The 137,541-nt window shown below is 50.8% G+C and overlaps 13 protein-coding genes across 20 annotated transcripts in view; 11 read left to right on the forward strand and 2 right to left on the reverse strand.

Moving 5' to 3' along the window:
- The first annotated feature begins 4,308 nt into the window (after positions 1-4,308).
- LOC140691799 (melanoma-associated antigen 8-like) lies at positions 4,309-6,276 on the forward strand. Its single transcript, XM_072955934.1, has 2 exons — positions 4,309-4,393; positions 5,444-6,276. Exons 1-2 carry the CDS (start codon positions 4,309-4,311, stop codon positions 6,274-6,276), a joined length of 918 nt encoding a protein of 305 aa, XP_072812035.1.
- A 5,655-nt stretch (positions 6,277-11,931) lies between these two features.
- LOC140691800 (melanoma-associated antigen 8-like) lies at positions 11,932-13,554 on the forward strand (the record flags this gene model as incomplete). The annotated part of the gene is made up of 4 exons (XM_072955935.1): positions 11,932-11,985; positions 12,137-12,205; positions 12,280-12,438; positions 12,478-13,554. Coding segments are annotated over 4 exons (1,182 nt in total), but the record flags the coding sequence as incomplete, so codon positions are not given.
- Positions 13,555-19,034: 5,480 nt separating this feature from the next.
- LOC140691801 (melanoma-associated antigen 8-like) lies at positions 19,035-20,574 on the forward strand (the record flags this gene model as incomplete). Its single annotated transcript, XM_072955936.1, has 4 exons — positions 19,035-19,088; positions 19,240-19,308; positions 19,383-19,541; positions 19,581-20,574. Coding segments are annotated over 4 exons (1,182 nt in total), but the record flags the coding sequence as incomplete, so codon positions are not given.
- Positions 20,575-24,966: 4,392 nt separating this feature from the next.
- LOC140691802 (melanoma-associated antigen 8-like) lies at positions 24,967-27,639 on the forward strand. Its single transcript, XM_072955937.1, has 5 exons — positions 24,967-25,006; positions 26,135-26,187; positions 26,339-26,407; positions 26,482-26,640; positions 26,680-27,639. Exons 1-5 carry the CDS (start codon positions 24,967-24,969, stop codon positions 27,577-27,579), a joined length of 1,221 nt encoding a protein of 406 aa, XP_072812038.1. The 3' UTR covers positions 27,580-27,639.
- A 1,080-nt stretch (positions 27,640-28,719) lies between these two features.
- On the forward strand, positions 28,720-34,891 carry LOC140691803 (melanoma-associated antigen 8-like). Its single transcript, XM_072955938.1, has 5 exons — positions 28,720-28,729; positions 33,242-33,294; positions 33,446-33,514; positions 33,589-33,747; positions 33,787-34,891. The coding sequence occupies exons 1-5, from the start codon at positions 28,720-28,722 to the stop codon at positions 34,684-34,686; spliced, it is 1,191 nt and encodes a 396-aa protein (XP_072812039.1). The 3' UTR covers positions 34,687-34,891.
- Positions 34,892-35,829: 938 nt separating this feature from the next.
- On the forward strand, positions 35,830-41,796 carry LOC140691804 (melanoma-associated antigen 8-like). The gene is made up of 5 exons (XM_072955939.1): positions 35,830-35,839; positions 40,352-40,404; positions 40,556-40,624; positions 40,699-40,857; positions 40,897-41,796. The coding sequence occupies exons 1-5, from the start codon at positions 35,830-35,832 to the stop codon at positions 41,794-41,796; spliced, it is 1,191 nt and encodes a 396-aa protein (XP_072812040.1).
- A 1,143-nt stretch (positions 41,797-42,939) lies between these two features.
- Positions 42,940-48,508, forward strand: LOC140691805 (melanoma-associated antigen 8-like). Its single transcript, XM_072955940.1, has 5 exons — positions 42,940-42,949; positions 46,859-46,911; positions 47,063-47,131; positions 47,206-47,364; positions 47,404-48,508. Exons 1-5 carry the CDS (start codon positions 42,940-42,942, stop codon positions 48,301-48,303), a joined length of 1,191 nt encoding a protein of 396 aa, XP_072812041.1. The 3' UTR covers positions 48,304-48,508.
- Positions 48,509-54,127: 5,619 nt separating this feature from the next.
- LOC140691806 (melanoma-associated antigen 8-like) lies at positions 54,128-55,544 on the forward strand (the record flags this gene model as incomplete). Its single annotated transcript, XM_072955941.1, has 3 exons — positions 54,128-54,238; positions 54,313-54,471; positions 54,511-55,544. Coding segments are annotated over 3 exons (1,170 nt in total), but the record flags the coding sequence as incomplete, so codon positions are not given.
- Positions 55,545-59,461: 3,917 nt separating this feature from the next.
- LOC140691859 (melanoma-associated antigen 8-like) lies at positions 59,462-63,268 on the forward strand. 2 transcript variants are annotated; one of them, XM_072956149.1, is made up of 4 exons: positions 59,462-59,488; positions 61,609-61,699; positions 61,851-61,919; positions 61,994-63,268. In XM_072956149.1, the coding sequence occupies exon 4, from the start codon at positions 62,072-62,074 to the stop codon at positions 63,089-63,091; it is 1,020 nt and encodes a 339-aa protein (XP_072812250.1). In that variant the 5' UTR covers positions 59,462-59,488; positions 61,609-61,699; positions 61,851-61,919; positions 61,994-62,071; the 3' UTR covers positions 63,092-63,268. The 2 variants fall into 2 exon arrangements, with proteins under 2 accessions (XP_072812250.1, XP_072812251.1); XM_072956150.1 differs by lacking the exon at positions 59,462-59,488 and adding an exon at positions 61,389-61,467 and having other exon boundaries at positions 62,072-63,268.
- A 4,851-nt stretch (positions 63,269-68,119) lies between these two features.
- Positions 68,120-71,679, forward strand: LOC102536081 (melanoma-associated antigen 8-like). Of its 2 annotated transcripts, none has more exons than XM_072956152.1 (4): positions 68,120-68,172; positions 70,035-70,125; positions 70,277-70,345; positions 70,420-71,679. In XM_072956152.1, the coding sequence occupies exon 4, from the start codon at positions 70,498-70,500 to the stop codon at positions 71,515-71,517; it is 1,020 nt and encodes a 339-aa protein (XP_072812253.1). In that variant the 5' UTR covers positions 68,120-68,172; positions 70,035-70,125; positions 70,277-70,345; positions 70,420-70,497; the 3' UTR covers positions 71,518-71,679. The 2 variants fall into 2 exon arrangements, with proteins under 2 accessions (XP_072812253.1, XP_072812252.1); XM_072956151.1 differs by lacking the exon at positions 68,120-68,172 and adding an exon at positions 68,742-69,143.
- A 6,353-nt stretch (positions 71,680-78,032) lies between these two features.
- LOC140691992 (paraneoplastic antigen-like protein 5) lies at positions 78,033-85,208 on the reverse strand. The gene is given in 6 exon segments (XM_072956599.1): positions 78,033-80,606; positions 80,609-81,570; positions 81,752-81,812; positions 82,466-82,595; positions 83,793-83,884; positions 84,076-85,208. Coding segments are annotated over 2 exon segments (1,329 nt in total). The 5' UTR covers positions 81,444-81,570; positions 81,752-81,812; positions 82,466-82,595; positions 83,793-83,884; positions 84,076-85,208; the 3' UTR covers positions 78,033-80,112.
- A 12,801-nt stretch (positions 85,209-98,009) lies between these two features.
- On the forward strand, positions 98,010-117,464 carry LOC140692067 (synaptonemal complex protein 3-like). Of its 5 annotated transcripts, XM_072956867.1 has the most exons (10): positions 98,010-98,196; positions 101,901-102,105; positions 109,510-109,694; positions 110,179-110,248; positions 110,407-110,441; positions 110,803-110,920; positions 111,797-111,896; positions 114,335-114,433; positions 116,855-116,959; positions 117,105-117,464. In XM_072956867.1, exons 3-10 carry the CDS (start codon positions 109,565-109,567, stop codon positions 117,156-117,158), a joined length of 711 nt encoding a protein of 236 aa, XP_072812968.1. In that variant the 5' UTR covers positions 98,010-98,196; positions 101,901-102,105; positions 109,510-109,564; the 3' UTR covers positions 117,159-117,464. The 5 variants fall into 5 exon arrangements, with proteins under 5 accessions (XP_072812968.1, XP_072812970.1, XP_072812965.1 ...); XM_072956869.1 differs by lacking the exons at positions 98,010-98,196; positions 101,901-102,105 and adding an exon at positions 108,037-108,060; XM_072956864.1 differs by lacking the exons at positions 98,010-98,196; positions 101,901-102,105 and adding an exon at positions 108,556-108,634.
- A 17,567-nt stretch (positions 117,465-135,031) lies between these two features.
- The window catches only part of LOC140691906 (PWWP domain-containing DNA repair factor 4-like), a 9,976-nt gene continuing 7,466 nt past the window's right edge, over positions 135,032-137,541 (reverse strand). For both annotated transcript variants that reach the window (XM_072956337.1, XM_072956338.1), the window contains exon 2: positions 135,032-137,541. This exon is cut by the window's right edge and continues 1,152 nt beyond it. In XM_072956337.1, the coding sequence (XP_072812438.1) occupies positions 136,476-137,541 (1,066 nt within the window). In that variant the 3' untranslated portion in view covers positions 135,032-136,475.

Here is a 137,541-nt window from a genome sequence, read left to right on the forward strand (position 1 = left end):
ATTATTCCAGAGACTGAGATGTGGGCTACGTGGGGAAATAACTGGAGCCAGGTTGCCACGTATTTAAGGTATTTCATGCTCAGTGATAGGTATATTGGGTTTATTTTGTATTCTCTCTGCTATTGTATATGTTTTAATCTTCCTGTAAGAAAACATTTCTTTATAACTATCATGTAATTAAACTTGAAATCCTAAGTCATCACTCTTCAGGAAAAAAAGTGACCAAGTTACCCATACAGCAATAGAAAACCTTACCCCCAAAATACAAACTGAAACTGTATTTAAAGCTCAAGTCACCATCAAATGTTCCAGGACAGGTAGTTTTTGGAGACCAGTTCTACCAAATGGTCAGGGCACACTCATCACCATCTTATGCCAACTCTTCCAAACACGTGAAAAGACGCACAATTGTTCAACTCTTTCTCCCAGGCTAGCTATCATTCAAAAATAAATGTGTGTGTGTGTGTGTGTGTGTGTGTGTGTGTATACATATGCATATATATGCATGACTGGGGCATTATGCTGTACATCAGAAATTGACATATTGTAACTGACCGTACTTCAATAAAAATAATTTAAAAAAACTAGATGTGAGCATACCACAGAAAGAATGCATGCACCAAGTTCATTCAAACAGCAAATATCCTAAATAAATAGCACATTCAACAAGTCAGTGAATTAAACCAACACTCTGTGTCTGAGGAATGAAAATATGATTTAATATTTGAAAATGTCTTCAATGGTAATTCCTATGCTAACAAATCAGGGGAAATTTTTTTTAAATTTGATCACACCAATGGGTTAAGAAAGTCTTTTAAAGGAATTCAGGATGAGTTCAAACTAAGATGAGAAAGAACTTCCATTTCCTAAAATAGACAATAAACACATACTTACATGTGAACTATTAGAAGCATTCCCATTAGTCAAGAACTACACAGAGATAAATATTCTCACTTCTACCATTCACAACTGTACTGGAACACAAAGCCAGAGCTGTGGATGTCACATGAATAAGATGTATAAATATTGAAAAGAGACAGTGTTGGCTAACAATCTGGTCATCTATTTTAAAAACTCAAAGCAGTAGGCACATTGGATATTCAAGCGAATGAGACTTCACCTAGTGTAAGGAAGATCATTATAGCAAAATACAGAGTTCTGTCACACAACTAATACTAACTAATTAGAACATGTAACAGAAAAGACCCCATTCAAAACAGCAACAAGATCCAAAAATTACCTATGAAGCAGCCTGATGAAAACGAACAAGATCCATGTAACTATACATAAAATTGTATAATGATGTATAATAACGTGTATTTTATATATATATATATATATATATATAATCCAGATAATATATGACTACATAGTTTTATATAGCTATATAAATACATATCAGAATACAAGTAAACTATGCAAGTTTACTGATGGATTCAGGTAGCAGAAGTCCCAAATAAATGGAGCAGTGTATCATACTCATCGATGGGGACCACAATACACCAGTTCTGCTTAAGTGATATACAGATTTAGTGCCTTCTCTGTAGCTACCAAAATGACAGTCAAGCTCAGACTGCTGACATCTGCTCCCCAAATTAAACCTGGAAAACTATAGGAAAAAGCGGGGGGGGGGGGAACCAACAACAAAATCCAAACAACAAAGCATGAGAAAGCCTTACGGGAGACTGCTGACTATGGGGAGATGGTCCTTGTGTTTGTGGTGGGGGAGTGGGGAGCAGCAGGGAAGTGGGGGGATGCTGTGGGCTGCACAGATGCAGATGGCAGGACGGGTAGGGGAAATGCTTCAGCTTCTTTCCTGCTTCACCGCACACATCTGAGCCAGGCTCTCACACCACACATGCCAGTAGCCCTGGGGAAATATCAGACAGCAGGAAAGATGGTGCTGACTGAGGCATATGATTCTGGAATCTGTGCTATCTACAGCCATCTGAAACTACCTTTAGTGGGTGAGGACAGGTCAGCCAAAAATTATTAGAGAATGTAAAGAATAGATGAAAAATAGAATGACGAGGGACCCACAGAAAGTAAGGGCGGGTATTCTTTCATGAAATTACCTTAATATATACACACACATACACAAATATATATTCTAAAAATATGCTTGGGAGAGATATAAAATGTATTGTTTACTAGAAATAAGGGTTCAGAAAACAACAACTATTGCACTAGACAATGTAAAGTTAGATAAACTCAAAACAGCAGGGCCTCCCCAAAACCCACTGCTTAGCTTCCTGCAGGTAGAGAAGAAACCTTGCAGAACAGACCTTCTCCGAAGTCAGGCTGGCGGGCCAGGAGCCCCCGACAGAATGTGCGTTACAATCTGCTCCCCCACGGTCACGGTCACGGGCAGGAAGGTGCCCTCCAGCATCTTTGCTGGGACTGCACCCTCTGTCTGAGAACGGTGGGTGAGGACTCTCCTGGGTGAGGACAGAGGGTCCAACGACCACATGACGGAGGGTCCCTGCAAATGAAACGGCCCCAAGCACGAATCCTGGAGGACCACGGGCGGTGCTATGAGGCTGAGCACAACCCCGCCCCCACCTCCTCAGCGAACTCTGGCAGTCAGAGAGATGGTCTCAGGGGCTAAATCTCCGGTGGACTGAGGGCGGCTCCCAGGTCCTGTCAGGAGTCAAGGTAAGGACACAGGAGACTGAGGCCCCCGGGAATCCACCTCAGGCCCCTCCAGACAGCCCTGGAAGACCCCCGGGCATGGGGTCCGGATCTGACGGACGCTGATGCCCCCTCCCTGGGGGGTGAGAGAGGTGAGGGCCTGGGTGAGGGAGGCCAGCTTCAGGTCTGCACAGGGAAGGAGCCCAGGACTGCCAGGAGTCAAGGTGGAACCGTGTGGAGGGACTCGGGTTGCAGGGAATCCAGGTCGGTTCCGCTGTCAGTCCTGGGAGACCGCAGACAGGGTTGCGGGGATCAGTGCCACAACCCCCAACCCCGCTTCCCGCTCGGGGGTCCAGGCTGTGGAGGGGCCTGGGTCCAAGGGGAGTAAACTGAGGTGGGCAGAGGGAGGGGCCCAGGCCCAGTCTGGAGCCCAGGTGGGGAGCAGAGGGAGGGCTGAGGGACTCCCGGGGAATCCATCTCAGCCCCTGGCCTCCAAGGTCCTGGGAAGCCCTGGGCTTGGTGGCCTGATGTGAGTCCACAGACTCCCCTGGGGGTCTCTGGGCAGTGAGGGCCTTGGTGTGAGGGTGTGGGCTCGGGTCAACAAGGGGGCGTCCCAGGACCCACCAGGGCTAAAGCTGAGGACCCTGCAGGAGGACAGAAGTGGCCCCACAGATCCCGCCCCTGCTGTCAGCCCGGGGAGGGCCTGGGTGTGATGAGCACTCGTGGGGCCCTGACATCCTGACATCCGAGTCTCGGAGGGAATGGGGTCCTCGGATGAGGGGCGGGGCTTCGGGGGTTCCAAGTGGAGGCTACATGCTGCCAGAGTCAAAGTGAGGACCCCGAGGGACAACGGAGGATTCCTGCACCCCGGGACAGTGTTGGGGCTTGGAGGCCTTGGGGCAGGGTGAGCACCGGCGGCATTTCTCCCCATCCGGGCCTCAGAGGGATTGGGGTCCTGGGATGAGGGGCGGGGCTTCGGGGGTTCCAAGTGGAGGCTACATGCTGCCTGAGTCAAAGTGAGGACCCCGAGGGACAACGGAGGATTCCTGCACCCCGGGACAGTGTTGGGGCTTGGAGGCCTTGGGGCAGGGTGAGCACCGGCGGCATTTCCTGACATCCGGGCCTCAGAGGGACTGGGGTCCTGGGATGAGGGGTCGGGATTGGGGTGGCCAGAGGGGAGACCACATGCCGCCTGAGTCAAAGTGAGGACCCCGAGGGAGAACGGAGGATTCCTGCACCCCGGGACAGTGTTGGGGCTTGGAGGCCTTGGGGCAGGGTGAGCACCGGCGGCATTTCTTGCCATCCGGGCCTCAGAGGGATTGGGGTCCTGGGATGAGGGGCGGGGCCTCGGGGGTTCCAAGGGGAGGCTACATGCCGCCTGAGTCAAAGTGAGGACCCTGAAGGAGGAAGGAGGGGCCCCTGAACCCAGAAAAGTGGCCACCCCACAGAAAGGCGCCCTTGCTTTCAGCCGTCCGGCGGCCCGAGGGGAGGACAGGCCCACGTGGTTTGTCCTGACTTCCGCATCCGAGTCTCAGACAGACTGGGGACATAGTGAAAGGGCGGGGGCCTCATGTCTGCGGAGGAGAGAATCTCAGGGTCGCCTGGGAGTGAAGGTGACGACCGCGAGTTAGCATTCAGGGACCCTGGACCCCAGAACAGACCCAGTCCTGGGAGACCATGGGGCGGGAGGACCTCGGGCAGCAGTTCCGGAAATGCGGGTCCCCGAAGGACTGGCATCCCGGAATGACGGGCGGGGCCTTAGGTGGGCTGAGGGGGAAATCTCAGCTCCTGCCAGGAGTCAAGGGGAGGACCCTGAGGGAGGAGTGAGGGGACCATAAACCCCAGAATAGAGGGGACGCAACCGATCCTGCCCCTGCTGTCAGCCCTGGGAGGCCCCCAGGCGGGATGAGCACACGTGGTGTGTCCTGACTTCCGCATCCAGGGCTCAGAGAGACCGGGGACTTACTATCAGGACGGGGCCCTCAGGTGGTTGGAGCGCAGAATCCCAGGTCCCGCTTGGAGTCACGGTGAGGACCCTGAGTTAGCGCGGAGAGGACCTCCCACCCTAGAAGAGTGGGAACCTGCCAGAGCCCAGGCCTGCTGCCAGCACGCGGGTCCAGGGCTGTGCCACAGTGTAGACCCCAGGTCTCCCCTCCTTTCTCTCCCAGGGGCTCCAGACACCGGGAGGTGAAGGCCTAGGTCTGAGACACGTGTCCTCGGGTCACAGAGCACAGGAGGCCGGCAGTGCCAGGACTGAAGGTGAGGTGTGGGCCCTGAGTGTGTGCCCGGGGGCTCCCGGAACAGAGGGGACCCCACGACGCCAACGTCCACTCCACCCACCCCCTGTCGCCCCCAAAGCCTCGGGCTGTGCCGGCTGCACCCTGAGGAGCCGCCTCACTTCCCCCGTCAGGTTCACAGAAGACCATCCACCAGGAGGAGAGCCCCTGTGAGGCCGAGGGCACCCCTGGAGAGGAGACCTGTAAGTGGCCTTTGTCAGAGCCCCACAGGGTGGGTTTCTCAGCCCGGGCCGCTGACACTCCCTTTCTTCCCCAGGCCCGTGGGTCCCCATCTGTCACCCCTGGCCTCGCTCCACTCAGCTGCCCGACACCACTCACCGTGCCTCCCGTTCAGATGCGTGACCTCCACCACACTGAAGCCGACTTTCAGGACCCAAGAGAGGCTGAGGGTTCCATGGATGAGCAGGACATTTGGGTGGAGGAGGAGGACGAGGAGGAGGAGGAGGAGGAGGAGGAAGAGGGCGGCGCATCCCCGTTGTCTCCCTCCTCCTCCTCCTCGTCGTTTTCCTACTCAGTCCTGTTCCTGGGCACTGGCGAGGAGGCGGCTGATTCTGGGACACCCAGTCCCACGCAGAGCCCTCAGGGTGTCTGCCCCTCCCCCACAGCCATGGCAGCCCCTCCATGGAGCCAGTCGGAAGACAATGGCCTCAGAAGCCAAGGTGAGGAGGGGCCCAGCTCCGGGCAGGACCCGGCAGATGCCGAGTCCCGGCTCCAAGATGCATTACATTTGATGATGGCTGAACTGATGGGCTTCCTGCTCCACAAGTACCGCACAAAGCAGCCGACCTCAAAAGAGGAAATGCTGAATGCGGTCCTCAGAGATGACCAGGACCACTTCCCTGTGGTCTTGAGCCAAGCCTCTGAGTGTCTGCAGCTGGTCTTTGGGGTGGATGTGAAGGAGGTGGACCCCAGGGAGCACTTGTATGTCCTTGTCCCCACCCTGGGCCTCACCTACGATGGCATGCAGGACGACGGGCAGAGCATGCCCAACACTGGCCTCCTGGTGATACTTCTGGGTGTGATTGTCCTGGAGGGCGACTTTGCTCCTGAGGAGGCAGTCTGGCGAGCACTTAGCAAGATGGGGCTGTGTGCTGGGAGGGAGCACTTCATCTACGGGGAGCCCAGGGAACTCATCACCAACGTGTGGGTGCAGGAGGGGTACGTGGAGTACCGGCAGGTGGCCAACAGCGATCCCGCTCGCTACGAGTTCCTGTGGGGTCCCCGGGCCTACACGGAGACCAGCAAGCTGCAAGTCCTGGAACATTTCCTCAGGGTCAATAGAAGGGGTCCCAGTTCTTTCCCATCCCTGTCTGAAGAGCGAGTGAGTGATGAGGAAGAGGGGGCCTGAAGCAGACTTGCAGCTGGGCTCCTTCTAGGCCCCTGTCCGGCAGCTTCTCCCGCCGGGCAGGAAGTGAGGCTGACTCTTCACTGTGTGTCTGAAGAGCAAGCAGTCAGCCTTTTAGGTAGTGAGGGCCCGGGCCGGTGGGGGGAACACGGTGTACAGCATCTCTGGGCTCCTGTTCTCTACAATGATATGGAAATTCATCTTCATTTCCCTTAGTGATGCTTCAGATGTTATTCGTTTTAATAAATATCAATATACTTTATTTTATTATACAGTTTTTTTAAAGATTACATTTCATTTACAGTTCTGAGAAAATATTGGTTATATACCCCTTGTTGTGCAATACGTTCTTGAACCTTGCTTACACCGAATAGTTTGGACCTCCCGCTCCCTCACCCCTATATTGCCCCTCCCCCCTCCCCCCTGGTAATCACTAGTTTGTTCTCTATGAGTCTGCTTCTTTGTTATAGTCACTAGTTTGTTATATTTTTTAGAGTCCACGTATAAACTGATATCATACATTATTTGTCTTTCTCTGTCTGATTTATTTCACTTAGCATAATGTCCTCCAAGTCCATCCATGTTGCTGCAAACGGCAAAATTTTGTTTTTTATGGCTGACTAGTATTCCATATGTGTGTTTGTGTGTGTGTGTGTGTGTGTCTTTGTGTGTATCCATTCATCTGCTGATGGACATTTAGGTTCCTTCCACATCTTGGCAATTGTAGATAACGCTGCTATGAATATTGGGTGCGTGTATCTTTTCAAATTAGTATCTTTTTTTTTTTTGAGATATATACCCAGGAATGGAATTGCTGGGTCACTTGGCGGTTCTCTTTTTAGTTTCTTGAGAAACGGCATACTGTTTTCCACAATGGCCACACCAATTTACATCCGCACCAACAGTGTAGGAGGGATCCCTTTTCTCCACATCTTCGCCAACATTTGCTCTTTGCGTTCTTTTTGAAGGTAGCCATTCTGACAGGTATGCGGTGATATCTCATTGTGGTTTTGATTTGCATTTCCCTGATGATTAGTTACACTGAGCATCTTTTCACGTGCCTGCTGGCCACCTGCATTTCCTCTTTGGACAGATGTCTATTCTGTTGTTCTGCCCGTTTTTAGTTGGGTCATTTGTCTTTTTGATGTTGAATTGTATGAGCTGTCTATAAACGGTGGTTATTGCTCCCTTGTCAGTTGTATCATTTGCAAATATTTTCTCCCCTTCTGTAGGTTGTTTTTTTATTTAGTCAGTGGATTCCTTTGCTGTGCAGAAGCTTTTAAGTATAATTAGGTCCCCGCTGTTTATTTTTCCTTTTATTTCCTTTGTTTTAGGAGATGGATCGAAAACGTTATTGCTGTAATTTACGTCAGAGAGGGTTCTGCCTATGTTTTCCTCTAGGAGTATTATAGTATCCAGTCTTGAATGTAGATCTTTAATCTATCTTGAGTTTATTTATGTGTATGGTGTTAGAGAATGTTCTAAGTTCGTTCTTTGACAGGTAGCTGTCCAGTTTTCCCAGAACCACTTATTGAAGAGACTGTCTTTTCTCCATTCAATATCCTTGCTCCCTTTGTTGTAGATTAATTGACGGTAAGTGTGCGGGTTTTCTTCTCGCCTCTTTATCCTGTTCCATTGATCTGTGTGTCTGTTTGGGGGCCAGTGCCGCACTGTTTTGATTACTACAGCTCTGTAATATAGTCTAAAGTCAGGGAGCATGATTCCTCCCGCTCTGTTCTTCATTCTCAAGATTGTTTTAGCTATTGGGGTTCTTTTCTTTTTCCGTACACTTTTTTAAGTTATTGGTTCTGGTTCTGAGAAAAATGCCATTGTTATTTTGACAGGGATTGCTTTGAATCTGTAGATTGCCTTGGGTATTACGGCCACTGGGTTCTATGGTCAACAACACTGATTCTTCCAATCCAAGAACACGGTGTATCTTTCCATCTGTTGGTGTCATCTTCAGCTTCTCGCATCAGTGTCTTGTAGTTATTGGAGTACAGGTCTTTGGTCTCCTTAGCTAGCTTTAGTACTAGATATTTTTATTCTCTTTGATGTGATGGTAAATGGGATTGTTTCCTTAATTTCTCTTTCTGATGCTCCTTTGTTAGTGTATAAGATGCAACAGATTTCTGTATATTAATAATAATATTTAATAAGCTTCAGTATCTTGGTTTGTGAATGATATTGATTATGCATGTATTGGTACTTATGCAGCTCAAGACTGAGTTTTGCTATTTTGTAAAACAAATTGGGAAAGCTTCCATCATACTTCGCGATGCCAAAGTAGATAACACCGCACTGGAATAGAAATTTACTTGGAAATGTGAGAGTGATCAGCACTAAAGTCGGTGGGGTCAAGAGAGAGAGAAGTAAAAGTGAAAGATAGTTAATTATTGGCTCCTTATCCCTTTTCTTCTGTCAGTCTATAAAATTATAATTATGTGTGTATAACCTGGATTTGTCTGGCTCAGTTAAGAAAGGAGGAGAAAGTCAACCTGAATCAATAGGATCCCTGCTCACCTTCTCAGTTCATCCGCAGACGTACACCGAGCCTCTGCTCTCTGGAGGGCTCGGTGTTAGCTGTGGGGACACTCGGAAAAGCAGGACAGCCCACACCTAGGATAGTCTAGGAGCCGCAGTCACATCGGGAAGTTGGTGACATGTCTCCTGAGTCCCATAGGGCAAGGAAAAATAGGGCGAGGGGGTGGGGGTCCGGGAGAGAGCACCCAAGTGTAAGTGCCCAGCGCCAGGGCAGTTCAGGGCTTTGGGAAGCTGGGGTGGGGGGAGGGCGGGGCTCCTTCTGTGGGAGGTGATGGTAATGAAGCTGGGTGTTGGCGGCAGGCAGACGTGCAGACGGCACTTGTTAGTGGTGAGAGGAACGTGTCAGGTGGGAGATTGCTCTGAGAAGCCCTCTGGGATCGTGGATACATCTCCTGGGCGAGAAGGGAAGGTGTACTTTGTTCAGGGATGCTTAGAGACCTGCTTATCCTGCCTGAGCTGCTAGAACACTCAGAATGCTCCAACTGCAGGGAGGAGTGGCGTTTAATGTGGCTCACAGTGTACTCAGTCTTGGCATATATAGTTGAAGAGGTTTGGAAACCACCCCAAACTTGGGGTAGGATTTACTGGGGTGTGTTCTTGGAAACTGTCTGCTGGACACTTACACTGATGGGTCAGCTCCCCTCGATGGTCAGAATCCAAAGCCATAGATGAGGAATGGTCCTGGAAATCGCAGGGAGGAAACACCCACCGAGGCTGAATTCCAAACAGGGAATCCACCTCCGGCCCCCCCGACAGCCCTGGGAGAGCCCCGGGCACGGGGTCCGGATCTGACGGGCGCTGATGCCCCCTCCCTGGGGGGTGAGGGAGGAGAGGGCCTGGGTGAGGGAGGCCGGCTTCAGGTCTGCACAGGGAAGGAGCCCAGCGCTGCCAGGAGTCAAGGTGGAACCGTGTGGAGGGACACAGATCAATGGAACAGGATAAATCCAGGTCGGTTCCGCTGTCAGCCCTGGGAGACCGCAGGCAGGGTGGCGGGGATCAGTGCCCCAACCCCCACCCCCGCTTCCCTCTCGGGGGTCCAGGCTGTGGAGGGGCCTGGGTCCAAGGGGAGCAAACTGAGGTGGGCAGAGGGAGGGGCCCAGGCCCAGCCTGGAGCCCAGGTGGGGAGCAGAGGGAGGGCTGAGGGACCCCCGGGGAATCCATCTCAGCCCCTGGCGTCCACGGTCCTGGGAAGCCCTGGGCTTGGGGGCCTGATGTGAGTCCACAGACTCCCCTGGGGGTCTCTGGGCAGTGAGGGCATTGGTGTGAGGGTGTGGGCTCGGGTCAACAAGGGGGCGTCCCAGGAACCGCCAGGGCTGCAGCTGAGGACCCTGACGGAGGACAGAAGTGGCCAAACAGATCCCGCCCCTGCTGTCAGCCCTGGGAGGGCTTGGGTGTGATGAGCACTCGTGGGGCCCTGACATCCTGACATCCGGGTCTTGGAGGGACTGGGGTCCTGGGATGAGGGGCGGGGCCTCGGGTGGCCAGAGGGGAGACCACATGCCGCCTGAGTCAAGGTGAGGACCCCGAGGGAGAACGGAGGATTCCTGCACCCCGGGACAGTGTTGGGCCTTGGAGGCCTTGGGGCAGGGTGAGCACCAGCTGCATTTCCTGCCATCTGGGCCTCAGAGGGACTGGGGTCCTGGGGTGAGGGGCGGGGCCTCGGGTGGCCAGAGGCTAGACCACATGACTCCTAAGTGACGACCCTGAGGGAGAACTGAGGGGTCTTCGAACCCGGAAAAGAGGCATTCCGACAGAAAAGGAACCTTGCTAGCAGCTGTACGGAGGCCCGAGGGCAGGGTGGGCACACGTGTTGTGCTCTGACTGCGGCACCCTGTCTCAGAGAGACCGGGGACTTACTGTGAGATGGGGGGTGGGGGGACCCTCAGATCTGCAGAGAAGAGAATCCAAGTTCCCACTGGGAGTGAAGCTGACGACTGTGAGCGAGCAATGAGGACCCTCGACCCCAAAACACAGTCGGTCCTGGGAGGCCACAGGTCAGAATAAGCACAGGCAGCATTTCCTGCCATCTGGGTCTCGAGGGACTGGGGTCCTGGGATGAGGGGCGGGGCTTCAGGGGTCCCAAGGGGAGGCTACATGCTGCCTGAGTCAAAGTGAGGACCCCGAGGGAGAACGGAGGATTCCTGCACCCCGGGACAGTGTTGGGGCTTGGAGGCCTTGGGGCAGGGTGAGCACCGGCGGCATTTCCTGCCATCCGGGCCTCAGAGGGACTGGGGTCCTGGGATGAGGGGCGGGGCCTCGGGGGTTCCAAGGGGAGGCTACATGCCGCCTGAGTCAAAGTGAGGACCCTGAAGGAGGAAGGAGGGGCCCCTGAACCCAGAAAAGTGGCCACCCCACAGAAAGGCGCCCTTGCTTTCAGCCGTCCGGCGGCCCGAGGGGAGGACAGGCCCACGTGGTTTGTCCTGACTTCCGCATCCGAGTCTCAGACAGACTGGGGACATAGTGAAAGGGCGGGTCCTCAGGTCTGCGGAGGAGAGAATCTCAGGGCCGCCTGGGAGTGAAGGTGACGACCGCGAGTTAGCATTCAGGGACCCTGGACCCCAGAACAGAGCCAGTCCTGGGAGACCATGGGGCGGGAGGACCTCGGGCAGCAGTTCCCGAAATGCGGGTCTCGGAAGGACTGGCGTCCCGGAATGACGGGCGGGGCCTCAGGTGGGCTGAGGGGGGAATCTCAGCTCCTGCCAGGAGTCAAGGGGAGGACCCTGAGGGAGGAGTGAGGGGACCAGAAACCCCAGAACAGAGGGGACGCAACCGATCCTGCCCCTGCTGTCAGCCCTGGGAGGCCCCCAGGCGGGATGAGCACACGTGGATTTGTCCTGACTTCCGCATCCAGGGCTCAGAGAGACCGGGGACTTACTATCAGGACGGGGCCCTCAGGTGGTTGGAGCGCAGAATCCCAGGTCCCGCTTGGAGTCACGGTGAGGACCCTGAGTTAGCGCGGAGAGGACCTCCCACCCTAGAAGAGTGGGAACCTGCCAGAGCCCAGGCCTGCTGCCAGCACGCGGGTCCAGGGCTGTGCCACAGTGTAGACCCCAGGTCTCCCCTCCTTTCTCTCCCAGGGGCTCCAGACACCGGGAGGTGAAGGCCTAGGTCTGAGACACGTGTCCTCGGGTCACAGAGCACAGGAGGCCGGCAGTGCCAGGACTGAAGGTGAGGTGTGGGGCCTGAGTGTGTGCCCGGGGGCTCCCGGAACAGAGGGGACCCCACGACGCCAACGTCCACTCCACCCACCCCCTGTCGCCCCCAAAGCCTCGGGCTGTGCCGGCTGCACCCTGAGGAGCCGCCTCACTTCCCCTGTCAGGTTCACAGACGACCGTCCACCAGGAGGAGAGCCCCTGTGAGGCCGAGGGCACCCCTGGAGAGGAGACCTGTAAGTGGCCTTTGTCAGAGCCCCCCAGGGTGGGTTTCTCAGCCCGGGCCGCTGACACTCCCTTTCTTCCCCAGGCCCGTGGGTCCCCATCTGTCACCCCTGGCCTCGCTCCACTCAGCTGCCCGACACCACTCACCGTGCCTCCCGTTCAGATGCGTGACCTCCACCACACTGAAGCCGACTTTCAGGACCCAAGAGAGGCTGAGGATTCCATGGATGAGCAGGACATTTGGGTGGAGGAGGAGGACGAGGACGAGGAGGAGGAGGAGGAGGAGGAGGAAGAGGGCGGCGCATCCCCGTTGTCTCCCTCCTCCTCCTCCTCGTCGTCTTCCTACTCAGTCCTGTTCCTGGGCACTGGCGAGGAGGCGGCTGATTCTGGGACACCCAGTCCCACGCAGAACCCTCAGGGTGTCTGCCCCTCCCCCACAGCCGTGGCAGCCCCTCCATGGAGCCAGTCGGAAGACAATGGCCTCAGAAGCCAAGGTGAGGAGGGGCCCAGCTCCGGGCAGGACCCGGCAGATGCCGAGTCCCGGCTCCAAGATGCATTACATTTGATGATGGCTGAACTGATGGGCTTCCTGCTCCACAAGTACCGCACAAAGCAGCCGACCTCAAAAGAGGAAATGCTGAATGCGGTCCTCAGAGATGACCAGGACCACTTCCCTGTGGTCTTGAGCCAAGCCTCTGAGTGTCTGCAGCTGGTCTTTGGGGTGGATGTGAAGGAGGTGGACCCCAGGGAGCACTTGTATGTCCTGGTCCCCACCCTGGGCCTCACCTACGATGGCATGCAGGACGACGGGCAGAGCATGCCCAACACTGGCCTCCTGGTGATACTTCTGGGTGTGATTGTCCTGGAGGGCGACTTTGCTCCTGAGGAGGCAGTCTGGCGAGCACTTAGCAAGATGGGGCTGTGTGCTGGGAGGGAGCACTTCATCTACGGGGAGCCCAGGGAACTCATCACCAACGTGTGGGTGCAGGAGGGGTACGTGGAGTACCGGCAGGTGGCCAACAGCGATCCCGCTCGCTACGAGTTCCTGTGGGGTCCCCGGGCCTACACGGAGACCAGCAAGCTGCAAGTCCTGGAACATTTCCTCAGGGTGAATAGAAGGGGTCCCAGTTCTTTCCCATCCCTGTCTGAAGAGCGAGTGAGTGATGAGGAAGAGGGGGCCTGAGGCAGACTTGCAGCTGGGCTCCTTCTAGGCCCCTGTCCGGCAGCTTCTCCCGCCGGGCAGGAAGTGAGGCTGACTCTTCACTGTGTGTCTGAAGAGCAAGCAGTCAGCCTTTTAGGTAGTGAGGGCCCGGGCCGGTGGGGGGAACACGGTGTACAGCATCTCTGGGCTCCTGTTCTCTACAATGATATGGAAATTCATCTTCATTTCCCTTAGTGATGCTTCAGATGTTATTCGTTTTAATAAATATCAATATACTTTATTTTATTATACAGTTTTTTTAAAGATTACATTTCATTTACAGTTCTGAGAAAATATTGGTTATATACCCCTTGTTGTGCAATACGTTCTTGAACCTTGCTTACACCCAATAGTTTGGACCTCCCGCTCCCTCACCCCTATATTGCCCCTCCCCCCTCCCCCCTGGTAATCACTAGTTTGTTCTCTATGAGTCTGCTTCTTTGTTATAGTCACTAGTTTGTTGTATTTTTTAGAGTCCACGTATAAACTGATATCATACAGTATTTGTCTTTCTCTGTCTGATTTATTTCACTTAGCATAATGTCCTCCAAGTCCATCCATGTTGCTGCAAACGGCAAAATTTTGTTTTTTATGGCTGACTAGTATTCCATATGTGTGTTTGTGTGTGTGTGTGTGTGTGTCTTTGTGTGTATCCATTCATCTGCTGATGGACATTTAGGTTCCTTCCACATCTTGGCAATTGTAGATAACGCTGCTATGAATATTGGGTGCGTGTATCTTTTCAAATTAGTATCTTTTTTTTTTTGAGATATATACCCAGGAATGGAATTGCTGGGTCACTTGGTGGTTCTCTTTTTAGTTTCTTGAGAAACGGCATACTGTTTTCCACAATGGCCACACCAATTTACATCCGCACCAACAGTGTAGGAGGGATCCCTTTTCTCCACATCTTCGCCAACATTTGCTCTTTGCGTTCTTTTTGAAGGTAGCCATTCTGACAGGTATGCGGTGATATCTCATTGTGGTTTTGATTTGCATTTCCCTGATGATTAGTTACACTGAGCATCTTTTCACGTGCCTGCTGGCCACCTGCATTTCCTCTTTGGACAGATGTCTATTCTGTTGTTCTGCCCGTTTTTAGTTGGGTCATTTGTCTTTTTGATGTTGAATTGTATGAGCTGTCTATAAACGGTGGTTATTGCTCCCTTGTCAGTTGTATCATTTGCAAATATTTTCTCCCCTTCTGTAGGTTGTTTTTTTATTTAGTCAGTGGATTCCTTTGCTGTGCAGAAGCTTTTAAGTATAATTAGGTCCCCGCTGTTTATTTTTCCTTTTATTTCCTTTGTTTTAGGAGATGGATCGAAAACGTTATTGCTGTAATTTACGTCAGAGAGGGTTCTGCCTATGTTTTCCTCTAGGAGTATTATAGTATCCAGTCTTGAATGTAGATCTTTAATCTATCTTGAGTTTATTTATGTGTATGGTGTTAGAGAATGTTCTAAGTTCGTTCTTTGACAGGTAGCTGTCCAGTTTTCCCAGAACCACTTATTGAAGAGACTGTCTTTTCTCCATTCAATATCCTTGCTCCCTTTGTTGTAGATTAATTGACGGTAAGTGTGTGGGTTTTCTTCTCGCCTCTTTATCCTGTTCCATTGATCTGTGTGTCTGTTTGGGGGCCAGTGCCGCACTGTTTTGATTACTACAGCTCTGTAATATAGTCTAAAGTCAGGGAGCATGATTCCTCCCGCTCTGTTCTTCATTCTCAAGATTGTTTTAGCTATTGGGGTTCTTTTCTTTTTCCGTACACTTTTTTAAGTTATTGGTTCTGGTTCTGAGAAAAATGCCATTGTTATTTTGACAGGGATTGCTTTGAATCTGTAGATTGCCTTGGGTAGTACGGCCACTGGGTTCTATGGTCAACAACACTGATTCTTCCAATCCAAGAACACGGTGTATCTTTCCATCTGTTGGTGTCATCTTCAGCTTCTCGCATCAGTGTCTTGTAGTTATTGGAGTACAGGTCTTTGGTCTCCTTAGCTAGCTTTAGTACTAGATATTTTTATTCTCTTTGATGTGATGGTAAATGGGATTGTTTCCTTAATTTCTCTTTCTGATGCTCCTTTGTTAGTGTATAAGATGCAACAGATTTCTGTATATTAATAATAATATTTAATAAGCTTCAGTATCTTGGTTTGTGAATGATATTGATTATGCATGTATTGGTACTTATGCAGCTCAAGACTGAGTTTTGCTATTTTGTAAAACAAATTGGGAAAGCTTCCATCATACTTCGCGATGCCAAAGTAGATAACACCGCACTGGAATAGAAATTTACTTGGAAATGTGAGAGTGATCAGCACTAAAGTCGGTGGGGTCAAGAGAGAGAGAAGTAAAAGTGAAAGATAGTTAATTATTGGCTCCTTATCCCTTTTCTTCTGTCAGTCTATAAAATTATAATTATGTGTGTATACCTGGATTTGTCTGGCTCAGTTAAGAAAGGAGGAGAAAGGCAACCTGAATCAATAGGATCCCTGCTCACCTTCTCAGTTCATCCGCAGACGTACACCGAGCCTCTGCTCTCTGGAGGGCTCGGTGTTAGCTGTGGGGACACTCGGAAAAGCAGGACAGACAGCCCACACCTAGGATAGTCTAAGAGCCGCAGTCACATCGGGAAGTTGGTGACATGTCTCCTGAGTCCCATAGGGCAAGGAAAAATAGGGCGAGGGGGTGGGGGTCCGGGAGAGAGCACCCAAGTGTAAGTGCCCAGCGCCAGGGCAGTTCAGGGCTTTGGGAAGCTGGGGTGGGGGGAGGGCGGGGCTCCTTCTGTGGGAGGTGATGGTAATGAAGCTGGGTGTTGGCGGCAGGCAGACGTGCAGACGGCACTTGTTAGTGGTGAGAGGAACGTGTCAGGTGGGAGATTGCTCTGAGAAGCCCTCTGGGATCGTGGATACATCTCCTGGGCGAGAAGGGAAGGTGTACTTTGTTCAGGGATGCTTAGAGACCTGCTTATCCTGCCTGAGCTGCTAGAACACTCAGAATGCTCCAACTGCAGGGAGGAGTGGCGTTTAATGTGGCTCACAGTGTACTCAGTCTTGGCATATATAGTTGAAGAGGTTTGGAAACCGCCCCAAACTTGGGGTAGGATTTACTGGGGTGTGTTCTTGGAAACTGTCTGCTGGACACTTACACAGATGGGTCAGCTCCCCTCGATGGTCAGAATCCAAAGCCATAGATGAGGAATGGTCCTGGAAATCGCAGGGAGGAAACACCCACCGAGGCTGAATTCCAAACAGGGAATCCACCTCCGGCCCCCCCGACAGCCCTGGGAGAGCCCCGGGCACGGGGTCCGGATCTGACGGGTGCTGATGCCCCCTCCCTGGGGGGTGAGAGAGGTGAGGGCCTGGGTGAGGGAGGCCGGCTTCAGGTCTGCACAGGGAAGGAGCCCAGCGCTGCCAGGAGTCAAGGTGGAACCGTGTGGAGGGACACAGATCAATGGAACAGGATAAATCCAGGTCGGTTCCGCTGTCAGCCCTGGGAGACCGCAGGCAGGGTGGCGGGGATCAGTGCCCCAACCCCCACCCCCGCTTCCCTCTCGGGGGTCCAGGCTGTGGAGGGGCCTGGGTCCAAGGGGAGCAAACTGAGGTGGGCAGAGGGAGGGGCCCAGGCCCAGCCTGGAGCCCAGGTGGGGAGCAGAGGGAGGGCTGAGGGACCCCCGGGGAATCCATCTCAGCCCCTGGCGTCCACGGTCCTGGGAAGCCCTGGGCTTGGTGGCCTGATGTGAGTCCACAGACTCCCCTGGGGGTCTCTGGGCAGTGAGGGCATTGGTGTGAGGGTGTGGGCTCGGGTCAACAAGGGGGCGTCCCAGGAACCGCCAGGGCTGCAGCTGAGGACCCTGACGGAGGACAGAAGTGGCCAAACAGATCCCGCCCCTGCTGTCAGCCCTGGGAGGGCCTGGGTGTGATGAGCACTCGTGGGGCCCTGACATCCTGACATCCGGGTCTCGGAGGGACTGGGGTCCTGGGATGAGGGGCGGGGCCTCGGGTGGCCAGAGGGGAGACCACATGCCGCCTGAGTCAAGGTGAGGACCCCGAGGGAGAACGGAGGATTCCTGCACCCCGGGACAGTGTTGGGCCTTGGAGGCCTTGGGGCAGGGTGAGCACCAGCTGCATTTCCTGCCATCTGGGCCTCAGAGGGACTGGGGTCCTGGGGTGAGGGGCGGGGCCTCGGGTGGCCAGAGGCTAGACCACATGACTCCTAAGTGACGACCCTGAGGGAGAACTGAGGGGTTTTCTAACCCGGAAAAGAGGCATTCCGACAGAAAAGGAACCTTGCTAGCAGCTGTACGGAGGCCCGAGGGCAGGGTGGGCACACGTGTTGTGCTCTGACTGCGGCACCCTGTCTCAGAGAGACCGGGGACTTACTGTGAGATGGGGGGTGGGGGGACCCTCAGATCTGCAGAGAAGAGAATCCAAGTTCCCACTGGGAGTGAAGCTGACGACTGTGAGCGAGCAATGAGGACCCTCGACCCCAAAACACAGTCGGTCCTGGGAGGCCACAGGTCAGAATAAGCACAGGCAGCATTTCCTGCCATCCGGGTCTCGAGGGACTGGGGTCCTGGGATGAGGGGCGGGGCTTCAGGGGTCCCAAGGGGAGGCTACATGCTGCCTGAGTCAAAGTGAGGACCCCGAGGGAGAACGGAGGATTCCTGCACCCCGGGACAGTGTTGGGGCTTGGAGGCCTTGGGGCAGGGTGAGCACCGGCGGCATTTCCTGCCATCCGGGCCTCAGAGGGACTGGGGTCCTGGGATGAGGGGCGGGGCCTCGGGGGTTCCAAGGGGAGGCTACATGCCGCCTGAGTCAAAGTGAGGACCCTGAAGGAGGAAGGAGGGGCCCCTGAACCCAGAAAAGTGGCCACCCCACAGAAAGGCGCCCTTGCTTTCAGCCGTCCGGCGGCCCGAGGGGAGGACAGGCCCACGTGGTTTGTCCTGACTTCCGCATCCGAGTCTCAGACAGACTGGGGACATAGTGAAAGGGCGGGTCCTCAGGTCTGCGGAGGAGAGAATCTCAGGGCCGCCTGGGAGTGAAGGTGACGACCGCGAGTTAGCATTCAGGGACCCTGGACCCCAGAACAGAGCCAGTCCTGGGAGACCATGGGGCGGGAGGACCTCGGGCAGCAGTTCCCGAAATGCGGGTCTCGGAAGGACTGGCGTCCCGGAATGACGGGCGGGGCCTCAGGTGGGCTGAGGGGGGAATCTCAGCTCCTGCCAGGAGTCAAGGGGAGGACCCTGAGGGAGGAGTGAGGGGACCAGAAACCCCAGAACAGAGGGGATGCAACCGATCCTGCCCCTGCTGTCAGCCCTGGGAGGCCCCCAGGCGGGATGAGCACACGTGGATTTGTCCTGACTTCCGCATCCAGGGCTCAGAGAGACCGGGGACTTACTATCAGGACGGGGCCCTCAGGTGGTTGGAGCGCAGAATCCCAGGTCCCGCTTGGAGTCACGGTGAGGACCCTGAGTTAGCGCGGAGAGGACCTCCCACCCTAGAAGAGTGGGAACCTGCCAGAGCCCAGGCCTGCTGCCAGCACGCGGGTCCAGGGCTGTGCCACAGTGTAGACCCCAGGTCTCCCCTCCTTTCTCTCCCAGGGGCTCCAGACACCGGGAGGTGAAGGCCTAGGTCTGAGACACGTGTCCTCGGGTCACAGAGCACAGGAGGCCGGCAGTGCCAGGACTGAAGGTGAGGTGTGGGGCCTGAGTGTGTGCCCGGGGGCTCCCGGAACAGAGGGGACCCCACGACGCCAACGTCCACTCCACCCACCCCCTGTCGCCCCCAAAGCCTCGGGCTGTGCCGGCTGCACCCTGAGGAGCCGCCTCACTTCCCCTGTCAGGTTCACAGACGACCGTCCACCAGGAGGAGAGCCCCTGTGAGGCCGAGGGCACCCCTGGAGAGGAGACCTGTAAGTGGCCTTTGTCAGAGCCCCCCAGGGTGGGTTTCTCAGCCCGGGCCGCTGACACTCCCTTTCTTCCCCAGGCCCGTGGGTCCCCATCTGTCACCCCTGGCCTCGCTCCACTCAGCTGCCCGACACCACTCACCGTGCCTCCCGTTCAGATGCGTGACCTCCACCACACTGAAGCCGACTTTCAGGACCCAAGAGAGGCTGAGGATTCCATGGATGAGCAGGACATTTGGGTGGAGGAGGAGGACGAGGACGAGGAGGAGGAGGAGGAGGAGGAGGAAGAGGGCGGCGCATCCCCGTTGTCTCCCTCCTCCTCCTCCTCGTCGTCTTCCTACTCAGTCCTGTTCCTGGGCACTGGCGAGGAGGCGGCTGATTCTGGGACACCCAGTCCCACGCAGAACCCTCAGGGTGTCTGCCCCTCCCCCACAGCCGTGGCAGCCCCTCCATGGAGCCAGTCGGAAGACAATGGCCTCAGAAGCCAAGGTGAGGAGGGGCCCAGCTCCGGGCAGGACCCGGCAGATGCCGAGTCCCGGCTCCAAGATGCATTACATTTGATGATGGCTGAACTGATGGGCTTCCTGCTCCACAAGTACCGCACAAAGCAGCCGACCTCAAAAGAGGAAATGCTGAATGCGGTCCTCAGAGATGACCAGGACCACTTCCCTGTGGTCTTGAGCCAAGCCTCTGAGTGTCTGCAGCTGGTCTTTGGGGTGGATGTGAAGGAGGTGGACCCCAGGGAGCACTTGTATGTCCTGGTCCCCACCCTGGGCCTCACCTACGATGGCATGCAGGACGACGGGCAGAGCATGCCCAACACTGGCCTCCTGGTGATACTTCTGGGTGTGATTGTCCTGGAGGGCGACTTTGCTCCTGAGGAGGCAGTCTGGCGAGCACTTAGCAAGATGGGGCTGTGTGCTGGGAGGGAGCACTTCATCTACGGGGAGCCCAGGGAACTCATCACCAACGTGTGGGTGCAGGAGGGGTACGTGGAGTACCGGCAGGTGGCCAACAGCGATCCCGCTCGCTATGAGTTCCTGTGGGGTCCCCGGGCCTACACGGAGACCAGCAAGCTGCAAGTCCTGGAACATTTCCTCAGGGTGAATAGAAGGGGTCCCAGTTCTTTCCCATCCCTGTCTGAAGAGCGAGTGAGTGATGAGGAAGAGGGGGCCTGAGGCAGACTTGCAGCTGGGCTCCTTCTAGGCCCCTGTCCGGCAGCTTCTCCCGCCGGGCAGGAAGTGAGGCTGACTCTTCACTGTGTGTCTGAAGAGCAAGCAGTCAGCCTTTTAGGTAGTGAGGGCCCGGGCCGGTGGGGGGAACACGGTGTACAGCATCTCTGGGCTCCTGTTCTCTACAATGATATGGAAATTCATCTTCATTTCCCTTAGTGATGCTTCAGATGTTATTCGTTTTAATAAATATCAATATACTTTATTTTATTATACAGTTTTTTTAAAGATTACATTTCATTTACAGTTCTGAGAAAATATTGGTTATATACCCCTTGTTGTGCAATACGTTCTTGAACCTTGCTTACACCCAATAGTTTGGACCTCCCGCTCCCTCACCCCTATATTGCCCCTCCCCCCTCCCCCCTGGTAATCACTAGTTTGTTCTCTATGAGTCTGCTTCTTTGTTATAGTCACTAGTTTGTTGTATTTTTTAGAGTCCACGTATAAACTGATATCATACAGTATTTGTCTTTCTCTGTCTGATTTATTTCACTTAGCATAATGTCCTCCAAGTCCATCCATGTTGCTGCAAACGGCAAAATTTTGTTTTTTATGGCTGACTAGTATTCCATATGTGTGTTTGTGTGTGTGTGTGTGTGTGTCTTTGTGTGTATCCATTCATCTGCTGATGGACATTTAGGTTCCTTCCACATCTTGGCAATTGTAGATAACGCTGCTATGAATATTGGGTGCGTGTATCTTTTCAAATTAGTATCTTTTTTTTTTTTGAGATATATACCCAGGAATGGAATTGCTGGGTCACTTGGTGGTTCTCTTTTTAGTTTCTTGAGAAACGGCATACTGTTTTCCACAATGGCCACACCAATTTACATCCGCACCAACAGTGTAGGAGGGATCCCTTTTCTCCACATCTTCGCCAACATTTGCTCTTTGCGTTCTTTTTGAAGGTAGCCATTCTGACAGGTATGCGGTGATATCTCATTGTGGTTTTGATTTGCATTTCCCTGATGATTAGTTACACTGAGCATCTTTTCACGTGCCTGCTGGCCACCTGCATTTCCTCTTTGGACAGATGTCTATTCTGTTGTTCTGCCCGTTTTTAGTTGGGTCATTTGTCTTTTTGATGTTGAATTGTATGAGCTGTCTATAAACGGTGGTTATTGCTCCCTTGTCAGTTGTATCATTTGCAAATATTTTCTCCCCTTCTGTAGGTTGTTTTTTTATTTAGTCAGTGGATTCCTTTGCTGTGCAGAAGCTTTTAAGTATAATTAGGTCCCCGCTGTTTATTTTTCCTTTTATTTCCTTTGTTTTAGGAGATGGATCGAAAACGTTATTGCTGTAATTTACGTCAGAGAGGGTTCTGCCTATGTTTTCCTCTAGGAGTATTATAGTATCCAGTCTTGAATGTAGATCTTTAATCTATCTTGAGTTTATTTATGTGTATGGTGTTAGAGAATGTTCTAAGTTCGTTCTTTGACAGGTAGCTGTCCAGTTTTCCCAGAACCACTTATTGAAGAGACTGTCTTTTCTCCATTCAATATCCTTGCTCCCTTTGTTGTAGATTAATTGACGGTAAGTGTGTGGGTTTTCTTCTCGCCTCTTTATCCTGTTCCATTGATCTGTGTGTCTGTTTGGGGGCCAGTGCCGCACTGTTTTGATTACTACAGCTCTGTAATATAGTCTAAAGTCAGGGAGCATGATTCCTCCCGCTCTGTTCTTCATTCTCAAGATTGTTTTAGCTATTGGGGTTCTTTTCTTTTTCCGTACACTTTTTTAAGTTATTGGTTCTGGTTCTGAGAAAAATGCCATTGTTATTTTGACAGGGATTGCTTTGAATCTGTAGATTGCCTTGGGTAGTACGGCCACTGGGTTGTATGGTCAACAACACTGATTCTTCCAATCCAAGAACACGGTGTATCTTTCCATCTGTTGGTGTCATCTTCAGCTTCTCGCATCAGTGTCTTGTAGTTATTGGAGTACAGGTCTTTGGTCTCCTTAGCTAGCTTTAGTACTAGATATTTTTATTCTCTTTGATGTGATGGTAAATGGGATTGTTTCCTTAATTTCTCTTTCTGATGCTCCTTTGTTAGTGTATAAGATGCAACAGATTTCTGTATATTAATAATAATATTTAATAAGCTTCAGTATCTTGGTTTGTGAATGATATTGATTATGCATGTATTGGTACTTATGCAGCTCAAGACTGAGTTTTGCTATTTTGTAAAACAAATTGGGAAAGCTTCCATCATACTTCGCGATGCCAAAGTAGATAACACCGCACTGGAATAGAAATTTACTTGGAAATGTGAGAGTGATCAGCACTAAAGTCGGTGGGGTCAAGAGAGAGAGAAGTAAAAGTGAAAGATAGTTAATTATTGGCTCCTTATCCCTTTTCTTCTGTCAGTCTATAAAATTATAATTATGTGTGTATACCTGGATTTGTCTGGCTCAGTTAAGAAAGGAGGAGAAAGGCAACCTGAATCAATAGGATCCCTGCTCACCTTCTCAGTTCATCCGCAGACGTACACCGAGCCTCTGCTCTCTGGAGGGCTCGGTGTTAGCTGTGGGGACACTCGGAAAAGCAGGACAGACAGCCCACACCTAGGATAGTCTAAGAGCCGCAGTCACATCGGGAAGTTGGTGACATGTCTCCTGAGTCCCATAGGGCAAGGAAAAATAGGGCGAGGGGGTGGGGGTCCGGGAGAGAGCACCCAAGTGTAAGTGCCCAGCGCCAGGGCAGTTCAGGGCTTTGGGAAGCTGGGGGGAGGGCGGGGCTCCTTCTGTGGGAGGTGATGGTAATGAAGCTGGGTGTTGGCGGCAGGCAGACGTGCAGACGGCACTTGTTAGTGGTGAGAGGAACGTGTCAGGTGGGAGATTGCTCTGAGAAGCCCTCTGGGATCGTGGATACATCTCCTGGGCGAGAAGGGAAGGTGTACTTTGTTCAGGGATGCTTAGAGACCTGCTTATCCTGCCTGAGCTGCTAGAACACTCAGAATGCTCCAACTGCAGGGAGGAGTGGCGTTTAATGTGGCTCACAGTGTACTCAGTCTTGGCATATATAGTTGAAGAGGTTTGGAAACCGCCCCAAACTTGGGGTAGGATTTACTGGGGTGTGTTCTTGGAAACTGTCTGCTGGACACTTACACAGATGGGTCAGCTCCCCTCGATGGTCAGAATCCAAAGCCATAGATGAGGAATGGTCCTGGAAATCGCAGGGAGGAAACACCCACCGAGGCTGAATTCCAAACAGGGAATCCACCTCCGGCCCCCCCGACAGCCCTGGGAGAGCCCCGGGCACGGGGTCCGGATCTGACGGGTGCTGATGCCCCCTCCCTGGGGGGTGAGAGAGGTGAGGGCCTGGGTGAGGGAGGCCGGCTTCAGGTCTGCACAGGGAAGGAGCCCAGCGCTGCCAGGAGTCAAGGTGGAACCGTGTGGAGGGACACAGATCAATGGAACAGGATAAATCCAGGTCGGTTCCGCTGTCAGCCCTGGGAGACCGCAGGCAGGGTGGCGGGGATCAGTGCCCCAACCCCCACCCCCGCTTCCCTCTCGGGGGTCCAGGCTGTGGAGGGGCCTGGGTCCAAGGGGAGCAAACTGAGGTGGGCAGAGGGAGGGGCCCAGGCCCAGCCTGGAGCCCAGGTGGGGAGCAGAGGGAGGGCTGAGGGACCCCCGGGGAATCCATCTCAGCCCCTGGCGTCCACGGTCCTGGGAAGCCCTGGGCTTGGTGGCCTGATGTGAGTCCACAGACTCCCCTGGGGGTCTCTGGGCAGTGAGGGCATTGGTGTGAGGGTGTGGGCTCGGGTCAACAAGGGGGCGTCCCAGGAACCGCCAGGGCTGCAGCTGAGGACCCTGACGGAGGACAGAAGTGGCCAAACAGATCCCGCCCCTGCTGTCAGCCCTGGGAGGGCCTGGGTGTGATGAGCACTCGTGGGGCCCTGACATCCTGACATCCGGGTCTCGGAGGGACTGGGGTCCTGGGATGAGGGGCGGGGCCTCGGGTGGCCAGAGGGGAGACCACATGCCGCCTGAGTCAAGGTGAGGACCCCGAGGGAGAACGGAGGATTCCTGCACCCCGGGACAGTGTTGGGCCTTGGAGGCCTTGGGGCAGGGTGAGCACCAGCTGCATTTCCTGCCATCTGGGCCTCAGAGGGACTGGGGTCCTGGGGTGAGGGGCGGGGCCTCGGGTGGCCAGAGGCTAGACCACATGACTCCTAAGTGACGACCCTGAGGGAGAACTGAGGGGTTTTCTAACCCGGAAAAGAGGCATTCCGACAGAAAAGGAACCTTGCTAGCAGCTGTACGGAGGCCCGAGGGCAGGGTGGGCACACGTGTTGTGCTCTGACTGCGGCACCCTGTCTCAGAGAGACCGGGGACTTACTGTGAGATGGGGGGTGGGGGGACCCTCAGATCTGCAGAGAAGAGAATCCAAGTTCCCACTGGGAGTGAAGCTGACGACTGTGAGCGAGCAATGAGGACCCTCGACCCCAAAACACAGTCGGTCCTGGGAGGCCACAGGTCGGAATAAGCACAGGCAGCATTTCCTGCCATCCGGGTCTCGAGGGACTGGGGTCCTGGGATGAGGGGCGGGGCTTCAGGGGTCCCAAGGGGAGGCTACATGCTGCCTGAGTCAAAGTGAGGACCCCGAGGGAGAACGGAGGATTCCTGCACCCCGGGACAGTGTTGGGGCTTGGAGGCCTTGGGGCAGGGTGAGCACCGGCGGCATTTCCTGCCATCCGGGCCTCAGAGGGACTGGGGTCCTGGGATGAGGGGCGGGGCCTCGGGGGTTCCAAGGGGAGGCTACATGCCGCCTGAGTCAAAGTGAGGACCCTGAAGGAGGAAGGAGGGGCCCCTGAACCCAGAAAAGTGGCCACCCCACAGAAAGGCGCCCTTGCTTTCAGCCGTCCGGCGGCCCGAGGGGAGGACAGGCCCACGTGGTTTGTCCTGACTTCCGCATCCGAGTCTCAGACAGACTGGGGACATAGTGAAAGGGTGGGTCCTCAGGTCTGCGGAGGAGAGAATCTCAGGGCCGCCTGGGAGTGAAGGTGACGACCGCGAGTTAGCATTCAGGGACCCTGGACCCCAGAACAGAGCCAGTCCTGGGAGACCATGGGGCGGGAGGACCTCGGGCAGCAGTTCCCGAAATGCGGGTCTCGGAAGGACTGGCGTCCCGGAATGACGGGCGGGGCCTCAGGTGGGCTGAGGGGGGAATCTCAGCTCCTGCCAGGAGTCAAGGGGAGGACCCTGAGGGAGGAGTGAGGGGACCAGAAACCCCAGAACAGAGGGGACGCAACCGATCCTGCCCCTGCTGTCAGCCCTGGGAGGCCCCCAGGCGGGATGAGCACACGTGGATTTGTCCTGACTTCCGCATCCAGGGCTCAGAGAGACCGGGGACTTACTATCAGGACGGGGCCCTCAGGTGGTTGGAGCGCAGAATCCCAGGTCCCGCTTGGAGTCACGGTGAGGACCCTGAGTTAGCGCGGAGAGGACCTCCCACCCTAGAAGAGTGGGAACCTGCCAGAGCCCAGGCCTGCTGCCAGCACGCGGGTCCAGGGCTGTGCCACAGTGTAGACCCCAGGTCTCCCCTCCTTTCTCTCCCAGGGGCTCCAGACACCGGGAGGTGAAGGCCTAGGTCTGAGACACGTGTCCTCGGGTCACAGAGCACAGGAGGCCGGCAGTGCCAGGACTGAAGGTGAGGTGTGGGGCCTGAGTGTGTGCCCGGGGGCTCCCGGAACAGAGGGGACCCCACGACGCCAACGTCCACTCCACCCACCCCCTGTCGCCCCCAAAGCCTCGGGCTGTGCCGGCTGCACCCTGAGGAGCCGCCTCACTTCCCCTGTCAGGTTCACAGACGACCGTCCACCAGGAGGAGAGCCCCTGTGAGGCCGAGGGCACCCCTGGAGAGGAGACCTGTAAGTGGCCTTTGTCAGAGCCCCCCAGGGTGGGTTTCTCAGCCCGGGCCGCTGACACTCCCTTTCTTCCCCAGGCCCGTGGGTCCCCATCTGTCACCCCTGGCCTCGCTCCACTCAGCTGCCCGACACCACTCACCGTGCCTCCCGTTCAGATGCGTGACCTCCACCACACTGAAGCCGACTTTCAGGACCCAAGAGAGGCTGAGGATTCCATGGATGAGCAGGACATTTGGGTGGAGGAGGAGGACGAGGACGAGGAGGAGGAGGAGGAGGAGGAGGAAGAGGGCGGCGCATCCCCGTTGTCTCCCTCCTCCTCCTCCTCGTCGTCTTCCTACTCAGTCCTGTTCCTGGGCACTGGCGAGGAGGCGGCTGATTCTGGGACACCCAGTCCCACGCAGAACCCTCAGGGTGTCTGCCCCTCCCCCACAGCCGTGGCAGCCCCTCCATGGAGCCAGTCGGAAGACAATGGCCTCAGAAGCCAAGGTGAGGAGGGGCCCAGCTCCGGGCAGGACCCGGCAGATGCCGAGTCCCGGCTCCAAGATGCATTACATTTGATGATGGCTGAACTGATGGGCTTCCTGCTCCACAAGTACCGCACAAAGCAGCCGACCTCAAAAGAGGAAATGCTGAATGCGGTCCTCAGAGATGACCAGGACCACTTCCCTGTGGTCTTGAGCCAAGCCTCTGAGTGTCTGCAGCTGGTCTTTGGGGTGGATGTGAAGGAGGTGGACCCCAGGGAGCACTTGTATGTCCTGGTCCCCACCCTGGGCCTCACCTACGATGGCATGCAGGACGACGGGCAGAGCATGCCCAACACTGGCCTCCTGGTGATACTTCTGGGTGTGATTGTCCTGGAGGGCGACTTTGCTCCTGAGGAGGCAGTCTGGCGAGCACTTAGCAAGATGGGGCTGTGTGCTGGGAGGGAGCACTTCATCTACGGGGAGCCCAGGGAACTCATCACCAACGTGTGGGTGCAGGAGGGGTACGTGGAGTACCGGCAGGTGGCCAACAGCGATCCCGCTCGCTACGAGTTCCTGTGGGGTCCCCGGGCCTACACGGAGACCAGCAAGCTGCAAGTCCTGGAACATTTCCTCAGGGTGAATAGAAGGGGTCCCAGTTCTTTCCCATCCCTGTCTGAAGAGCGAGTGAGTGATGAGGAAGAGGGGGCCTGAGGCAGACTTGCAGCTGGGCTCCTTCTAGGCCCCTGTCCGGCAGCTTCTCCCGCCGGGCAGGAAGTGAGGCTGACTCTTCACTGTGTGTCTGAAGAGCAAGCAGTCAGCCTTTTAGGTAGTGAGGGCCCGGGCCGGTGGGGGGAACACGGTGTACAGCATCTCTGGGCTCCTGTTCTCTACAATGATATGGAAATTCATCTTCATTTCCCTTAGTGATGCTTCAGATATTATTCGTTTTAATAAATATCAATATACTTTATTTTATTATACAGTTTTTTTAAAGATTACATTTCATTTACAGTTCTGAGAAAATATTGGTTATATACCCCTTGTTGTGCAATACGTTCTTGAACCTTGCTTACACCCAATAGTTTGGACCTCCCGCTCCCTCACCCCTATATTGCCCCTCCCCCCTCCCCCCTGGTAATCACTAGTTTGTTCTCTATGAGTCTGCTTCTTTGTTATAGTCACTAGTTTGTTGTATTTTTTAGAGTCCACGTATAAACTGATATCATACAGTATTTGTCTTTCTCTGTCTGATTTATTTCACTTAGCATAATGTCCTCCAAGTCCATCCATGTTGCTGCAAACGGCAAAATTTTGTTTTTTATGGCTGACTAGTATTCCATATGTGTGTTTGTGTGTGTGTGTGTGTGTGTCTTTGTGTGTATCCATTCATCTGCTGATGGACATTTAGGTTCCTTCCACATCTTGGCAATTGTAGATAACGCTGCTATGAATATTGGGTGCGTGTATCTTTTCAAATTAGTATCTTTTTTTTTTTGAGATATATACCCAGGAATGGAATTGCTGGGTCACTTGGTGGTTCTCTTTTTAGTTTCTTGAGAAACGGCATACTGTTTTCCACAATGGCCACACCAATTTACATCCGCACCAACAGTGTAGGAGGGATCCCTTTTCTCCACATCTTCGCCAACATTTGCTCTTTGCGTTCTTTTTGAAGGTAGCCATTCTGACAGGTATGCGGTGATATCTCATTGTGGTTTTGATTTGCATTTCCCTGATGATTAGTTACACTGAGCATCTTTTCACGTGCCTGCTGGCCACCTGCATTTCCTCTTTGGACAGATGTCTATTCTGTTGTTCTGCCCGTTTTTAGTTGGGTCATTTGTCTTTTTGATGTTGAATTGTATGAGCTGTCTATAAACGGTGGTTATTGCTCCCTTGTCAGTTGTATCATTTGCAAATATTTTCTCCCCTTCTGTAGGTTGTTTTTTTTATTTAGTCAGTGGATTCCTTTGCTGTGCAGAAGCTTTTAAGTATAATTAGGTCCCCGCTGTTTATTTTTCCTTTTATTTCCTTTGTTTTAGGAGATGGATCGAAAACGTTATTGCTGTAATTTACGTCAGAGAGGGTTCTGCCTATGTTTTCCTCTAGGAGTATTATAGTATCCAGTCTTGAATGTAGATCTTTAATCTATCTTGAGTTTATTTATGTGTATGGTGTTAGAGAATGTTCTAAGTTCGTTCTTTGACAGGTAGCTGTCCAGTTTTCCCAGAACCACTTATTGAAGAGACTGTCTTTTCTCCATTCAATATCCTTGCTCCCTTTGTTGTAGATTAATTGACGGTAAGTGTGTGGGTTTTCTTCTCGCCTCTTTATCCTGTTCCATTGATCTGTGTGTCTGTTTGGGGGCCAGTGCCGCACTGTTTTGATTACTACAGCTCTGTAATATAGTCTAAAGTCAGGGAGCATGATTCCTCCCGCTCTGTTCTTCATTCTCAAGATTGTTTTAGCTATTGGGGTTCTTTTCTTTTTCCGTACACTTTTTTAAGTTATTGGTTCTGGTTCTGAGAAAAATGCCATTGTTATTTTGACAGGGATTGCTTTGAATCTGTAGATTGCCTTGGGTAGTACGGCCACTGGGTTGTATGGTCAACAACACTGATTCTTCCAATCCAAGAACACGGTGTATCTTTCCATCTGTTGGTGTCATCTTCAGCTTCTCGCATCAGTGTCTTGTAGTTATTGGAGTACAGGTCTTTGGTCTCCTTAGCTAGCTTTAGTACTAGATATTTTTATTCTCTTTGATGTGATGGTAAATGGGATTGTTTCCTTAATTTCTCTTTCTGATGCTCCTTTGTTAGTGTATAAGATGCAACAGATTTCTGTATATTAATAATAATATTTAATAAGCTTCAGTATCTTGGTTTGTGAATGATATTGATTATGCATGTATTGGTACTTATGCAGCTCAAGACTGAGTTTTGCTATTTTGTAAAACAAATTGGGAAAGCTTCCATCATACTTCGCGATGCCAAAGTAGATAACACCGCACTGGAATAGAAATTTACTTGGAAATGTGAGAGTGATCAGCACTAAAGTCGGTGGGGTCAAGAGAGAGAGAAGTAAAAGTGAAAGATAGTTAATTATTGGCTCCTTATCCCTTTTCTTCTGTCAGTCTATAAAATTATAATTATGTGTGTATAACCTGGATTTGTCTGGCTCAGTTAAGAAAGGAGGAGAAAGGCAACCTGAATCAATAGGATCCCTGCTCACCTTCTCAGTTCATCCGCAGACGTACACCGAGCCTCTGCTCTCTGGAGGGCTCGGTGTTAGCTGTGGGGACACTCGGAAAAGCAGGACAGACAGCCCACACCTAGGATAGTCTAAGAGCCGCAGTCACATCGGGAAGTTGGTGACATGTCTCCTGAGTCCCATAGGGCAAGGAAAAATAGGGCGAGGGGGTGGGGGTCCGGGAGAGAGCACCCAAGTGTAAGTGCCCAGCGCCAGGGCAGTTCAGGGCTTTGGGAAGCTGGGGTGGGGGGAGGGCGGGGCTCCTTCTGTGGGAGGTGATGGTAATGAAGCTGGGTGTTGGCGGCAGGCAGACGTGCAGACGGCACTTGTTAGTGGTGAGAGGAACGTGTCAGGTGGGAGATTGCTCTGAGAAGCCCTCTGGGATCGTGGATACATCTCCTGGGCGAGAAGGGAAGGTGTACTTTGTTCAGGGATGCTTAGAGACCTGCTTATCCTGCCTGAGCTGCTAGAACACTCAGAATGCTCCAACTGCAGGGAGGAGTGGCGTTTAATGTGGCTCACAGTGTACTCAGTCTTGGCATATATAGTTGAAGAGGTTTGGAAACCGCCCCAAACTTGGGGTAGGATTTACTGGGGTGTGTTCTTGGAAACTGTCTGCTGGACACTTACACTGATGGGTCAGCTCCCCTCGATGGTCAGAATCCAAAGCCATAGATGAGGAATGGTCCTGGAAATCGCAGGGAGGAAACACCCACCGAGGCTGAATTCCAAACAGGGAATCCACCTCCGGCCCCCCCGACAGCCCTGGGAGAGCCCCGGGCACGGGGTCCGGATCTGACGGGCGCTGATGCCCCCTCCCTGGGGGGTGAGGGAGGAGAGGGCCTGGGTGAGGGAGGCCGGCTTCAGGTCTGCACAGGGAAGGAGCCCAGCGCTGCCAGGAGTCAAGGTGGAACCGTGTGGAGGGACACAGATCAATGGAACAGGATAAATCCAGGTCGGTTCCGCTGTCAGCCCTGGGAGACCGCAGGCAGGGTGGCGGGGATCAGTGCCCCAACCCCCACCCCCGCTTCCCTCTCGGGGGTCCAGGCTGTGGAGGGGCCTGGGTCCAAGGGGAGCAAACTGAGGTGGGCAGAGGGAGGGGCCCAGGCCCAGCCTGGAGCCCAGGTGGGGAGCAGAGGGAGGGCTGAGGGACCCCCGGGGAATCCATCTCAGCCCCTGGCGTCCACGGTCCTGGGAAGCCCTGGGCTTGGGGGCCTGATGTGAGTCCACAGACTCCCCTGGGGGTCTCTGGGCAGTGAGGGCATTGGTGTGAGGGTGTGGGCTCGGGTCAACAAGGGGGCGTCCCAGGAACCGCCAGGGCTGCAGCTGAGGACCCTGACGGAGGACAGAAGTGGCCAAACAGATCCCGCCCCTGCTGTCAGCCCTGGGAGGGCCTGGGTGTGATGAGCACTCGTGGGGCCCTGACATCCTGACATCCGGGTCTCGGAGGGACTGGGGTCCTGGGATGAGGGGCGGGGCCTCGGGTGGCCAGAGGGGAGACCACATGCCGCCTGAGTCAAGGTGAGGACCCCGAGGGAGAACGGAGGATTCCTGCACCCCGGGACAGTGTTGGGCCTTGGAGGCCTTGGGGCAGGGTGAGCACCAGCTGCATTTCCTGCCATCTGGGCCTCAGAGGGACTGGGGTCCTGGGGTGAGGGGCGGGGCCTCGGGTGGCCAGAGGCTAGACCACATGACTCCTAAGTGACGACCCTGAGGGAGAACTGAGGGGTTTTCTAACCCGGAAAAGAGGCATTCCGACAGAAAAGGAACCTTGCTAGCAGCTGTACGGAGGCCCGAGGGCAGGGTGGGCACACGTGTTGTGCTCTGACTGCGGCACCCTGGTCTCAGAGAGACCGGGGACTTAGTGTGAGATGGGGGGTGGGGGGACCCTCAGATCTGCAGAGGAGAGAATCCAAGGTCCCACTGGGAGTGAAGCTGATGACTGTGAGCGAGCAGTGAGGACCCTGGACCCCAAAACACAGTCGGTCCTGGGAGGCCACAGGTCGGAACAAGCACAGGCGGCATTTCCTGCCGTCCGGGTCTCGGAGGGACTGGGGTCCTGGGATGAGGGGCGTGGCTTCGGGGGTTCCAAGGGGAGGCTACATGCCGCCTGAGTCAAAGTGAGGACCCCGAGGGAGAACGGAGGATTCCTGCACCCCGGGACAGTGTTGGGGCTTGGAGGCCTTGGGGCAGGGTGAGCACCGGCGGCATTTCCTGCCATCCGGGCCTCAGAGGGACTGGGGTCCTGGGATGAGGGGCGGGGCCTCGGGGGTTCCAAGGGGAGGCTACATGCCGCCTGAGTCAAAGTGAGGACCCTGAAGGAGGAAGGAGGGGCCCCTGAACCCAGAAAAGTGGCCACCCCACAGAAAGGCGCCCTTGCTTTCAGCCGTCCGGCGGCCCGAGGGGAGGACAGGCCCACGTGGTTTGTCCTGACTTCGGCATCCCAGTCTCAGACAGACTGGGGACATAGTGAAAGGGCGGGTCCTCAGGTCTGCGGAGGAGAGAATCTCAGGGCCGCCTGGGAGTGAAGGTGACGACCGCGAGTTAGCATTCAGGGACCCTGGACCCCAGAACAGAGCCAGTCCTGGGAGACCATGGGGCGGGAGGACCTCGGGCAGCAGTTCCCGAAATGCGGGTCTCGGAAGGACTGGCGTCCCGGAATGACGGGCGGGGCCTCAGGTGGGCTGAGGGGGGAATCTCAGCTCCTGCCAGGAGTCAAGGGGAGGACCCTGAGGGAGGAGTGAGGGGACCAGAAACCCCAGAACAGAGGGGACGCAACCGATCCTGCCCCTGCTGTCAGCCCTGGGAGGCCCCCAGGCGGGATGAGCACACGTGGATTTGTCCTGACTTCCGCATCCAGGGCTCAGAGAGACCGGGGACTTACTATCAGGACGGGGCCCTCAGGTGGTTGGAGCGCAGAATCCCAGGTCCCGCTTGGAGTCACGGTGAGGACCCTGAGTTAGCGCGGAGAGGACCTCCCACCCTAGAAGAGTGGGAACCTGCCAGAGCCCAGGCCTGCTGCCAGCACGCGGGTCCAGGGCTGTGCCACAGTGTAGACCCCAGGTCTCCCCTCCTTTCTCTCCCAGGGGCTCCAGACACCGGGAGGTGAAGGCCTAGGTCTGAGACACGTGTCCTCGGGTCACAGAGCACAGGAGGCCGGCAGTGCCAGGACTGAAGGTGAGGTGTGGGGCCTGAGTGTGTGCCCGGGGGCTCCCGGAACAGAGGGGACCCCACGACGCCAACGTCCACTCCACCCACCCCCTGTCGCCCCCAAAGCCTCGGGCTGTGCCGGCTGCACCCTGAGGAGCCGCCTCACTTCCCCTGTCAGGTTCACAGACGACCGTCCACCAGGAGGAGAGCCCCTGTGAGGCCGAGGGCACCCCTGGAGAGGAGACCTGTAAGTGGCCTTTGTCAGAGCCCCCCAGGGTGGGTTTCTCAGCCCGGGCCGCTGACACTCCCTTTCTTCCCCAGGCCCGTGGGTCCCCATCTGTCACCCCTGGCCTCGCTCCACTCAGCTGCCCGACACCACTCACCGTGCCTCCCGTTCAGATGCGTGACCTCCACCACACTGAAGCCGACTTTCAGGACCCAAGAGAGGCTGAGGATTCCATGGATGAGCAGGACATTTGGGTGGAGGAGGAGGACGAGGACGAGGAGGAGGAGGAGGAGGAGGAGGAAGAGGGCGGCGCATCCCCGTTGTCTCCCTCCTCCTCCTCCTCGTCGTCTTCCTACTCAGTCCTGTTCCTGGGCACTGGCGAGGAGGCGGCTGATTCTGGGACACCCAGTCCCACGCAGAACCCTCAGGGTGTCTGCCCCTCCCCCACAGCCGTGGCAGCCCCTCCATGGAGCCAGTCGGAAGACAATGGCCTCAGAAGCCAAGGTGAGGAGGGGCCCAGCTCCGGGCAGGACCCGGCAGATGCCGAGTCCCGGCTCCAAGATGCATTACATTTGATGATGGCTGAACTGATGGGCTTCCTGCTCCACAAGTACCGCACAAAGCAGCCGACCTCAAAAGAGGAAATGCTGAATGCGGTCCTCAGAGATGACCAGGACCACTTCCCTGTGGTCTTGAGCCAAGCCTCTGAGTGTCTGCAGCTGGTCTTTGGGGTGGATGTGAAGGAGGTGGACCCCAGGGAGCACTTGTATGTCCTGGTCCCCACCCTGGGCCTCACCTACGATGGCATGCAGGACGACGGGCAGAGCATGCCCAACACTGGCCTCCTGGTGATACTTCTGGGTGTGATTGTCCTGGAGGGCGACTTTGCTCCTGAGGAGGCAGTCTGGCGAGCACTTAGCAAGATGGGGCTGTGTGCTGGGAGGGAGCACTTCATCTACGGGGAGCCCAGGGAACTCATCACCAACGTGTGGGTGCAGGAGGGGTACGTGGAGTACCGGCAGGTGGCCAACAGCGATCCCGCTCGCTACGAGTTCCTGTGGGGTCCCCGGGCCTACACGGAGACCAGCAAGCTGCAAGTCCTGGAACATTTCCTCAGGGTGAATAGAAGGGGTCCCAGTTCTTTCCCATCCCTGTCTGAAGAGCGAGTGAGTGATGAGGAAGAGGGGGCCTGAGGCAGACTTGCAGCTGGGCTCCTTCTAGGCCCCTGTCTGGCAGCTTCTCCCGCCTGGCAGGAAGTGAGGCTGACTCTTCACTGTGTGTCTGAAGAGCAAGCAGTCAGCCTTTTAGGTAGTGAGTGCCCGGGCCGGTGGAGGGAACACGGTGTACAGCATCTCTGGGCTCCTGTTCTCTACAATGATATGGAAAATCATCTTCATTTCCCTTAGTGATGCTTCAGATGTTATTCGTTTTAATAAATATCAATATACTTTATTTTATTATACAGTTTTTTTAAAGATTACATTTCATTTACAGTTCTGAGAAAATATTGGTTATATACCCCTTGTTGTGCAATACGTTCTTGAACCTTGCTTACACCCAATAGTTTGGACCTCCCGCTCCCTCACCCCTATATTGCCCCTCCCCCCTCCCCCCTGGTAATCACTAGTTTGTTCTCTATGAGTCTGCTTCTTTGTTATAGTCACTAGTTTGTTGTATTTTTTAGAGTCCACGTATAAACTGATATCATACAGTATTTGTCTTTCTCTGTCTGATTTATTTCACTTAGCATAATGTCCTCCAAGTCCATCCATGTTGCTGCAAACGGCAAAATTTTGTTTTTTATGGCTGACTAGTATTCCATATGTGTGTTTGTGTGTGTGTGTGTGTGTGTGTCTTTGTGTGTATCCATTCATCTGCTGATGGACATTTAGGTTCCTTCCACATCTTGGCAATTGTAGATAACGCTGCTATGAATATTGGGTGCGTGTATCTTTTCAAATTAGTATCTTTTTTTTTTTTGAGATATATACCCAGGAATGGAATTGCTGGGTCACTTGGCGGTTCTCTTTTTAGTTTCTTGAGAAACGGCATACTGTTTTCCACAATGGCCACACCAATTTACATCCGCACCAACAGTGTAGGAGGGATCCCTTTTCTCCACATCTTCGCCAACATTTGCTCTTTGCGTTCTTTTTGAAGGTAGCCATTCTGACAGGTATGCGGTGATATCTCATTGTGGTTTTGATTTGCATTTCCCTGATGATTAGTTACACTGAGCATCTTTTCACGTGCCTGCTGGCCACCTGCATTTCCTCTTTGGACAGATGTCTATTCTGTTGTTCTGCCCGTTTTTAGTTGGGTCATTTGTCTTTTTGATGTTGAATTGTATGAGCTGTCTATAAACGGTGGTTATTGCTCCCTTGTCAGTTGTATCATTTGCAAATATTTTCTCCCCTTCTGTAGGTTGTTTTTTTTATTTAGTCAGTGGATTCCTTTGCTGTGCAGAAGCTTTTAAGTATAATTAGGTCCCCGCTGTTTATTTTTCCTTTTATTTCCTTTGTTTTAGGAGATGGATCGAAAACGTTATTGCTGTAATTTACGTCAGAGAGGGTTCTGCCTATGTTTTCCTCTAGGAGTATTATAGTATCCAGTCTTGAATGTAGATCTTTAATCTATCTTGAGTTTATTTATGTGTATGGTGTTAGAGAATGTTCTAAGTTCGTTCTTTGACAGGTAGCTGTCCAGTTTTCCCAGAACCACTTATTGAAGAGACTGTCTTTTCTCCATTCAATATCCTTGCTCCCTTTGTTGTAGATTAATTGACGGTAAGTGTGTGGGTTTTCTTCTCGCCTCTTTATCCTGTTCCATTGATCTGTGTGTCTGTTTGGGGGCCAGTGCCGCACTGTTTTGATTACTACAGCTCTGTAATATAGTCTAAAGTCAGGGAGCATGATTCCTCCCGCTCTGTTCTTCATTCTCAAGATTGTTTTAGCTATTGGGGTTCTTTTCTTTTTCCGTACACTTTTTTAAGTTATTGGTTCTGGTTCTGAGAAAAATGCCATTGTTATTTTGACAGGGATTGCTTTGAATCTGTAGATTGCCTTGGGTAGTACGGCCACTGGGTTGTATGGTCAACAACACTGATTCTTCCAATCCAAGAACACGGTGTATCTTTCCATCTGTTGGTGTCATCTTCAGCTTCTCGCATCAGTGTCTTGTAGTTATTGGAGTACAGGTCTTTGGTCTCCTTAGCTAGCTTTAGTACTAGATATTTTTATTCTCTTTGATGTGATGGTAAATGGGATTGTTTCCTTAATTTCTCTTTCTGATGCTCCTTTGTTAGTGTATAAGATGCAACAGATTTCTGTATATTAATAATAATATTTAATAAGCTTCAGTATCTTGGTTTGTGAATGATATTGATTATGCATGTATTGGTACTTATGCAGCTCAAGACTGAGTTTTGCTATTTTGTAAAACAAATTGGGAAAGCTTCCATCATACTTCGCGATGCCAAAGTAGATAACACCGCACTGGAATAGAAATTTACTTGGAAATGTGAGAGTGATCAGCACTAAAGTCGGTGGGGTCAAGAGAGAGAGAAGTAAAAGTGAAAGATAGTTAATTATTGGCTCCTTATCCCTTTTCTTCTGTCAGTCTATAAAATTATAATTATGTGTGTATAACCTGGATTTGTCTGGCTCAGTTAAGAAAGGAGGAGAAAGGCAACCTGAATCAATAGGATCCCTGCTCACCTTCTCAGTTCATCCGCAGACGTACACCGAGCCTCTGCTCTCTGGAGGGCTCGGTGTTAGCTGTGGGGACACTCGGAAAAGCAGGACAGACAGCCCACACCTAGGATAGTCTAAGAGCCGCAGTCACATCGGGAAGTTGGTGACATGTCTCCTGAGTCCCATAGGGCAAGGAAAAATAGGGCGAGGGGGTGGGGGTCCGGGAGAGAGCACCCAAGTGTAAGTGCCCAGCGCCAGGGCAGTTCAGGGCTTTGGGAAGCTGGGGTGGGGGGAGGGCGGGGCTCCTTCTGTGGGAGGTGATGGTAATGAAGCTGGGTGTTGGCGGCAGGCAGACGTGCAGACGGCACTTGTTAGTGGTGAGAGGAACGTGTCAGGTGGGAGATTGCTCTGAGAAGCCCTCTGGGATCGTGGATACATCTCCTGGGCGAGAAGGGAAGGTGTACTTTGTTCAGGGATGCTTAGAGACCTGCTTATCCTGCCTGAGCTGCTAGAACACTCAGAATGCTCCAACTGCAGGGAGGAGTGGCGTTTAATGTGGCTCACAGTGTACTCAGTCTTGGCATATATAGTTGAAGAGGTTTGGAAACCGCCCCAAACTTGGGGTAGGATTTACTGGGGTGTGTTCTTGGAAACTGTCTGCTGGACACTTACACTGATGGGTCAGCTCCCCTCGATGGTCAGAATCCAAAGCCATAGATGAGGAATGGTCCTGGAAATCGCAGGGAGGAAACACCCACCGAGGCTGAATTCCAAACAGGGAATCCACCTCCGGCCCCCCCGACAGCCCTGGGAGAGCCCCGGGCACGGGGTCCGGATCTGACGGGCGCTGATGCCCCCTCCCTGGGGGGTGAGGGAGGAGAGGGCCTGGGTGAGGGAGGCCGGCTTCAGGTCTGCACAGGGAAGGAGCCCAGCGCTGCCAGGAGTCAAGGTGGAACCGTGTGGAGGGACACAGATCAATGGAACAGGATAAATCCAGGTCGGTTCCGCTGTCAGCCCTGGGAGACCGCAGGCAGGGTGGCGGGGATCAGTGCCCCAACCCCCACCCCCGCTTCCCTCTCGGGGGTCCAGGCTGTGGAGGGGCCTGGGTCCAAGGGGAGCAAACTGAGGTGGGCAGAGGGAGGGGCCCAGGCCCAGCCTGGAGCCCAGGTGGGGAGCAGAGGGAGGGCTGAGGGACCCCCGGGGAATCCATCTCAGCCCCTGGCGTCCACGGTCCTGGGAAGCCCTGGGCTTGGGGGCCTGATGTGAGTCCACAGACTCCCCTGGGGGTCTCTGGGCAGTGAGGGCATTGGTGTGAGGGTGTGGGCTCGGGTCAACAAGGGGGCGTCCCAGGAACCGCCAGGGCTGCAGCTGAGGACCCTGACGGAGGACAGAAGTGGCCAAACAGATCCCGCCCCTGCTGTCAGCCCTGGGAGGGCCTGGGTGTGATGAGCACTCGTGGGGCCCTGACATCCTGACATCCGGGTCTCGGAGGGACTGGGGTCCTGGGATGAGGGGCGGGGCCTCGGGTGGCCAGAGGGGAGACCACATGCCGCCTGAGTCAAGGTGAGGACCCCGAGGGAGAACGGAGGATTCCTGCACCCCGGGACAGTGTTGGGCCTTGGAGGCCTTGGGGCAGGGTGAGCACCAGCTGCATTTCCTGCCATCTGGGCCTCAGAGGGACTGGGGTCCTGGGGTGAGGGGCGGGGCCTCGGGTGGCCAGAGGCTAGACCACATGACTCCTAAGTGACGACCCTGAGGGAGAACTGAGGGGTTTTCTAACCCGGAAAAGAGGCATTCCGACAGAAAAGGAACCTTGCTAGCAGCTGTACGGAGGCCCGAGGGCAGGGTGGGCACACGTGTTGTGCTCTGACTGCGGCACCCTGGTCTCAGAGAGACCGGGGACTTAGTGTGAGATGGGGGGTGGGGGGACCCTCAGATCTGCAGAGGAGAGAATCCAAGGTCCCACTGGGAGTGAAGCTGATGACTGTGAGCGAGCAGTGAGGACCCTGGACCCCAAAACACAGTCGGTCCTGGGAGGCCACAGGTCGGAACAAGCACAGGCGGCATTTCCTGCCGTCCGGGTCTCGGAGGGACTGGGGTCCTGGGATGAGGGGCGTGGCTTCGGGGGTTCCAAGGGGAGGCTACATGCCGCCTGAGTCAAAGTGAGGACCCCGAGGGAGAACGGAGGATTCCTGCACCCCGGGACAGTGTTGGGGCTTGGAGGCCTTGGGGCAGGGTGAGCACCGGCGGCATTTCCTGCCATCCGGGCCTCAGAGGGACTGGGGTCCTGGGATGAGGGGCGGGGCCTCGGGGGTTCCAAGGGGAGGCTACATGCCGCCTGAGTCAAAGTGAGGACCCTGAAGGAGGAAGGAGGGGCCCCTGAACCCAGAAAAGTGGCCACCCCACAGAAAGGTGCCCTTGCTTTCAGCCGTCCGGCGGCCCGAGGGGAGGACAGGCCCACGTGGTTTGTCCTGACTTCCGCATCCGAGTCTCAGACAGACTGGGGACATAGTGAAAGGGCGGGTCCTCAGGTCTGCGGAGGAGAGAATCTCAGGGCCGCCTGGGAGTGAAGGTGACGACCGCGAGTTAGCATTCAGGGACCCTGGACCCCAGAACAGAGCCAGTCCTGGGAGACCATGGGGCGGGAGGACCTCGGGCAGCAGTTCCCGAAATGCGGGTCTCGGAAGGACTGGCGTCCCGGAATGACGGGCGGGGCCTCAGGTGGGCTGAGGGGGGAATCTCAGCTCCTGCCAGGAGTCAAGGGGAGGACCCTGAGGGAGGAGTGAGGGGACCAGAAACCCCAGAACAGAGGGGACGCAACCGATCCTGCCCCTGCTGTCAGCCCTGGGAGGCCCCCAGGCGGGATGAGCACACGTGGATTTGTCCTGACTTCCGCATCCAGGGCTCAGAGAGACCGGGGACTTACTATCAGGACGGGGCCCTCAGGTGGTTGGAGCGCAGAATCCCAGGTCCCGCTTGGAGTCACGGTGAGGACCCTGAGTTAGCGCGGAGAGGACCTCCCACCCTAGAAGAGTGGGAACCTGCCAGAGCCCAGGCCTGCTGCCAGCACGCGGGTCCAGGGCTGTGCCACAGTGTAGACCCCAGGTCTCCCCTCCTTTCTCTCCCAGGGGCTCCAGACACCGGGAGGTGAAGGCCTAGGTCTGAGACACGTGTCCTCGGGTCACAGAGCACAGGAGGCCGGCAGTGCCAGGACTGAAGGTGAGGTGTGGGGCCTGAGTGTGTGCCCGGGGGCTCCCGGAACAGAGGGGACCCCACGACGCCAACGTCCACTCCACCCACCCCCTGTCGCCCCCAAAGCCTCGGGCTGTGCCGGCTGCACCCTGAGGAGCCGCCTCACTTCCCCTGTCAGGTTCACAGACGACCGTCCACCAGGAGGAGAGCCCCTGTGAGGCCGAGGGCACCCCTGGAGAGGAGACCTGTAAGTGGCCTTTGTCAGAGCCCCCCAGGGTGGGTTTCTCAGCCCGGGCCGCTGACACTCCCTTTCTTCCCCAGGCCCGTGGGTCCCCATCTGTCACCCCTGGCCTCGCTCCACTCAGCTGCCCGACACCACTCACCGTGCCTCCCGTTCAGATGCGTGACCTCCACCACACTGAAGCCGACTTTCAGGACCCAAGAGAGGCTGAGGATTCCATGGATGAGCAGGACATTTGGGTGGAGGAGGAGGACGAGGACGAGGAGGAGGAGGAGGAGGAGGAGGAAGAGGGCGGCGCATCCCCGTTGTCTCCCTCCTCCTCCTCCTCGTCGTCTTCCTACTCAGTCCTGTTCCTGGGCACTGGCGAGGAGGCGGCTGATTCTGGGACACCCAGTCCCACGCAGAACCCTCAGGGTGTCTGCCCCTCCCCCACAGCCGTGGCAGCCCCTCCATGGAGCCAGTCGGAAGACAATGGCCTCAGAAGCCAAGGTGAGGAGGGGCCCAGCTCCGGGCAGGACCCGGCAGATGCCGAGTCCCGGCTCCAAGATGCATTACATTTGATGATGGCTGAACTGATGGGCTTCCTGCTCCACAAGTACCGCACAAAGCAGCCGACCTCAAAAGAGGAAATGCTGAATGCGGTCCTCAGAGATGACCAGGACCACTTCCCTGTGGTCTTGAGCCAAGCCTCTGAGTGTCTGCAGCTGGTCTTTGGGGTGGATGTGAAGGAGGTGGACCCCAGGGAGCACTTGTATGTCCTGGTCCCCACCCTGGGCCTCACCTACGATGGCATGCAGGACGACGGGCAGAGCATGCCCAACACTGGCCTCCTGGTGATACTTCTGGGTGTGATTGTCCTGGAGGGCGACTTTGCTCCTGAGGAGGCAGTCTGGCGAGCACTTAGCAAGATGGGGCTGTGTGCTGGGAGGGAGCACTTCATCTACGGGGAGCCCAGGGAACTCATCACCAACGTGTGGGTGCAGGAGGGGTACGTGGAGTACCGGCAGGTGGCCAACAGCGATCCCGCTCGCTACGAGTTCCTGTGGGGTCCCCGGGCCTACACGGAGACCAGCAAGCTGCAAGTCCTGGAACATTTCCTCAGGGTGAATAGAAGGGGTCCCAGTTCTTTCCCATCCCTGTCTGAAGAGCGAGTAAGTGATGAGGAAGAGGGGGCCTGAGGCAGACTTGCAGCTGGGCTCCTTCTAGGCCCCTGTCCGGCAGCTTCTCCCGCCGGGCAGGAAGTGAGGCTGACTCTTCACTGTGTGTCTGAAGAGCAAGCAGTCAGCCTTTTAGGTAGTGAGGGCCCGGGCCGGTGGGGGGAACACGGTGTACAGCATCTCTGGGCTCCTGTTCTCTACAATGATATGGAAATTCATCTTCATTTCCCTTAGTGATGCTTCAGATGTTATTCGTTTTAATAAATATCAATATACTTTATTTTATTATACAGTTTTTTTAAAGATTACATTTCATTTACAGTTCTGAGAAAATATTGGTTATATACCCCTTGTTGTGCAATACGTTCTTGAACCTTGCTTACACCCAATAGTTTGGACCTCCCGCTCCCTCACCCCTATATTGCCCCTCCCCCCTCCCCCCTGGTAATCACTAGTTTGTTCTCTATGAGTCTGCTTCTTTGTTATAGTCACTAGTTTGTTGTATTTTTTAGAGTCCACGTATAAACTGATATCATACAGTATTTGTCTTTCTCTGTCTGATTTATTTCACTTAGCATAATGTCCTCCAAGTCCATCCATGTTGCTGCAAACGGCAAAATTTTGTTTTTTATGGCTGACTAGTATTCCATATGTGTGTTTGTGTGTGTGTGTGTGTGTGTGTCTTTGTGTGTATCCATTCATCTGCTGATGGACATTTAGGTTCCTTCCACATCTTGGCAATTGTAGATAACGCTGCTATGAATATTGGGTGCGTGTATCTTTTCAAATTAGTATCTTTTTTTTTTTTGAGATATATACCCAGGAATGGAATTGCTGGGTCACTTGGCGGTTCTCTTTTTAGTTTCTTGAGAAACGGCATACTGTTTTCCACAATGGCCACACCAATTTACATCCGCACCAACAGTGTAGGAGGGATCCCTTTTCTCCACATCTTCGCCAACATTTGCTCTTTGCGTTCTTTTTGAAGGTAGCCATTCTGACAGGTATGCGGTGATATCTCATTGTGGTTTTGATTTGCATTTCCCTGATGATTAGTTACACTGAGCATCTTTTCACGTGCCTGCTGGCCACCTGCATTTCCTCTTTGGACAGATGTCTATTCTGTTGTTCTGCCCGTTTTTAGTTGGGTCATTTGTCTTTTTGATGTTGAATTGTATGAGCTGTCTATAAACGGTGGTTATTGCTCCCTTGTCAGTTGTATCATTTGCAAATATTTTCTCCCCTTCTGTAGGTTGTTTTTTTTATTTAGTCAGTGGATTCCTTTGCTGTGCAGAAGCTTTTAAGTATAATTAGGTCCCCGCTGTTTATTTTTCCTTTTATTTCCTTTGTTTTAGGAGATGGATCGAAAACGTTATTGCTGTAATTTACGTCAGAGAGGGTTCTGCCTATGTTTTCCTCTAGGAGTATTATAGTATCCAGTCTTGAATGTAGATCTTTAATCTATCTTGAGTTTATTTATGTGTATGGTGTTAGAGAATGTTCTAAGTTCGTTCTTTGACAGGTAGCTGTCCAGTTTTCCCAGAACCACTTATTGAAGAGACTGTCTTTTCTCCATTCAATATCCTTGCTCCCTTTGTTGTAGATTAATTGACGGTAAGTGTGTGGGTTTTCTTCTCGCCTCTTTATCCTGTTCCATTGATCTGTGTGTCTGTTTGGGGGCCAGTGCCGCACTGTTTTGATTACTACAGCTCTGTAATATAGTCTAAAGTCAGGGAGCATGATTCCTCCCGCTCTGTTCTTCATTCTCAAGATTGTTTTAGCTATTGGGGTTCTTTTCTTTTTCCGTACACTTTTTTAAGTTATTGGTTCTGGTTCTGAGAAAAATGCCATTGTTATTTTGACAGGGATTGCTTTGAATCTGTAGATTGCCTTGGGTAGTACGGCCACTGGGTTGTATGGTCAACAACACTGATTCTTCCAATCCAAGAACACGGTGTATCTTTCCATCTGTTGGTGTCATCTTCAGCTTCTCGCATCAGTGTCTTGTAGTTATTGGAGTACAGGTCTTTGGTCTCCTTAGCTAGCTTTAGTACTAGATATTTTTATTCTCTTTGATGTGATGGTAAATGGGATTGTTTCCTTAATTTCTCTTTCTGATGCTCCTTTGTTAGTGTATAAGATGCAACAGATTTCTGTATATTAATAATAATATTTAATAAGCTTCAGTATCTTGGTTTGTGAATGATATTGATTATGCATGTATTGGTACTTATGCAGCTCAAGACTGAGTTTTGCTATTTTGTAAAACAAATTGGGAAAGCTTCCATCATACTTCGCGATGCCAAAGTAGATAACACCGCACTGGAATAGAAATTTACTTGGAAATGTGAGAGTGATCAGCACTAAACTCGGTGGGGTCAAGAGAGAGAGAAGTAAAAGTGAAAGATAGTTAATTATTGGCTCCTTATTCCTTTTCTTCTGTCAGTCTATAAAATTATAATTATGTGTGTATAACCTGGATTTGTCTGGCTCAGTTAAGAAAGGAGGAGAAAGTCAACCTGAATCAATAGGATCCCTGCTCACCTTCTCAGTTCATCCACAGACGTACACCGAGCCTCTGCTCTCTGGAGGGCTCGGTGTTAGCTGTGGGGACACTCGGAAAAGCAGGACAGCCCACACCTAGGATAGTCTAAGAGCCGCAGTCACATCGGGAAGTTGGTGACATGTCTCCTGAGTCCCATAGGGCAAGGAAAAATAGGGCGAGGGGGTGGGGGTCCGGGAGAGAGCACCCAAGTGTAAGTGCCCAGCGCCAGGGCAGTTCAGGGCTTTGGGAAGCTGGGGTGGGGGGAGGGCGGGGCTCCTTCTGTGGGAGGTGATGGTAATGAAGCTGGGTGTTGGCGGCAGGCAGACGTGCAGACGGCACTTGTTAGTGGTGAGAGGAACGTGTCAGGTGGGAGATTGCTCTGAGAAGCCCTCTGGGATCGTGGATACATCTCCTGGGCGAGAAGGGAAGGTGTACTTTGTTCAGGGATGCTTAGAGACCTGCTTATCCTGCCTGAGCTGCTAGAACACTCAGAATGCTCCAACTGCAGGGAGGAGTGGCGTTTAATGTGGCTCACAGTGTACTCAGTCTTGGCATATATAGTTGAAGAGGTTTGGAAACCGCCCCAAACTTGGGGTAGGATTTACTGGGGTGTGTTCTTGGAAACTGTCTGCTGGACACTTACACTGATGGGTCAGCTCCCCTCGATGGTCAGAATCCAAAGCCATAGATGAGGAATGGTCCTGGAAATCGCAGGGAGGAAACACCCACCGAGGCTGAATTCCAAACAGGGAATCCACCTCCGGCCCCCCCGACAGCCCTGGGAGAGCCCCGGGCACGGGGTCCGGATCTGACGGGCGCTGATGCCCCCTCCCTGGGGGGTGAGGGAGGTGAGGGCCTGGGTGAGGGAGGCCGGCTTCAGGTCTGCACAGGGAAGGAGCCCAGCGCTGCCAGGAGTCAAGGTGGAACCGTGTGGAGGGACACAGATCAATGGAACAGGATAAATCCAGGTCGGTTCCGCTGTCAGCCCTGGGAGACCGCAGGCAGGGTGGCGGGGATCAGTGCCCCAACCCCCACCCCCGCTTCCCTCTCGGGGGTCCAGGCTGTGGAGGGGCCTGGGTCCAAGGGGAGCAAACTGAGGTGGGCAGAGGGAGGGGCCCAGGCCCAGCCTGGAGCCCAGGTGGGGAGCAGAGGGAGGGCTGAGGGACCCCCGGGGAATCCATCTCAGCCCCTGGCGTCCACGGTCCTGGGAAGCCCTGGGCTTGGTGGCCTGATGTGAGTCCACAGACTCCCCTGGGGGTCTCTGGGCAGTGAGGGCATTGGTGTGAGGGTGTGGGCTCGGGTCAACAAGGGGGCGTCCCAGGAACCGCCAGGGCTGCAGCTGAGGACCCTGACGGAGGACAGAAGTGGCCAAACAGATCCCGCCCCTGCTGTCAGCCCTGGGAGGGCCTGGGTGTGATGAGCACTCGTGGGGCCCTGACATCCTGACATCCGGGTCTCGGAGGGACTGGGGTCCTGGGATGAGGGGCGGGGCCTCGGGTGGCCAGAGGGGAAACCACATGCCGCCTGAGTCAAGGTGAGGACCCCGAGGGAGAATGGAGGATTCCTGCACCCCGGGACAGTGTTGGGCCTTGGAGGCCTTGGGGCAGGGTGAGCACCGGCGGCATTTCCTGCCATCCGGGCCTCAGAGGGACTGGGGTCCTGGGATGAGGGGCGGGGCCTCGGGGGTTCCAAGGGGAGGCTACATGCCGCCTGAGTCAAAGTGAGGACCCTGAAGGAGGAAGGAGGGGCCCCTGAACCCAGAAAAGTGGCCACCCCACAGAAAGGCGCCCTTGCTTTCAGCCGTCCGGCGGCCCGAGGGGAGGACAGGCCCACGTGGTTTGTCCTGACTTCGGCATCCCAGTCTCAGACAGACTGGGGACATAGTGAAAGGGCGGGTCCTCAGGTCTGCGGAGGAGAGAATCTCAGGGCCGCCTGGGAGTGAAGGTGACGACCGCGAGTTAGCATTCAGGGACCCTGGACCCCAGAACAGAGCCAGTCCTGGGAGACCATGGGGCGGGAGGACCTCGGGCAGCAGTTCCCGAAATGCGGGTCTCGGAAGGACTGGCGTCCCGGAATGACGGGCGGGGCCTCAGGTGGGCTGAGGGGGGAATCTCAGCTCCTGCCAGGAGTCAAGGGGAGGACCCTGAGGGAGGAGTGAGGGGACCAGAAACCCCAGAACAGAGGGGACGCAACCGATCCTGCCCCTGCTGTCAGCCCTGGGAGGCCCCCAGGCGGGATGAGCACACGTGGATTTGTCCTGACTTCCGCATCCAGGGCTCAGAGAGACCGGGGACTTACTATCAGGACGGGGCCCTCAGGTGGTTGGAGCGCAGAATCCCAGGTCCCGCTTGGAGTCACGGTGAGGACCCTGAGTTAGCGCGGAGAGGACCTCCCACCCTAGAAGAGTGGGAACCTGCCAGAGCCCAGGCCTGCTGCCAGCACGCGGGTCCAGGGCTGTGCCACAGTGTAGACCCCAGGTCTCCCCTCCTTTCTCTCCCAGGGGCTCCAGACACCGGGAGGTGAAGGCCTAGGTCTGAGACACGTGTCCTCGGGTCACAGAGCACAGGAGGCCGGCAGTGCCAGGACTGAAGGTGAGGTGTGGGGCCTGAGTGTGTGCCCGGGGGCTCCCGGAACAGAGGGGACCCCACGACGCCAACGTCCACTCCACCCACCCCCTGTCGCCCCCAAAGCCTCGGGCTGTGCCGGCTGCACCCTGAGGAGCCGCCTCACTTCCCCTGTCAGGTTCACAGACGACCGTCCACCAGGAGGAGAGCCCCTGTGAGGCCGAGGGCACCCCTGGAGAGGAGACCTGTAAGTGGCCTTTGTCAGAGCCCCCCAGGGTGGGTTTCTCAGCCCGGGCCGCTGACACTCCCTTTCTTCCCCAGGCCCGTGGGTCCCCATCTGTCACCCCTGGCCTCGCTCCACTCAGCTGCCCGACACCACTCACCGTGCCTCCCGTTCAGATGCGTGACCTCCACCACACTGAAGCCGACTTTCAGGACCCAAGAGAGGCTGAGGATTCCATGGATGAGCAGGACATTTGGGTGGAGGAGGAGGACGAGGACGAGGAGGAGGAGGAGGAGGAGGAGGAAGAGGGCGGCGCATCCCCGTTGTCTCCCTCCTCCTCCTCCTCGTCGTCTTCCTACTCAGTCCTGTTCCTGGGCACTGGCGAGGAGGCGGCTGATTCTGGGACACCCAGTCCCACGCAGAACCCTCAGGGTGTCTGCCCCTCCCCCACAGCCGTGGCAGCCCCTCCATGGAGCCAGTCGGAAGACAATGGCCTCAGAAGCCAAGGTGAGGAGGGGCCCAGCTCCGGGCAGGACCCGGCAGATGCCGAGTCCCGGCTCCAAGATGCATTACATTTGATGATGGCTGAACTGATGGGCTTCCTGCTCCACAAGTACCGCACAAAGCAGCCGACCTCAAAAGAGGAAATGCTGAATGCGGTCCTCAGAGATGACCAGGACCACTTCCCTGTGGTCTTGAGCCAAGCCTCTGAGTGTCTGCAGCTGGTCTTTGGGGTGGATGTGAAGGAGGTGGACCCCAGGGAGCACTTGTATGTCCTGGTCCCCACCCTGGGCCTCACCTACGATGGCATGCAGGACGACGGGCAGAGCATGCCCAACACTGGCCTCCTGGTGATACTTCTGGGTGTGATTGTCCTGGAGGGCGACTTTGCTCCTGAGGAGGCAGTCTGGCGAGCACTTAGCAAGATGGGGCTGTGTGCTGGGAGGGAGCACTTCATCTACGGGGAGCCCAGGGAACTCATCACCAACGTGTGGGTGCAGGAGGGGTACGTGGAGTACCGGCAGGTGGCCAACAGCGATCCCGCTCGCTACGAGTTCCTGTGGGGTCCCCGGGCCTACACGGAGACCAGCAAGCTGCAAGTCCTGGAACATTTCCTCAGGGTGAATAGAAGGGGTCCCAGTTCTTTCCCATCCCTGTCTGAAGAGCGAGTGAGTGATGAGGAAGAGGGGGCCTGAGGCAGACTTGCAGCTGGGCTCCTTCTAGGCCCCTGTCTGGCAGCTTCTCCCGCCTGGCAGGAAGTGAGGCTGACTCTTCACTGTGTGTCTGAAGAGCAAGCAGTCAGCCTTTTAGGTAGTGAGTGCCCGGGCCGGTGGAGGGAACACGGTGTACAGCATCTCTGGGCTCCTGTTCTCTACAATGATATGGAAAATCATCTTCATTTCCCTTAGTGATGCTTCAGATGTTATTCGTTTTAATAAATATCAATATACTTTATTTTATTATACAGTTTTTTTAAAGATTACATTTCATTTACAGTTCTGAGAAAATATTGGTTATATACCCCTTGTTGTGCAATACGTTCTTGAACCTTGCTTACACCCAATAGTTTGGACCTCCCGCTCCCTCACCCCTATATTGCCCCTCCCCCCTCCCCCCTGGTAATCACTAGTTTGTTCTCTATGAGTCTGCTTCTTTGTTATAGTCACTAGTTTGTTGTATTTTTTAGAGTCCACGTATAAACTGATATCATACAGTATTTGTCTTTCTCTGTCTGATTTATTTCACTTAGCATAATGTCCTCCAAGTCCATCCATGTTGCTGCAAACGGCAAAATTTTGTTTTTTATGGCTGACTAGTATTCCATATGTGTGTTTGTGTGTGTGTGTGTGTGTGTGTCTTTGTGTGTATCCATTCATCTGCTGATGGACATTTAGGTTCCTTCCACATCTTGGCAATTGTAGATAACGCTGCTATGAATATTGGGTGCGTGTATCTTTTCAAATTAGTATCTTTTTTTTTTTTGAGATATATACCCAGGAATGGAATTGCTGGGTCACTTGGCGGTTCTCTTTTTAGTTTCTTGAGAAACGGCATACTGTTTTCCACAATGGCCACACCAATTTACATCCGCACCAACAGTGTAGGAGGGATCCCTTTTCTCCACATCTTCGCCAACATTTGCTCTTTGCGTTCTTTTTGAAGGTAGCCATTCTGACAGGTATGCGGTGATATCTCATTGTGGTTTTGATTTGCATTTCCCTGATGATTAGTTACACTGAGCATCTTTTCACGTGCCTGCTGGCCACCTGCATTTCCTCTTTGGACAGATGTCTATTCTGTTGTTCTGCCCGTTTTTAGTTGGGTCATTTGTCTTTTTGATGTTGAATTGTATGAGCTGTCTATAAACGGTGGTTATTGCTCCCTTGTCAGTTGTATCATTTGCAAATATTTTCTCCCCTTCTGTAGGTTGTTTTTTTTATTTAGTCAGTGGATTCCTTTGCTGTGCAGAAGCTTTTAAGTATAATTAGGTCCCCGCTGTTTATTTTTCCTTTTATTTCCTTTGTTTTAGGAGATGGATCGAAAACGTTATTGCTGTAATTTACGTCAGAGAGGGTTCTGCCTATGTTTTCCTCTAGGAGTATTATAGTATCCAGTCTTGAATGTAGATCTTTAATCTATCTTGAGTTTATTTATGTGTATGGTGTTAGAGAATGTTCTAAGTTCGTTCTTTGACAGGTAGCTGTCCAGTTTTCCCAGAACCACTTATTGAAGAGACTGTCTTTTCTCCATTCAATATCCTTGCTCCCTTTGTTGTAGATTAATTGACGGTAAGTGTGTGGGTTTTCTTCTCGCCTCTTTATCCTGTTCCATTGATCTGTGTGTCTGTTTGGGGGCCAGTGCCGCACTGTTTTGATTACTACAGCTCTGTAATATAGTCTAAAGTCAGGGAGCATGATTCCTCCCGCTCTGTTCTTCATTCTCAAGATTGTTTTAGCTATTGGGGTTCTTTTCTTTTTCCGTACACTTTTTTAAGTTATTGGTTCTGGTTCTGAGAAAAATGCCATTGTTATTTTGACAGGGATTGCTTTGAATCTGTAGATTGCCTTGGGTAGTACGGCCACTGGGTTGTATGGTCAACAACACTGATTCTTCCAATCCAAGAACACGGTGTATCTTTCCATCTGTTGGTGTCATCTTCAGCTTCTCGCATCAGTGTCTTGTAGTTATTGGAGTACAGGTCTTTGGTCTCCTTAGCTAGCTTTAGTACTAGATATTTTTATTCTCTTTGATGTGATGGTAAATGGGATTGTTTCCTTAATTTCTCTTTCTGATGCTCCTTTGTTAGTGTATAAGATGCAACAGATTTCTGTATATTAATAATAATATTTAATAAGCTTCAGTATCTTGGTTTGTGAATGATATTGATTATGCATGTATTGGTACTTATGCAGCTCAAGACTGAGTTTTGCTATTTTGTAAAACAAATTGGGAAAGCTTCCATCATACTTCGCGATGCCAAAGTAGATAACACCGCACTGGAATAGAAATTTACTTGGAAATGTGAGAGTGATCAGCACTAAAGTCGGTGGGGTCAAGAGAGAGAGAAGTAAAAGTGAAAGATAGTTAATTATTGGCTCCTTATCCCTTTTCTTCTGTCAGTCTATAAAATTATAATTATGTGTGTATAACCTGGATTTGTCTGGCTCAGTTAAGAAAGGAGGAGAAAGGCAACCTGAATCAATAGGATCCCTGCTCACCTTCTCAGTTCATCCGCAGACGTACACCGAGCCTCTGCTCTCTGGAGGGCTCGGTGTTAGCTGTGGGGACACTCGGAAAAGCAGGACAGACAGCCCACACCTAGGATAGTCTAAGAGCCGCAGTCACATCGGGAAGTTGGTGACATGTCTCCTGAGTCCCATAGGGCAAGGAAAAATAGGGCGAGGGGGTGGGGGTCCGGGAGAGAGCACCCAAGTGTAAGTGCCCAGCGCCAGGGCAGTTCAGGGCTTTGGGAAGCTGGGGTGGGGGGAGGGCGGGGCTCCTTCTGTGGGAGGTGATGGTAATGAAGCTGGGTGTTGGCGGCAGGCAGACGTGCAGACGGCACTTGTTAGTGGTGAGAGGAACGTGTCAGGTGGGAGATTGCTCTGAGAAGCCCTCTGGGATCGTGGATACATCTCCTGGGCGAGAAGGGAAGGTGTACTTTGTTCAGGGATGCTTAGAGACCTGCTTATCCTGCCTGAGCTGCTAGAACACTCAGAATGCTCCAACTGCAGGGAGGAGTGGCGTTTAATGTGGCTCACAGTGTACTCAGTCTTGGCATATATAGTTGAAGAGGTTTGGAAACCGCCCCAAACTTGGGGTAGGATTTACTGGGGTGTGTTCTTGGAAACTGTCTGCTGGACACTTACACAGATGGGTCAGCTCCCCTCGATGGTCAGAATCCAAAGCCATAGATGAGGAATGGTCCTGGAAATCGCAGGGAGGAAACACCCACCGAGGCTGAATTCCAAACAGGGAATCCACCTCCGGCCCCCCCGACAGCCCTGGGAGAGCCCCGGGCACGGGGTCCGGATCTGACGGGCGCTGATGCCCCCTCCCTGGGGGGTGAGGGAGGTGAGGGCCTGGGTGAGGGAGGCCGGCTTCAGGTCTGCACAGGGAAGGAGCCCAGCGCTGCCAGGAGTCAAGGTGGAACCGTGTGGAGGGACACAGATCAATGGAACAGGATAAATCCAGGTCGGTTCCGCTGTCAGCCCTGGGAGACCGCAGGCAGGGTGGCGGGGATCAGTGCCCCAACCCCCACCCCCGCTTCCCTCTCGGGGGTCCAGGCTGTGGAGGGGCCTGGGTCCAAGGGGAGCAAACTGAGGTGGGCAGAGGGAGGGGCCCAGGCCCAGCCTGGAGCCCAGGTGGGGAGCAGAGGGAGGGCTGAGGGACCCCCGGGGAATCCATCTCAGCCCCTGGCGTCCACGGTCCTGGGAAGCCCTGGGCTTGGTGGCCTGATGTGAGTCCACAGACTCCCCTGGGGGTCTCTGGGCAGTGAGGGCATTGGTGTGAGGGTGTGGGCTCGGGTCAACAAGGGGGCGTCCCAGGAACCGCCAGGGCTGCAGCTGAGGACCCTGACGGAGGACAGAAGTGGCCAAACAGATCCCGCCCCTGCTGTCAGCCCTGGGAGGGCCTGCGTGTGATGAGCACTCGTGGGGCCCTGACATCCTGACATCCGGGTCTCGGAGGGACTGGGGTCCTGGGATGAGGGGCGGGGCCTCGGGTGGCCAGAGGGGAGACCACATGCCGCCTGAGTCAAGGTGAGGACCCCGAGGGAGAACGGAGGATTCCTGCACCCCGGGACATTGTTGGGCCTTGGAGGCCTTGGGGCAGGGTGAGCACCAGCTGCATTTCCTGCCATCTGGGCCTCAGAGGGACTGGGGTCCTGGGGTGAGGGGCGGGGCCTCGGGTGGCCAGAGGCTAGACCACATGACTCCTAAGTGACGACCCTGAGGGAGAACTGAGGGGTTTTCTAACCCGGAAAAGAGGCATTCCGACAGAAAAGGAACCTTGCTAGCAGCTGTACGGAGGCCCGAGGGCAGGGTGGGCACACGTGTTGTGCTCTGACTGCGGCACCCTGTCTCAGAGAGACCGGGGACTTACTGTGAGATGGGGGGTGGGGGGACCCTCAGATCTGCAGAGAAGAGAATCCAAGTTCCCACTGGGAGTGAAGCTGACGACTGTGAGCGAGCAATGAGGACCCTCGACCCCAAAACACAGTCGGTCCTGGGAGGCCACAGGTCGGAATAAGCACAGGCAGCATTTCCTGCCATCCGGGTCTCGAGGGACTGGGGTCCTGGGATGAGGGGCGGGGCTTCAGGGGTCCCAAGGGGAGGCTACATGCCGCCTGAGTCAAAGTGAGGACCCCGAGGGAGAACGGAGGATTCCTGCACCCCGGGACAGTGTTGGGGCTTGGAGGCCTTGGGGCAGGGTGAGCACCGGCGGCATTTCCTGCCATCCGGGCCTCAGAGGGACTGGGGTCCTGGGATGAGGGGCGGGGCCTCGGGGGTTCCAAGGGGAGGCTACATGCCGCCTGAGTCAAAGTGAGGACCCTGAAGGAGGAAGGAGGGGCCCCTGAACCCAGAAAAGTGGCCACCCCACAGAAAGGCGCCCTTGCTTTCAGCCGTCCGGCGGCCCGAGGGGAGGACAGGCCCACGTGGTTTGTCCTGACTTCCGCATCCGAGTCTCAGACAGACTGGGGACATAGTGAAAGGGCGGGTCCTCAGGTCTGCGGAGGAGAGAATCTCAGGGCCGCCTGGGAGTGAAGGTGACGACCGCGAGTTAGCATTCAGGGACCCTGGACCCCAGAACAGAGCCAGTCCTGGGAGACCATGGGGCGGGAGGACCTCGGGCAGCAGTTCCTGAAATGCGGGTCTCGGAAGGACTGGCGTCCCGGAATGACGGGCGGGGCCTCAGGTGGGCTGAGGGGGGAATCTCAGCTCCTGCCAGGAGTCAAGGGGAGGACCCTGAGGGAGGAGTGAGGGGACCAGAAACCCCAGAACAGAGGGGACGCAACCGATCCTGCCCCTGCTGTCAGCCCTGGGAGGCCCCCAGGCGGGATGAGCACACGTGGTGTGTCCTGACTTCCGCATCCAGGGCTCAGAGAGACCGGGGACTTACTATCAGGACGGGGCCCTCAGGTGGTTGGAGCGCAGAATCCCAGGTCCCGCTTGGAGTCACGGTGAGGACCCTGAGTTAGCGCGGAGAGGACCTCCCACCCTAGAAGAGTGGGAACCTGCCAGAGCCCAGGCCTGCTGCCAGCACGCGGGTCCAGGGCTGTGCCACAGTGTAGACCCCAGGTCTCCCCTCCTTTCTCTCCCAGGGGCTCCAGACACCGGGAGGTGAAGGCCTAGGTCTGAGACACGTGTCCTCGGGTCACAGAGCACAGGAGGCGGGCAGTGCCAGGACTGAAGGTGAGGTGTGGGGCCTCAGTGTGTGCCCGGGGGCTCCCGGAACAGAGGGGACCCCACGACGCCAACGTCCACTCCACCCACCCCCTGTCGCCCCCAAAGCCTCGGGCTGTGCCGGCTGCACCCTGAGGAGCCGCCTCACTTCCCCTGTCAGGTTCACAGACGACCGTCCACCAGGAGGAGAGCCCCTGTGAGGCCGAGGGCACCCCTGGAGAGGAGACCTGTAAGTGGCCTTTGTCAGAGCCCCCCAGGGTGGGTTTCTCAGCCCGGGCCGCTGACACTCCCTTTCTTCCCCAGGCCCGTGGGTCCCCATCTGTCACCCCTGGCCTCGCTCCACTCAGCTGCCCGACACCACTCACCGTGCCTCCCGTTCAGATGCGTGACCTCCACCACACTGAAGCCGACTTTCAGGACCCAAGAGAGGCTGAGGATTCCATGGATGAGCAGGACATTTGGGTGGAGGAGGAGGACGAGGACGAGGAGGAGGAGGAGGAGGAGGAGGAAGAGGGCGGCGCATCCCCGTTGTCTCCCTCCTCCTCCTCCTCGTCGTCTTCCTACTCAGTCCTGTTCCTGGGCACTGGCGAGGAGGCGGCTGATTCTGGGACACCCAGTCCCACGCAGAACCCTCAGGGTGTCTGCCCCTCCCCCACAGCCGTGGCAGCCCCTCCATGGAGCCAGTCGGAAGACAATGGCCTCAGAAGCCAAGGTGAGGAGGGGCCCAGCTCCGGGCAGGACCCGGCAGATGCCGAGTCCCGGCTCCAAGATGCATTACATTTGATGATGGCTGAACTGATGGGCTTCCTGCTCCACAAGTACCGCACAAAGCAGCCGACCTCAAAAGAGGAAATGCTGAATGCGGTCCTCAGAGATGACCAGGACCACTTCCCTGTGGTCTTGAGCCAAGCCTCTGAGTGTCTGCAGCTGGTCTTTGGGGTGGATGTGAAGGAGGTGGACCCCAGGGAGCACTTGTATGTCCTGGTCCCCACCCTGGGCCTCACCTACGATGGCATGCAGGACGACGGGCAGAGCATGCCCAACACTGGCCTCCTGGTGATACTTCTGGGTGTGATTGTCCTGGAGGGCGACTTTGCTCCTGAGGAGGCAGTCTGGCGAGCACTTAGCAAGATGGGGCTGTGTGCTGGGAGGGAGCACTTCATCTACGGGGAGCCCAGGGAACTCATCACCAACGTGTGGGTGCAGGAGGGGTACGTGGAGTACCGGCAGGTGGCCAACAGCGATCCCGCTCGCTACGAGTTCCTGTGGGGTCCCCGGGCCTACACGGAGACCAGCAAGCTGCAAGTCCTGGAACATTTCCTCAGGGTGAATAGAAGGGGTCCCAGTTCTTTCCCATCCCTGTCTGAAGAGCGAGTGAGTGATGAGGAAGAGGGGGCCTGAGGCAGACTTGCAGCTGGGCTCCTTCTAGGCCCCTGTCCGGCAGCTTCTCCCGCCGGGCAGGAAGTGAGGCTGACTCTTCACTGTGTGTCTGAAGAGCAAGCAGTCAGCCTTTTAGGTAGTGAGGGCCCGGGCCGGTGGGGGGAACACGGTGTACAGCATCTCTGGGCTCCTGTTCTCTACAATGATATGGAAATTCATCTTCATTTCCCTTAGTGATGCTTCAGATGTTATTCGTTTTAATAAATATCAATATACTTTATTTTATTATACAGTTTTTTTAAAGATTACATTTCATTTACAGTTCTGAGAAAATATTGGTTATATACCCCTTGTTGTGCAATACGTTCTTGAACCTTGCTTACACCGAATAGTTTGGACCTCCCGCTCCCTCACCCCTATATTGCCCCTCCCCCCTCCCCCCTGGTAATCACTAGTTTGTTCTCTATGAGTCTGCTTCTTTGTTATAGTCACTAGTTTGTTGTATTTTTTAGAGTCCACGTATAAACTGATATCATACAGTATTTGTCTTTCTCTGTCTGATTTATTTCACTTAGCATAATGTCCTCCAAGTCCATCCATGTTGCTGCAAGTGGCAAAATTTTGTTTTTTATGGCTGACTAGTATTCCATATGTGTGTGTGTGTGTGTGTGTGTGTGTGTGTGTGTGTGTGTGTGTGTGTGTTTGTGTGTATCCATTCATCTGCTGATGGACATTTAGGTTCCTTCCACATCTTGGCAATTGTAGATAATGCTGCTATGAATATTGGGTGTGTGTATCTTTTCAAATTAGTATCTTTTTTTTTTTTTTGAGATATATACCCAGGAATGGAATTGCTGGGTCACTTGGTGGTTCTCTTTTTAGTTTCTTGAGAAACAGCATACTGTTTTCCACAATGGCCACACCAATTTACATCCGCACCAACAGTGTAGGAGGGATCCCTTTTCTCCACATCTTCGCCAACATTTGCTCTTTGCGTTCTTTTTGAAGGTAGCCATTCTGACAGGTATGAGGTGATATCTCATTGTGGTTTTGATTTGCATTTCCCTGATGATTAGTTACACTGAGCATCTTTTCACGTGCCTGCTGGCCACCTGCATTTCCTCTTTGGACAGATGTCTATTCTGTTGTTCTGCCCGTTTTTAGTTGGGTCATTTGTCTTTTTGATGTTGAATTGTATGAGCTGTCTATAAACGGTGGTTATTGCTCCCTTGTCAGTTGTATCATTTGCAAATATTTTCTCCCCTTCTGTAGGTTGTTTTTTTTATATAGTCAGTGGATTCCTTTGCTGTGCAGAAGCTTTTAAGTATAATTAGGTCCCCGCTGTTTATTTTTCCTTTTATTTCCTTTGTTTTAGGAGATGGATCGAAAACGTTATTGCTGTAATTTACGTCAGAGAGGGTTCTGCCTATGTTTTCCTCTAGGAGTATTATAGTATCCAGTCTTGAATGTAGATCTTTAATCTATCTTGAGTTTATTTATGTGTATGGTGTTAGAGAATGTTCTAAGTTCGTTCTTTGACAGGTAACTGTCCAGTTTTCCCAGAACCACTTATTGAAGAGACTGTCTTTTCTCCATTCAATATCCTTGCTTCCTTTGTTGTAGATTAATTGACGGTAAGTGTGTGGGTTTACTTCTCGCCTCTTTATCCTGTTCCATTGATCTGTGTGTCTGTTTGGGGGCCAGTGCCGCACTGTTTTGATTACTACAGCTCTGTAATATAGTCTAAAGTCAGGGAGCATGATTCCTCCCGCTCTGTTCTTCATTCTCAAGATTGTTTTAGCTATTGGGGTTCTTTTCTTTTTCCGTACACTTTTTTAAGTTATTGGTTCTGGTTCTGAGAAAAATGCCATTGTTATTTTGACAGGGATTGCTTTGAATCTGTAGATTGCCTTGGGTAGTACGGCCACTGGGTTGTATGGTCAACAACACTGATTCTTCCAATCCAAGAACACGGTGTATCTTTCCATCTGTTGGTGTCATCTTCAGCTTCTCGCATCAGTGTCTTGTAGTTATTGGAGTACAGGTCTTTGGTCTCCTTAGCTAGCTTTAGTACTAGATTTTTTTATTCTCTTTGATGTGATGGTAAATGGGATTGTTTCCTTAATTTCTCTTTCTGATGCTCCTTTGTTAGTGTATAAGATGCAACAGATTTCTGTATATTAATAATAATATTTAATAAGCTTCAGTATCTTGGTTTGTGAATGATATTGATTATGCATGTATTGGTACTTATGCAGCTCAAGACTGAGTTTTGCTATTTTGTAAAACAAATTGGGAAAGCTTCCATCATACTTCGCGATGCCAAAGTAGATAACACCGCACTGGAATAGAAATTTACTTGGAAATGTGAGAGTGATCAGCACTAAAGTCGGTGGGGTCAAGAGAGAGAGAAGTAAAAGTGAAAGATAGTTAATTATTGGCTCCTTATCCCTTTTCTTCTGTCAGTCTATAAAATTATAATTATGTGTGTATAACCTGGATTTGTCTGGCTCAGTTAAGAAAGGAGGAGAAAGTCAACCTGAATCAATAGGATCCCTGCTCACCATCTCAGTTCATCCGCAGACGTACACCGAGCCTCTGCTCTCTGGAGGGCTCAGTGTTAGCAGTGGGGACACTCGGAAAAGCAGGACAGCCCACACCTAGGATAGTCTAGGAGCCGCAGTCACATCGGGAAGTTGGTGACATGTCTCCTGAGTCCCATAGGGCAAAGGAAAATAGGGCGAGGGGGTGGGGGTCCGGGAGAGAGCACCCAAGTGTAAGTGCCCAGCGCCAGGGCAGTTCAGGGCTTTGGGAAGCTGGGGTGGGGGGAGGGCGGGGCTCCTTCTGTGGGAGGTGATGGTAATGAAGCTGGGTGTTGGCGGCAGGCAGACGTGCAGACGGCACTTGTTAGTGGTGAGAGGAACGTGTCAGGTGGGAGATTGCTCTGAGAAGCCCTCTGGGATCGTGGATACATCTCCTGGGCGAGAAGGGAAGGTGTACTTTGTTCAGGGATGCTTAGAGACCTGCTTATCCTGCCTGAGCTGCTAGAACACTCAGAATGCTCCAACTGCAGGGAGGAGTGGCGTTTAATGTGGCTCACAGTGTACTCAGTCTTGGCATATATAGTTGAAGAGGTTTGGAAACCGCCCCAAACTTGGGGTAGGATTTACTGGGGTGTGTTCTTGGAAACTGTCTGCTGGACACTTACACTGATGGGTCAGCTCCCCTCGATGGTCAGAATCCAAAGCCATAGATGAGGAATGGTCCTGGAAATCGCAGGGAGGAAACACCCACCGAGGCTGAATTCCAAACAGGGAATCCACCTCCGGCCCCCCCGACAGCCCTGGGAGAGCCCCGGGCACGGGGTCCGGATCTGACGGGCGCTGATGCCCCCTCCCTGGGGGGTGAGGGAGGTGAGGGCCTGGGTGAGGGAGGCCGGCTTCAGGTCTGCACAGGGAAGGAGCCCAGCGCTGCCGGGAGTCAAGGTGGAACCGTGTGGAGGGACACAGATCAATGGAACAGGATAAATCCAGGTCGGTTCCGCTGTCAGCCCTGGGAGACCGCAGGCAGGGTGGCGGGGATCAGTGCCCCAACCCCCACCCCCGCTTCCCTCTCGGGGGTCCAGGCTGTGGAGGGGCCTGGGTCCAAGGGGAGCAAACTGAGGTGGGCAGAGGGAGGGGCCCAGGCCCAGCCTGGAGCCCAGGTGGGGAGCAGAGGGAGGGCTGAGGGACCCCCGGGGAATCCATCTCAGCCCCTGGCGTCCACGGTCCTGGGAAGCCCTGGGCTTGGTGGCCTGATGTGAGTCCACAGACTCCCCTGGGGGTCTCTGGGCAGTGAGGGCCTTGGTGTGAGGGTGTGGGCTCGGGTCAACAAGGGGGCGTCCCAGGAACCGCCAGGGCTGCAGCTGAGGACCCTGACGGAGGACAGAAGTGGCCAAACAGATCCCGCCCCTGCTGTCAGCCCTGGGAGGGCCTGCGTGTGATGAGCACTCGTGGGGCCCTGACATCCTGACATCCGGGTCTCGGAGGGACTGGGGTCCTGGGATGAGGGGCGGGGCCTCGGGTGGCCAGAGGGGAGACCACATGCCGCCTGAGTCAAGGTGAGGACCCCGAGGGAGAACGGAGGATTCCTGCACCCCGGGACAGTGTTGGGCCTTGGAGGCCTTGGGGCAGGGTGAGCACCAGCTGCATTTCCTGCCATTTGGGCCTCAGAGGGACTGGGGTCCTGGGGTGAGGGGCGGGGCCTCGGGTGGCCAGAGGCTAGACCACATGACTCCTAAGTGACGACCCTGAGGGAGAACTGAGGGGTCTTCGAACCCGGAAAAGAGGCATTCCGACAGAAAAGGAACCTTGCTAGCAGCTGTACGGAGGCCCGAGGGCAGGGTGGGCACACGTGTTGTGCTCTGACTGCGGCACCCTGTCTCAGAGAGACCGGGGACTTAGTGTGAGATGGGGGGTGGGGGGACCCTCAGATCTGCAGAGAAGAGAATCCAAGTTCCCACTGGGAGTGAAGCTGACGACTGTGAGCGAGCAATGAGGACCCTCGACCCCAAAACACAGTCGGTCCTGGGAGGCCACAGGTCGGAATAAGCACAGGCGGCATTTCCTGCCATCCGGGTCTCGAGGGACTGGGGTCCTGGGATGAGGGGCGGGGCTTCAGGGGTCCCAAATGGAGGCTACATGCTGCCTGAGTCAAAGTGAGGACCCCGAGGGAGAACGGAGGATTCCTGCACCCTGGGACAGTGTTGGGCCTCGGAGGCCTTGGGGCAGGGTGAGCACTGGCGGCATTTCTTGCCATCCGGGCCTCAGAGGGATTGGGGTCCTGGGATGAGGGGCGGGGCTTCGGGGGTTCCAAGGGGAGGCTACATGCCGCCTGAGTCATGGTGAGGACCCCGAGGGAGAACGGAGGATTCCTGCACCCCGGGACAGTGTTGGGGCTTGGAGGCCTTGGGGCAGGGTGAGCACCGGCGGCATTTCCTGCCATCCGGGCCTCAGAGGGACTGGGGTCCTGGGATGAGGGGCGGGGCTTCAGGGGTTCCAAGGGGAGGCTACATGCTGCCTGAGTCAAAGTGAGGACCCCGAGGGAGAACGGAGGATTCCTGCACCCCGGGACAGTGTTGGGGCTTGGAGGCCTTGGGGCAGGGTGAGCACCGGCGGCATTTCCTGCCATCCGGGCCTCAGAGGGACTGGGGTCCTGGGATGAGGGGCCGCGATTGGGGTGGCCGGAGGGGAGACCACATGCCGCCTGAGTCATGGTGAGGACCCCGAGGGAGAACGGAGGATTCCTGCACCCCGGGACAGTGTTGGGGCTTGGAGGCCTTGGGGCAGGGTGAGCACCGGCGGCATTTCCTGCCATCCGGGCCTCAGAGGGACTGGGGTCTTGGGATGAGGGGCGGGGCCTCGGGGGTTCCAAGTGGAGGCTACATGCCGCCTGAGTCAAAGTGAGGACCCTGAAGGAGGAAGGAGGGGCCCCTGAACCCAGAAAAGTGGCCACCCCACAGAAAGGCGCCCTTGCTTTCAGCCGTCCGGCGGCCCGAGGGGAGGACAGGCCCACGTGGTTTGTCCTGACTTCCGCATCCGAGTCTCAGACAGACTGGGGACATAGTGAAAGGGCGGGTCCTCAGGTCTGCGGAGGAGAGAATCTCAGGGCCGCCTGGGAGTGAAGGTGACGACCGCGAGTTAGCATTCAGGGACCCTGGACCCCAGAACAGAGCCAGTCCTGGGAGACCATGGGGCGGGAGGACCTCGGGCAGCAGTTCCCGAAATGCGGGTCTCGGAAGGACTGGCGTCCCGGAATGACGGGCGGGGCCTCAGGTGGGCTGAGGGGGGAATCTCAGCTCCTGCCAGGAGTCAAGGGGAGGACCCTGAGGGAGGAGTGAGGGGACCAGAAACCCCAGAACAGAGGGGACGCAACCGATCCTGCCCCTGCTGTCAGCCCTGGGAGGCCCCCAGGCGGGATGAGCACACGTGGTGTGTCCTGACTTCCGCATCCAGGGCTCAGAGAGACCGGGGACTTACTATCAGGACGGGGCCCTCAGGTGGTTGGAGCGCAGAATCCCAGGTCCCGCTTGGAGTCACGGTGAGGACCCTGAGTTAGCGCGGAGAGGCCCTCCCACCCTAGAAGAGTGGGAACCTGCCAGAGCCCAGGCCTGCTGCCAGCACGCGGGTCCAGGGCTGTGCCACAGTGTAGACCCCAGGTCTCCCCTCCTTTCTCTCCCAGGGGCTCCAGACACCGGGAGGTGAAGGCCTAGGTCTGAGACACGTGTCCTCGGGTCACAGAGCACAGGAGGCCGGCAGTGTCAGGACTGAAGGTGAGGTGTGGGCCCTGAGTGTGTGCCCGGGGGCTCCTGGAACAGAGGGGACCCCACGACGCCAACGTCCACTCCACCCACCCCCTGTCGCCCCCAAAGCCTCGGGCTGTGCCGGCTGCACCCTGAGGAGCCGCCTCACTTCCCCCGTCAGGTTCACAGACGACCGTCCACCAGGAGGAGAGCCCCTGTGAGGCCGAGGGCACCCCTGGAGAGGAGACCTGTAAGTGGCCTTTGTCAGAGCCCCCCAGGGTGGGTTTCTCAGCCCGGGCCGCTGACACTCCCTTTCTTCCCCAGGCCCGTGGGTCCCCATCTGTCACCCCTGGCCTCGCTCCACTCAGCTGCCCGACACCACTCACCGTGCCTCCCGTTCAGATGCGTGACCTCCACCACACTGAAGCCGACTTTCAGGACCCAAGAGAGGCTGAGGATTCCATGGATGAGCAGGACATTTGGGTGGAGGAGGAGGACGAGGACGAGGAGGAGGAGGAGGAGGAGGAGGAAGAGGGCGGCGCATCCCCGTTGTCTCCCTCCTCCTCCTCCTCGTCGTCTTCCTACTCAGTCCTGTTCCTGGGCACTGGCGAGGAGGCGGCTGATTCTGGGACACCCAGTCCCACGCAGAGCCCTCAGGGTGTCTGCCCCTCCCCCACAGCCGTGGCAGCCCCTCCATGGAGCCAGTCGGAAGACAATGGCCTCAGAAGCCAAGGTGAGGAGGGGCCCAGCTCCGGGCAGGACCCGGCAGATGCCGAGTCCCGGCTCCAAGATGCATTACATTTGATGATGGCTGAACTGATGGGCTTCCTGCTCCACAAGTACCGCACAAAGCAGCCGACCTCAAAAGAGGAAATGCTGAATGCGGTCCTCAGAGATGACCAGGACCACTTCCCTGTGGTCTTGAGCCAAGCCTCTGAGTGTCTGCAGCTGGTCTTTGGGGTGGATGTGAAGGAGGTGGACCCCAGGGAGCACTTGTATGTCCTGGTCCCCACCCTGGGCCTCACCTACGATGGCATGCAGGACGACGGGCAGAGCATGCCCAACACTGGCCTCCTGGTGATACTTCTGGGTGTGATTGTCCTGGAGGGCGACTTTGCTCCTGAGGAGGCAGTCTGGCGAGCACTTAGCAAGATGGGGCTGTGTGCTGGGAGGGAGCACTTCATCTACGGGGAGCCCAGGGAACTCATCACCAACGTGTGGGTGCAGGAGGGGTACGTGGAGTACCGGCAGGTGGCCAACAGCGATCCCGCTCGCTACGAGTTCCTGTGGGGTCCCCGGGCCTACACGGAGACCAGCAAGCTGCAAGTCCTGGAACATTTCCTCAGGGTGAATAGAAGGGGTCCCAGTTCTTTCCCATCCCTGTCTGAAGAGCGAGTGAGTGATGAGGAAGAGGGGGCCTGAGGCAGACTTGCAGCTGGGCTCCTTCTAGGCCCCTGTCCGGCAGCTTCTCCCGCCGGGCAGGAAGTGAGGCTGACTCTTCACTGTGTGTCTGAAGAGCAAGCAGTCAGCCTTTTAGGTAGTGAGGGCCCGGGCCGGTGGGGGGAACACGGTGTACAGCATCTCTGGGCTCCTGTTCTCTACAATGATATGGAAATTCATCTTCATTTCCCTTAGTGATGCTTCAGATGTTATTCGTTTTAATAAATATCAATATACTTTATTTTATTATACAGTTTTTTTAAAGATTACATTTCATTTACAGTTCTGAGAAAATATTGGTTATATACCCCTTGTTGTGCAATACGTTCTTGAACCTTGCTTACACCGAATAGTTTGGACCTCCCGCTCCCTCACCCCTATATTGCCCCTCCCCCCTCCCCCCTGGTAATCACTAGTTTGTTCTCTATGAGTCTGCTTCTTTGTTATAGTCACTAGTTTGTTGTATTTTTTAGAGTCCACGTATAAACTGATATCATACAGTATTTGTCTTTCTCTGTCTGATTTATTTCACTTAGCATAATGTCCTCCAAGTCCATCCATGTTGCTGCAAGTGGCAAAATTTTGTTTTTTATGGCTGACTAGTATTCCATATGTGTGTGTGTGTTTGTGTGTATCCATTCATCTGCTGATGGACATTTAGGTTCCTTCCACATCTTGGCAATTGTAGATAATGCTGCTATGAATATTGGGTGCGTGTATCTTTTCAAATTAGTATCTTTTTTTTTTTGAGATATATACCCAGGAATGGAATTGCTGGGTCACTTGGCGGTTCTATTTTTAGTTTTGTGAGAAACGGCATACTGTTTTCCACAATGGCCACACCAATTTACATCCGCACCAACAGTGTAGGAGGGATCCCTTTTCTCCACATCTTCGCCAACATTTGCTCTTTGCGTTCTTTTTGAAGGTAGCCATTCTGACAGGTATGAGGTGATATCTCATTGTGGTTATGGTTTGCATTTCCCACATGATTATTTATACTGAGCATCTTTTCACGTGCCTACAGGCCACATGCATTTCCTCTTTGGACAGATGTCTATTCTGTTGTTCTGCCCGTTTTTAGTTGGGTCATTTGTCTTTTTGATGTTGAATTGTATGAGCTGTTTATATATGGCGGTTATTGCTCCCTTGTCAGTTGTATCATTTGCAAATATTTTCTCCCCTTCAGTAGGTTGTTTTTTTTATTTAGTCAGTGGATTCCTTTGCTGTGTAGAAGCTTTTAAGTATAATTAGGTCCCCGCTGTTTATTTTTCCTTTTATTTCCTTTGTTTTAGGAGATGGATCGAAAACGTTATTGCTGTAATTTACGTCAGAGAGGGTTCTGCCTATGTTTTCCTCTAGGAGTATTATAGTATCCAGTCTTGAATGTAGATCTTTAATCTATCTTGAGTTTATTTTTGTGTATGGTGTTAGAGAATGTTCTAAGTTCGTTCTTTGACAGGTAGCTGTCCAGTTTTCCCAGAACCACTTATTGAAGAGACTGTCTTTTCTCCATTCAATATCCTTGCTCCCTTTGTCGTAGATTAATTGACGGTAAGTGTGTGGGTTTTCTTCTCGCCTCTTTATCCTGTTCCATTGATCTGTGTGTCTGTTTGGGGGCCAGTGCCGCACTGTTTTGATTACTGCAGCACTGTAGTATAGTCTAAAGTCAGGGAGCATGATTCCTCCCGCTCTGTTCTTCATTCTCAAGATTGTTTTAGCTATTGGGGTTCTTTTCTTTTTCCGTACACTTTTTTAAGTTATTGGTTCTGGTTCTGAGAAAAATGCCATTGTTATTTTGACAGGGATTGCTTTGAATCTGTAGATTGCCTTGGGTAGTACGGCCACTGGGTTCTATGGTCAACAACACTGATTCTTCCAATCCAAGAACACGGTGTATCTTTCCATCTGTTGGTGTCATCTTCAGCTTCTCGCATCAGTGTCTTGTAGTTATTGGAGTACAGGTCTTTGGTCTCCTTAGCTAGCTTTAGTACTAGATTTTTTTATTCTCTTTGATGTGATGGTAAATGGGATTGTTTCCTTAATTTCTCTTTCTGATGCTCCTTTGTTAGTGTATAAGATGCAACAGATTTCTGTATATTAATAATAATATTTAATAAGCTTCAGTATCTTGGTTTGTGAATGATATTGATTATGCATGTATTGGTACTTATGCAGCTCAAGACTGAGTTTTGCTATTTTGTAAAACAAATTGGGAAAGCTTCCATCATACTTCGCGATGCCAAAGTAGATAACACCGCACTGGAATAGAAATTTACTTGGAAATGTGAGAGTGATCAGCACTAAAGTCGGTGGGGTCAAGAGAGAGAGAAGTAAAAGTGAAAGATAGTTAATTATTGGCTCCTTATCCCTTTTCTTCTGTCAGTCTATAAAATTATAATTATGTGTGTATAACCTGGATTTGTCTGGCTCAGTTAAGAAAGGAGGAGAAAGTCAACCTGAATCAATAGGATCCCTGCTCACCATCTCAGTTCATCCGCAGACGTACACCGAGCCTCTGCTCTCTGGAGGGCTCGGTGTTAGCAGTGGGGACACTCGGAAAAGCAGGACAGCCCACACCTAGGATAGTCTAGGAGCCGCAGTCACATCGGGAAGTTGGTGACATGTCTCCTGAGTCCCATAGGGCAAAGGAAAATAGGGCGAGGGGGTGGGGGTCCGGGAGAGAGCACCCAAGTGTAAGTGCCCAGCGCCAGGGCAGTTCAGGGCTTTGGGAAGCTGGGGTGGGGGGAGGGCGGGGCTCCTTCTGTGGGAGGTGATGGTAATGAAGCTGGGTGTTGGCGGCAGGCAGACGTGCAGACGGCACTTGTTAGTGGTGAGAGGAACGTGTCAGGTGGGAGATTGCTCTGAGAAGCCCTCTGGGATCGTGGATACATCTCCTGGGCGAGAAGGGAAGGTGTACTTTGTTCAGGGATGCTTAGAGACCTGCTTATCCTGCCTGAGCTGCTAGAACACTCAGAATGCTCCAACTGCAGGGAGGAGTGGCGTTTAATGTGGCTCACAGTGTACTCAGTCTTGGCATATATAGTTGAAGAGGTTTGGAAACCGCCCCAAACTTGGGGTAGGATTTACTGGGGTGTGTTCTTGGAAACTGTCTGCTGGACACTTACACTGCTGGGTCAGCTCCCCTCGATGGTCAGAATCCAAAGCCATAGATGAGGAATGGTCCTGGAAATCGCAGGGAGGAAACACCCACCGAGGCTGAATTCCAAACAGGGAATCCACCTCCGGCCCCCCCGACAGCCCTGGGAGAGCCCCGGGCACGGGGTCCGGATCTGACGGGCGCTGATGCCCCCTCCCTGGGGGGTGAGGGAGGTGAGGGCCTGGGTGAGGGAGGCCGGCTTCAGGTCTGCACAGGGAAGGAGCCCAGCGCTGCCGGGAGTCAAGGTGGAACCGTGTGGAGGGACACAGATCAATGGAACAGGATAAATCCAGGTCGGTTCCGCTGTCAGCCCTGGGAGACCGCAGCCAGGGTGGCGGGGATCAGTGCCCCAACCCCCACCCCCGCTTCCCTCTCGGGGGTCCAGGCTGTGGAGGGGCCTGGGTCCAAGGGGAGCAAACTGAGGTGGGCAGAGGGAGGGGCCCAGGCCCAGCCTGGAGCCCAGGTGGGGAGCAGAGGGAGGGCTGAGGGACCCCCCGGGGAATCCATCTCAGCCCCTGGCGTCCACGGTCCTGGGAAGCCCTGGGCTTGGTGGCCTGATGTGAGTCCACAGACTCCCCTGGGGGTCTCTGGGCAGTGAGGGCCTTGGTGTGAGGGTGTGGGCTCGGGTCAACAAGGGGGCGTCCCAGGAACCGCCAGGGCTGAAGCTGAGGACCCTGACGGAGGGCAGAAGTGGCCAAACAGATCCCGCCCCTGCTGTCAGCCCTGGGAGGGCCTGCGTGTGATGAGCACTCGTGGGGCCCTGACTTCCTGACATCCGGGTCTCGGAGGGACTGGGGTCCTGGGATGAGGGGCGGGGCCTCGGGTGGCCAGAGGGGAGACCACATGCCGCCTGAGTCAAGGTGAGGACCCCGAGGGAGAACGGAGGATTCCTGCACCCCGGGACAGTGTTGGGCCTTGGAGGCCTTGGGGCAGGGTGAGCACCAGCTGCATTTCCTGCCATTTGGGCCTCAGAGGGACTGGGGTCCTGGGGTGAGGGGCGGGGCCTCGGGTGGCCAGAGGCTAGACCACATGACTCCTAAGTGACGACCCTGAGGGAGAACTGAGGGGTCTTCGAACCCGGAAAAGAGGCATTCCGACAGAAAAGGAACCTTGCTAGCAGCTGTACGGAGGCCCGAGGGCAGGGTGGGCACACGTGTTGTGCTCTGACTGCGGCACCCTGTCTCAGAGAGACCGGGGACTTAGTGTGAGATGGGGGGTGGGGGGACCCTCAGATCTGCAGAGAAGAGAATCCAAGTTCCCACTGGGAGTGAAGCTGACGACTGTGAGCGAGCAATGAGGACCCTCGACCCCAAAACACAGTCGGTCCTGGGAGGCCACAGGTCGGAATAAGCACAGGCGGCATTTCCTGCCATCCGGGTCTCGAGGGACTGGGGTCCTGGGATGAGGGGCGGGGCTTCAGGGGTCCCAAATGGAGGCTACATGCTGCCTGAGTCAAAGTGAGGACCCCGAGGGAGAACGGAGGATTCCTGCACCCTGGGACAGTGTTGGGCCTCGGAGGCCTTGGGGCAGGGTGAGCACTGGCGGCATTTCTTGCCATCCGGGCCTCAGAGGGATTGGGGTCCTGGGATGAGGGGCGGGGCTTCGGGGGTTCCAAGGGGAGGCTACATGCCGCCTGAGTCATGGTGAGGACCCCGAGGGAGAACGGAGGATTCCTGCACCCCGGGACAGTGTTGGGGCTTGGAGGCCTTGGGGCAGGGTGAGCACCGGCGGCATTTCCTGCCATCCGGGCCTCAGAGGGACTGGGGTCCTGGGATGAGGGGCGGGGCTTCAGGGGTTCCAAGGGGAGGCTACATGCTGCCTGAGTCAAAGTGAGGACCCCGAGGGAGAACGGAGGATTCCTGCACCCCGGGACAGTGTTGGGGCTTGGAGGCCTTGGGACAGGGTGAGCACCGGCGGCATTTCCTGCCATCCGGGCCTCAGAGGGACTGGGGTCCTGGGATGAGGGGCGGGGCTTCAGGGGTTCCAAGGGGAGGCTACATGCTGCCTGAGTGAAAGTGAGGACCCCGAGGGAGAACGGAGGATTCCTGCACCCCGGGACAGTGTTGGGGCTTGGAGGCCTTGGGGCAGGGTGAGCACCGGCGGCATTTCCTGCCATCCGGGCCTCAGAGGGACTGGGGTCCTGGGATGAGGGGCCGCGATTGGGGTGGCCGGAGGGGAGACCACATGCCGCCTGAGTCATGGTGAGGACCCCGAGGGAGAACGGAGGATTCCTGCACCCCGGGACAGTGTTGGGGCTTGGAGGCCTTGGGGCAGGGTGAGCACCGGCGGCATTTCCTGCCATCCGGGCCTCAGAGGGACTGGGGTCCTGGGGTGAGGGGCGGGGCCTCGGGTGGCCAGAGGCTAGACGACATGACGCCTAAGTGACGACCGTGAGGGAGAACTGAGGGCTCCCCGAACCCGGGAAAGAGGCCATCCCACAGACAGGGAACCTTGCTAGCAGCTGTCCGGAGGCCCGAGGGCAGGACGGGCCCACGTGTCGTGTCCTGACTGCGGCACCCTGGTCTCAGAGAGACCGGGGACTTAGTGTGAGATGGGGGGTGGGGGGACCCTCAGATCTGCAGAGGAGAGAATCCAAGGTCCCACTGGGAGTGAAGCTGATGACTGTGAGCGAGCAGTGAGGACCCTGGACCCCAAAACACAGTCGGTCCTGGGAGGCCACAGGTCGGAACAAGCACAGGCGGCATTTCCTGCCATCCGGGTCTCGGAGGGACTGGGGTCCTGGGATGAGGGGCGTGGCTTCGGGGGTTCCAAGGGGAGGCTACATGCCGCCTGAGTCAAAGTGAGGACCCCGAGGGAGAACGGAGGATTCCTGCACCCCGGGACAGTGTTGGGGCTTGGAGGCCTTGGGGCAGGGTGAGCACCGGCGGCATTTCCTGCCATCCGGGCCTCAGAGGGACTGGGGTCCTGGGATGAGGGGCGGGGCCTCGGGGGTTCCAAGGGGAGGCTACATGCCGCCTGAGTCAAAGTGAGGACCCTGAAGGAGGAAGGAGGGGCCCCTGAACCCAGAAAAGTGGCCACCCCACAGAAAGGCGCCCTTGCTTTCAGCCGTCCGGCGGCCCGAGGGGAGGACAGGCCCACGTGGTTTGTCCTGACTTCCGCATCGGAGTCTCAGACAGACTGGGGACATAGTGAAAGGGCGGGTCCTCAGGTCTGCGGAGGAGAGAATCTCAGGGCCGCCTGGGAGTGAAGGTGCCGACCGCGAGTTAGCATTCAGGGACCCTGGACCCCAGAACAGAGCCAGTCCTGGGAGACCATGGGGCGGGAGGACCTCGGGCAGCAGTTCCTGAAATGCGGGTCTCGGAAGGACTGGCGTCCCGGAATGACGGGCGGGGCCTCAGGTGGGCTGAGGGGGGAATCTCAGCTCCTGCCAGGAGTCAAGGGGAGGACCCTGAGGGAGGAGTGAGGGGACCAGAAACCCCAGAACAGAGGGGACGCAACCGATCCTGCCCCTGCTGTCAGCCCTGGGAGGCCCCCAGGCGGGATGAGCACACGTGGTGTGTCCTGACTTCCGCATCCAGGGCTCAGAGAGACCGGGGACTTACTATCAGGATGGGGCCCTCAGGTGGTTGGAGCGCAGAATCCCAGGTCCCGCTTGGAGTCACGGTGAGGACCCTGAGTTAGCGCGGAGAGGACCTCCCACCCTAGAAGAGTGGGAACCTGCCAGAGCCCAGGCCTCCTGCCAGCACGCGGGTCCAGGGCTGTGCCACAGTGTAGACCCCAGGTCTCCCCTCCTTTCTCTCCCAGGGGCTCCAGACACAGGGAGGTGAAGGCCTAGGTCTGAGACACGTGTCCTCGGGTCACAGAGCACAGGAGGCCGGCAGTGCCAGGACTGGAGGTGAGGTGTGGGCCCTGAGTGTGTGCCCGGGGGCTCCTGGAACAGAGGGGACCCCACGACGCCAACGTCCACTCCACCCACCCCCTGTCGCCCCCAAAGCCTCGGGCTGTGCCGGCTGCACCCTGAGGAGCCGCCTCACTTTCCCCGTCAGGTTCACAGACGACCGTCCACCAGGAGGAGAGCCCCTGTGAGGCCGAGGGCACCCCTGGAGAGGAGACCTGTAAGTGGCCTTTGTCAGAGCCCCCCAGGGTGGGTTTCTCAGCCCGGGCCGCTGACACTCCCTTTCTTCCCCAGGCCCGTGGGTCCCCATCTGTCACCCCTGGCCTCGCTCCTCTCAGCTGCCCGACACCACTCACCGTGCCTCCCGTTCAGATGCGTGACCTCCACCACACTGAAGCCGACTTTCAGGACCCAAGAGAGGCTGAGGATTCCATGGATGAGCAGGACATTTGGGTGGAGGAGGAGGAGGAGGACGAGGAGGAGGAGGACGAGGAGGAGGAAGAGGGCGGCGCATCCCCGTTGTCTCCCTCCTCCTCCTCCTCGTCGTCTTCCTACTCAGTCCTGTTCCTGGGCACTGGCGAGGAGGCGGCTGATTCTGGGACACCCAGTCCCACGCAGAGCCCTCAGGGTGTCTGCCCCTCCCCCACAGCCGTGGCAGCCCCTCCATGGAGCCAGTCGGAAGACAATGGCCTCAGAAGCCAAGGTGAGGAGGGGCCCAGCTCCGGGCAGGACCCGGCAGATGCCGAGTCCCGGCTCCAAGATGCATTACATTTGATGATGGCTGAACTGATGGGCTTCCTGCTCCACAAGTACCGCACAAAGCAGCCGACCTCAAAAGAGGAAATGCTGAATGCGGTCCTCAGAGATGACCAGGACCAGTTCCCTGTGGTCTTGAGCCAAGCCTCTGAGTGTCTGCAGCTGGTCTTTGGGGTGGATGTGAAGGAGGTGGACCCCAGGGAGCACTTGTATGTCCTGGTCCCCACCCTGGGCCTCACCTACGATGGCATGCAGGACGACGGGCAGAGCATGCCCAACACTGGCCTCCTGGTGATTCTTCTGGGTGTGATTGTCCTGGAGGGCGACTTTGCTCCTGAGGAGGCAGTCTGGCGAGCACTTAGCAAGATGGGGCTGTGTGCTGGGAGGGAGCACTTCATCTACGGGGAGCCCAGGGAACTCATCACCAACGTGTGGGTGCAGGAGGGGTACGTGGAGTACCGGCAGGTGGCCAACAGCGATCCCGCTCGCTACGAGTTCCTGTGGGGTCCCCGGGCCTACACGGAGACCAGCAAGCGGCAAGTCCTGGAACATTTCCTCAGGGTGAATAGAAGGGGTCCCAGTTCTTTCCCATCCCTGTCTGAAGAGCGAGTGAGTGATGAGGAAGAGGGGGCCTGAGGCAGACTTGCAGCTGGGCTCCTTCTAGGCCCCTGTCCGGCAGCTTCTCCCGCCGGGCAGGAAGTGAGGCTGACTCTTCACTGTGTGTCTGAAGAGCAAGCAGTCAGCCTTTTAGGTAGTGAGGGCCCGGGCCGGTGGGGGGAACACGGTGTACAGCATCTCTGGGCTCCTGTTCTCTACAATGATATGGAAATTCATCTTCATTTCCCTTAGTGATGCTTCAGATGTTATTCGTTTTAATAAATATCAATATACTTTATTTTATTATACAGTTTTTTTAAAGATTACATTTCATTTACAGTTCTGAGAAAATATTGGTTATATACCCCTTGTTGTGCAATACGTTCTTGAACCTTGCTTACACCCAATAGTTTGGACCTCCCGCTCCCTCACCCCTATATTGCCCCTCCCCTCTCCCCCCTGGTAATCACTAGTTTGTTCTCTATGAGTCTGCTTCTTTGTTATAGTCACTAGTTTGTTGTATTTTTTAGAGTCCACGTATAAACTGATATCATACAGTATTTGTCTTTCTCTGTCTGATTTATTTCACTTAGCATAATGTCCTCCAAGTCCATCCATGTTGCTGCAAACGGCAAAATTTTGTTTTTTATGACTGACTAGTATTCCGTATCTGTGTGTGTGTGTGTGTGTGTGTGTGTGTGTGTGTGTGTATCCATTCATCTGCTGATGGACATTTAGGTTCCTTCCACATCTTGGCAATTGTAGATAATGCTGCTATGAATATTGGGTGCGTGTATCTTTTCAAATTAGTATCTTTTTTTTTTTTGAGATATATACCCAGGAATGGAATTGCTGGGTCACTTGGTGTTTCTGTTTTTAGTTTCTTGAGAAACGGCATACTGTTTTCCACAATGGCCATACCAATTTACATCCGCACCAACAGTGTAGGAGGGATCCCTTTTCTCCACATCTTCGCCAACATTTGCTCTTTGCGTTCTTTTTGAAGGTAGCCATTCTGACAGGTATGAGGTGATATCTCATTGTGGTTTTGATTTGCATTTCCCTGATGATTAGTTACACTGAGCATCTTTTCACGTGCCTGCTGGCCACCTGCATTTCCTCTTTGGACAGATGTCTATTCTGTTGTTCTGCCCGGTTTTAGTTGGGTCATTTGTCTTTTTGATGTTGAATTGTATGAGCTGTTTATATATGGTGGTTATTGCTCCCTTGTCAGTTGCATCATTTGCAAATATTTTCTCCCCTTCTGTAGGTTGTTTTTTTTATTTAGTCAGTGGATTCCTTTGCTGTGCAGAAGCTTTTAAGTATAATTAGGTCCCCGCTGTTTATTTTTCCTTTTATCTCCTTTGTTTTAGGAGATGGATCGAAAACGTTATTGTTGTAATTTACGTCAGAGAGGGTTCTGCCTATGTTTTCCTCTAGGAGTATTATAGTATCCAGTCTTGAATGTAGATCTTTAATCTATCTTGAGTTTATTTTTGTGTATGGTGTTAGAGAATGTTCTAAGTTCGTTCTTTGACAGGTAGCTGTCCAGTTTTCCCAGAACCACTTATTGAAGAGACTGTCTTTTCTCCATTCAATATCCTTGCTCCCTTTGTCGTAGATTAATTGACGGTAAGTGTGCGGGTTTTCTTCTCGCCTCTTTATCCTGTTCCATTGATTTGTGTGTCTGTTTGGGGGCCAGTGCCGCACTGTTTTGATTACTACAGCTCTGTAGTATAGTCTAAAGTCAGGGAGCATGATTCCTCCCGCTCTGTTCTTCATTCTCAAGATTGTTTTAGCTATTGGGGTTCTTTTCTTTTTCCGTACACTTTTTTAAGTTATTGGTTCTGGTTCTGAGAAAAATGCCATTGTTATTTTGACAGGGATTGCTTTGAATCTGTAGATTGCCTGGGTAGTACGGTCACTGGGTTGTATGGTCAACAACACTGATTCTTCCAATCCAAGAACACGGTGTATCTTTCCATCTGTTGGTGTCATCTTCAGCTTCTCACATCAGTGTCTTGTAGTTATTGGAGTACAGGTCTTTGGTCTCCTTAGCTAGCTTTAGTACTAGATTTTTTTTATTCTCTTTGATGTGATGGTAAATGGGATTGTTTCCTTAATTTCTCTTTCTGATGCTCCTTTGTTAGTGTATAAGATGCAACAGATTTCTGTATATTAATAATAATATTTAATAAGCTTCATTATCTTAGTTTGTGAATGATATTGATTATGCATGTATTGGTACTTATGCAGCTCAAGACTGAGTTTTGCTATTTTGTAAAACAAATTGGGAAAGCTTCCATCATACTTCGCGATGCCAAAGTAGATAACACCGCACTGGAATAGAAATTTACTTGGAAATGTGAGAGTGATCAGCACTAAAATCGGTGGGGTCAAGAGAGAGAGAAGTAAAAGTGAAAGATAGTTAATTATTGGCTCCTTATCCCTTTTCTTCTGTCAGTCTATAAAATTATAATTATGTGTGTATAACCTGGATTTGTCTGGCTCAGTTAAGAAAGGAGGAGAAAGGCAACCTGAATCAATAGGATCCCTGCTCACCTTCTCAGTTCATCCGCAGACGTACACCGAGCCTCTGCTCTCTGGAGGGCTCGGTGTTAGCAGTGGGGACACTCGGAAAAGCAGGACAGCCCACACCTAGGATAGTCTAGGAGCCGCAGTCACATCGGGAAGTTGGTGACATGTCTCCTGAGTCCCATAGGGCAAGGAAAAATAGGGCGAGGGGGTGGGGGTCCGGGAGAGAGCACCCAAGTGTAAGTGCCCAGCACCAGGGCGGCTGGGAGTTTTGGAAACTGAGCTTGCTTTTGTGGGAGGTGACGTTAATGATTCTGGGTGGTGGCAGCGAGCAGACTTGAGGAAGGCCTGTTTTCGGTTTGAGAGAAGACTGAATTGGGACATTGCTCTGAGACGTCCATTTGGATCAAGTGTAATCCAGAGAGACTTCTCTTCCTGGAGCAGGAAGGAAGGTGTTCTGGGTTTATTGCATTTCACTTGACCACAATCAGGTAGTAAGTATTTCATGCTGATCCTCTGTGAAGAGTTCTGCAGAAATACAGTCACTCACCCTTGAAGTGGTGCCCTGAAGTCAGTGGTCAAGCTCTCCTTTCCCTGGTCTTCGGGAGCTGACTAATGAGCCAAGCGTGATTAAGTTTTAATTACCTTGATTGTAATGTTGGCAATTGTCCTCAAGGACTAGATTTTTGGTGGGCATGAAATGAAGGAAAGCCACAGTTCAGATGGAAGGGTGGCTGGGAGGGGGCAAAGGTTGTTCCTTGAGTCCCTTGCTAGGAGCTCGGTGTTGAGTCCAGCTGGGAACCCTCCCCCACCCCTCAGTGTAGCCTAACCTCTAATCGGGGGAATTTACTTAGTACCATTTAGGAGACATGCTTTTTGGCTGATTAGCTCTTCCACATCCTACTGAGCTGCGTGTTCTCTAACATGACCTGCATAACAAACCAAACCAGCCAAGTCCCAGAGGAGGGAGTGGAAGGGTCTGGGGCAAAGAAAATCAGAAGCAACTGCCAATCATCGCGGTTCCAACAAGCAGGGCGCCCCGCGCGAGGTGCTTGGCGCACATCGCACGCACCCCTGCAGTCCTGCGGGATGGGCCTCCTCACACCCGCCCACTTCAGAGATGAAGAACCTGAGGTCCCAGGATCATGTGCTAGTAAGTGACGGGTTGGGGCTGGGATCCCTGGTCTGAATTCATCTAGAACCCACACTGTGCCCACCCATTCCAGCCTGTGGCCCACCTCCTGGCCCAGAGTCCACTTCTCTCCTCAGTGTCCTCATGGTGTCTCTCAGGTAAGCAAAAGGATCCTGAGGCCCAGATCTAAAAGCAGGCTTAAGGATGGAAGGTGACGAGAATCAAACACAACTTCAGTATTGTCTGTGAGCTTTATTAATCTGGGCTCATCCTTCCTGAGTCCCAGGATCCTTGAGAACAGAGGTCCCAGCATTTCTGCCCAGTCCCAGCACCTTTTTGCCTGACAGCATCCTTACCCTCGTCTTCCCTTGTGTGCCCTCCTGTCCAGCTCTGGAACTTGACCTGCTGGCTTGCTCATCAATGCTGCCCCTTCTGAAGTCTGCAGCCTGCCCCCAGTAGAATTGCCGAGAGTCACCTGTCTCCCCTAACAGAATTCCTACTCCTTGCAAAAGTCCCCTGAAAGATTGTCCCTCTCCCTGGAACATCTCCGATGGCTAAAATCTCTTCAAAATTGAACATGACTTTTAGATATTTGGTCATCCTATTGGATGTCTTCAACATGTTCTCCATGTGTTTTCCAAGGGAGTGGTGAGTCGAGTCTGATTTGGCCCATAATGTACCAATTCTTGTGATATTACCCTTAAGTTAGAGAGAGGGTTTTTGAAAACACTTGATATTTACATTAAGATTTTAATGGGAAGTCTTCTTTGAAACTGGCCCCTGGACACATTCACGGATGAATCAGCTTACCTAGGTGATCAAAACTCAAAGCTTCCTTTATTAGTCCACTCAGGGTGCATAACAGAATACCATATTGTGTGTGGCTGAAGCCTTACACATCTATTTCTCATAGTTTTGGAGACTGTGAAGCCAGAGATCAAGATGCCAGCATGGTTGGTTCCTGGTGTGAGCTCTCTACCTGACTCATGGATGGCTGCCTTCTCCCTGTGCCCTCACATGGCAGAGGGAGACAGAGGGGAAGCAAGCTCTCTAGTGTCATTTTGTATAAGAGCACTGATCCCATACTGAGGGCCCTTCCCTCATGACCTCATCTACACCTTTTACTTCCCAAGGGCTCCATCTCGAAATATATCACACTGGAATGGATGAGGAGGGGATTCCACAGTGCTTACATCTCACCCAGGGAAGCAAATGCTGCCAAGGCCATCCATGGTGGAGCTACTCCTACCCTGAGATGCTGCCTGGTCCTAGACCCTGAGTCGTTAAACCCAAAATTCCTCAGCGTCTGGTGAAGGACCAGTTTAGGTGCTGCCAGGTCAAACTCGGAGCAGGAGAGAGCCTAGAACAGCAGACAACAGAGCAGGATGTTGGTGGAGGATCAACCAACCCCACTGGGCCAAGGAGACGACAGGTACGTCCATCCTGAACTCCTTCCTGACACTTCCCTGCACCCCTCCCTCCATTGCCCGTGTGCCCAGCGTCTCCAGTGACACCTCCATGTCTGCAGCTCTCTCAACATGGCCCAGATCTCCCCAGATGCAGAATTTCTGTAGACTAATCAGGAGGCCACAGGCCCTGGCCTCAGCTCCCTGAAAGACCCTCATCTTGACTCATCAGCTGCTTTGAGGGCTGTGTCCTTCATCTGCAAGCTGGGAAGTCACAGGCTTTGTCCTTTCAGAATGTCTGGAGGAACCCTCTGGACACAGACTGAGAGAGCACCCGAGGGCCCCTCACCATTTCTGGATCAAAGGCAACGTCCTTCCCCTCCTTGCACATAGGCACACATTGGACAGGGAGAGGCCCAATCACTCCTTCTGTCTCCCAGAGACTGAGTCAGTTCAAAGGCAGTTGGAGGGCACCCCTGAATTTGCACTGGGCTCACCCGTCCCCTGGGGTGAGAAGGCAGTACCAAGGAGGGTTGAGAAGGACGGTTCCTGGCTCCTCACTCCCGATTACAGGCCCCTCTGAGAGCTGCCCTTCCAGCCACAGTGCTCAGATAGGGGGTCTCCCAGATCAGCAGTGCCTTCCACCCTGGCCGATGCCCCCCTCAGGTGGCACTGAGGGCTCTCAGGGCCCAGAGTCAGCCTCTGGACAGGAAGGGGCCATCTCCAGGCCCTGCCTACAGCCCACTACTTACAGCCCTCCATCTCCTGCCTGCTCCCAGGACACAGGACTGTGCAGGGGAGTGGGACAGAGAGGAGGCGCCCCTGCCCTTCTGGGGGCTGCTTTGCCCTGGAATTTAAGAGGAGGACACCTCCCCTGCCTTTCCCCACCCCCACCCAGGGCATGAGGGCTGTGGAACTCCTGCTGGCTCGCCCTCCTTCCATCGGCCATCACACACCCCCAGGTCACCAAAAGTCTCTCAGTGCCTACACCAACCCCAGCCACTGTCGGCTGGCAGGGGACACTGGTCACAGTAATGGTGGACAAACCCCCTCACCCCGGAGTCCTGCACTGAGGTCCTGGCAGGGGCTTCTGACCTCACGCCTGGACCCTTCTGTGGCCGGCTGGTCCTTGGGACTGCACACGTGACCTCCCTGAAGGATCTGGATGCCCTGAAAACACACAGTGCTACCAGGGATCCTGTGGCTTCGGGTCCTGCCTGCGGCCCCCCTCCCCCATCCAACGTGCAACCACTTATTCCTGGGGGCTCCCCCAGTTTCCTGGGACCCAGCCAGCCACTGGCCGTGCCCACAAGTCCTGTCACCTGGCTCCATCCAGCCCAGGGGACCACACAGACCCCCTTGGACCCTGCTCTAACCATACTCCAGTGCTGACTCGAGGTCCCAGGCCACTGTCACCTCCCCCTACCCCCATCCCCAGTAGACCCTTCCTTCAAATGCCCACAGCAGAGGCCAGACTCAGCTGAAACTTTCAACGAAATTTATTAAAGAGAAACATTGACTGAAACTACCGAAAAGAGGGAATGACCACACAGGCAGGAACTTCTAACGGCCACTAAAGCCCACAGATCTCAGCCCCCTCCTCCTCCCAGGGTCCCTCACCAGGTGTCTCAGCTGCCCCCCACCGTGCTGCGGCCCTCCCCACATAGTCTCCCTTCCTGAGGGCCCCACGGTCAGCCTCTGGCCAGGACGGTGGACCCCAGCAATGACCGCTGCCCCCAGGGCACCCCTCCCCCTCTGGCCCACATGCTGGGGCCTGGCCCTGCCCTCTGGCCCCCACAGGACAGTCCAGGACACTGCAGAACACGGCGGGGAACGCTCCCCCAAGCCCAGGACAAGGGGTCACGAGGAACAGCGATGGCAGATCACAGCACGGTCCCCGAGGACCCTCCGCAGCCCCCAACCTTCCCCGGCCCAGTTCTTCCTTCCCGAGGCCACCAGGTGGGCGTCGTCCATCTGTCCATCCCGCCGTCACCTGGGACCGGGCTGGGGTCTCCGGGCTGGGCTGGGGGTACTGCTCAGAGAAGAACACACACACATCTCCACAAGAACAAGCAGCGTTTGGCCTAAATCTACTCCGACAAAGCGAACGTGGAGCTCACGACACTGGGCCAGAGCGAGCAGAGCCTTGGTGCCCTGAGCTCAGGGCACGTGGCCGGGCCCAGAGGTGGCGGCCCGGGTAGGAGGGACACCCGGCCTGGGTCCACGGGCACCTCAGGGCTCTGCACGTAAACGGGCGCTGGTGTGGGGGGTGGTGAGGAGATCACTATGGGGCCACAGAGACACAGGCTTCCTATGGGCTTCCTAGTACAGGGAGCAGCCTGCCCCAGGGGACGGTGACTAGGGGCCCCTCTTGGAGGCCCAGGCACCTTGACATGGCCCCTGACATCTCCCAGGGCAGTGTGGGGGCAGACGTCTTCAGGTGGCCCTCACCAAGGCCGGGGCTGGGCTCTCAGAGGTGCTCCGAGGACTGCCGCCCGAGTTGACAGGGTCTGGCGGTGGCCTTGGCATTGGCAGCTGGTGAGCTGTGGTTGGCCAGGTCAGTCCCAGGTCGCCTTGCCTGTTCTCTGCACGTCTCCAGTGGCCATACACAAACACAAGAATGAAACACCCCTCCCTCCCACCAACGAATCCTCCACCCTCCTGCTTCTCCACCACTACCTCCTCCTCCTTCTCCACCCTCACTTCCGCCTGTCTCCTCCTCCCCTTCCTCCTCTCCTCCTCCTCCTGCTGCTTTGGAACAAGTTTCCCTGCACACCCACTCACACCAAAGCCTGTTGTGGGGTACTGGCCCACCAGGTACCCAGGAGCCCTGCCTGCCAAGCTGAGCTGCAGCTCTTGTCTGCGCATCTTCTCCTTACAGTCTTGGTGCTCCTTGCCCCCACAGCCCTTCTTGGGGGCAGGGGGAGGAGACTGCCTGTAGGCTGGTGCTAGGTCCCCGGGGCCGCTGGGTCTCCTGCCCTCACTGGCGCAGAGGCTCCAGGGTGCTGCCTTCCTGGGGCTCCCCTGGAGCAGTGTAGATGATCCTGAAGATGGGCTGGACCCTACGAACCCCTCTCCGGGGCATCGCCCCTCTGCCACGCAGCTCTTCCTCACCGGTGCTGGCTCCTTCTGGCAGGGATGGCCCCGGGTAAGGCTCCTCTAGGCCCCGCGTGGCCTGGGGGCCTGTCAGCATCATCAGCTGAGAGCCCACGGGGTGGGTGTTTGGGGGTGGCCAGAAGATGGGGCCGAGGCCAGAGCCCTTGGCCGCACCCTCTTCAGCCTCTGCTGCACTGGGGTCTCTGTCTGAGGCTTGGGCAGCCTGTGTGCTGGATGTGGCGGCCCTCTGTTTGCATCGCCAGTACCTTCCTGAGCTGGTTTTGGCTTGGATGGAGTCCTTTCCAGCTGGTGGAGGCAGACGGGGCTCGGCCTGGGCCTGGCTGCCCTGCCCCTCTTCCCCACTCAAGCCCCTTGCTATTTTTGTGCACTGCCCCTTTCCCTCATTAAAAATTTTCCATTGCCTGCAAGGGGAGAGGATGCCTGGATCTGTTGAGCCTAAGCTTCCTAGGGCTCGGGATGGCTCATAGCCCCAGCCCCTGTCCCGTTTCCCGACTCTTCTGCTGCAAGCTGAGGACTCTGCTTTGGCGAAGGTTGGTTCTTGGCCTGAGGACACGCTCCCTGGCTGGGGCCTTCCTCCCCGGTACTGTAGCAGCAGGACAGTCGCCTGCGCTTCAGTGCCGGGACAGCCCCTTTCTGGATGGTCTGAGTGCTCTTCTCACTAAATGGCCCTGCCTGTAGGATGACCTGAGGTGTTGGGACAGTGGCCTCAGCCACTACGTGCCTGCCCGGGGCCTTGCGGCCCCTTCCTACTTGCTTCTGCCCCTCCTTGGTCACAGCCATGGTGGTCTCCGACTCCTCTTCATCCCGAATGAGCTTCATTAACTCCAGGAAGGTGGGAGCGCACCCTCGCTGATCCAGGAGCTCTAGCTTGCCCCGGAGGGCAGCAGTCATGGAGGCCCGAGCCAGGATGTGTTTCAGGTGAATCATGTCTGTGCTTCTGACAAGGGGCTGTGCCGCACGGCTCTCTGCAGCAGGGGCTCTAAGCGCAGCAAAAACCCCGAGATTTTCTCCCCAGACTTCTGAAGGGTCTGGAGGAACTTAAACTGTGAGGTTCTATAGTCCTCTTTATTCCCGAAGATCTGCTTCAGGCCGTCCAGGCACTGCTCCACAGTCATGGCGTCATCATTGGCCTGGAGCACCCGCATGACGGACAGGGCAGAGCCGCGCAAGCTCTCCACCAAACGGCGCCTCTTCTCTGCCTCAGACACTTGCCACATCTGCATCATCTCAGTGACCTGCTCCAGCCAGGCTTCAAAGTTCTCTTCGCCCGGGCTGGGGCTAGTGCTTCCTGAAAATACTTTCAGTTTCCGGTACCACATGCTTTCTGTCACAGGCTGCCAAACGGGTAGCTTGACTTGAGCCAAGCCCTCTGGCTCTATGCCCTCGGTGGGGGTGGTGTACCCCAGGGTCTTGACCACATCGACCATTCTCCGGCCCTCGTCTTTCAGGAAGTAGTTCAGTCTATGGAGAAATTCATCATCCGGGCTACGGGGTTTCACCACCACTTCCCAGGTACCTCCCTTTCCTAGTATCTGACTGGGCATCATAGCATAATTGATGGTGTCAGCTAATTCAATGAAAACTGACTTAGCATTGTCTTCCCTTCTGAACATTCTGCCCAGCACCCTGTAGTTGCACAAGGGCTGTAAGCCTGCCTTCAAGGTCTCCTTAATTTCAGCCTCACTACACTCCACAGGGATCCCCACGATCAGCAGGGCCTTCCTGGAGTCCAGGTCCATCCCCTTGCACCAATCCTCCAACAGTGACAAGGCCATCGCTCCCACTTTCTATGGACCGATCTATCACTGGGGGCAGGAATCAGCTCACAGTGTTGGACCAGGATTCAAAAAATCCTGAGCCAAGGCCAAGTATGAAGGCAGAATCGTCCCAGGTTTCCACAGCCTGTAACGCAAATGGGATGAGAGCATCATTAATGCCCACCGTCCCACCCCCACCAAAAAAAGCCCCTCCTCTTCCCCCACTTCCGCTCACAGGGATCCCTGCTTCTCAGGGCTTCCCCAATCATTTGGTGGAGGGGTCTCTTCAGGCCAAGTTACCCCCAACTCATCCCCTCCCTGCTGACCTCCTCTTGCTGTGGGTTCCTCCTCAAAGTCCGAGAACTCTGCTGTGTGTACTGGAGGTGCCTGTGGTGGAAAGGCTAGAGTCAAGAGGTGGGGCCAGATGCCGAGGAACACAGCCAAAGCCCTCCAAGCAGGAGTGAACAGGAGGCTGTCCCACTCCCTGGCTCAGGGCTCTGCAGGCCCAGGGCACCTGCTACCCTCTTCACTGGGGCGAAGGTCAGAGGATGGAGACGTGAAGTTCCCTCCTTTCTCAGAAAATGCCTGACAAATGAGAAAGATGGCTGGAGTTCTGCACAATGCAACGAAACTGGTGGGTGTGGAGAAGGTGTGACAAGCGGCAGTGTTGCCATGGATACGAAAAACAGCGGGGACCCCGAGTTTCCATCACAGAGGAGATTCAGGTTAGGGAGCAACAGGTGATGTCACCAGCCTCCGACCAAAGAAGTGTCTTTTGCTGTTGTGGGGGGAGGGGAGCTGGAGGGTGGGCAGCAAGGACCAAGTGCTGAAAAACACAAGAGCTTATGGTTTCAAATTGTGTAGACACTAGAATCAGGGGCCGAAAAGGGACCCCAAAAGGGTCTCCAGGACCACACTGCAGGAAACAGACAACTCTCACCCTAGGTGTGACCTTACCCTGCAGACCACCCCTCCCCTCCTGCTTTTTGTCAGTTTTACAGAGGCCCCTCCCAACATAGGTCCACTTCACAGCTGCTCACCTGCTGCTTAGGGCCCCCCTGACAGATGCGGGGATTCCACCCACACACTCAACAGTACGCCTTGCCCTCTAGCTCTGACCACAGTCAGGCAGTTCCTGGTCCCGGGGTGCTGGGTACTGCTTCACTGGATCTGTCCAAGGCAAGGTAGAAGTTTTTCACTATGATTCTGCCACAGACACCCCTGCTCAGGCCGCGCCAATTCTGAGTCTACAGAGGTGCCCACAAGTACCCTGGTATAAGGAGCCAAGAAACGGCTCAACTGGCAATCAGCATTAGAACAGAAGGGATCTTACAGTAAGATTACTGCCCCACCCTCAAGTCCACCGCCGCCCTCAAACCTTGCCCCCACTGTCAAGTTCCACCCCTCCCCAAGCCCTATCCCTGCCACCGAGTCCCGCCCTCACTGAAGCTCAGCCTCTGTCTTAAGTCCCACCCCTCCGGAGCCCAACCCCTTGAGGTCAAGCCCCACCCCCACGGAAGCTCCATCCCTGCCCCCGCCAAGTCCCACCCCTTCCCAAGCCCCACTCCCCTGAGCCCAACCCCTGACGCCAAGCCCCACCCCCCTGAGCCCAACCCCTGACGCCAAGCCCCACCCGCATGGAAGCTCGATCTCTGCCCCTACCAAGTCCCACCCCTTCCCAAGTCCCATCCCCTCCCAAGCCCCACCCCCACAGAAGTTCGACCCCTCCCCAAGCCCCACCCCCACCCTAGCCCAACTTCTGCCACCGAGCACAACCCACACGGAAGCTGGATTCCTGCCCCAGCCAAGTCCCATCCCCCTCCTAAGCCCTACCTCCACCTATGCCCAAGTCTCAAACCCCGCCACAAATCCCTAAAGAAGCCCTGCCCCCACCCAAGCTATGTCGGGGCCTCTTTTTAAGGCCTTTCCCTGCCCCAAGCCCTGCCCACACCCGAGTCCAACTCCTGTCCCGAAGCCTCCCACCCTTATTCCCCTGCGCTCCGCACACACACCTAAGCCCACCTTCCTAAGTCACCCCACCCCTTCACACACCCGCTACCACAAACGCCCCCTATTCCATTGCAGGAATACATCTGGTCAGTAGAAGCTGGTGGAGGCCAGGAGAGGGGTGGGACTGAAGACACTTTCCCTCCAGGGTAAGGCTCAGAGCCACTTGTCCTGACCGCAATGGCTCTGGGCGGGGTTAGGTGTGGAAATGGCAGGGAGCTGGTGGGGTGCCATGCCTGACCCAGTGCGATCCTACTTCCAGCCCCTAGCCCCTGGGATGCCAAGCAAGATGCCGAGGATCACTGGGAGGAATCCCATGCGGTTTGGGTTGCTCTCTGTGCCCCGGGCCCCAACTCATACCTGCTGGAGATGCCTCCAGATCAGAGCGCCGGAGCACCGCAACCACCCTGCGCCTGTCGCCTCCGCTGCCGCGGTGCAGGCTGGGCCAGGAGCTGGTGGCGGGAAGAGGTTGTGAGGTGACAGGACCCCCCCCCGGGACTGCACACGGCCCGCTCGCAGCTGCGCCCTAGCAGCGTGTCACCCACCACCCCCTCGAAGGGGGAACTCCGCGCCCCGCCCTGCGCCCCTGTCCCTACCTTCCCCCGGGCGACAGGGAGTGGGAATCAAGCTGGGGGCGCCTTACGTTACCGAGCTGGGCCGAGTCCAGACTTGGATTAGCTCGAAGAAGCCCGCCAGGCCTGCCACGTGCTGTAGCAGGCCTAGCAGTCCTTGCAGTTCCTGTTCCTCGTGTCTGTTCCCCATTGGACGGGATCTGTGGCGTGACAGTCACCAGCCGCTGTCCCTACTTGAATACTCCAAGCAGTCTGCACAGAGCTGAGTGCAAAAGTAAAGCCCTAGCGGGTGCTCACTAAAGGAAATCCAGATCCCAGTTTATCAAGCTGTTTTCTAGGTAAAAGAATACAGCTGCTTTCTGTGAAACACAAAAGCATGAAAATTTGCAGGGTTCACCAAAAGGTAGAAAACTATCAAAGGAGTTCACTCTCCCATTATACTCTCGACTGCACGACCAAGCATTACCCATCTAGTACCCAAACTGCTTCCCGCCCTTTTCCAGAGGCGATTTCTTCCACAAAAGGACGGCTGCAATGTTTGCCCAGGGGCCCGCGAGACACTAATGCGCTGCTCCGGATAAGGGCGTGGGTGAATCTCAGTTTAGTGCCCTGGAAGGCATGCACAGTCCCCGGGAGATCTCGATAAGAAGCCTAGCTCTGAGTCGGGAAGGCTGGGGTGGGACTGAGATTCTGCGTTTCTCGAAAGCGTGATGACTGATGCCGCGGATCCTTGACGGACGCTTTGAGCAGCACGCCTCCGAAGCCTGTAGTCACTTTTCAAGTTGTGGGACTTTGGTGACAGAATAAATTTCTTTTGCTTTATTTGGGACACAGAAGAAGAGGCTTTTTGATAAAGTCTTCATAAAAATATGAAAAGCAAACCAAATTTTAAATTAAAGATTACTAAGCAAGACATTTGCAGACTCCCCTTTGAGCACAGATACCCGCTACGTCTGGGAAGGGGAGCACAGACCTGAATACACCTTCCTTAATTAGAAGGAACTATTGAGAGGCTGGTTAATCACTCCGGTTCCTGTGCCAAGCAAAAGCGCTTACCTGCTGCTGCCAGAAAGTCGCAGACCCCAAGCAGGGGTCTACCTACCCTACCTACTTTTACCTGAGGACTCTCACAAGCCCCCACTCAGCCCCCTGGCATTACAGGTATCACGAGCTGTCACAGAGGGTGATACCATGGGAAGACGTGTTCTGACTGTGATCCTAGAAAAGTGGAGGTTAAGAAACACCTCTAAAAACATATATTAGTTTCAAGTGTACAACTTAATGATATTTGTATATGTTGCAAAATAACCACCGTAATAAGTCTATTTAACATCTATCGCCACACATAGTTTTTTTTTTCCCTTGTGATGAGAATTTTTAAAGTCTCCTCTCTCAACAACTTCCAAATATACAATATAGTACACTATTATTAAGTATAGTGTCCATGCTGTATATTACTTCCCCGGGACTTTTATTTATTTTATATGCATGTTTTTGTGTGCCCATACGTGTACGTAACATTTCCTACCCCTGATGGTATTACCAAATGAGATTATAAAATCACCCCAAGGAGCTCCATTATTATTGGTTTAGAGATAATTAAGTGCTTTTATAAATTGAATACTCAAACTTCTCAGAAATTAATGAAAGGGAACTCATTCTCACAAAACTTTATTTCAATAGTAATTATATTCCACGTGTAGTACATCAGCCTTAAAGATACTTTCCAAGATCTTTTGGTAACTGAAAACCTTAGACTTTGAGAAAAAATAAACCTTAGATTTAGACTAAATAAAGTATAGAAGGTATGCAGAATGCGTTTTTGTTAAAGAAAAAGAATAATTTTGTCCGAAAGTAAAATGACCGGTTGTTCCAGAATGAGAAAGATGAATGTGTAGGACAAAACCTGGATGGATGTGGTTCTCAGAAAAGGGATTTTATTTCTTGTGGTCAATGGTAGTTAAAGTTCAATGGCTTTATTTATAAGGTTTTAAAAATGAGCTATAATATCAAATAGCACACTGATGCAAAACTAGAATTTCGTTTTCTCTGTTAATAAGGTGACATGTTTCTTAGATTATTGGTGTGCTCTTAACAAGAGTTAATAAAAAGCTTTTCTTTGCTTCTTGAGTAATCTGCCTAGAAAGCAAGGGTTCTTTCTTACCAGAATAATTTTCTTTGCTTTATGTTCACTTTATTATAGCCTTAATTACTTGAGAACCAAGTCTCACTTTTGAAAGAACTAAGGTTCTTTATAACTGCGTTGCCTCCTCTATTTACTTTTAAAATATTTTGTCACTTTGGTAAAGTAGATAGACAAGTAGTGTTTCTCGCTGAGCTATCATCTTATTTAAAGAAATATTCAAAGCTTCTGACAACCTCTTAATTTTACCTTCCACACTCAAATCCTTAGTGATATATCCTTGGTCTCAAGTTTTATTTGTGTTTTCCAAGAGGGATCCTGGAAAATCACAAAAGAGATTTCACTTTATAAAAACAGAGGTGCTACATATAATTAGGCTAATTTGATATGTCGAGTTTCATGGGCAGCTTTATCGAATCACACACCTGGCCACACCCTTTCAGCGTCTGCTGCGTTGGGGTCTCTAAGGCTCGGGCAGCCCGTGTGCTAAATATGGTGGCCCCCTGTTTGGGTCACCAGCACCTCCTCAGAGCCCCGTGCTTGGCCTTCACTGAGCTGCTTGTGGCTTGGCCGATGGAGTCCCTTTCAGCTGGCAGAGGACAAGGAGGCTTGACCTGGGCTTGGCTTCCCTGCCCCTGTGCCTCGCTCAAGCCCCATGGTGTTTGTGTGGACTGCCCCTTCCCCTTCTTCCAATAACTATTTTGTCTCCTGGGCCCACAGTAAGAAGCCTTGCCTTGTTCTCCTGAGCCTACTTCACCTTAGCTTGGGATGGGTCTTGTCCCAAACCCAGCTCTCATTTCCCGACTGAATGGCAGTTTGTCTCTTCTGCTTTACCAAGAGCAGGCTTGCCCGGTTGCTGCACTGTGCCCTCATGTGGCCGTCTTCTCCACCGCTATTGCAGGACATGTGGTGTTTCTGTTTTCCTGAGCCTGGAGTGCTGGCCCTTGGCACAACCTCCTTTTGGTGTTGGCCTCTGCCCCCTCTGCGTCAGGAACCTTGGGAAGGCCTGGCCTGCTGGGCACATCCAGGGGCAGGGAAGGATACTGCCCTGGAACCGCTGGCTCTGGCAGATGAACTTATGCCTGCTTCTGGCCACTCCAGCCTCTCTCTGGCCTGAAAGTGGTCTCCCAGTCCTCCTCCACATGCAGGAGCCGCACCAGTGCCAGGAACCTAGGAGGCTTCCTTTGTTGTTTCATCAGCCTGTTTTGAAGTTTGTCAGTAAGGGTGGCCCCACCCTGATTTTCATTCCTTCGTAATAGAGTGTTTTTTCTCCTTCAGCTCTCTGGAGCAGGTGTTCCAAACGTAACACAAAGATAGAGACTTTCTCACCTGCCTCCTGATATGCCTTACAAAATTTCACACGGGCAATTTTACGGCCCTCCACAGGTCCAAACGCCTGCCACAGGGTTGCCAGGCACTCCTCCACAGTTAGGGCAGCATTGTGGGCCTGGAGCCCACTGACCACCTGGAGGGCAGGGCCCCACAAGCACCCCATCAGCCAACGCCTCTTTTCCCCTTCAGGCACCCTGTAGCACCTCAGTGGTGTGTTGGAACCAGGCTTAAAATACCATCACCCCTGGGATGTACATGGTGTTCCCAGAAAATACTCTCAGTTCTCGGTACCTTTGTTCTAGCAGAGGCTGTGCGGCTGTCCCCGGGGCCTGGGCCCAGGTTCAGAAATCAGGTGACATGGCCACTCTCGGAGCAGGACAGCTGGTGTCTGGATCCAAGGACTCTGTTCATGTCTGACATTGTCCACCTCTCCTCCTCTAAGAAGCAGTTCAGTCTATTGAGAAAGTCGCCATCTGAGCTACAAGGTTTTACAACCACTTTTTAGGGCCCTCCCTTTCCTGGTATTTCCCTGGGGTTCAAAGCATAGTCGGTATCTTGGCTAAGCTCTAGGAGAAACCCTTGGTCATTCTCCTCCCTCCTAAATATCCTGCCAATGACCCTACACCTGCCCAGGTGCCTGAAAGTGTCCTGAAGAGTGTCCTCAAACTCATCCTCACCACAGGCCTCAGGAATCCCCAGAATGAGTATGGACCTCCAGGTGTTCAGATGTCCCCGCCCACCCCGCCCCGACACCAGTCCTGCAACAGGCTCAATGGCATGTTTCCTAACTCTGCGGAGTTTAATTTAGGGGAGAATCATCGGTGTGTGATGCACATAAATCTGGGCCAACTCCCAGAGCAACAGCAGATGGCCCAGGACTCCACAGCCTGTGAATGCGAACCGGACAAGAGCGAGGTTAAGGCCGCCCCGCCCCCGCCCCCGCCCCCGCCCGGTGCTGCCCCTCCTCCCCCCACCGCGCCCCTGCGGTCCAGGGTAGACCCCGCCCCGCTCTCCGCCTGCCCCTCGGGGACCACAGCCCCTCCCCACGCCGTCCCGGTCCCCGTCCCCGCAGGCTGTGGCAGTCCCGCCGAGGCTGGCGGAGGGCGGTGGGGGTCTCCCGGGGCCAAGCGCACCCTCCCGGGGTCTGGTACCTTCGTCTCGGTCGGGCTCCTTCCTGGCCGAGGTCCCAGCAGGACGGGCCAGGGGCAGCTCTGAGCGCCCACAGGGTCCGGCGCCCCACTTTCCCCCGCTGTCTCCCGCTCCCGGCCCCTGTCTCCCCGCCGCACGTGGACCAGCGCTCCAGCGCCTGCTCGCCACCGCTCACTGCAGTGGGGACCCAGGGCGGGGGCGCAGTGGCAGCGGAGCGCGGACCCTCCGCGTCGCCCTGGAGACCGCCGGGCAATTGGAGTGCGCAGGTCACGCTGCCCCGCTGCCGCCACCGCCGCAGACGCCGCCGCCGCAGACGCCCTTGGAACCGCAGGTGATGTCACCTGTGCCTTCCCCCGCCCCCGAGGGGGTGCGGGCACAGGTGGGGACCCCCGGGGCCCAGGACTCGGCCCTGTCTCCTGCCCCTCCCAGAACGTGTCCTCAGGGAGCCAGCATGTCGAGGGGTGCATTCGCCAGGGTTCCCACCACCAGAGAGCAGCTGGGCGCCAGGAGGTGCGTTCATACCGGGGGTGGGGAGCAGTGGAGTGGAGTATCCCTCTGGGCCTTTTTTACCTGCTCTTCCCCTCCCCCTCCCCACCCAGGTCGGGTCCTGTCCTGTCCCAAGGCTAGGTGAGGAGCACCTCGTCCAGGTGTGATCCCCCAGAGCACATGTCACATAGGTGCACACGTGTTCACACACACCACCCCAGTGGAGGGTCCACCGTCCCCACGTTGCCCTCCCAGCTCGCCTGGGGGGCCTGGAACTGCAGGCACCACCTCTGTGGGTGCTTGACCGGCAAAGGAGCTTTGCTGCCCAGGTAGCCAGCCCCAAGGAGCGTGCCAGGTTTTGATCACTGTAAGTCCAAATCTCAAGCGTGGGCTTCTGCTACTTAGAGCTCAACCCCAGGGCCTGTATCTTACTCTGTGTCCTTGGCAAGTCCTTGCCCCTTCTCCAGGCCTTAGCTTAGCAAAAGGACAGAACTGGGGTCTCTGCCTGATGGTGTGTACGGGAGAGCTGGTCTGTTGGGAGTTGGGCGCTTAGTGTGTTCCCTGCCCCCTGTGCCCTTACCAGCCTAATAGACTCTGAGACATCAGTCTCTCTTGGTCTCTGAAGGCAGCATGGGTGTTGGGCTCCTCAGAGACCTCTTGCTGACTTGCCCCTGGTCTCCCATCTTCCATAGGTCCTTCCCCTTTTCCATTAGCACCTAGGCTAGAGAGTGCACCAGACAGTGCTGGCTGGGCTGGAAAGAGAGCCTCCAGTCCCTGTGGGTCTCACCACCCTGCACCTTTATGGGAGTCTGGGGCCATGTGGACAATGTCTCCACCCATCAGGTGGCACGCAGGTTCTCTCAGGGTCACACCTCTGGGTGTTGTTGCTGCCCCTGCCCCCATTCTCTTTCCTTGCCTGGCATCCAGCCAGACATCCTCTTCTGAGACTTATTTTTCCTACTCAAGGTTTACTGGTGGAGGCTTCCCCAAGCATCCAGCTCACTCATGCTCCTGGTTGAATCACAGCCCCAGTTTATTTGTCTATGACCCCAAGGATGGGCATTTAGATGGTTCATAGTCTTTGGTGGTTACAGACACTGCTGCCACTAGCAGCCTGCACATGCCTGTCAGGGCCACTTGCCAGCTCAGAAGTGGTTTTGCTGGGACTGTGTATTCTGTGGTTGTGCCCATGACCAGGAATTGCTAATCTGCTACCTCTCATGAGTGGCTGAATCCATGTTCACTCCTGCCAGCGGCATGGGAGCCGTCTGGTCCTGTGTACCCCACAGCCTCAGCGGCCTTTGGCCTTGTCCAGCCTTGAGCATTGGCCTACCCCACAGGGAGAAGCACTGCCTCGTTACTGTATGCCCTGCATTCCCCTGGTCGGCGGTGAGGTCGGGCATCATCTCAGAAGTTCGCCAGCCATTCCCGGGTCCTCTTCTATGAATCTCCTTTGCTTAGTTCCTCCCCAACACTGAGAAGCGTTGTTGGCCTGTTTCTAGAAGGTTCCTAGCATCAAGGCTGAAGGCACTCTCATTTCTTTTTACACTAACCCATTGCCCAGAAGCAGGCTACATTGGAGCTGGCCTTATAGTTGGATCTTAGCTTGGCCATATGCTCTCACTCTCCCAGCTTTCCTACCTCCTAGGTGCTAAATGCTGGGTAAATGAAGAAACATGGGGGTTCTGTCCCAAACCAGCTTTCCCAGTTGGTCTTGTGCATGGCTCCCTCCCTTTTCCACCCTTGAGTGCCAAGCCCGCCTGTTCTCAGCCAGGCAAACTGCTCCTGTTATCACTGGACTCGAGAACTTCTGTCTGCCGAATCCTGGCGTTAGTCCTGTCATGGCCTGCACCCCCACATTGCCCTCTTTCTTGGTTTCCAACATGATCTGTCTGTGATCCTTCCTCAGAGAGGGTGTTCCCCTAGGAACATATGTGGGACCCATGTCACCAACTGACCAGCTGCTCTTCAGGAGGACTCTCAACTCGTGTCCCCTCTTCCCAGCTGTGTCTCTTCTTGCTCTCCTTCCTTCCATAGGGGCTGACTCCAAGTCCAGGACTCTCGGGCTCTGCCTCAGGGCACTCTTTCCTCTCTCTGCTAGGCTGGGCTGTGATGTCTCCACTGCCTTTCCTTTGTCACCTCTCAGCTTTCCTTTGACTCTGCCTCCCAGCACAGTTGACCCTCCTTCCTTCTCAAAAGCCTTTCTTTTCCCAGCCTCTGTCACACCCTCCACCTTCAGGCTGACCTCCTCCCTCTCAGCCTGCCTGTGATCCCTGCAACAGCCTCCTCCACTACTTAGAGTTCAGCATGCTGGAGGCAAATTCCCAGTCTCAGCTGCTGGACCCTTGGCACCTCTGACACCACTCTCATCCAGGGGATTGTCTGCCTGCCGATGGCTGCAAATGGTCTGTCTCTGGGTGGGACCTCTTCCCTGAGCTTCATGTGTGCTCATTCAACTGCCCACTTGGATGCCCACGGGGAACCCCAGAATGAAGGTGTCCAAACCGGAGCACTTCATCCCCCTCAGTATACTGGCTTCTTCCCCAGGTTTCCCCTAAGGGCTCTGCCTTCTACCTGGCTGCTGAAGCAAAGAAGCCAGGATCCTTTCTCCTCTCTCCTTTGCTCTTCGCCCCTAGTCTAACCCATCGTCTGAGTTTATCTACTCTAGTCGGTGACTGCTGCCCCTCTCCACATCTCCATGGTCCTTAGCCCTGTCTCCTCCTCTCCCTGCCTTCACTCCCCTTTCTCTACTGCACTCCCACCCACGTGACTGCTAGGGCCGACTCTCTGCAACACTACCAGACTGCACTCCCTGGTGTCAGATCCTCCCTGTAGCTCCCCATCTCCTTAGAGTAAACCCCATAGTCCCCCTCCTGGCCAACAGCCCCTCCCCCCTGGGGTTGGCCTCCTTCTTTGCTCTTCTTCCCACGCCACCCACTCCCAGCCCCTCTCACCAGACTCCTGTGCACTGGCCAGCTTGCTTGGCCCCGGAGAACGCCCAGCTCGTTCTCATCTGTGGCCTTTGTCGTTCCTCCTCCTCTGTGTGGGACAGCCTGCCCCAAGTACTTCCTACAGTGGCCTCCTCCTCCTCCTCACTCAGGTCTTAGCTGAAACGTCCCCCCACTCTTGGAGGCCTCCTCTGACTGGTTACCCATATCAGGAGCAGACCCCGGAGCACCCTCCACTCATATTCATGAGAGCAGAGTTGATTTATGTGTCATCATCTGATAGATGCTAGTTTGGGCTTTTGCTTTTGGGCTCAGGGCCTCCCTTCTCCCCTCCAATGGCAAGCCCCACCCCGCCAGGAGAAGGAGCTTTGCTGATGCTTCTCACCCTGGCATCTGTAATGCCTAGAACAGAGTCTGGCCCACAGGAGGCCCTCGGTGCCTCCTTTCTAGCAAGCACCTGAATCCGTCAACCTGGTCCTATCTACCTAGGGCCTAGGACCTTTACCCCAAGGGCTGCAGGGAGCTCCGATGGGTCTGAAGCAAGGTGATGGTGAGGAATGGATCTAATGTGGTAAACTGGATGGCAGGGAGAGGAGCCTGGAGCAGAGAGGGCTTCTGCAGCACTTCAGACCAGAGAGGGAGAAGGCCCAGGTAAAGTTCAAGCAGGGTTCCAGATTTCCCACTTGTGTGTGGACCTGGGGACGAGAGGGCCCTTCTCTGACACGAGGAATGAGACAGCAGTTGCCTTTTCTCTTGCCTTATGGGAGAGAAGGTGTTGAGAAGGGGATGACAGGGTGGGGATGAGTTCTTGCGGCCATGCTCGCATGTGAGAGTCCTGTGTAACACCCAGATAGACACACACTCTGCCCCCTTCCTCCCTTCTCCACCACCCCACCCCCACCACAGCCCCATGGGCGGCTGGTCTCCCTGGCACAGGTGAAGGAATTGTAATTGTGCCAAGCCATTGTGCTTGGTTCAGCCTCCAGGGTCTTTTGGCTTGGCCCCCTTGATTGCCAGCACGGGGCCCTGTGCAGAGCACAGCACCCAACTGAAGTTGACCACGTGGAGGAAGACACACAGAAGCACTTTGCTGTGAGTCTGTGTAGAGATGCTAACTGTTGGGAGTAAAGTCCAGGGAACAGCCAGTCTCACTCACCTTAGAGAACACGGGCAGGTGTGGCAGCAGAGAGAGTCTTGATGTTTCTCTCCACTTGTCTGCCTCCCAGCTGGGTGACCTGGGAGGTGTCCCTCAACCTCTGAGGGTTCAGTGGGAGTGTCATTGGCTCACAACCTGGGAAGGGCTTTTCTGCACCATGATTGCTGGGGGCTCAAGCACAGCCAAAGAGGCCCCTCCTGTCTCCTGCCTGGGAGTTGTCCCACTTACATGCATTTGCCTGTACTCCCAGAGCCAGCCCACTCTGGTCTCTGACTCCCTTTTTATAGGCAGCAGTCTTGACTGCCTGTGTGGAGCACAAGCCTCCTGCTCTTTCTAGCTGTGGTTCCGGCCATTCCCTCCTACTGCTTACTCAAGTCTCTTCTCTTCCATGACTGCTTCTGCGGTAAATCCAGCCCACTCCGCTCTTTCACCTGAATAATTGTTCCCAAAGCAGATTTTTCATCTTAAAGCCTTACTATCATTCGGTACATGATTGCTTACTACATTAAAGCCAATTAGTACCTGGGTAGTAACATGATGCAAACTTAGGTTATCTTCATAACAAACTTGATATTTAAAAATTATTTTTCATATACTTCTGCCCATGGCTCGTTCCCTTGATGTCAGAATTCTACATTTCTACAGGGGCTACAAGATAGAACTCCAGATTGCAGAGCAACCATGTCACTGTGGCATCAGATTAAACAAATGAGTGGATCCGAAAGAGACTATGTGTGGGACTCACACACACGTGTATGTGCACTATAAATAAAGGGAACAGCAATCCTAACTATGGGAGGATGATCAAAAGATGATATTAGAATATTTAGCTATTTGGAGGAAGAATCAGTGAAGATCCTGAACACATGCCATACTCTGAAATATCTATCAAAAGGATTAAAGGCTAAATGTAAAGAAAAATATTAAAATAAAATACCAGTGAATACTTACATCCTTCTGGATAGGAAAGAATATTCTGAGCTTAAAAGCAATGAAAGAAGTTATAGAGCAAAAGTCTCAATAAATTCAACAATATAAAATTAAAGAAAAATCTTTACAATCAAGCATCATAAGCACAACAATGTAAGTGGTAGGTGGAGCAAAACATATGAAACAAATGTAATGGACAAAAGGTTAATATATGAATTGGTCTTAAAATGTGAGAATAAAAGTACTAAGCCTCCAACAGCTAAGTGGGTAATTGATAGGTAAGGGCAATTCACTAAAGGAAAAATACAAATAGCCATTAAGTCCTGCTGTAATTAGTCACCAAAGAAATGCAAATAAAGAGACGATAGCTTTTCCCATTCATAGAAGAGCAATGAAAATGATAATTTGAGTGAAAACAAAGGAGCAATTTCATTTGCTGACAGTAAGAAAGCAAATTGGTATTGTCTGCCAAAAGTCCTGCTACAGAAGATCAACAGTCTTAAAGATGTTCACATTCCCTGACCCTGTAGTAATGATATTTCTGAGATCATCTGAAATGCGAATAAATATTCATGTAAAAATACTTAATCAAAATGTTACAAAAGCACTAAATTGTGCTAGATATGATATGATAGCTTATGACAGAATATATCAATCATGCAAAAATAAAGAGTTGACGAATCCAGGGGAAAAATCCAAAACGTGAAATTAGGCACATATATAGCATAACCTTAACTATGAAAAAACAGCTAAAAGAAACATGAATTCTTATTATGTACCAGGCACTGGGCTGAGCCGCTGGGCCTACACTCACTCCACTGCATGCTGAGTCCTCACAGGAGCACCGTTATGCCCCCTCCTCTCCAGTTGAGGACACTGGGCACAGGAAGGTTCAGAGTCTTGCCCAGGTCCCCCAGCTCCTCAGTGGAGGCCCTGGGATCCAGATCAGGCTGGCAGACCCCACAGTTCAGGCCCTGGAAACACAGCTGTGAGCCTGGCTGGAGACGTGTGGTTAGCAGTGACAGACCCGGAAACACAGCTGGGGGATGCAAGGCAGACTGCGAATGGTGACAACGGGGTGGTGGCCCTGGTCTTCCGCTGCCACCTGCTCCCAGGCACGGCCTGTTGCCCACCCTCTGCTGGGGCAGGTGTTGGGGTGTCTCTCTGGCGTCTCCTGGGCTGTCACCCTTTCCTGGTCCTCAGGGCCCCGCTGGGTATCTCCTTGTGCATCATTGTCTCTGCAGACGGCCCAGCTGGCTCTCAGGCAGCGCCAGCTTGTTTCACCCGAGGCTCCCTCGTCCAAGTGTGAGGACCAGCCGGGGTGGCCAGGTCCTCCCTCCTCCTGAAAATGGGAAGGAAGACAGCGAAAGAGGGTTAAGGGCTAAGGCGGAAACGAAACAGGCCATTGGGCTCACCTTACTGAGCCCCTGTCCTGGAAAGCACACTTGATGCCAGACCGGGGCCAGCAGATGTGGGCTCTGACCCCCGTTCCCAACCCTGGGGGACCCCGTGCCCTCCTCGGCCTGCCGTCTGGTGCTGCAGCTGCCCTCAGGCCGCGAGATGAGGAGACCAGTGCCAGGGCCCTGTGGAGGGAGGCCAGGGGTGAGGTGCGACACCCAGAGCAGGGCGGATTGGGGGTGTGGGTGTGAGGCACAGTTCAGGGAAGACCTGGGCCCCACCCCTCCCCCACCCTTCTTGGGAGTCAGGCCCCACAGTGGAGGCCATGGAGCAGACTGAAGGGGCCTGGCACAGTCTTGTAGTCGGAGGGGTGCCAGGACAAGTGTGGGGGGGCAGGATGAGGCTGTGCAGGGATGTGGAGATCCCCCTGTGGGGCTGGGGTGGGGCTGAGCTTGACTGAGGGACGCCTTTGACCATCTCATTCCAGAGCCTGCGGGGTCCTTCCTGGGGCAGGAACTGGTTCTGGGGGAGGCCTGGGAAAGGCGCCAGATCTGCAGCAGGGCCTGGGGTGAGCAAGGCAGAGCCGCTGCCCACACGTGGGCTCCAGACCCCTTGGCCCCTGCCAAGGGGTGTGGGCCGTAGCCCCTCAGCCTGCAGCACCCGTGTAGTTTGAAACAAGGAGGTCCTGTCCCCCGAGGCTGCACTTGGTGTTCCCAGGACTGTGCCTCCTTGACCCGAAGCCAAGCGCATGGCCTGTCCTTGGAGGCCCTCAGCCTTGCTGGGCACAGCCCCCAGGGCAGCTCCCCCACAGCCTCCCATCGGCATCTGTATCTGCATCCTTGGTGGCTCTGGAACAGCTCCTCCCTCTCCTGGGGCTCTAGTGGCACAGCTCCCAGCTAGGCCTGTGTCTCAGGCCCTGTCCCTGTCTCTCAAAGATTTCCCGAGGGACCTTAAGTTCTTGGTGGCTGTCTCCAGGCCAAACTTGGTGCACACCCTCTCCCCACTGACGTCTGTGTGCGTGCCTGTGGAGCAGGGCGGTCTTCCATTCCTCTGTTATTCAAGTACAGAGGGGTGGGGACAGCATCCACACTGCCTTAGCTCAGAGGCACTGTCTGTCCAGCCCACCTTGACCAGAGCCGAGGCTCCCCTTTCATGTTGCCTTCGCCCCACAGAGGGCCCAAGTGTCCCCTCTGTTGTGGGGGCTCAGGAGTGCAGGGGTCATTGGGCAGTGGGGGCAGGGCCTCTCCCTAAGGCCTCAGAGAAGCCAGCTGGGCCCTGCCACTCATAGGAAGAGGCCGCCCTCCTTCCCCAGGCTGGCAGACCCAGGTTTCTCTTCTTTCACTTCTTTGTCTCCAGCTGTGTTGGGCTCACCCCTTCCTCCAAGACCCTTGCTCTGCATGCAGGAGCCAGTCCTCTTGCTTCTCTCCAGTCTCTCTGCCTTTGCTGTAGCCCTCAGCCTAGTGATTTGGGTGACTTGGGTGACTTGGGGCTGGCAGTGGGGCCAGGGGAGGGGAATGCTCCAGAGGGAAGGCAGAGGACTTCACAGTGGGACAGAGAAACACTCAGATTTCATTCCTACATGAACTTGTCCCACCTTCCCCCAGCCACCTACAAAGAGGCACCATGGTCTGCCCTCTAGTAAGCATGTACATCAAGCATTTTCTACCTTGTCACTGATACTACTCTCCCCTTTCATCCAGAGCCTCCTCTGGACCACGCCTTGCACCAAATGCTGGGGGTTCCACAGTGAATGCCCGCTCCAGTGGTTCTTGCAGGCTATAGGGGGAAAGGACAATAACTCAAGGAAGAAAAAAGTCTGTATAATTACAAATCATGGTCAATGTTCAGGCCATATGGGCATCATTGTAGAAGTGAAGAATTTATAGTAGAAAGACTTTGGAGAAATGACTGTTTGGGTGTAATGGACATTTCTGTGGTTAGATGAACACAACATAATCTGCACGTAATTCGAGTCCTGGATCCTAGACATTGTTATGCTTCAGCTTTCTCTTTGGAATGCTGGGAATGAATGCTGGCACCTACCACATAGGCTTAGGGTGATGATTAAAGGAAATGACATGAGTAACATATCCAGCACGGTGCCTGGCCTATAGTCCTGCCCAGTAAATGTCAATGACAATGATAGTGACAAGGAAAGTTTATGTAAAGAGTTGTTATCTATGCCAGGGTGGTATTTCTAGTCCAGTTATTAGGGTCAGGTGAGTGCATTTCCCTCAGCTAGCAAATGAAATGTTTTCTAAGTTAAAAATTGATTTTTGCCTACTCTTTCTCAAAAAATGTGTATCTTAAAATTATTATAAAACATACCAAAAAGTATACAAATCACGACTATCAGATCAAGGATTCTAAAGTAAAGTATAATTCGTACTCAGGAGAAAACATTTAAAGAAGAAATAGCACCAATATCACACAACCTCCTCAAAGAACAGAAAAAGAAGGAGAATGCTGTCTGACTCATCCCAGGTGGTCAACAGAATGTCGCCAATAAAGCCTGGCTCAGGTATCTTAAGAAAGAAAACCACAGACCAATCTCCACCAGGAACATCCTAAACGCAGCACTCACATTCCCTGTCCAGTGAGTTCCTGAAGAACCCACCCTTGACGATGAAGTTGGGTCTTCTCCAGGAAGGTAAGTTGGCCCACCATTGGAAAATCAGTGTGATTCATCACATCAGCAGGACCACAAATAGAAATACTGTGATAATCTCAATATATGTCTATTTCTTCAACAAAAGTTTTAATGAAAATTTTCAAAAACACAAAAAACTCAGGAGAAGAGCACAATGAATTCCCATTTAACAATGATTAAGATACTGGGTTCTTTTAAATTTCATTTTTCTTTGTGGATATATTTTTAAAGTAAATCCCAGACTCTTAAAATTCTCTTCTTTCCTCTATTCTGTTTCTTTCCTTCTTCACACCCTCCCCTCCCAAGGTCTCAAACATCTGTTACAATTCAGTTAAGATATTGTTCTTCATTGAGTGTATATTCATGATTTAATGCTCATGTACTGTGTGTGCTGGCCCCTGAGCTAGGCTCGTTAGCAGAAAGAGAGATCCCCAAATTGGAAAGACTACCAAATGTGTGGGTCCTTGCCTGATGATTGAGAAAGAATTCTCAGCAGAGGCAGAGGGACAAAGTGAAAGGTTCCTTTATTGGTCACAAGAGGGAAAGGGAGAGAAATTGCTCAAGTGGGGAGCCATCAGCCAAGATGGCGGATCGAGACAGCTGCAGCTCCGGATTGGGCCATGTAGGGCTTTATCCGGGAAGCTTCTGCCATCATATCCTCATTCTGGGAGTGCTGGAGCCAATCTCCTTTTTTTTTCCTGCCCTATTATGGCTTTGTTGGCTGTTGTGATGGCACTGGTCAACTGTCATGGTGCTGGTTGGTGTGTCATTCATTCAACATGCTAATGCATTACATTGAGTGTTCAATGAAGCTTAAGGTCTACTAGAAGTTGAATTCTCCACCATCTTGGGCAATATTGGTTCCAGCTAGTTCTTGTTTCTTCTCTTTACAGCTTTCTCCTGAGACTTAGATAAAGGTCATTGGTTTTTAATTGAGGGAGGGGCAAGGGTATGATCTTGGGGGCAACAGCCTTGTTAACATGAGGAGATGGTGAACTCAAGTCCCCCAAAGACCATCTCCCTAGATTCCACCCTGTCATGAAGGCTTCAAAAGGAAAGAGGGGAGTAATCTCAGTTAATCATTGAGATAGGGCATCGGGGTCATCACCACCCTCCACTGTGTGCAAGCTTGTTGTGTAGGCTTGTGAACTCCTTGTGAATTTTCCCTAGATGCTATCTTGTTCACATAGTTTGTTCATGAGATTACTGAAGGGGAGGCCAGGGAAGACTTCTGATCATCATGCAGTCAGCCCTTTCCTGCTGGTGACAGTTACAGTATCTGTAAAAGGACTCAGGAATGTGCATCAGACAGTGAGTCTGTGACTCTATTGTCTGTATCATCAACTGCTTGGGCTTGCTATTTCATGACTCCGGGAGGCCTGGAAGACTTCTGCTTTTCTATAAACAATAGGCAGGGGTTGGCGGGGGGCACAGGGTTCTGCTCGGTCTCAGGCTGGGGACACAACAGTTAGTACGACCCACAGGCTCTCATTGTCCATTAGGTTGGGAGCCCCTGCTCCATTCTCCCATAAGTTTCCATGCCTCTAGCAGTAATAACACAGTTGCACAGCATTTTCTTTATGTGTGTTGGTCCCAGTGGACTATCTGAAAGTAGAGGCTGCTACACCTTTTCTGTCTGCATACCTGGGCCTAGTGCAGATTTGGCAGGAGAGTACTCATAAATGCTTTTAGAAGAATAAAGGATGTTTATTTGAGGGGACAAAAAGGCTGAAGGAAGCTGTTTGTTTCTGTTTGGTTTGGTTTTTAGTGGAGTTTAGTGGAGCTCTGAGCAAGATTTTAAGGCAAAGGCTAGAGGTTAGTGAAGGTGAGAGGTTCAGGGTGGTAGAAAGAGGCCAGTAGCATCAGTGATGTTACACCCTGAATTATAATCTGTTAAAGGGGTGAGGTCTGGAGTACAGAGCTCTGGAAGTTGTTAAGGGGGTTGAAGGGGGCTCTCTGGCATCCTAATTTCTCCCTGCTCCCACTTGTCCTTATAGCAGTCATGTGTTATTATTAAGTGTGTCATTCCACACAAAAGCCCCTTCATGTTCAAAGTCTCATTTTATCCTTGCCAATGCCACTGAGGGTACTTGAGTCTAACTACCCAAGTGTCTTGCCCATGTCTCACAATTATTAAGTGGCAGGGCCAGAATGTCCACCCATGTCTCTCCAAAATTCACTCTCAGACACTGAGATATACCTGGATTGCAAGGGAGAAATCTAACACAATCTGCCTAGAGACAAAAAAAAGGAGGCATGGGAGACAGATATCTTATCTGGACTAATGCTCAACACGGCCCACCCTTCCCCCACTCCAATCTTTCATTTCCAATAGTGAAATGCCAAGATGATGGAGAGCAATCTTAGGAAAAGTTTACCAAGAATAAGGAAGTGAAATGATACTCTTCAGTGAAGGTCACTGCAGGAAGTCAAGATGCAACTCTATGATGATAGAATGGGTGGTTTTGTAGTACAGGAAGGAATCTGGGAGTTAGTCATTCCTCACCCAAGACACTGGTGTTTTTACATGAGTCAATGGAATGCTGAAGGCATAAGGAGAATAATTATTCAAAGTAAATAAATAGTAAATGGCATCCTGGTACTTAAACCAGGCAGTGTGAAAGCATGATCAGAGTCAATAAAATCTTGAAGACTTTGTTTGTCAACCTTAGATAAAAGACGGAAAATGTATGATTAGAAACAGAAATAAAAATTGCAGAGCAGGCAGTGAACCAAGGCAGGTAGAAAAGTTACAATGATGTAGGGAGAGTCTATATCTCTATTTCTAACCAGATCTCTATAAGTATATCTTTATATCTATATCTGCATCTCTATCCAGGCAGCCGTCTACTTATCTGTCATCTATCTATCTACCTGAGTAGAGAGAGAAGGATGAAAGGAACTGGTACCCCCAACTGAAAGTGGTACATTATGTCTGAGTAGTGGAATTATGTGGGAATTCCATTCCCTTCTTAAATTATATTTTTCATGAAAGTTTTTACACTGAAGATCCATTTATTATTTTAGTAATTGGGACAAAGACTTAAAGGTAGAAGTTCGTTTAAATCAGAGTGCCTCCTATTAGATTATTAGTGGAAAGTAGAATGCTTTTCATTAGCCAACTTCTGGAAGGCTAACCTTAAAAATTCATTAAATGTCCTTGGTACATTATAAGAAATAAGAAACTTGCTATAATGATCTACAGATAGGAGTCATCCGATGCAAGTGTTTTCTGTAGTTGGATGAGAAGTGAAAGGCACCAGTTTAATTTACCCTTAAAACTTTGATACTGAAGGCTCTAGCTCAGTGCTAGAAAAGTCAAAAGATGATATAATTCAATCTTGATTATTCGTCAGGCAGATACTCCATTCTTACCCTTTGTTCTTTTTTTTTTTCATCATTTTTTTCTCTTTTTCACATTTTTGATCCTTTCTTAATATCCATGGACTACATTTGCGAAACCAAGACACTAGTGTCAGGAAGCCAGTAGATGGAGATGTTGAGCTGCGTCTGTTGATGTCAGCCAGGCTGTCCTTCCTTGACAAATACAGTGGTTCCCACTTCAGTGGGGTTGAGAGCAACCTGGAGAATTAGTTTAAAATGGAGATTCCCAGTGCCCACCCACAGAATTAATTCTATAGGCCTTGGATAGTGCTAAGGAATATGGATTTCAGCATGCCCTCTGTCCTATGATCCTGATGCAGGCTGGCCCACGAACCACACCTTGAGAAACTCTGATGTAACTGGCAATTGTCCCCTGGGCGGGCATATATGGAAACGCTAAGAGAAAGAGCATGAATCAAGAAGGGAACCGAGTAAAACCAAGTCCTGGGGAGCTCTGCCATATAATTTCCCACTGGAGGAGGCAAACCTACTGAAGATACTGAGAAGTGACCAGAAGGACAAGAGGTAACAGAAGAATGTGTAGTTGTGGGAGCCAAAAGAAGATAGAAGGAGGGGAAAGAAAACCAAGGGAGTAGTCCACAGTATTGAATGCTGCTGTGAATTGAGTGAGATGAAGACCAGAGAATATTCATTTGATTTAGCCACATGTAGGCATTTGGTGACTTTCGGGTGAGGGCCATTTTAAGAGATGTGAGGGCCCACATTGGCTTACAGTATGTTAGAGAACACCTGGGAGGTGAGAAAATTGAGGTAACAAGCATAGACAAGTCTTGGTAGACCTTGGACTGCTAGGAGGAGGAGGAGGACGGGGGAGGTAGATTGGTTGGGTGTAGGGCCCAGGGACATTCATTTGAGTTGAAGGAGATTTGAGTATGTGAAAATGTTCATGGGACGGGTGGAAAAGAGAAAGAGAGGCCCAAGACAGAGGACGGAGAGAAATTAAGGATGAAATATTGGATGAGGTTCCTGGAAGACAGGAGGCCATGGGACCTAGAACACAGGGGCAGGGCCCTCTCTCCTCTGTGGGACAGGTTTGATAGCAGAAGTCTCTAGGGTTTCTGTCTGAATTGTTTGCTCAGAAAAATTAGGTTGAGTGAGTGGCTAAGCATGCGGAGGATTTGTGAAGGGAGGGAGAAGGATTAAATGTGGAGCAGAGTGGAAGAGGTTGAAAATGGCAAGTGGAGAGAGTGGGTTGACCACACAGAAATGGGATAACTTGGGGACAATTTGAGGGCCTAGTTGAGGCTGTAAATCGTCAATCCACTGTGGTACATGTTGACCATATTAGGCACTTCTCTGCACTGTGGCAGGAGCCAGCAAAGGAAGAGAGAGCTGCGTTTTCAGAGAAATTGGATTTTACCCAACAAATGCAGCAAAAGCCCAGGAAGTTATAGAGAAGGGGCTGACTGAGATGCTAGACTTTTACTCATGAGAAGACAGGAGGGGCCCTTCGATAGAGGAAAAGGAAAAAGGGCAGTGGAGTGGAACTTCTGATGAGGCTGGCAAATGGTTACAGTGGGGACAACCAGTCTAAAAGCGAGCTGGAAGGATAGGAGGTCGTGGTTCAAGTGCAGGATATCTGAAGGAAGGGTTTGGAAGATGGAGCCACTTCCAAGCATAGCCCTAGAAGTTGATGGACTTTGAATGGAGTAATGCAGGAGCAGTTTTTAAAAGACGACATTAAAGGAACTGAGATACCAGGGAATATGGGCAGGAGCTGGGGTGAGAAAATGTTCCAAAGTGTTCAGTGAATGTACACAGGTCACCAACAGGTAGATGGGAAGGCTGCTTCAGAGGTCTTCCTAGAAGATGAACGTGGCAAATTATGCCTTTGGTTCTTTTAAAGATAATTGTAAAAATATCAGTTAGCTATGTACAGTTGTGTCCCTGTCAAATCTTCTGAAGGTTGCTGATTTGTTTTGATGAGTGCAGTTATGTATGGAGAAGCAACAGCAGCAAGAGAAGGTCATGTTGTTTGTGCATGTAAAGGCTAGACAGACCAGAAAGGGAAGATTCCAGGCAATGGGAAGGATGGAAACTGGAGGAGAGGAGATGTGTAGTGGGGAGTGAGCAAGTAAGAGAGACAGTGGGGGAGAGCAGGCAACCACCACAAGGCTCTCCTTTGGGGACTTGGGGGAGAAACAGAGCTCTGCTTACAGGGGAGGTCTAGGAGGTTTTGCTTGGTGGCTTAAAATAAAAATAGTCTTTTAGCTATTTTTTTTTTCAGGGCTTGGCAGGGATGAGTCATCATGTCTGCTCTGAGTGTCGCCGTCACATCACCTGGGGTTGCTCAACTTGAGGGTAGAGAGGATTCCCATTCAAGACGTCTCGCTCACATGGCTGGCAAGCTGAGGCTGGTTATTGCCTGCAATCTCAGCTGGGGCTGTGGGATGGGAGCATCTGATTCTATCCCTGGGTTTCTCCATGGGCTACTTGGGCTTCCTCAAAGCATGGTACGTAGGTTGCAAGAACGAGCGTCCCAGAAAACCAGGGTGAGATTTCGTGACACTTTTATGACCTAGTCTCAGAAGACACAAATTGCCGCTTATGCTATACTGTCTTGGTCAAGGCAGTTTGAGGCCGCCTAAGTTCACAGAAGGGTATGTGGGTTCCACTCCTTGATGGAAGCAGAGCCAGAGTCACACTATGAGAAGAGCATGTGGGAGAGGAGATGGTGCTGTGGCCAGCTTTAGAAAATGCAATCTCCCACAAGCAGTTAAGTGGTCAACAATAATAACGGTATAACTTTTTGAATAACATAATTGAAAAGGTGGAACTAATTAGTACATATTAAAAACTACAGCATGATACTAGAAAATACACATTCTAAGGGATACAAAAAGCATTTACAAAAATTGAACATGTATTAGGTCACAAAGAAAACATCACTAAGTTCAACAAAATAGAGATGTTACAAACCACATGCTCTGATCATAGCACAGTATAACCAGAAATTATAAAAACTAAAAGATCCCTTCTCCGAAGACATTGAAAAATCTTCCATTAAAGAAATACCAGGTCAAACTGGAGATACGTGCAGAATTTATACAAATTATAGGAAGACTACTACATTTCAGAATAAATGAGCTATATTTAAAGCATTGGTCAGAGTAAATGCAGTCTTGAATACTCACATGTATGAAAGTGAAAGAATAAAAATAAATGAATGTAATTTTCAATTCAAGAGCTCAGTATGAAACACCAAATTAAGACAAAAGAAAGCACAAAGAAGGAAACAACACTAATATATAAAAGTAGACGTTAATGAGGGAGAAAAAAACCTAGATCAAGTGAATAAGTCAAAATTCTCTTTAAAAATGAATGAAAGCACTAGGCAATTTAATCAAGGGAAAAACATACATATGTATGGTACAATGGAAATAACAATACAGAAGAAATTTTGCAAATCAAAGGGTTTACTTTACATGTGTCTACTGAGATGAATCTGAAAAACTAAATGAAACACATAATTTTTTGAAAAAACACAATTTGCTGTAATTGACCCCAATGGGAACAAAGAGCTTCTTGAAGAGATAATGTCTAAGAAGAAAGAGAATTATGAAGAATTTAACCTACATGAGATCACTAGGCACAGGTAGTTTCATAGAGAATTTCTTCAAAATTTTAGGACCATACAGTCCCAACACTATGTGAGTTGATTTAGAGCAAAGAAAATGAAGGAAAACGTTGGATTTATGCTGACAATGTCAGCGGCATAAATTACAATTATTGTTCAGTGCCCCTTAACAAACACTAATGTAGAAGCCCCAAAATAAAATACTACCAAACAGACTCCAAAATCACGAGAGGAAAATGCACCAGGTTCCAAGCAAGGTTTATTCTGGGACTGCAAGGTGCAACACTAAGAAATCTTTTAATTTAGCATTTTAATAGGCCTAAGGGAAAAATTATGTAATTATTTGCAGAGATGCTGAACAAATCTTTGACAAAATCAGACAAAATTATAATAAAATGGAATCATACATAATTGGGAAAACCTGAGGCATTCCAACCACAGTCAAGAACAGTCTAAAAATGCCCAAAATGTCCATTACCACTTAATACTGTCCTGGAGGTTTTAAGCTATGCAATGAATGAGATGATCGAAATAGAGACTAACAAATGGAGAAGAAGGAAAATTATCTCTAGTCCCAGGTGACATGATAATATACCAAAAGAACCCTAGGGAATTGGGGGTAAAACTAACTGAAACACTAAAAGATTCTACAACGATGTAGGGTATAAAATGAAGATGCAGAAATCAAAAGTCGCCACATGCACACACACAAAAATGAGTTAGAAGATACAATGAAAGGCAAAACAAACTTCATTTATAAGAGCAGCAAAAAAGGAAAACATATTCAGGAATAAAATGAAGGCTTATCCAAAATCTACATTTTAAAATGCTGTAAAATGCTTCTTAAAGACACAAAAGTAGAGTTGGACTAGTGGGAAGAAATGCCTTGTTCCTTGTTAGGCCTTTCCAATCATCCTCCATGTGTTAGTTCTTGCAAAGCTCACTTATAGATTTAATGCAATCTCAATACGAATATCAAAAGTTCTCCCTACTTCACAATGACACCTGCACCCCAATGTTCATAGCAGCACTATTTACAATAGCCAAGACGTGGAAACAGCCTAAATGTCCATCAACAGATGACTGATAAAGAAGATGTGGTATATTTATACAATGGAATACTATTCAGCCATTAAAAAGAATAAAATAATGTCATTTGCAGCAACATGGATGGACCTAGAGAATGTCATTCTAAGTGAAGTAAGCCAGAAAGAGAAAGAAAAAATCATATGAGATCGCTCATATGTGGAATCTAAAAAACAAACAAACAAACAAACAAAAAACCCAAAGCATAAATACGAAACAGAAATAGACTCACAGACATAAAATACAAACTTGTGGTTGTCAAAGGGGTGGAGGGTGGGAAGGGATAGACGGGATTTCAATATTGCAGAATAGATAAACAAGATTATACTGTATAGCAGAGGGAAATATACACAAGATCTTATGGTAGCTCACAGAGAAAAAATGTGACAATGAATATATATATCTTCATGTATAACTGAAAAAGTGTGCTTTACATTGGAATTTGACACAACATTGTAAAATGATTATAAATCAATAAAAAAAGTTACAAAAAAAAGGTTCTCTTTTGCCCTGCCGGACATATCAAGATGATACAATACCTATGGAAAAATGCAAGTATAGGTACAAAAATGATGAAAATAAAGAGCTTCGAGGGAGAACTGCCCAACAAGATATTACAGTATGTGCCAAAGCCTCTATAATTAAGACAGTGTGGTGTTTGAATATGAGTAGACAGACGAACCAATGGAAACAAACAGCAAGTCCAGACTAGATCCAATAACATATGGAAATCTAGGGTATGATAACAGTGGTATTCTGAATCAGTGTAGTGTGGGCAAACACGGACGTTTTACTAAATGAACCGATCGTGAGGAAATTAACACTTTCTAACTTAAGTTTAACATTAACACTATTCAGTTAACGAAGATGTGAAGAGCAAATTTCCCCATAGAGGACATAATACAATTGGATCTCTATCTGATAACAACCAAAAAACAAATCAGTTCTACATGAACAAAGATGTTAAAATGCAAAATAAACTTTAAACAAGTGACTTACAAGAAAAAGAAGGAGAAAGATGTTATGCCCTGAAATAACTAAAGTTATTTTAGTTTTTTTTCTTTGGTGGTGGTGGGGAGATAATATGGTTTATTTATTTATTTTTAGAAGGGGTACTGAACCTTTTAGAAGAGGATTGAACCTATGACCTGGTGCATGCAAAGCATGCAGCTCTACCACTTGAGCTATAAATGACAAAGAAAGAGACAGGAAACCACAGGCATAAAGATTAGTATCCCAATATATAAACGACTTCTGTAAATGTATAAGAAGGCCATCCTACCGAATTGAAAAATGGTCATGACAGCCAGCGAGACCTGTCCTGGAAAAGGAAATTGAAATGGCCAATAAGCATCAAAAGAAAAAAGAGCTCAACCTTATAAGTGACTGGAGAAACGCAAAAGAATACCCCCACCCCACCCCACCCCACCCCCACACACGGAATTTCACACCCACTAAAGTGGCAACCTGAAGTCTGACTGCACCAAGTATTTGGTGAGTCTAGGGAGCCAATGAGCGCTCAGCCAGCCGGTGGAGGAAGGGAGGAAACAGTTTCGCCGTACTCACTAGCCTGCGACGACGACCCAGCCGTCCACTCCCTTAAGCTTGCAAAACATGTTGCGCGTGGGCCGGACATTAGAATATCCCCAGCATCACTGCTTTTCGGGGCTCTAAAGCAGAAAGTATCCCGACGTGCAGGAACCAGAAAACGGAGGAGCGAACTGAGGCGTGGTTCCACAACGGTCTAGGATGCGGCGGGGGAAATGAAAGCACTGTGGCTCCAGGTCCTAATACAGGTAGCGCTGGTGACACCACGTTGAGTGAAAAGAGCAAGGGGCAGAATACCAGAGAGAATGGGCTGCAATTTAGCGTCACACGCAGACAGCGCCAGAGTAAGCAAGGATGGTGAAGGATGCACACACGTGTCCTTAAAAGACGAAAACCCAAACCTGGAAGACGGGGGTGGGAGGGTTCCCCCAGTACGCGCCTGCGGCTGGGCTATTCCTCCGCAAGGGGAAGGGGTGAGTGGAGAGGACCCCAGGAGGAGGGTGACTAGGAGTCACCAGGGGGGTGGAGGCTTGAGCACCTGTTCCTGGCTCCCGTGTCCTCTTGTGACTTCCCAGGAAGAAGGCCCGGGAAACGCCCTCTGAACGGAGGTCCTGGAACCCCCGGCGCAGGTCCCCAGCCTGGGCACCTTCCGCGGAGGGCGGTCCGGCCAGGGGGCGGGGGCTCGGGCGAGGCCCCGCCTCCCGCGTGCGCGCTGTGCCGGCCAATCAGCGCCGCTCCCGCCCAGGAGAGGCCTGCTGGCTCCTGAGGGCTGTCGGGAGGCCCTCAGAGGAGCGTCGCGGAGGTCGCGGTGTGGAGGTCTTGGTGCGGCCGGGGGCGGGGCCGGGGCCGGGGCCGGGGCCGGCGGCGGGGGCGGGTGGTGGGATGGAGGGAGGGGCAGAGAGATGGAGGGGCCGCAGGGAGGCCTGGAGCGGGGGTGGGGGCGGGGGGGGGGAGCGGGGCGGGCGGGGTGAGGGGAGGCCGGCGGGCCGCACTGTGCGACCTGGGCCGGCCGGGCGGCGGGGGGACGGGGCGTCTCCTCAGACGTGAGGGGACCCGGCTGTGGAGCGGGGGCGGCCAGGCTGGCCGGTGAGGTGGCGTCCCCCGGGGCTGCCACAGGACGGGGCGAGGCCCCTGAGGGCGGGGGCGGGTCGGACGGTCCCCACGTCCCGGGAGGGTGCGGGCGGGTGCACAGGGGCCGTCCGCCCGCGGCCCCCGTCCTTCCTGCCCGGTGGCCCGGCGGGTCAGTCCGGGCCCGCGAGGTCGTCCTGGGGCCCACTCGGCGTGTGGGGAAGCCTCCCCCTCCTACCTCCCCCCCACCCCCCCGCCCCGACCTGACCGTCCCGGGCCAGGCGCAGACTGGTTTATCCCCCATCCGTCCCGAGGGACCCTTAGTTGGGTCCTGCCCGTGGCCGGGCCTCCCGCCGGGAACCGAGGGCCAGGGGCGGCCTCTGTCCCTCCCTCCGTAGGGGCCAGAATCTGGCGGAGGGGCCCGGCGCTCAGATGTCCGCGGGCGCGGGGTGGGTTGTGTGTGGGGCGCAGGCGCCAGCCCTCCGTCCAGCCCCGGAGGAGGGGCTCGCAGTCACCACCTGCTTTGTCCGCTCCTGGTCCAGCCGGAGACACGCGGGCACGCACACTCTGATGTGCGCAGAGGACCCTTGCCGGGCATCGCTCGTTGACCCTGTGCCCGTTTCTTTAAGTTTGTGCTCACAAGGTGCAGGAGAGCTGTCTCTGCCTGGGAAGAGACACTTAGGGATGGCGCCGGCTGAGAGGAAGCGCCTGGGGAGGGCTGCGAAGGCCCCGGTGGAGGCTCAGGGTATGGCAGCCTGTGACTTCGGGAGACAAGAGAGAAGAGAGCCGCGTGGGTCAGAGGGTGTTCCGGAAGGTACGTATGGTCCATCGGACGCCTTTGCGGATAACAGCGCACGGGGGCAGGGGCCGTGTCCCTCAGGTCACTGCTCTGAGTCCTCGACATTGTAGCCAGTGAAATCCATGTGCCTGCAAAGCCGTGTCGGGTCCTGGGGGTTGCCCACTCCATCCTCCTATTGGACACCCGGATTGCAGAAGCTTACATGGCAGCTCTTCCTCATGCTTGCAGGCCCTTCTTTCCCAAATATCTCTTCTGGGCTACATGATTTATGCTGACATTAAACCCTGAAAGGCTTGTAACAGTGTCTCCATAAAAAGGACCCGGTCCCTGATCTGACTTCATCTGACCTGCACATACGTGAGTCCTTTCATATGTCTGCTTTAACAGCTCTTGGTGGCACTAAGCCTGAAACCCTCCCCACTGAGGATATTTCTCCGTGAAAACTGATCACAATACCATGCTTCGTTTTAAAGTGTTTTCCATTTTTATTTCAATGTAGGAAACAACCGAGTCACTGATAATTATGGGGGAATAAATCCTTCTCCAGGAACATTGGAGGAAGACTTGCGGTAATGTTTTTATGGCAATTTTCACCTGCTAGGTAAAGTCCACTTGGCTCATGTAACAAGTATTCTCTGTGAAGTCCTTGCATGGGGCATTTCTTTCATAACAAGTATGGTCTTTCATGTATCTTTATTTAATAATGTTTGATATAACTTCTTCACAGGAATGAAGTACGGGAGATGCTGGAAGGATTTCAAGGTACGTTTGAGTGATATTTACAACTAGAGAACATTGTTTTAAACTATATAGCTTTTATAAATGGAAATGTTTATCCCTGGATTACATCCGTTGCCCTCAGATACTTTTTTTTTTTCTAGACAGGTATTTAGTGTGATTCGACGTTACAGGTTTCCGTTACTTGCCTTTTGAGTTGTTGATGTGGGAAGTGAAAATGATACTAACAGTGATGCCAGTCTTGCTTTTTGAAATGATGCCTGTCTTATACCTTTTAAATGTCTTTGCATATTGCTGAGGCGGCATTTACCCATTTTGATTTGAATATATGGGAAGAAAATAATTTTCAACATTAATCTTTAATGAATAAATATTTTCTATGTAGATGACATTAAACGGGCTCTTCTTGCAAAGAGAAAAATGTTTGAGATGAATATGAAAGCTTCTATCAGCACCACTAATGCAAAAATTGGGCATGTTTGGAAAGCACAACTAGAACAAAGGTAAAGTTGGTGGTTTTTTTCAGCCACAACAACATTTGTATAATTTCTTAGTGTTCACTGGTGCAGATAACCTAAGGCAAATACTATCATATTGCATTTTCCAGTGAAAAACACATTTTGCTTGATTTTTTCCCTAAGCAGATAAATTCTTTAGTTCGGTAACCTCACTCCTTAACAGAATTGAGATGTATTTCCTAGAAGCCACTAAAGATGACCTTTTCCCCCCTTTCAAATAACAATTGAGTTTTTGTCAGATGAAATTAATTTATATTCATTCTACACCCATACTAGCTGAACGTAAGGTAAATGTCTTCAATCATTATCCTTGTGATAGTTAATTGTATTGTTATGTAGAAAAGGTTAATCTTATATTGTGAAAAGTTCGTCAATTTTAGCGGAACTGTGTTCACAGTTCTTTTTTCAAAATCATTGTTGTGCCAAAGAGGGGAAGTATTTGAGTGAAATATTCCTGTTTGGACATCTCTGATGAATGGATGTAGTAACCTCATCGAATCTACTTACTGTATTAGAACACACAAGTTACTCAGTAAGAAGAAGTGAAAAGTAAACTGCTTTCAGATGAATGAATTTTTATGGGAAATTTATAGTACAGTAAATCTTCATTAGTTTTCAGGAGGTAGAGAGCACGTGACATAGCATTTGTGTTATTCAGTTAGGAATAGTCATTTTGGAATTAAAGAGTAAATCATCTACTTAACCTTTCTGTTTCCCATGAGACTGTTTTAGCTGCTGTTATGCTGTCACTGCCTTCTCCTTGTATAGTGTAAATTGTGTCAGGTCAGTTTTGTTTTGAGTGTGGTTAATGTTTTCTCATATCTTATGAAGTATGACAGTGCTCATTGTTACGTTTTACAGGCAGAATCTTCATCTCCGATATTCTCGGCAGCTTCGGACTTTGCTTCGGGAGTGGAATATAGACGTGCAGAAAGCCCAGGAACAAGAAGAAAAACTAGCTGTTGGTATCAGCCTTAGCTTTCACATTAGCTCGTTGTATCAAAGTCTCGAGTAGCAGTAGCTCAGGCAATAATACAGGAGAGAAGGTAGAGCCCATGAACCCAGAGTGGAAGATGTAGTGATGGGAGCCTGAATGTTCTGTTTCGGTTGCTTCTGTCTGTTTAGTGGAAATAGTAAGTTTACCAGTTGGGAGTTAGGACGGTGGAGGAAGTTGTTGCCTTTTGAAGGCAGAGAAGGCGGGTTAGAATTGTCCCCCCCCCCCTCCCCGAGAGGACTAGGGAAATCTTGTTGCCAGGCAGCATTAGGGATCTAACTTAGGTTAGTGTCATAGTGACCGTGAATTTAAAGTGTGAGACGACTTGGCATAGTTGTGGCAGAGCAGCTGGAGAGGTGGATTTTCCCCAGGTTGGGGTTTAGCCGTGCAGATTGACAGAGTGAGAAGGGGCCAAGGTACGTGTGCAAGGGCATAGGTATAATGATTGACCATGGAATTTAAGCTGGGAAGGAGGAAAGGGGAGGTCATGAGAGTCGGGGCTGGGGACAGTGAAAAGTCTTAGGATCCCGACAGAGTATTGATTGAACTACATGTAGCAAGGAAGGGAATGAACTACAAGCTGGGAGGTAGTGATTGAACGCTGGGAGACATGGAGAAACAGCATAGTGCAGTGGTCAAGAGCCTGGACTCTGGAACCATACATGTTTGGGATGCAATTCTGTTTGACCAGCGGTAGCTGTGAAACCAAGGACAGATTGTTTGCCTCTCTGCCTGAGTCTCCTCATCCATGAAAGGGGACACACTAAGAGTCCCTACCTCGTAGAGCTGTTTTGAGGTTTGGTGGGGCTTTTTTGAATTTTTTTTTATTGATGTATAGTCAGTTTACAATGTTCTGTCAATTTCTGGTGCACAGCACAATTTTTCAGTCATACATGGATCTACATATATTCATTTTCATACTCTTTTTCACTGCAAGCTACTACAAGATATTGAATATGGTTCCCTGTGGCATACAGAATAAATTTGTTTATCTATTTTATATATACCAGTCAGTATCTACAAATCTCGTACTCCCAGTTTATCCCTTCCCACTCCCTTCCCTGCTGGCAACCACAAGTCTGTATCCTATGTCTGTGAGTCTGTTTCTGTTTTATATGTGAGTTCATTTGTCTTTTTTTTTTCTTTTTTAGATTCCACATGTGAGTGTTATCATATGGTATTTTTCTTTCTCTTTCTGGCTTATTTCACTTAGAATGACATTCTCCAGGGACATCCATGTGGCTGCAAATGGCATTATTCTTATCATTTTTATGGCTGAGTAGTATTCCATTGCATAAATATACCACATCTTCTTTATCCAGTCATCTGTCGATGGACATTTAGGTTGTTTCCATGTCTTGGCTATTGTAAATAGTGCTGCTATGAACATTGGGGTGCAGGTGTCTTTTTGAATTAAGGTTCCCTCTGGATATATGCCCAGGAGTGGGATTGCTGGGTCATCCAATAAGTCTATTTTTAGTCTTTCGAGGAATCTCCATGCTGTTTTCCACAGTGGCTGCACCAACCTGCATTCCCACCAACAGTGTAGGAGCGTTCCGTTTTCTCCACAGCCTCTCCAGTATTTCTCATTTGTGGACTTTTGAATGGTGGCCATTCTGACTGGTGTGAGGTGATACCTCATTGTAGTTTTGACGTGCATTTCTCTGATAATTAGTGATCTTGAGCATTTTTGCATGTGCCTATCGGTCGTACATTATGTCTTCATTGGAGAATTGCTGTTTTGAGTTTTAAATGAGATCATATATAAGAAGTTTATTTTAAATGGTTTGGGAAAGTACCTGACGAATAGTTCCCATGTAAGTGTTTGCTCTTGTTAAGATCATGTAGATGTTGCAGTTACTGGGAAAGACAGAATCCAGGGTATGACTGTGTAATGACTAGTGAGGGGCTAATGTAGGGAAGAGGTCAAGATTATTGTTGGAGATGAGGTCAAAGGGCAGAAAGGCTAGCATTATTGGAAGGGCCATCTGTGTGCACATTGAAATGATCAAGAAGTAATACATGTTTTGAGTATTGTTAAGAAAGAATGGTCCTCTGTAATTACTGATTGGAAGGATCATTAGGTGGCGTTTGCCTACCTGTGGTAAACACATTATTGGAAGGGTCATTTGTGAGTTTTGAAATCAAGAATCAAAACATGTTTTCATGATTGGTAAGAAAGAAATTCTCCTACTCAATGACTGTTAAGATAGGATTATGATATGGTTTTGTAGAGAAGTAGTAAGCACAATTATCTAAACTTGGTCATAAAAGTTGTTAAAATGGGAAATGCTAACAAGCATTGAGTTAAAGAGTGTTCCTTTTAAATGTAATGTATAATTATGCTCTCCAAATATTAAATGTTACCCACATTTTATCACTTTCCTATTCTGTTGTATTTGTAGAACATGTTTCGAGAGCAACGAAAGATTCTTCGACAAGCTAGAATTGTTCAGTACCAGAGACTGAAAAAAATGAAGAATTTATATGAGCAGTTCTTAAAGGTCTGTTTTGTTTGGTAACACACTAGATTCTTATAAAAATAATCTGTGTGTAAAAGTAGAAGATAGTATGTTTCTTTCCATATGTATGGGAAATGAACGTTTAGGTTGTTCTGTTAAATTGTTAACCGTTTTACACTTTGAATTCATTGTTCTGGATTTAACAAAATTAGTAAATGTGTTCTTGGTTTTAGGATTCACTAATAGTTTTGGGGGAGTCAGTTAAAACAGGAAACTGTGAACTGGGAATTTTATCTAAGCATATATGTAGCATGAAGAAAACTGATACTTTATTTACAGTTTAATCATAACCTTATTGTTCAACAATCAGTTTTTAAGAGATCAGCAACAAATATATAGTGGAAAGTAGGAAGTTTATAAATCATTCCTAGATGTCTTTTGCTTGTCTTATGTTAACAGTTACTGCTAAATATGAAGCAGGCAATTGTAATTAATGAATAACTCTTCTATTTTCAGATGTATTATATGAGTGTTTATGCCATATCTGCTTTTAGAATATGTGACTAATAATGACCTTCTATATAAACTTATAATCATATGAGGCCTAAGTGTACAACTGAATGAAAAACCCAGAGGAAGACTTAATGTTTGTGGGTTGAGAATGATCTGCCGAGATATTTGCACATTAGCACATTGCCCTTTTCTCCCCGCAGATATGTGTGTACTGTGTATGCTTATCTAGGAATAGATGGAATCCTGCACATTACCCTTCTTTTTTGGTGGTGGGCAGGGCTGGGAAGTGTTCTTTTCTAATGATAATCTTATTCAAAAACATGATGTTAATGTCACTCTCTTTAATTGAGATGGTTTAGGTAAACTAGCAAAAGGCTTTTAAAATAGATATTCTTTAAAGAACTTTAGAATCATATGTCTACAAAGGAGTTATTTTAAAGGCATATCTAAGTAGACAAGATGTTGCTCTAATGCTCCCTGAGAACCGTTTACTGATTGGTGTGCAGATCTGATAAAGTACCCAAGAAGATTGCTTCTAAAGGTTATTACTAAAGGCCAGCACTTATGGTAGTAACGTTAGTGTTGTCTTTGGCTCCTCCAAGTCCCTTGTCCTTCCCACCCAGCAATTACTAGGCCCTGCAATTTTCACCTCTGCAACTGTACTTTAATTTCTTTCTTCCTTTTTTTTTTATTGAAGTATAGTTGATTTACAGTATTGTGTTAGTTTCAGGTGTACAGCAAAGTGATTCAGTTATATATATATCTATACTTTTCCAGACTATTTCCCATTACAGCTTACTACAAGGCATTGAATGTAGTTCCCTGTGTCATACAGTAAATCCTTCTTGCTTATTTACTTTAGGTGTAGTAGTTTGTATCTGTTTAATTTCTTTCTTTGAATTCCCGCTGCTGCTGCCCTGGTTCAGGACCTCACCATTCCTTGCTTGTACTGTTACACTGTTTCCTGATTTCTGTCTTCTCCAATCCATCCTTCGCAGTTCTGCAACATGATCTTCCAACAGGTATCCCTTCCCTCCTGAAAACCTGTCATTAGCTGCCCAAGTTTAAATCCTCAGGTATTCAACGTGTCCCCCATAACAAAACCCTCTCTTTGTAGTTTCATACTTACATTCTTTTTTTCCTCCCACCCCTCCAGAGTAGTTGCTTTCTCTGCACTAAGTCACCATTACCTCCTGGCTTTGCTTATGCTCCTGCCCTAGATTACGTTTAATTCTCTCTTTCCTTTACCTAGTGAAATCTTATTCTTTCTGCCAACTAAATCAGAATCAATCTTATTTTCCATTACATGGATTTGGCAAGTTGTGTTTCCTTAATTGCTATAAAGTGTTTGTGTTTGATGTTTTTAATCTCTAATTTAAAAAATTAAAAAACCCAGGTAGGCCTGGAAACTCCCCCTCCCTCGGCCCTGGAAGACTACTATTCAGATTGGATGTACTAGATCACCATTTGTTGAATGAGTAATAAATATTTAAAACGTAGGTTTGTTTTTCATAGCTTAATGAGGTCACATCACAGATCATTTTATTCTCTCGAGCAGAACCATGTTACATTGATTATTATAAGTGCATTGTTACCTGGTGTTTAGACAGCTTATGAGAGAGTTTTTAAGTTGTGGTATTTCATTCTGTGGGACTGTCATTCTCTTTTTTCTTTTTTTGCTCCACCGTGACCTTAAGTGTTTGTTAACAGTTTTGAGCAAAGGGTACTTCTGTTGTACCGCTATAATAATCATATTTGACTCAAAAACGACATTTAGATTTCTTAAGTGGGTATTTTGATCTCCATGATTTGTTGTAATGTTTTTATTTGGAATAAATAATGAGTATCCTTTGAGTATTAGGACTTGTTACTTTTGAAATTTAATGGTACGTGTTTAGAACGTGAGATGAAAAGTGGTGCTTCATCACTGAACTAGGCTTTTTGTTTTAGAGTATGGAGGAGTTAGACAAGGATCATGAACTTCTTCTTACTGATGAGCAAAGCGAAGTTAGACAAGAAATGGCCAAGCTGCAAAACAAAATTATGCTGGAAGCTGTAAGTAGTGTATACTTGATATTAAGAACTATGGAGGGATGTGAGCATTGGGGTAAAGTTTTTGTTGTTGTTGTTGTTTTACAGAATGCGTATAACAATTACCTAAATAATATGCAAATATTTAATATTTCCTTTCTTGAAACAGCAACACCTAGACCTGGCAGTGGTTGAAAGTTATCTCCAAACCCTGTTACTCTGAGGACCTTGAAGAAAGAAGTGGAAGCTAAATTACATGACACAAATGTAACATCAGCCACGCTGAATCACATTACAGTCATTTAAACATTGTAGCGCAAGTCAGTATAGCCTGTTTATCATAGCCTGTTCGTGAAGTGCAAGACCCTCCTTTCTGTTTAAACTCACATGAAACAGAAACAGTTTGTGACTATAATCAGCAATTCCCAAATTATATGTATCAAGCTTTCAGCCCTTTTTGTCAGTAATGCTGACGTTCTGTACCTAACACTGTCAAATGACTTTTAGCAATAAAGATGATTTAATTTTAGGTTTAGCCTCAGTGCATCTGTATCAGCCCCAAAAGTTTCAGCAGCACAGGTATAGAAAGAAGGCTACATTGTTCTTCCTTAAGGAAAAAAATCAAGGACTATAAAATCCATTTGATCTGTGCACCACTTTGTATTTACTCATTCGTTTACAGAGCCGATTCCACTGGGGAAAATTATTTCAAAGGAAAATCTCCTCTATTGCCATATAGAAATTATTAAAAGCATCTTAAATTTCTGTTTTTGAATAAACTGAACTGCTAAAAACCATTAAGGGAAGAGAACTAGCTACATAAATATCAGTGCTGAGACATGGGTTTGTGAATATGTCATTTCCACAAAGACATCACAATGTCATTTAACTGGTGTTGGTCCAGTATTAAATGACACCTGCCCTTAGCACAGATTGAAAGTGCTTCATTAATATATACATACACATAATTACTTACAGTCCAAGTGTTTCACACCTGTCTTTACATACAAATTACCTAGAGTGCTTGTTTTCAAGTTTAATATTCATTGACTATGTGAAACATTGATTTTGAATTCATCTAAAAACTTGAATAATTAATTCTTGTGCCTTTCCTTTTGTAATGGGCATTTTTTTTGCATTTAAGGACATAACACTCTCTTCATTTGGACACATGTTATTTAATCAACATGGTATTGTTTTGGAATATATTTGAAAGGAGTCAGTTAAATGTGTTCTTTTTCTGAGTTACTGAAATTGCTTTCATGAATCATTCAAAACAAAATATTCCCATTTGGAGGGGAGGAGTGACTTTTTCTTGTTTTTCTGTGTGTTTTTCACTTTAATCCTGGCCCCTAATACCACTCTCCTCTTTGTTTCAAGGTTTTCCAACTTTTTAAAAGCAAGCCAGTATAGATTCTCTTTTTCTAACTCTAATAATCTATATAGGAGTAAGTGAATCCTCCACCGTTATCCACTATATGACATTACAGAGAGAGTTTAATTGCTCAATTTTGCATTTCCTTTCTTTCTTTCTTTCTTTCTTTCTTTCTTTCTTTCTTTCTTTCTTTCTTTCTTTCCTCCTTCCTTCCTTCCTTCCTTCCTTTCTTTCTTTCTTTCTTTCTTTCCTTCTTTCTTTCTTCCTTCCTTTCTTTCTTTCTTCCTTCCTTTCTTTCTTTCTTTCTTTCTTTCTTTCTTTCTTTCTTTCTTTCTTTCTTTCTTTCCTTCTTTCTTTCCTTCTTCCTTCCTTCCTTTCTTTCTTTCTTTCTTTCTTTCTTTCTTTCTTTCTTTCTTTCTTTCTTTCTTTCTTTCTTCCTTCCTTCCTTCCTTCCTTCCTTCCTTCCTTCCTTCCTTCCTTTTCTTTCTTTCTTTCTTTCTTTCTTTCTTTCTTTCTTTCTTTCTTTCTTTCTTTCTTTCTTCCTTCCTTCCTTCCTTCCTTCCTTTCTTTCTTTCTTTCTTTCTTTCTTTCCTTCTTTCTTCCTTCCTTTCTTTCTTTCTTTCTTCCTTCCTTTCTTTCTTTCTTTCTTTCTTTCTTTCTTTCTTTCTTTCTTTCTTTCTTTCCTTCTTTCTTTCCTTCTTCCTTCCTTCCTTTCTTTCTTTCTTTCTTTCTTTCTTTCTTTCTTTCTTTCTTTCTTTCTTTCTTTCCTTCTTTCTTTCCTTCTTCCTTCCTTCCTTTCTTTCTTTCTTTCTTTCTTTCTTTCTTTCTTTCTTTCTTTCTTTCTTTCTTTCTTCCTTCCTTCCTTCCTTCCTTCCTTCCTTTTCTTTCTTTCTTTCTTTCTTTCTTTCTTTCTTTCTTTCTTTCTTTCTTTCTTTTCTTTCTTTTCTTTCTTTTCTTTCTTTTTTGTAAAGGACTCTCCTTTTAACCCAAAGCATGTGTTGGTATATACATGTAAAGCTCTATTTCGGACTTCTCAGAAGGTCTTCATTTGAGAATTTTGCCATTAGACACATAGGCAAAGTAAGTATTCCAAAGGTCCTTGTGGGAGTTCTAGTGTTAACCTAATTTTATGTGAGAGTGCAGAGGCAATGATCAGTACATAATGTACTTAGTGATCACACATTTGACATTTCTCTCATCCCATTACAACCTCAAATGAGTAAATACCTACCTGAAGCATTTTTGGCTGATATGCTCAAGGGGAGAAATATTTTGCCATTACTTACATATTTATATAAAATGTGCCAGCATGTATATTATTTATGTACATTATAATCATATATATATAGTCTAATAGATCTCTCTCTCTATATATATATATGTGTGTGTGTGTGTGTGCATATGCATGTATGTATGTATGTATGTGTATATATGTATGCATACACAGACTTTATCTTTTAGAACAGTTTGAGGTTCACAGTAAAACTGAGTGGAAGTTACAGAGACTTCCCATGTACTTCCTGTCACCAAACACCCACAGTGATGAGCTTACATTGGCACGTTATTATCACCCATAGTGCATACTTTACAGTAGAGTTCACCTTTGGGTACTATTTTTCTTTTTCAGTGAGCAGTTGTCTTTCATGTCACCTGTCCCTAGCCACTGTTTGATTTTTCATAAAAGGGAGCATTAAATGCCCACTATTTTGTGACAAAGAAACTTTAACTCAGAATATCAGGAAAAGTAACCCTAAAGCAAATGTCAAGATTCATTTTTTTCCCTCTCCAAACTGGTAAGACAGATTTCTTTTACTAAATACAAATTTTAGACAATTGCAGTTAGAGCTTCTAAATTGTAAATTCTAGCTGGTAGACTAATGCACGTTTCCTTTTGTTCCAAAGTAACTAAACACCTACTTTGCAAAAGTGGCTAATGTCAAGGAAGTAATTCCTTCCAATATCGTTTGAGTCAACAAGTGCAGCCATGCACTTATGTAGTACCATGATATAATACTTCAATTTACAGTCATCAGAATAAGTGTCACCCTTTTTTTTGCAATCAAAATGAGCATGGCAAAAATCCTACATGTCCTGATTTTATTATCTAATCCTTCAGCAGCGTAACCCCAAATGTCTGATGAGGATTTCTTTTTTGGCACAGAGATTGCTCTTTTGATTCCAGTGGTTCCCTTTCTTATCCTCAGGGTTGAAATTGACTTTTTGACCATATTTCTGATTAAATGTACAGAGTGCTGCACTCTCACTCTGATCCTACCTGTGAACTTAAATATTGAGGATTACACTGGGGGTGTCTCCTCTTCTCCTTTGGCTATTAGTCAGTTACTAAGCTTGTGAACCTGATCAGGTGCTTGACAACGTGATGTCTTGAAGACTATCAAAATGAAGATGTCTTGACATTTTACAGGCACAAAACCCTGAATATGCCATCATACAAACGATGCCATGACCTTTAGAAGCAAAAACAAAATGTAAAAGGTTTTTACAAGTCTATCTTTTCTAAAGCAGTGGCTATTTTCTTGGTATCCCTTAAATCTCAAACGCTAGCCTAACAAACTTTCACTGAAGATAGTACATCTTAGAGTGCTTCCCTGTATTTCATAGTTGAACCTCACTGGAGTTGCATGGACTATGCAGGGCATTTCCGTACAATGACAGAGACTGAGTCACAGAGGTAAAAGGACTAGGCTGAAATGCTAAAGCTTGAAAGCCACGGAAACCAGCCCTTCTGACTCCAGCTTCTGTCAACTTTCTGCTGTGCAAAGAAGCCACGGATCTTCTACCCGAAGGGTCCATCAGTCATTACCATGTAGTCATCTCATTCTGTCAGATAATTATCTTATTCTTTTGGGGTTATTTCTAAGGATATAAAAGTCTTGAAATAAACACCATAGTTGAGGAGAGGCACATAGAAAACTGTGGTTCATGCAAAATGTAGGGGCATCCTCAAAGATAGCTCTTTTCAAAGTTTACCCACAAACCGGAGGGCAGGTGGTTTCCTCCAGCAACTGAAGTCCAGGAGAAAAAGGAGCCTCCTGCCTTTGCCTTTTGAACAGGGGATTTTCCTGACCCAGTAGGGACAAACCTTCATGTTATCTCCCTGACTTCACTTGAATGACTCCTTCTTGCCTCCCGCCCACCCCCTCTTTTAAAAATTGAGGTATAACTGATATGTAACATGTTAGTTTCAAGTGTACAATGTAGTGATTCCATATTTGTATATATTGCGAAATGATCACCACTGTAAAAACTAGTGAACAGCTTTGTCCCCTGCAGATGTCCTAGCGATGCCTAAAGGCACACTGCCTTTGTTTGACATGGCGTTTTACAGAAAACTCAAATTTGACTTATGTAGACAGGGCTTGCATCCTCAGTTCACCATAGTGCCCACAACTGGGGTAAACCAGGCCAGTTCATGCCTTTACAAAATTGACCTTGGAATCTTTTCCTACCTAATACTTTAGCTACGTATTACCAGTTCCATATGGTAATACATCTCTAAGTACATAAAGGAGATTCTAATGTAGATATTCAGATATTTTGAATGATCACCTCTATATATTAAATTTGGATTGCTTTGTAGCCTTGAAAGTATATTTTTGGGGTTAGCAGATCAAATAAATATTCTAGTTTCCGGACACTTTTTAGAATATTGACTGAAAAGCTGTTTCACTGGTCACCTCAGAGGGTTAATAATTACATCTCACCACCACAGGAAGAATGGAAGACTTCTGAATGGACTAAGAACGAATACAAATTTATTAATTTATTTGAGGAATAGTGTAGTTATGCCAAAGTAAAGGATAATCGGGGGTGCTCCAATGGTCCGCAGACTTAGCACAGACCAGACAGAGAGTTTTTAAAAGTTAAATTTTACAAACAGGGTGAGATTTTCCGAATTATCAAAAGATTCACTGCAGGGTTTCCTTCATGTACTCTCTTGTGTGCTAGTGTAATACTAGCCAATTGATAAAGCCGACCGAGACGCAGAAAAATGCAACACGATTGTTCAGAACCACCAAGAACTGAAGAGCAAACATGAGGATAACACATCCCAGCAAAATATCAAATTGGATAACGCTGCATTTTCCTATGTGGAGGTGGTACCGATGATGATTCTTCTTCCTTGGATGATTAGGTTACTCGCTTAAGCCCTAACATTCTGTATTTTATAACCATTTTGGAAAATGTATGGGTAATCCACATCCCTTTGTTAAGCACAGTGTAATCAATGCAAATTTAATCTTTGCTTGGTGACCCACAGTCATCATTATGAATACAAATGATGTGCTCTTCTCAGAGACCTACAGATACATAGGTCTGCTTGCTTCTCACGCAGAGTGGTCTTAGAACCCTGTGCTTGGTTGTCCTGTCTGATGGCCTTTGTTTCCTGAGTAGTGGCTGACAGTTCTTGATGCATCAAATTTCCACTTCAACTAGCGCTGCCCCCATCAAATTTGATGCTATCCATTGCAAGCTGGCGATCATTTCATCATGGTAATAACAAGCTTGTCTGTAGTCCTGTGGCAGAGTAAAAAGATTTAGACATCTTCCACTGTTTCTTTTCTTTTGGGGGGGGGGTGAGGAGTGAGAAAAGTGTAGTTCCTTTTGAGGTACCTAGTTGTGTTTTTGAGGCTGTCGTTTGTTGGCAGCTTGGCCTCCAGCTACCAAGAGCTTCTACTGTGTGTAGAAGTGTGGGCCATTTCTACACACAATACAATGATTTGCAGGTTATGAGAAGCAATGTTAATTACACTTCAGAAGCATTTACTGTACAGGTTTTAGAAATTGAGGCTGCTGCTGTCTCATTATGCTGATTTCATAATGATGAAATGATTCTTAAGCATAGTGTTACCTGACATCTGTTAAAATAAATAAGACCTCAGCAGGCAATTGCTTACTTACCACTGCTGCCAATGGAACAATATACTTGTCTAAAACAATTATAAAAATATTAGTCTAAAAATAAAAGAACCTGGCCAGTAAACACAGTGACTTGAAGATGCAGTTCACTTTTGGTCATACGAGGTACGTATAAGAAAGTAAGTGAATTATCCATCTGTGAATTCACGTGAATGTAACTTGATGAAAAATCACTGTATATTTATTTCACTAATAAATTTTAAATGTTTTAGCTTTTATTTTTAAGGCGGAGAATTAGTTACAACTTTGATTCAAGATTCAGGCAGATAAGGATAAAGAGAGCATTTAATGTGCTGCTTAATATAGGAATACTGATTCTCAGACTTTTCCAATTCATGACTGAGGAGCCTATTAAGGTTTCTAATACTGAAATTCCTCAATGTCAGAAGATTGTCATGTATAACAACAGTTAAAGCAATAATTAAAGAACTTCCTTTATAGGAAAGTAGTTGGTCTCCCTGAATACAACATGAACACATATCACGGGTCTCAATAGTTTCCCTTGAGCAAAACAGCCAACCATTTTTATTGTGTGATGACATCACAGAGGAAAACCCACCCCTTGTGTGAGTCTTTTCCAGCCCGGTGTCCCAGGACCAAGGGCTTTATATCACGAGTCATCAATTAAAAGGATTTCTCACCACCTGGTTGTGCACGTCTTAAGCAAAGTCACACTCAAACATTAGGGTGCCAAGGCAAGGAAACTTTTCAAACACACTAGTCGCTGACTTCTTTTTCTTCTTTAAACATTTTTTATTGATTTATAATCATTTTACAATGTTGTGTCAAATTCTAGTGTTCAGCACAATTGTTCAGTCATACATGGACGTATACACACTCATTATCACATTTTTTTCCTCTGATTCCCTGTGCTATACAGTATAATCTTGTTTATGTATTCTACAATTTTGAAATCCCAGTCTATCCCTTCCCACCCTCCGCCCCCCGGCAACCACAGGTCTGTATTCTCTGTCCATGAGTCTATTTCCGTCCGGTATTTATGCTTTGTTTTGCTTGTTTGTTTGTTTTTGTTTTTGTTTTTTAGATTCCACATATGAGCGATCTCATACGGTATTTTTCTTTCTCCTTCTGGCTTACTTCACTTAGAATGACAGTCTCCAGGAACACCCATGTTGCTGCAAATGGCATTATGTTGTCGGTTTTTGTGGCTGAGTAGTATTCCATTGTATAAATATACCACCTCTTCTTTATCCAGTCACCTGCTGATGGACATTTAGGCTGTCTCCATGTCTTGGCTACTGTAAATAGTGCTGCTATGAACATTGGGGTGCAGGTGTCATCCTGAAGTAGGGTTCCTTCTGGATATATGCCCAGGAGTGGGATTCCTGGGTCATACGGTAAGTCTATTCCTAGTCTTTTGAGGAGTCTCCACACTGTTTTCCACAGTGGCTAGTCGCTGACTTCTTACAGCTCCTTATTGCCAGAAGGCTGTTTGGGTGACAGGATGCTGGTGCCCCTAAGGGATACAGGAAAAGGTCAGCATCACGCTGTGACTTTGCATCTCTCCCACTGCAGACAGCATGCGATAGTGCAGTAAGCTGGACCACACGGCCTAAAGAGTAACCAGACCAGAGCTGTCCTTTCCGGATTTCCACAGAACTTGGTGGCTTTACTCAGAGGTCATGCTGGGCCATAGAGGTCTGGGCCAGTCTTACTTACACACAGTGTGTCATACCAGTGAACAGCTGACAGATAACAATGGGGTCTATTCCATACACATTTTACTCTGTGGAAGGCCATCAACAAACACATGGGTTGCCAAGTTAGTACACTGTTGCCCAGGTATCTAAAATATGCTTACCCTGGCAATTCTGCAAAATATCCACATCACTGATTAGAAGGAGAGTAGCTTTGCCCTTCAGTCTTGTCCACACATCCACCCTCCCCGCTGTTTTTTGCTTTCCGACTTTGTGCCTAAAGTGTAAAATTCTACCAGGCAGCCCACTATATGTGGGCTAAATCCATGTGAATCAGGATTTTCTCAGCAGTGCTCATCCCAAACAAGCAAAGGAACAAATTATGTATCAATGCTGACTAAATCTAGAACCATCTGTGTTCATGAAAACAGCGTCATTCTTGCTTATTTGTAGAGCAGTAAATGATGGTGTTCCCTGTGCCAGATGATTATCGTGAGCGCCAGATGAAACAATGAGGGCAAAATGCGTAGGCACATGCGAAGTGCTAAAGAAATGTTAGTTGTTGCTCACTGATGCCCTCATTAAGATTTTTTAACACTACGGACAAGTAATTATGAGCCCATTAGCCACCTCTGTGGACTTCAGGTGTGACATCCGAATGATGTGTTCTTTCATAAGTTTTCTTCTCACGTAAAGATTGAATTTATGACCGTGGCCTCCTATGAGCCAAATTTTATCAACACACTGAGGTCACCAAACAAGCAGAAAATAAAAACACTTCTCAGTATGGGAAGCTTCACCTTATAGAAACTTATAAAAATTCAAAGTAGTAACTTTTCTTTCCCAATATTGAGAAACCTGTTTCAAATGTCAGATGTTACAGTGGATATATTTGTTTTAATATTAATCTATGGGATAAATTTTGACCTGTAAAAGACAGTTCAACTAGTGCATTTAATTTTGTATTAGGGAAATTGCGTCATTCTCTTCTATGTGGTATATATGTTCAGGCACAGGGGAAAGTGCCATAATACAGTGCAGAGGATAATAATATTACAAAATGAAGAAAAGGGGTCAAGAGACGGAACTAGCACTAAATGGAGTGCAGGGATTTTTGAAGAAAGTGAGCAGTGCAGTATTGTTCTTCTGAATATTTCTAAAGTGCTTTTCTGAAAAACATTTTTTATTGATTTATAATCATTTTACATTGTTGTGTCAAATTCCAGTGCTAATGCTAAATGTAAATTTTAATACTCATTTTTACCACATGGGCCCACGTGGTTGCCCGTCAAAAGGAAGACATCACAAAGACGATCATTCAAGCTACCTGAATTTCAGTGACGATAATTCTAAGGTGGAAGAGCAAACAAAACAATAGTGAGGGGTTTGTCAATAAAATTCCTGAAAATGGAGGATAGCTAATCCAGAATTAAGCATCCAAGATGCAGAGCTATCAACAGGCATGGCTTATTTTTACCATTAGTTCCATTCCTTAATTATTATCTAACTATACCATTAGGGGAACAGACTCAGGGTCACACATGGGTAAACTGCAGTGTATGCAAAGGTGGGGAGAAATCTCTGAATAGTGTGTATCAAATTGTTAATGGCAGTTCTCTCTGAGATTACAGAAAACATCAAATTTCTACTTTATGAACGTCTGTTAGGTTTGAATATTTTTACAACAATCACGGATTACTCCTGTAATCAGGAAACAAAAAATAACCATCATACTTACAGCAAATGCTTAAACATTCTAAAGTCAATTTCACTGAAAAACCAGGGAAAATTCCAGTAGCACTTATAATTAAGTTTCTTAACCAGTTTTTGGGTGTCCATGGACAAATCGCCATCAATATATAAACATGCTTTAGTCTCTTTCAAAAAAACCACGAACCAGCCAACAACATTGGTTTCTCTCATCCTCATCCCTCAAAGCTATCCTTTTTCCTTTGCTCCATGACATACAAGCGAATGGAAAAGTAGCCTACGTTTGCAGTTTCTGCCTCTCCTCATGTTTGCTTCTTAACATATTGATGTGGTCTGGAGTTTGGTCCCATTATGAACGTTGTTTAAGGTAATCACTAACTTTCAACTGCATATCATTAACTGTCTTGCATAACTTCCTTACCACATTTGAAATGCTGAACACTCCATCATTAAAATTTTTACTTTTTAAAATTGAGGCATACTTGACAAATTAAAAAATTGTGTATGTTCAAGTTGTAAAATTTGATAATTTTATATATGTATAAACTGTGAAATAATCGACAAGATCAAGCTAATTAACATCCATCACCTCAGCTAGTTACCATTTTATTTGTGTTGAGAACACTCAAGATCTACCCTCTTAGCAAGTTTCCAGTATACATTAAATGATGGCTAACTAGAGTCACATTGCTGTCTATTAGATGCCCAGCACTTATTCATCTTGCATAACTGAAATTTTTTACCCTTTGACCAACATCTCCCCATTTCCCCCTCCCTCGAGCCCCTGGCCACCATCATTCTAATCCCTGCTTCTACAAGTTTGAGTTTTTTGGGAGCCACATACAAGAGAGATCATGCGGTATTTGTCTTTCTGTGTCTTGCTTATTTCACTTAGCATAGTGGCCTTCTGGTTCATCTATGTTGTTGGGAATGGCAGGATTTCCTTCTTCTTTTTAAAGGCTGAATAATATTCCATTGTATGTATATACCACATTTTCTTTATCCATTCATCTGTCAAGGGATATTTAGGTCGTTGGTTCCGTGTCTTGGCTACTGTGAATAATGCTGCGATGGTCATGGAAGTGGAGGTATCTCTTCCAGATCCTGATTTCATTTCCTTTGGATAAGTGCTCAGAAGTGGGATCACATGGTAGTTCTATATTTAAGTTTTTGAGGAACCACCTACCTTTTCCATAAGAGCTGTACCAATTTACATTCTGACCAACAGTGCACAAGGGTTCCCTTTCAGCTACATCACATCAACACTTGTTAACTTTCATTTTCAGATAACAGCCATCCTAAGAGGTTTGTGGTGGTATCTCCTTGGGGTTTAAATTGGCATTTCCCTGATGATTAGTGGGGCTGACCATCTTTTTGTATACCTGTCGGCCATCTGTATGTCTTCTTTTGAGAAATATCTACTCAGTTTCTTTGACCATGTTTTACTTGGGTGGTCTCTGGGGTGGGGGGAGGTTGTTAGTTTTTTCCTTTGTTTGCTTGTTGGCTACCTCCTTGTATGAATTCCCCATATATTTTGGATATGAACTTTTTTTTATCAGATATATGGTTCATAAATATTCTCTCCCCTTCTGTAGGTGGCCTTTTCACTCTGTGGATTGATTCCTTTTCTGTGCAGAAGGTTTTTACTTTGATGCAATTCCATTTGTCTATTTTTGCTTTTGTTGTCTGTACTTTTGGTACACATCAGAAAAATCATTGCCCACATCAATGCCAAGAAGCTTTTTCCCTATGTTTTCTTCTGGTAGTTTTACAGTTTCAAGTCTTACATTCAAGTCTTCAGTCCATTTTGGGTGGATTTTTGTATATGGCGTGAGATAAGGGTCCACTTTCACTCTTCTGCATGTGGGTTTCCAGTTTGCCCAACACCGTTTAATGAAGAGACCATCCTTTTGCCTTTTTGTGTTCTTGGCACCCTTGTTGAGTGTGAGTTGACCATATATGGGTGGGTTTACCTTGGGACTCTTTCTCCTGTTGCATCGGTCTATCTGTCTGTTTCTGTGCTAGTACCAGCCTCTGTCTTCTTGCTATATCTTCATTTATCCCACGCTCTTTTCGGGTTGTCCTATGATACTGAATGCTTTTCTCAGGCTCTTTCCTAGACTGCTTCTTCCTCCTCATCTTTAATGCTACCGTTGTCTATAGTTGCATCCCTTCTCCTTTTGTATTTTCTGAACAACTGTTTCTATGCTAAAGACTGCTGTATACGCTAGTGACCCAGGGTGAGCTACAGATCTCTGTATCTTCTACCTACTTTACAGCTTCACTTGAATGCCCCGGGAGTCTTCAGATGCTAAAGGGATACTCTTGTTATGAAACTGTTAGAAATTTAAGGGTTAGAGATGAGAGTAAAACCAGACGTGGACAAAGAGATCTCTCAACTGAGTTGTTTTGGGGACAGTTAGGAGGAAAAGCAAAGTGAATTGAAGCCGACAAATGAAAAGGGTTTGTGAATAACAGCATCCAGTATTTTGCAAGGTCAGTGGCAGACAATACAAGACCTCCAGGCTGCATGGAGAAATACTCAGGTTAGAATGTGTGGTACTTTGTGGAGGGAAAAGAAAAAAGTACTAACATTTCCTGAGCATCCATAATGTGTCTTACAGGCTAGAATTCACTCCCATTTTTTTGGAGAGACAAATTGAAATGATTTTTTCCATGCCTATTTTTTTTTAACAGCTGAATGTTGCTAGAGGAAAATTATTCCAAAGCCAGTACTCCTCCCTGGAACTCCTCATCAGAGTTTTGCACTCTTTTTCAGTAACAAAGGTGGAAATACATGAAGTTATCTCCCATTTTCATTGGGCTTGACTAGTGAGGTGAAGGAGCTAGGAATTCTGACAGGGATTACTGTACAGCTTTTCTCTAAGTGAAACCATAAGGCACATATAGAGATTGAACTAGGAACCTTCCTTTCATATTTGCATCATTCATACAATAGATTTGAGATTAAACTCCTAGTGTCATTCGCCCTTTTGTTTCTTTAAGGACGAACTAAAGAGTTTACATATCTTGAGTCTGGGACAAAGGAAGCTGAGACGATATTATCAAAATGTATCAAATTACGAAGGATATGGGAAGAGGAAGAGTGGAATCACTCACCAACTACTCCAACCATGAAGACACAGTCAAAACTTGAAAGATACAGACGACAGATGAAAAATGTTATTCTGTGTAACAATTCATATCCTTGGGGACCTCGTTATTAGTGGGTCTGAGATTTTTTAAGTTAGTTTCAAAAAGGCTTACAAATGCAAGAGAGGTGGAATGTTGGGGATTTGGAGTGGGTGTATCCTTAGCTCCCCACGCTGTTATCCTAGAGGACAGTCTACAATGCTGCCTTTGTGTGCAGTTTGACAGCACAGTAGGTAAAGCATGGGATCCAGAGTTCAAGGCCAACTGCTGCTGTTTCCTAGGCGTGTGACTTTTGGTAAATGAGCCAACTGGAAGGTAGAGTAAGGACTTGAAGGGACGTTTCTCTAGAAAAGACATACAAATGGAATAACACCTGGTTTGAATCACCCATACAGCTAATAAACATGAGTTTTTGGCAAAACCAAAAAAAAAACCAAAAACCCACCAAATGATCTTTGTTCACTTTAAGAGATTGGAAGACAGCAACCCATCACTCTGAAAGGGAAAGAATGAAGCAGTAATTCTGCCTTTCTTGTGTGGGTTATATTGCAGGAAAGCCAAATAACCAGGAGTTTTTCTTTATGGTAAGAGTTCCAGCCAATAAATCCAGGAAGAATGATAAGTTATAAAAAACCACCATTTTGAACAGCTAACGAAATAATGGATCTAGACAATAATCCCCAATGGTTGCTACACCCATTAGGTGAAATGTTGATGTGCTGCATTTAGTATACACCATGGTTTTCCTTATGGTTTGCATTGTCTGTCCAGGCATCGTTACTAATACCACGCCCTTCTTCATTCCCAAATGTGTCTCCATTTAGGTGATAAATGATCCCCCTAGTGACTGGGAACTTTGACACAAATGGGGCAGGCTAATAACAACTGAACCCATGTCACAAAAATGGGACAGGGAGTCTTTAAGTATCTCCCGATGGGACACGGATGCAAATGGAAGTACAGAGCAACATCTCTGATGTACTCCTGCCCAAAAGTCAAACCTGAATCTGTTGAAGCCTATCAGTTTACAGAAAATAACTGTGGCTAGAAGAACATGTTAAGAAACACAAGGGGGATGCAATCAGCCAAATTCAAGATCTCTGGAATTTTAGGAGATGATGACCTAACTTCCTCAGCAGCAAATAAATGGCAAGGAAAAGCAAGAGGAGAGAGACTGGTAACAGACTAGAAGAAACTAACAAAACATGCCAAGAGATGGAGGGTGCAGACCCTTTTTGAATCCTGATTTGGACCAGCTGAGAATAAAAAGACATTTATGAAATCATCTGGGAAATGTAAATATTGACCAGACATTAGATAATGCTAAGAATTATTGATGACTTGCTATGCCTGGTCATGCATGACGTTGTTTTAAGAAACTAGTATGTGTATGAAGGGGCTATAATAAAAGGATGTCTAGGATTAGCTTTAAAATAACTGAATGGGGATGGGGCAGGGGCAGAGTTACAAAGGGTAATATGTGAAACAGCATGAACTCTATCTTGATAATAGACGAAGCTGGGTGATCATCATACTGTTCTCTCCACGCTTATGCCTGTTTGAAAGCTTTCGACAACCACTCCCAAATTCCTCATTCCATATACTCAAAACCTCAGAAAATGTCTCGGTCCTTCCCTGCTCTTTTTGGCCATAGGTTGTACAGGAATGGGGAACGTGTGGGCTTTGGAGTCAGACAAACTTAGACTCAACACTAGGTGATCTGGAACGCGTTGCTCAACTTTGCTGGTCCTCAGTGTCCTGTCCTATAAAATAAGATAACCTCATCTACATTGAAGAATTTGTGGGAAGATTATATATCCAAACTGCTTGTTAGTGACAGTTATTATTATCCTTTGATTGGTCCCTAACCTAGTGCCTGGACTATGGTGGGTGCTCAATAAATCTTTGTTTTGGGATTAAGTGAATTCATTATGAGTGAATTGCTACCATATTTTACACTGAAGTCAACCTTAGTTCCTCATCTTTTACTGCCATTACTGTCATCTGCTATGGATACAGCCAAACCTCTCAGTCTAGATTAAAGTCAAGATATCTGCTTACTAATGTCGCACATTTTCTTCCTACTCTCCCCGCAAAGAATCCTCAATCCTTTTCCTCCTCTTACTGTCTAAACTCATCTCCACTTCCCTGGTCTTGTGTCTGTCTACCTTCCCAAGGGCCCATAGAACCTGTTAACCCCCCCAAACAAAACAGGGAGTGAAGAAGTGGTTGTAAAAAGTACCCAGTCAAAAAGAAGGTAGGAAAAGAGGGGGTTGGGTTGGGGGAAGAAAGAACAATGAAGAGAAGAGACTACTAGGAACAAATACACCCCTTCTTCAAAGGACTGGCTGATATGCTCCTTCCTCCAATCGAGATTCTCTTAGGAAGAAATGGAAGGACACAAAATGACCTGTCTCCAGTCATGATTTTCGAGCTGTTTCCACTGAGACTGTGCAAACTTTTTTTTTTCAGAGTTAACATGGCTTTTGCAAATAAACAAGCTTCGTTCTATACCAAGCATGTGCATTAGATCACTGGTGTCTCAAGCATGCAAATATAAGAAAGTGCACAAGGATGGTGTTCATGAATTTATAACAACGCATGGCTTTGATGGTATGGTTCTTAGGACTCAAATGGTTGTCTTGGGCCTCTGGAAAGACAGCAAAGTGAGCACGAAGGCCATTTGGTTTGGAGAAACAGAGGCTTCAAGTGAAGGGGTGGGGGCTGAGGAGGCAGTGTATGTCAGGGAAGGACAAGGAAGGAGCCTTGAGGGGAGTCAACAGGGAAGAGGAAGAAGAGCTTGGGTGAGGTCACCTCACCTTGAAAGTACCTGTGGACCTGGGTTGAGGGGGCACCTTCCCTTTCTTCCTCCCTAGTTGCTTGGGGCTGGTTCTTCAGTCACTGTGCCAGTAAGTTGTGGTTTTAGGGTCGCCATGACCATGTCATAGACTCCTAGTGGTCTATCCTAGGTTCATGGCCTTCATTCATTTCCCTCTCCCCAGGACAATGAGCAGCCACCCCCTTAGGCATTGACTGCCCAGCAAGGCCCCCTTCCAGCCAATGTAGCCCTGGGGGAGGGGCTTAGACACCACAAAGCAGTATTAATTACAGTATGTTGGGGGGAGGTGGATGCTGGGTACCCCAGGGTGCTCTGGTTGCAGAAGGATGACATTTTCTGAGCACCCCTAAGGGGCCCCCCAAACTTTGAGGATTACTAGTACAATCACTGGGGAACTGATTATGAAACTGCCCAGAGGTCATCTCAGGCTTGGCCAGTAAGGCCAGAAGTCCTTGTGCCAGGCAGGACGAGGGTGGGTGTGTTTGATTCCCAGTGTGCAATGCAACTGACCGTAGGTCCAGCCCACAGCCTTGGCACTGGCATGGGGGTGACGGCCTGCAGGCCCTTTGGCCTGCTGTGGCAGAGACAACCCCTCCAAACTGCGAGGCTCAGGGTGGATATGGCATTTGGGCAGTGACCTTGATGGCCCCTCCAGGGACCAGGGGAGGCTCAGGGCGGTTACAGTTCTGGGCCAGTGAGCTTGGCAGATCGTCCAGGGCAAGGAGGCAGGCTCTGGGTTGACTTGGGACTGAGGCGGTGTCCCTGAGAGCCCTCTGTGGCCCAGAGGAGTCTCAAGGTGGATACAGAATTGATGAGGACAAGGAAGGTGATGGAGAAGTGTGGGGAATGGCTTGCCTCGGGGTCAGGTGTGGTCCCGCTCTAATGGGGCTGTGCTCCCAAAGTCAGGCAGAAGGGCAGGGGAGTGGGGTGTAGACTGAAGGCTGGCCAGGGGCCGGGGGCATTGGACTGGCTCTCCCAGACTCTCAGGTCACCCTTAGGGCCCCAGACAGGACCTTCCTATTTGGAGTACATGGGCTGTGACTTCCTTGAGGATGGGATCTGATGAACCTGCCTGGGAGGTTCCAAACTTTTGTTGTCAGATTCAGCCATGGATGCAGAGGCCTGTAAATGCTGTGCATGCCTTCTCCACTCACCTTTGCCAGCCAAAAATGAGGCTCAGAGCTCAACGTTCAGCCTTCTGACTTCTGACTGCAGGAGCGATCTCCTGAATGCAGTGGGTTCCAATGGGTGACCAAAAGGTTGGGTTTTCCCATCAAATACACACACCTCTGATGGGCGGTCTTAGAGCCACCTTAACAAAGACTCAGGTGGGAAGGGATCTCCGAGTCCACACAGCCAGCCACAAATCCAGCTCTACACCCCAAATGCGCCCCGGTCCAAATGGGAAGAGAAGAGATGCATGTCCCAGAGAGACAACCCCACAAGAGGGCCCCGGTACTCTCCCTTCTCTATAAACCAACAGGCACCCATGAACTCACCAATGTGGGGACCCACGGGGTTCTGCTTTCATATGTAGGCCATCAGTCCATGATGCTGATAAATATTTCTCACTGAGAAGGTGAATGGTGCATCCCCATCATCTTGGAGATTAGATGGTCCCCTAGCTCACGGGACAGTGAGCTCTTCCTGTGGCACCTGGAATTTATCCTCAGAGCAGAGTCTTAAGCTCTACCAACTCACAATGCTTTGAATGGATGAATGAATGAGTGAAGGGAATGAATGTAAGAATGAAGTAGTGAAGAAAATAGGAAAACGTAGAGATAGATCTGTCTCCCTGAGAAAGCTGAAGCTGGGAGGTATATTTGACTCAGAGAAACACAGTGTTATAGAAGAAATGAAGTGTGGTGTTTCAGGGTGTAAGTTCCATGTAGAGCGTGGAGGTGGTGTGTTTCCAAACACTTCCCAGGACCATGAGGAAGTCATGTGCTTTGGCCCAGGCAGAAATGCCCCAGGAGTCTTGGCCTCTGTCAGACAGAGTTCAGACGGGTTCTGGTGGGCCTGAAGTACATATGATCTGGAAGGCCCTGACTAAAATTTAAAAAATGAGTATGAAAGTGAGTATTTCCTTACAGTGAGAAGAAAGTTCCTGGAGAACTTTCAAAGACGGCAACTAATCCATCAAAATCCTGAAAATACACACACACACACACACACACACACACATAATTTTTCAGACATTCCAACTATGTAGTTGTACAATCTGAAATATGATGAAGCAGAGGTTTGAGGTAAACGATACCATGGTTTTACCGTGAATCAAAACAGCTGACCTGTGCAAATTTTACACACACACACACACACACACACATACACACACACACACACATCACGAGGCCACATGAACACTTAACCTGGACCTGTGAGTGACAGTTGAATCTAAGAATAAAAACACACTCAGGTTCACGTTAAGCCTTTAATGTTTATTTTCACATCAGCTTTTAAAAAGGAAGCTAGCTTGTTTAACATCTGTTTCTCCACTCAACAACAACAACGACAACAAAATCTCCTGTTTCAAGTTAGGATGACAGTTCATGGGCTTCAGAATTTACCTCTTAATCACGCACGTTTCCCTGTATTCCAACAAAAACTGTGTTTAGCCGAATGGAGACTCTTCTGTAACCCAGTTCCCACTTCCCAGATCCTGGTCCATCTACCACTGCTCACGCAGCCTGGAATGACTTACTGGTCTGCATTTACAGTGTCAGAACCTGTCGGAGCCAGTCAGCGAGTAAGTCCAAAGATCAAGCTTGCTTGGTTTGAGACAAACGACTGATTTGTTGTTGTTGTTGTTGTTGTTGTTGTTGTTGTTGTTGTTGTTGTTGTTGTTGTTGTTTAGGGGACACAGGTCCAGAACAAAGAGCTTGCTTTCCTACAATTTATGCCAAGTAGATGGGTGCCTGACAGTCAGCCTGGACTCCCGGGTCTAGAGTAGCTGGACTGTGTATACGATGGCCCTAGTTGTCTTCCACATGGGGACAGACGGCTATGTGTAGCAGATCCAGTCCCTGTCACTTAGGAGGATGGCCAGGAGCCTGTCGGTTTTGGGAAACCACTCAGCCGCTGAAGAAGAGATACTCCCAGAAATGCAATCTCAGGGAAACTAATGTAGAGTTAACAGTCTTGCACAGGCTGACACAACGTTGACTGCATGCTGAGACTGCATTCACTCCCATGAGGACCACGTGCAGATGGTCCACTGACCTTGTCTGGATTTCAGATCGCTTTTCCAAGAACCGTTGGAAGGTTGCAACAATATATAGGGAACATCTCTGTCACTGGCTTCACCTCTCAGGGCTATTTTTCCAAACGAGCAAGCACAGTCGGGAAAAGTCAGGGGTGATCTTGAGAAGGAATCCAATCAGTCGTCTGTACCACTGCATCACAGGAAGAATGAGAAACCCATGTGACATTTCTGTAAAACATACACCTTAGGTTTTGAAAACGACGGTTGCTTAGTATCTGAAACCAGGGCTTTTTCACATAACAAAAGAATGTGCATCCTATTTTGAACTATGAAAAAAAAAAAGTCAAAAGCAGTGTTATGAAGATACCTGGAAAACTACACATTGGGGCAAGTAGAGGCAAGTCCGGTTATCTGCAGCATCTTAATAAATGAGCGGTGTGAGGGGTCTGGGAACGAGGAATGATGATGACCATGCCACCCTCAAGTGCTTGGGATGGATCCAGAAGGAATTCAGCGCGTTCCCGAGGCCTTGGATTTCCAGAAGGTGTTCACATGCCACAGACATTGGGAGGATTATCCCTTTCAGACAGACAGGGATGCTCGCTAATGATGTGCATGATGAGAAGTCTCCCTGCCAAGGTGTGGGCGCGGGGGGAGAGTTACTTCGCCCTGCTCCTCCTCGCTGACCTCCTTCTCATTTCCTTTAAGATGTTTTCATCAAAGAGCTCTTTTTCCCGGTAATGCACAGGTGGCCCTCGCAGGTACTTTGCTTCTGCCTCCTTGTAATCCAATCCATCCAGTGCTGCAAGTGAACAGATGATTGCTTCTGGCAGAAGAACTTCCAGGACAAAACTCACTTTGTCATCTCGTGTCAGAGCCAGCACCTTCTTGTCGACCTGTTTGTAGATTTCTTGCAAGTGTCCCACCACTGCATCCAACTGATCTTCATCTTCCAGGTATGTTTCGACACAGATGACATACCTATTGGAATTCAGATAGGATGCCAGCCAGCGGGACTGCTTCCTGCCTTTGACAATGTCCAGAAGATGGTGGTCGGCCCCCTTCCTTTTCACGATGAAGTCCACTAGCTTCTGGTTGGCTCGGTCCCAGGCGGCCTTCATCCGGTCAGGGAGGATTTTCTTGCAGGGCCTCTTCCCGCCCAGGGAGGTCTCCTCCTCGGAATCTTCCAGGTCGGCATAATTCACCTTTGGGAACTCAATCTCCAGGTCCCCCTCTTGGATGGCTTTCCTCATTGGGTAGCTGACGTCCGCAGCATAATAATCCAGGAAAGAGCCAGCAAAAGTCCCACGACTGAGCCCTTCTCGGTAGTGGGAAATCAGTGAGAAACACCAGTTCACACCTTGCCCGTACAGTTTCCCGGCTCTCTTCACTAGCCTTTCCTTCCCTTTACAATCCAGGTGTTTCAGTCTTTGAAGAGGAACTCGGATGCCGCTCCTCTCACTGTGCATGTTTGCCTCAATCAGGAGCACCCTGGCAGTCTGCTCCGTTTGGCTGACACTCTTTACCACAGCCGGCCAGAAGGGGTGATTCTGAAATTTAAACCAGACCATCATTCCTCTTTCAATGGGAGACAGCTCCTGTGGGGAAGCCAGGCTTGGTGGCTGTCCCGTGGCTTCGCCGACACCGTTCTCAGTGGCACTGGTGGGGTTACTAGCCTCTGAGTCCACTGAAGGCTGAGATTCTTGCAGCCCTTCCTCAAACTCT

Source organism: Vicugna pacos, chromosome X, assembly GCF_048564905.1.
Source record: "Vicugna pacos chromosome X, VicPac4, whole genome shotgun sequence".
In the NCBI taxonomy this organism is placed as follows: Eukaryota; Metazoa; Chordata; class Mammalia; order Artiodactyla; family Camelidae; genus Vicugna; species Vicugna pacos.

Coding starts and splice junctions, on each gene's coding strand:
- LOC140691799 (XM_072955934.1), top strand. CDS start 4,309: ATGGGGCGGGAGGACCTCGGGCAGCAGTTCCGGAAATGCGGGTCCCCG. Junction 4,394..5,443: donor AATGACGGGCGGGGCCTTAG/GTGGGCTGAGGG, acceptor TTTCCTACTCAG/TCCTGTTCCTGGGCACTGGC.
- LOC140691802 (XM_072955937.1), top strand. CDS start 24,967: ATGAGGACCCTCGACCCCAAAACACAGTCGGTCCTGGGAG. Junction 25,007..26,134: donor AACACAGTCGGTCCTGGGAG/GCCACAGGTCGG, acceptor CCTAGGTCTGAG/ACACGTGTCCTCGGGTCACA. Junction 26,188..26,338: donor CGGCAGTGCCAGGACTGAAG/GTGAGGTGTGGG, acceptor TTCCCCTGTCAG/GTTCACAGACGACCGTCCAC.
- LOC140691803 (XM_072955938.1), top strand. Junction 33,295..33,445: donor CGGCAGTGCCAGGACTGAAG/GTGAGGTGTGGG, acceptor TTCCCCTGTCAG/GTTCACAGACGACCGTCCAC. Junction 33,515..33,588: donor CACCCCTGGAGAGGAGACCT/GTAAGTGGCCTT, acceptor TTTCTTCCCCAG/GCCCGTGGGTCCCCATCTGT.
- LOC140691804 (XM_072955939.1), top strand. Junction 40,625..40,698: donor CACCCCTGGAGAGGAGACCT/GTAAGTGGCCTT, acceptor TTTCTTCCCCAG/GCCCGTGGGTCCCCATCTGT. Junction 40,858..40,896: donor TGGATGAGCAGGACATTTGG/GTGGAGGAGGAG, acceptor GAGGAGGAGGAG/GAGGAGGAAGAGGGCGGCGC.
- LOC140691805 (XM_072955940.1), top strand. Junction 47,132..47,205: donor CACCCCTGGAGAGGAGACCT/GTAAGTGGCCTT, acceptor TTTCTTCCCCAG/GCCCGTGGGTCCCCATCTGT. Junction 47,365..47,403: donor TGGATGAGCAGGACATTTGG/GTGGAGGAGGAG, acceptor GAGGAGGAGGAG/GAGGAGGAAGAGGGCGGCGC.
- LOC140691859 (XM_072956149.1), top strand. CDS start 62,072: ATGCGTGACCTCCACCACACTGAAGCCGACTTTCAGGACCCAAGAGAG.
- LOC102536081 (XM_072956152.1), top strand. CDS start 70,498: ATGCGTGACCTCCACCACACTGAAGCCGACTTTCAGGACCCAAGAGAG.
- LOC140692067 (XM_072956867.1), top strand. CDS start 109,565: ATGGCGCCGGCTGAGAGGAAGCGCCTGGGGAGGGCTGCGAAGGCCCCG. Junction 109,695..110,178: donor GTCAGAGGGTGTTCCGGAAG/GTACGTATGGTC, acceptor ATTTCAATGTAG/GAAACAACCGAGTCACTGAT. Junction 111,897..114,334: donor AACAAGAAGAAAAACTAGCT/GTTGGTATCAGC, acceptor TTGTATTTGTAG/AACATGTTTCGAGAGCAACG.